At 34.2% G+C, this 144179-nt stretch overlaps 1 protein-coding gene across 1 annotated transcript; it reads right to left on the bottom strand.

Annotated features, from left to right (window-relative positions):
• Window positions 1-105582: 105582 nt before the first annotated feature.
• On the bottom strand, window positions 105583-106216 carry LOC124081160 (coordinator of PRMT5 and differentiation stimulator-like). Its single transcript, XM_046427332.2, has one exon. The coding sequence runs from the start codon at window positions 106172-106174 to the stop codon at window positions 105620-105622; it is 555 nt and encodes a 184-aa protein (XP_046283288.1). The 5' UTR covers window positions 106175-106216; the 3' UTR covers window positions 105583-105619.
• Between the last annotated feature and the right edge of the window lie 37963 nt (window positions 106217-144179).

Below are 144179 nucleotides of genomic sequence, written 5' to 3'. Positions count from 1 at the left end.
TATATGCAATGTATAATAATCCAATTAGGGAAATTAGTAGTTTCATCTCTTTAAATGTCTACCATTTCTGAGTTTGGAGCCTACTAACTTCTCTCTTTTAGTTCTTTACAAATCATTAAGTACTTTCTCAAGCTATAGTTATTCTCCTATGCTGTGGAACATTATAGCTGATTCCTTCCATCTACCTGTATTTTGGGGCAACTATTCAACATTCTTGTTTCTCTGCTACCCCAACCTATCCTCGCCTCTAGTAATCACTGTTCTGCTTTTTCCTATGAGAACAATTTTTTTAATTTCCACATGTAACTGAGATCATATGGTATTTTTCTTTTTGTGCCTGACTTTTCTCACTTCACTTAATGTACTCCAGTCCCATTTATTTTGTTGCAAATGACAGGATTTCATTACTTTTTATGACTCATTTATATTCCATTGTGCACAAACACCACAAAAAATATATTCACTGTGACAAAAAAAGAGAGAAAATCTTAGTAACTGAGGAAAACAAGCATACAGGATAAAAGAAATAATATTTGAAATAAAATAAAAAAGAAATAGTATGTGTACATAAACATAGCATCTGCTATGCTGTTCAGTGAAAATGACTGCCAGAAGTGAGTCATAATTTTGTCACTAAAATTCTGTTTCAAATATGTTTTATTGGTGCATATTAATAATCCATAAGAGTGAAGTGGGATTCACTGTGATATATTCATACATGTGCATAGAATAAATTAGCCTATTTCATTCCCATGTAATTCCCCTTTCTCATCCCCAATCTCCTTTTTCTATTCTATTGGTCACTCTTATATTTTCATGAGGTCTCATTTGTTTCTGTTTTCATTCTAAGTTTTAGAGCTTATCTCATATATGGTTTGGATCTATAAATATCCCCTGAAAAGTTTGTTTTAAAAGCATGATCCCAAAGCTTAACTTTTCAAGATGGGTCTTTTAGGCAATAATAAGAATAGTAACTTCGTCAATGTATTAAAATAGTTAATGGATTAACAAATTGAATCGATTGTTAGATAGTAACTATAGGAAGGTGGGACATGGCTGGAGGAAGTAGGTCACTAGGGGTGTGCTCCTGGGGACTACATCTTTTCTCTGGCTCTTCTCTCACTCTTTCTGCTTCCTGGATATCATGAGCCGAGCAGCTTTCCTCTGTCATGCAACTTTGCCATTACATTCTGCCTCCTATCAGGCCCAGAGAAATGAAGTCATCCAACGATTGACTGAGACCTGTGAAACCATGCGCCACAATAAACTTTTCTTCCAAGTTCTTCTTGTCAGCTCTTTGTGTCACAGTGATGGAAATCTTACTAAGACTTCTTACTTAGCATAATGTTCTCCAGTCCCATGAATTTTCCTGCAGAAAACATAATTTTGCTCCTTTTTATAGCTGGATTTTTGAAACTCCATTGTGTGTATGTACCATACTTTCTTTTTCCATTCATCTGTTGATAGACACCTAGGTGTTTTTTTCATAACTTGGCTATTGTGAATTGTGCTGCTCTAAATATGGGAATGCATACATCACTATAGTATGCTGACTCTAGTTCATACTGTATAACTATATAACTGGAACACATGGTGGTTCCACTTCCAAACTTTTTAGGATCTGTTTGTTTCCCTATACCCTCATCAATATTTATTGTTTTTCATATTCTTAATGACTAATGATCTAACTAGACTGAAATTTGATTTGTATTTATCTGTTTGCTAATGACAGTGGATTTTTTTTTAAGTATTTCTTTGGCTGTTTACACTTCTTCTTTTGTGAGATGTCTGCTTATTTTATTAGCCCATTTGTTGATTGGGTTAAATATTTTTTGGGGGGTGTTAAGCTTATTGGTTTGCTTATATATTCTGGATATTAATTCTCAGTCAGAAAAATAGCTGGCAATGGTTTTTCTCCCATTCTGCAGGCCCTCTCTTCATGCTCTTGTTTCCTTTGCTCTGACACAATCTCATTTATTAGTTTTTGTTTGTTTGTTTCATGAGCTATAGGGTCTTGTCTGCATCTATATGATGGAGTTTTGACCCTATGGTTTTTATTTTTTCCTACTAGTTGCAAGGTTTCTCGTCTAATTCCTAAGTTTTTAATCCACTTTGATTTGACTTTCATACAGAGTGGGAGATAGGGATATAGTTTCATTCTTCAATATTTAGATAACCAATTTTCCAAGCACCATTTCTTAAAAATATTATCTTTTCTCCAGTATATATTTTTGGCACCATTGTCAAGGATCAGATCATTGTATCTATATAGGTTTGTCTTGGAGGCTCTTCCATTGGTTTTAACTTCTGTTTTTCTGCCAGTATCATGTTTTTGTTAATGTAGATCTATACTATAATTTAAAATTGAGAATCATGATGCCTCTAGTATCACTGTAGTTGCTTAGAATTGCTTTTGTTATTCTTGGTTTTTTATTCTTCAATATAAAATTTCAAACTATTTTTTTGTTTTGTTTTGTGAATAATATAATTGTTATCTTGATAGGGATTATATTGAATATCCATATCACTTTTGGTAATATGACTGTTTTCGCAATATTAATTCTATTTATCCAAGAACATGGAAGATTTTTCTATTTTCTAGTGTCATCAATTTATTTCTTCAGTATTCTATAATTGTCATTATAAAGGTCTTTCATGTACTTCTTCAGATATATGCCTAAGTATTTTTAGGTTACTATGGATAAAATTATTTTACTGTTTTCTTTTTTTTAATTTATTGTTTAGAGATATACATGACTGTAGGGTGTATTTTGACATATTATATACACATAGGATGTAACCCATTTCAATTTTGATCCCATTCTTGTGGGCTGAACATAATGTGGAGCTACACTGGTTGTTTATTCATATATGAGTATAGGAAAGTTATGTCCGATTCATTCGACTGTCGATCCTATTCCCATCTTCCCTTTCTTCCCTTCATTCCCCTTTGTCTAATCCAATGAACTTCTGTACTTTCCTTCCCTATCCTCTCTTGTTATGGGTTAACATCTGCATATCAGAAATAACATTTGACCTTTGGTGTTTAGAGACTGGCTTATTTCACTTAGCACGATATTCTTCAGTTCCATTCTTTTACCAGAAAATGCCATAATTTCATTATTCTTTATAGCTGAGTCATATCCTATTGTGTATATATACCACATTTTCTTCATCCATTCATTTGTCAAAGGGCACCTAGGTTGGTTCTATAGCTTAGCTGTTGTGAATCAAGATGCCACAAACACTGATGTGGCTGTATCATAGTATGTTGATTTTAATTCCTTTGGGTATAAGCCAAGGAGTGGGATAGCTTTGTCAAATGGTGGTTCCATTCCAAGTTTTTTAAAGAATCTCCACACTGCTTTCCATATTGTTTACAACCAATTTGCAGTCCTACCTTCAATGTATAAGTGAACCTTTTTCCCCACATCCTCACCAACGTTTATTGTTAACTGAATTCTTGATAATGGCCATTATGACCAGAATGAGATATAATCTCAGTGTAGTTTACTTTGCATTTCTGTAATTGCTAGAGCTGTTGAACATTTTTTTCATATATTTTTTGACCATTCATATTTCTTCTTCTTTGAAATATCTGCTCAGTTCCTTTGCCCATTTAATTATTGGGTAATTTTTTGTGTGTGTATTAATTTTTTTGACTTCTTTGTACATCCAGGAAAATAATGCTGTATCTGAGGTGCAGGTGGTAAATATTTTCTCCCATTTTTGTAGACTGTCTGTTTATGTTCTTGATTGTTGCCTTTGCTATGAAACTTTTTAGTTTGATGCCATCCCATTTATTGAGTTTTTATTTTACTTCTTTCTTGTATTTTAGGAGTCTTACTGAGGAACTCTGTTCCTATACTGATATGATGGACAGTTGGGCCTACTTTTTCTTCTAGTATATGCAGGCTCTCTGATCAAATGCCAAGGTCCTTGATCCACTTTGAGTGAGTCTTCTGCAATGTTTGGTATAGGGGTTCAATTTCTACTACATATGGGTTTCTATTTTTCCCAGCACCATTTGTTGAATAAAGCATACAAATGTATGCTTATGGCACCTTTGTCTAGTATGGGAACTATGTTTATATGTGTATGTCTCCGCGTCTTCTATTCTGTTCCTTTGGTCTTTAAGTCTATTTTTCTGCCAATACCATACAATTTTGTTAATATAGCTCTGTAGTATAATTTAATGTCTGGTACCATGGTACCTCCTTCATTGTTTTTCTCATTAAGGATTGCTTTGGCTATTCTAGGCCTCTTATTTTTCCAAATGAATTTCATTCCCTATTGTTTATGGCAGATTTATCATTGGTGTATAGGGAAGCTATTGAGTTTTGTATGTTGATTTTTTTTTTATTCTGCTACTTTGCTGAATTTTTTAAATCAGATTAAGAAGTCTTCAGGTGAAATTTTTTGGGTCTTCTAAGTATAAAATCATATTATCTATGAAGAGTAATAATTTGACCTCTTCCTTTACTATTTTTACCCCTTTACTTTCTTCTTTTGCTTGGTTTCTGTGGTTAAAATTTCTGGTAATATATTAAATGGGAGTAGTGAGAGTGGACATATTTGTCTTGTTCCTGATTTTAGAGGACATGCTTTTAGTTTTTTTTCCCATTCAGTATGATGTTAGCTTTGATTTATCACATAGCCTTTATAATGCTTTGTTAATTTCCTTCTTTCAAAAATATCTTCAGGGTTTTTAACATCAATAGGTGCTACATTTTGAGAAAAACTTTCTATACATTTATTGACATGATCATGTAATTTTTGTCCTTAGATTCAGAACGTTTTCTAAAATTATTTAACTAAAAATTTGTTCACACAATTAGCTTGTATCTTGGTCACTTTCCAATCTCAGTGATTTTTATATTTGGTCTCTTAACGTCCCTTTCCAATCTCAGTGATTCTTACATTTGGTCTCTTATAGTTGTACTGGAATTCTTGTATTTTCTCATCATGGTTATTTATTTTCTATTCATTATTGCTGACTGAGTTTTCAAGTTTATATAAATAGCCTTCAGTACCTGAAACTCTGACTTTTATATAATGAAATCTATTGGGAAGACACTCAATTAAATTTTTATGTATTCAATACTTCATTTCCAGGGTTTCTGCTTTTGTTGTTGTTTGTCTGTTTGTTTTTAGAATCTCTCTTTATTGAAATGCTCTTTCACTTCCCACACCTTCTTTCTTTGCTTATCCATTAGATCTTATTCAATAATTTTAATGATCAATTTTATAAGAAAATTATTGTCTCTGAGTTTTTCCACATCAATATTTGTGAATTGATTTATTTTAGGGAGGCCAGTGTTTGTGGCTTTGGGCGGGGCCTGAGCTTTCATAGTAGACTGCTAGTTGGAAGAGATGGTACTATGCCTCTGGCAGGTGTCTGATTGTGGTAGGATTAGACCCAGGATTACTGTGAGCCTTTATTTTATTTTTAGGCCTCTTATTGACCCGTTTTCCCATGTATCTGATGCCCTGTTTTTGGACATCTGTTGAGATGGATTCCTTTTCCTAATTTATATGTAGATCCTTTAGTGTATAGTTATTTCTTAATAATAAACTCCAGGCTGAGGGTTTATCTCAGCATCAATGAATCTATTCTGAATAATCAGTGTTAATTTCAACCACCATTACCCCTTTGAAAACAGAGTAACTGTTAGTAACATTGGAAATCTCAGAAAAAAAGCAACTGTATTTCATTATATGATATGCAATATATTTCTGACCAATTCTATGGATCACACTGGAATATAGATGAGACTCAACTTAGAATAGGCTCAGAAGATTAAAAATTAATAATAGTATACTAAATTGTATTGAAAGAAGGTTTATAAAATAGAAAAATCAGAACCTAGAGTAAAAAGTGTAAGGAAAAATGAGACAAAAAGAATGAGGAAGGGAGGCCCAGCCGAGATCTGCACACACCAACCTGTGCAGGACCCAGGGTCACAGCAGTCCTGGATCTATCCCGCCACCATCAGACCCCCACCAGAGGCACAGTACTACCTCTTCCAACTAGCAGACTACCATGGGAGCTCAGGCCCGGCCCAAAGCCACAAACACTGACCCTTGAGGGCCCCAGGCTCACAGTAGGCCCAGGTCCATCTCACCCCTGGGAGACACCAGCTGGAGCTCAGGCTCAGGCACAGGATCTTCTCTTCAGACCATCAGACAACCATGAGAGCTAAGGCTTGGTCCAAATCTGCCCACACTTACATACCCGGGACATAGGCCCAGGGTAGATCCAAGTTTGCCAACCCCCACCTGGAAGCCCAAGGCTAACCCACTTCTATGTTGGGACACTGCAGATATTACTACAGGCTTCCCCATGCAGTAGATCCTAAATTTTTGACAACACACATGGCCCCAAATCAGCTGCATCTCAGAGCAGGCATCCCAAAGACAGTGTAAAGCCCACCCTTTCAGCCTCATCTCTGTTAGACATTGCATCCATCGTGGGGCACCTTAACTATTATCTCAAGTTACCTCGGCTATTGCCGCCACCACCTTTAGTTACAGTAGCACACATTGAGCGACACCAGCAGGGTCTGGAAACCTAAAATTAAGATAAAGTACAGACAATCTGCACGGGTACTAAAAGAGTATAGGGAAGAAACTGTAATATCTCAGATCCACACTGCAAGAAAGGAAGACACATAGACAACATGAAAAAAATGAGGGAGAAACGTGCCCCCCCGCCAAAACCAGGACATTATAATAACAGAACCCATGAACAGCAAAGTTGATGAAATGTCAGAGAAGGAATTCAGAAGGTTCATAATTAAATGATCTATGAATTAAAGAATGACCTAAATGAGCAAATACAGGCAAAAATTGATCACTCCAACAAAGAGAAAAGAGAGCAAATTCAGGTATAAAAAGATTACTTCAAGAAAGAGATACAGACTCTGAAAAAACAAAAGCAGTCAGAAATCCTTGAAATGAAGGAAAGAATAAACCAAATAAAAATATCAATAAAAAGCATAACCAACAGACTAGATCACTTGGAAGAAATAATGTCAGGTAATGAAGACAAAGTATACAATCTGGAAAATAAAGTTGATCACACATTGAAGAAAATTAGATACCATGAACAGAAAATCCAAGAATTATGGGACAGCATCAAAAGATCAAATATAAGTGTTATTGGGATAAAGGAAGGCACAGAATTTCAGACCAAAGGCATGAACAATCTCTTCAATGAGATCATATCAGAAAATTTCCCAAGCATGAAGAATGAATTGGAAAACCAAATTCAAGAGGCCTATAGGACACCAAATGTACAAAATTAGAACAGATCTACACCAAGGCACATTATAATGAAAATGCCTAGCATACACTATAAGGATAGAATCTTAAAAGCAGTAAGAGAGAAGAATCAGATCACATATAGGGGGATACCAAATCATAACTCAGTAGATTTTCAACCCAGAACAACAAGACCAGGAGATGATTTAACAACATATGCTATGCTCTGAAAGCAAATGGATGCAAACCAAGAATCTTATATGCAGCAAAATTAATTTTCAGATTTCATGATGAAATTAAAACTTTCCATGATAAATAAAAGTTAAAATAATTTACAGCTAGAAAGCCTGCACTACAGAACATCTTTGGCAAAATATTCCGTGAAGAGGAAATGAAAATCAATGATGAAAATCAGAAGAGGGAGGTATTACACTAAAGGAAAAACTAATCAGAGGAGAAACCAAGTAAAGTTAAATACCAAAAATAAACAAAAATGACTAGGAATACAAATCATGTCTCAATAATAACCCTGAATATTAATGGCCTAAATTCACCAGTCAAAAGACATAGACTAGCAGATTGGATTAAAAACAAACAAACAAAAAAAAAACCAATATGCTGCCTCTAAGAGACTCATGCCATAGGAAAAGACATCCACAGACTGAAGGTGGATGTCCATAGTCCACTCACATGGACTGTGGAAGCAAGCAGGGGTTTCTATCCTCATAACAAATAAAGTAAACTTCATGCTAAAGTTAATCAAAAGGTATAAAGAAGGACAGTACAAACTGCTCATGGGAAAAATAACCAACAAGACTTAACAATTATAAATATATATGCCCCAAACAATGGAGCATCTACATTCATCAAACAAACACTACTCAAGTTCAAGAGTCAAATAGACCACAACACAATAATTCTGGGGTATTTTAACACACCTCTTTTACAACTGGATAGATCTTCCAAACAAAGCTGAACAAAGATACTATAGAACTCAATAATATAACCAATAACTTAGACTTAACTGACATATAGAATATTTCATCCTTCAATGAGCAAATACACTTTCTTCTCAGCAGTACATGGATCCTTCTCTAAAATAGACCATATATTATGCCACAAAGCAACTCCTAGCAAATATAAAAAAAGTAGAGATATTACCCTGCATTCTATCAGATCATAATGAAATGAAATTAGAAATTGATAAAAAAATAAGAAATAAAAGCTACTCCAACACATGGAGACTAAATAATATGCTACTGAATGAACAATGGGTTGCAGAAGACATCAAGAAGATTAAACAAATTTTAGAGGTGAATGAGTACACAGATACAACATATAGAAATCTCTGGGATAGTATGAAAGCAAATCTAAGAGGAAAGTTCATTTAATGGAGTTCATTCCTTAAAAGAAGAAAAAGTCAACTAATAAATGACTTAACATTACATCTCAAAGCCCTAGAAAAAGAAGAACAAATCAACACCAAAATCAGTAGAAGACAGGAAATAATTAAAATCAGAGCTGAAATCAATGAAATTGAAAAAAAAGAAACAATTGAAAAAATTTAAAGAAGAAAAAGTTGGTTCTTTGAAAAAATAAGTAAAATTGACAGACACTTAGCCATGCTAACAAAGAGAAGGAAATAGAAAACTCAAATTACTAACATATGTGATGAAGAAGGAAATATCACAACAGACATTACAGAAATACAGAAGATAATTAGAAATTATTTTGAAAATTTGTATTCCAATAAAATAGAAAATATCAAAGGCATCAACAAATTTCTAGAGGCTTATGATATGACCCAACTAAATCAGTTTGATATACACAATTTAAACAGATCAATTTCAAGCAAGGAAATAGGGAATACCATCAGAAGTCTACCAACCAAGAAAAGCCCAGGACCAAATGGATACACAACTGAATTCTACAACATCTTTAAAAAAGAACCAATACCAATACTCTCAAATTTATTTCAGGAAATAGAAAAAGAGGGAGCACTTTCAAACTCATTCTATGAGGCCAATATCACCCTGATCCCAAAACCAGGCAAAGATACATCAAAAAAAGAGAACTTCAGAGCAATATCTCTAATGAACATAGATGTAAAAATTCTCAATAAAATTCTTGCAAATTGAACACAAAAAAAACACATTTTAAAAAAAGTACACCACGACTAAGCAAGGTTCATTCCAGGGATTCAAGGTTGGTTCAACATACACAAATCAATGAATGCAATTCATTACATGAATAGACTTAAAGATAAGAACCATATGATCATCTCAATAGATGCAGAAAAAGCATTTGACAAAATACAGCACCCCTTCATGTTCAAAACACTAGAAAAACTAGGGATAGCAGGGACATATCTCAACATTATAAAGGCTATCTATGCTAAGCCCCAGGAAAACATTATTCTAAATGGAGAAAAATTGAAGGCATTCCCTCTAAAAACTGGAACAAGAAAGGGATGCCCTCTTTCACCACTTGAAACATTGGCCAGAGTAATTAGACAGACAAAAAAGTTAAAGAATATGGATAAGTAGATAAGAACTCAAATTAGCACTATTTGACAATGATATGATTCTATACTTAAAAGACCCAAAAAAATTCTACCAGAAAACTTCTACAACTAGTAAATGAATTCAGCAAAGTAGCAGGTTACAAAATCAACACCCATAAATCAAAGACATTTCTGTATATCAGTGACAAATCCTCTGAAAGGGAATAAAAAAAACTATCCCATTTACAATAGCATAAAAATAAAATAAAATAAAATACATGGAAATCAACTTAACAAAAGAGGTGACAGACCTCTACAATGAAAACTATAGAATGCTAATGAAAGAAATTAAAGAACACCTTGAAGATGGAAAGATTTACCTTGTTCTTGGATAGGCAGACTTAATATTGTCAAAATGACCATACTACCAAAAGCACTATACAGATTTAATGCAATAAATCCAAATTATATTCCTCATAGAAATAGAAAAAGCAGTCATGAAATTCATCCGGAAAAAAATAAGTAACCCAGAATAGCTAAAGCAATCCTAATCAAGAAGAGTAAAGCAGGTCGCATCACTATACCAGACCTTAAACTATACTACAGAACAATAGTAAGAAAAACAGCATGGTATTGGCACCAAAACAGACTTGTAGACCAATGGTACAGAATAGAGGACACAGAAACTAACCCACATAATTACAGTTACCTTATATTTGACAAAGGTGCAAAAACATACACTGGAGAAAAGATAGCCTCTTCAGCAAATGGTGCTAGGAAAATTGGAAATCCATATGCAATAAAATGAAATTAAACCCTTATCTCTCACCATGCACAAAACTTAACTCAAAGTTGATCAATGACCTAGGAATTAAACCAGAGACACTGTGTCTATTAGAAGAAAAAGTAGGCCCAAATTTCCATCATGTTGGATAAGGCCCCAACTTCCTTAATAAGACTACTATAGCACAAGAATTTATATCAAGAATTAACAAATGGGATGGATTCAAACTAAAAAACTTCTTCTCGGCAAAAGAAACAATCAGTGAGGTGAATAGAGAGCCTACTAATTGGGAATAAATTCTTACCATAGGCGTGTAAGATAAAGGACTAATCTCTAGAATATATAAAGAACTCAAAAATCTCAACACCATAAAAGCAAATAACTCAATCAATAAATGGGCCAAGGAACTAAACAGACACTTCTCATAAGAGGATATACAATCAACAAATATATGAAGAAATGTTCAACATCTCTAGCAATTAGAGAAATGCAAATCAAAACTAAGATTTCATCTCATTCCAGTCAGAATGGCAGCCATCAAGAATACAAACAACAATAAGTGTTGGCAAGGATGTGGGTGAAAACTCAAACTCATACATTGCTGGTGGGATTGCAGATTGGTACAGTCAATATGGAAAGCAGTATGGATAATCCTTGGGAAACTGGGAATGGAACTGCATTTGACCCATTGTCCCTCTCCTGGGTCTATACCCAAAGGACTTAAAAGCAGCATACTACAGGGACACAGCCACATCAATGTTTATAGCAGCACAATTCACAATAGCTAAACTGTGGAACCAACCTAGATGCTCTTCAGTAGATGAAGGGATAAAGAAAATGGGTGTATATACACAATGGAATATTATTCAGCATTAAAAGAGAATAAAATTATGGCATTTGCAGGTAAATGGATGGAGTTGGAGAGTATAATGCTAGTGAAATTAACCAGTCCCAAAAAACTAAATGCTAAATGATGTCTCTGATTTAAGGCTGCTGATCCATAATATGCCAGGGGCGGGGTGATGGAAGGATTAAATGAACTCTAGATGATAGGGCAATGGGGAAAAGGGGAGGGAGGGGAAGAGAGGGGCACGGGCATAGGAAAGATGGTGTAATGCGATGGTCATTATTACCCTAAGAACTTGTATGAAGACACGAAGGATGTGACTCTACCTTGTGTACAACCAGAGATATGAAAAATTGTGCTCTATATGTGTAATATGAATTGTAATGCATTCTGTTGTCATATATAACAAATTTGAATTTCAGAAAAAGAATGGGGGAGGGAAGAAAGACAAAAATTAAAATGTGGGGAGTATTAAAGATTAGAACAAAGGGAATGCACTGGAGATGGAAGAAAAGAAAAAAGTGAATAAGGGGGGATCCAGCTAAGTGAAAAATACATTATATTAAAAATACAGCAAAACAAAGTTTATGGAGACACTAAGAATCCGTTAATATCACACAGTTGGTGCCTATCCATCCTGTAGAAATTATTTTTATTTATTCATTTATTTTCTTACCAAAGTTTTTGATAGAGAGGTTTTTCCAGGGTTTCAATTTTGGGATCTCCTAATAAAATAAAGCATTTGTAACACAGGAACCCTGGTTCTTATTTGTATTCAACTCTGACCTAATCTAGTGAAACTTGTTAGGGAAGTCTATATGCTGAGTGGGTACCCCTTCCCTTGCCTACCTAACACTGTCGCACCTCTTGTTCCCTGAGCCTCAGTTCATGTGCTTGGGGAGGTATGTGTGACAGGTCAGACACCCCTCCAGTCCCTTCTGCTCTTGAGGAAATGCATAGAGGTCATTTCTTTCTATCTGATTCTGATCAACCAAGTCACACACACATCCCCCCAAAATACACATTATCAGCTGTTCTCCTTATCCTAAAGCTCAGATCACCAAATTCAAATAAAAGTGCTCTTCACTCTGCCCTACAATCTGTAGTTAAACCCTCCGGTGAGGTGAATGTCCTGAGTTTCTCCCCAGTATGTGTTGGAATCTTTCCTTCTATGCCCTAACTCACAGCATGGGAACTCACTGAACCAGTGAACAGTAGAGCCTAAATGGCTGATGATTCTGATATTCACAAGCAAGCATTCCAAGAAGCAATCAAAAAGGAAAAAGAAAGAAAAAGGGAAAAAAGAACAAAATGGTGAATGAATATGAAAAACAAAGGTAACCCTGTGGGAATTTCTAGTCTTCTGCTGCTGAGAAAGTCTTTATAAGCAGTCCTGGCTTCCCCAATTTGACTCTTCCCTGGAGTGTGTCAGGTTCTCCCATGCCTATTCAGCTCACTATTTTTGAGCTTATTTTCTTCTTAGATTGCGGTTATCTGGACTAACATCTGCTTTCCTTAAACTCAGTGAGAGAAATGCTTAAGTCTCATTGAAAGAAACATTCCCCTTCCCCACTGAGTTGATGCTGACTGGATGTGGCTGCTCTCTTGGGCTTTTATTAATTATCTTTCTAGTCTAGAAACCAGTCTTGTTAGTTTTCAGCCTGTTGTTATCTCTCTGGGTTGCCTACCAGAATTTTCTCATAGTTGTCCTACCATGGTTTACCATTCTAAAACAGGTATTTTATTTTATTTTATTTTATTACTTTTTTATATTTATTTATTTTTTATTGGTTGTTCAAAACATTACAAAGCTCTTGACATATCATATTTCATACATTAGATTCAAGTGGGTTATGAACTCCCATTTTTACCCCAAGTACAGATTGCAGAATCACATCAGTTACACATCCACATTTTTACATAATGCCATATTAGTAACTGTTGTTTTCTGCTACCTTTCCTATCCCCTACTATCCCCCCTCCCCTCCCATCTTCTCTCTCTACCCCATCTACTGTAATTCATTTCTCTCCTTGTTCTTTTTTTTTCCCATTCCCCTCACAACCTCTTATATGTAATTTGGTATAACAATGAGGGTCTACTTCCATTTCCACACAATTTCCCTTTTCTCTCCCTTTCCCTCCCACCTCATGTCTCTGTTTAATGTTAATCTTTTCTTCCTGCTCTTCCTCCCTGCTCTGTTCTTAGTTGCTCTCATTATATCAAAGAAGACATTTGGCATTTGTTTTTTAGGGATTGGCTAGCTTCACTTAGCATAATCTGCTCTAGTGCCATCCATTTCCCTGCAAATTCCATGATTTTGTCATTTTTTAGTGCTGCATAATAGTCCATTGTGTATAAATGCCACATTTTTTTTACCCATTCATCTATTGAAGGGCATCTGGGTTGGTTCCACAGTGTAGCTATTGTGAATTGTGCTGCTATGAACATCGATGTTGCAGTATCCCTGTAGTACGCTCTTTTAAGGTCTTCAGGGAATAGTCTGAGAAGGGCAATAGCTGGGTCAAATGGTGGTTCCATTCCCAGCTTTCCCAAGAATCTCCATACTGCTTTCCAAATTGGCAGCACAAATTTGCAGTCCCACCAGCAATGTACAAGAGTACCCTTTTCCCCACATACTCGCCAGCACTTGTTGTATTAAAACAGGTATTTTAGTTCACTCTTAGAAAGCTGCTGTGATATTGTGGTTTTCTCTCTTCTACCATCTTTTATCCTTCTTGCCTGTGAAATTCTTCAAGACAATAAAAGTGAATAATTGCTACTACTTTTGTTACAGGTTTCTGGGTTTAGCCTCAACACCTAGAGAATATGGAACCTCTTTATTTTAGTTAGCTTTTTTTGTCACTGTGACCAAAAACCCTGACAAGCACAATTTTAGAGGAGGAAAAGTTTGTTTTGCACTCATAGTTTTAGAATTCTCAGTTTATAGACAGCTGGCTCCATTGCTTTGAGACTCTGATGAGAACATCATGGTGGAAGAGTGTGGTGGAGGAAAACAGCTCAAGACATGACAATCAGTAAGCAGAGACAGATAGTTTCTCTTTCCAGCAAAAAAAAAAAAAAAAAAAAAATATATATATATATATATATATATATATATATATATATATATATATATATATATATCTCAAAGGCTTGCCCTAAAGACCCACTTCCTCTAGCCTCACCATAGCTGCTTATAATTACTAACCAGTTAATCCTTATGGGGATTAATGCCCTGATTAGATTAAAGCTTTCATAACACAATCACTTCAATTCTAAACTTTCTTGCCTTGTCTGACACATGAGCTTTTGGTGGACACCTAATATTTAAAACATAACACTGTTATTTCTATGATTATAATAAGTGTAAGAACTGAATAAATTAAAAATCAATGACTGTTCTTGGATTAACCAGAGACCTGAAGTCAAAGGACAACCACTGCCTAGAAATCTGAACAGACGGGCTTATCCAGGAAGACAGATGTGAGATGGAGTTCTCTCAACAGACTTCTCTGGAGTCATATACTGGCAGGAATACTTGAATAGAAATTTTAAGGAATCTCTATGTATTAATTGTGAATTAGCATGAAAATAAAGGAGTCAGAACTTTAAAAGAGGAACCAAAACTTTGTGGATTTTACCTTAAGAAACTTTACCAGGTTTTCATGGCAAAGAACACTTCTATGCCTCTAGCAGGAAGATAAGAAAAAAAAAGTGAACAATGTCTGAAGTGTTCTCATTAGTATAGAACATGTTGTAGAATAATGATTTTTGCCAAGTCCTGTCCTAACTAGGGAAAGGACATTCCTCCTACTCCGGCTTCCTCTAACCTTCTTGCTGTACCTATGATGAAGAGCAAAACTGATCAACTAGAGAGAAACATACAACTGCCATACCTCAGAGACACTGGCTCAATATAATTGTACGAATATAGAGACCATTCTCCCTCAGAGACACACCAATAGGACTCAAGTATGATAAGAGTCAACTGTAGCTAAAAGTCCTATAAGACAGAGAATTTTTCAGCTGCCATCAATTCAACTGCATTTGTTTGGTATTTATAGAATGCTCTATCCAAAAACATCAATGCACAAATTCTTCTCATGCTTTCATGGAATAGCCACCAAAATAGTCCATGTCCTGAACCATAAAACACATCTTAGCAAATCTAAGATACTGCAAATAATGTAAGGTATATTTTCAGAACAGCCGACTTAACAAGAGATAGCATAAAAGAGATCAATAATAAAAGGTAGCACAAAAATCCTCAAATACTTAGAGATTAAATAAACTTTTTTATATAATGCATGGGGTCACAAAATATTGCCTGGCATGGTGGGGTATGCCTGTAATCCCAGAGGCTTGCAAGGCTGAGGCAGGAGGATCGCAAGCATAAAGACAGTCTCAGCAATTTAGCGAGGCCATAAACAACTTAGTGAGACCCTGCCCCAAAATAAAAAAATAAAATAAACAGGCTGGTATTGTGGCACAGTGGTTAAGTGTCTTTGGGTTCAATTCTCAGTACCAAAAATAAAAATAAAAAATAATTAAAATATTGAACTAAGTGAAAGTACAACATAAGAACATTTGTAGGCTGCAATGAATATAATACTTAGAATCAACTTACAGCAGTAAATACATATGTTATGTAAAAAGAAATCTAAATTCATTAATGTAAGCTGCATTAGGAAAATATAGAAAGGAGTTAAATAATTCTAGGAGATGAAAAGAAACAAGCAAAATTAAGGTAGAAGTTAATAAAATTGAAAACAAGAATCCATAGAGAAAAATCAATGTAACCAAAAGATATTTCATTGCAAAGATCAATAAAATTGATAAAATGTACAATGAAGCAATACTGTCTATATAGCCTGATGCTCACGAAGCTGATAAATTATTTGAAATGAAGAATTTTCTTGAAAGATACAAAGTATCAAATGTCACACAAAGAGAAATATATAATTTAATAAGGTTGTACCTATTAAATCAATAACAACTCTCCAAGAGAGAAATGACAAGATCAAGAAGATTTCCTGATGCACTATTTCCTAACATTTAAGGTCAAGGTAATATCCAGTTTTTCACAATTTCTTTCATAAAATGCAAGTGGTAAACAACAGTTCCTAACTCATTCTGGAGGTCAGAATAATGCGTGTTGTGGGGATTATAGTTGGAGAATTCAACATGAAATCATGTTTACCTTATTGTATAAAATTTCACACAAAGGTATTTATACATAAGTTTATGTAGGATATTTACAGGTATGTGCATATGTTGAAGTTAATAAACACATTACTGTCTCCTTACTTTACTAGCAGGGGACCTTTGTTTCTCAAGTAGCAACTACACAGTCTACTAAGAAGAACTTCATTTTGAATACAATTCCCCACATAGGGCAGATTCTAGAATCAGGAAAGGAAGCATATAAAATAAACCTAGACATCTTGTGTTGTTAAAATTTTTTTTAAAAAATGTTTAAAACCAATAACAAGTGAAATTAAAATAAAGCACCATAATTAAGAGGACAAAGGTATGAAAGGGACACAAAAGATGGAAAAATTTCCAATGGTCAAATCTAGAACAACTTGAGTAAAATAATGAAGTAATATTGGATTATAATCAGAGTTATAAATATCTATGCATAAATATCCATGCAAATATACTTACATAAATGATTGGTTACATGACTAAATAGGCAAATATCCCTGGCCAAAAACTATATATATATATGTTTCAACTAATTTAGGCAATACTTTGATTTCATGGAGGACATAGGCATAAATCTATACTTCTTATTGTAGTTTCTGTGTAGTGACTTCCTTCCAGAAAATACAATGTATAAGGGATACAACTTCACAGAGCAGAAACCTAAAAATACTACTTCAGACAGGTGATCAAGATTAATATCAACAATGGTGATCCCATCTAGTGAACTAGATAAGATACATCTTTGATGGGCCACAATGAAAACAGGGTTTTTAATCTATGTATTCTTCCTCCCCCAAACACATGACATGAACAAAGTATAATCATGAGGAAACATCAAACAAATTCCAACAGAAGGACATTTTACAGAGTATCAGGTCTATACATCTCAAAACTGTCAAGGCCATGACAAACAAGGAAAGTCTGAAAAACTGTTACATCTAGAGGAGATAAAGGAGACACAGTGATTAAATGTAATGTATTCTGGCTGGGATTTTGCACATTAGCTAAAAACGGAGGCAATCTAATGATACTATATATTACTTACTAAAAAGAAATCAGCATCAGTTCATTAATCATAGCAAATTATAAAATGTTAATATTGAGGGAAATTGATTATAGGGTATAAGGGAATTCTATATTATATCACATTTTTTTTTCATAAAACTAAAGTGATTCTAAAATGCAACATCCATTTATAAAAACACATAAAAGTAAATCAAAGTTTCTATTCACAACCAGATAATAAAAGTAAATTTCCCACAAGTATACATAAAAATGTGTTTTATGTGAACTGATTGTCTATACTTAATATAGGCTAGTGGGGTAAATTCTACACACAATTCTACAAAACCCATTTTACAGGATATGAAAATTTATCATGCAAATATATGTATTTTAATAATTATCTGACTTAATTATTAAAAAGAAATTTCAACTGAGTTTAAATATTTATGTAGAGTGAGAGACAGATCAAGAGGAAACACTTCAAGGTTATACTTCCTAAAGAATAGGTTGATGATACTTTCCTTTTACTAAATCCTGTTTTGAAAATAAGTGACATCTTCTTATGGAATTTGATAAACTAAGAATAGTTATTTTTTTTTACTAATGGATTCTATTATCCCTATTATTCTTGAATAGAGTTAGGTTCAGTTTGTTTGGGTGAAAAGAGATTTTCTCCAAAATGTTAAATTTTGTCACTCATATATTTCATTACTGACCACAACATATTTTTAAATTTATTCATTATTGCTGCCTGGTGCATTATTATCCCATCTTTGAGAATATCTTTGCTAATATTCATGTTAATTTCTTCTCAGGATTTGATACCAGTGTTAATTTGAGTGCATATACTGATACATATGTGTGTGTGTGTGTATATATAATATATATATGTGTATATATATATATATATATATATATATATATATATGATACATATATACACACATATATAATATATGTATATATTGTACATTTAATTACATATTTATGTATTGATATTATTCAAATATTTGCAACAAATGAAGTATCATAAAAAGTTCTTTATATATTCAAATTCAATTACTTACTTTATAGAGCAGGAACCTCAAAACACTAAAAACTGTGTCTTTAACTTTTAATTTTGCCTATGACAATAGTTGTATTTTAGTACATTTGTAAATTTCAATAATTTTTAATTCCTGAAATTACACATATAAGCTTTAAAAAATATGATAAACCCATTTACACACAGATAACTGAAATTGAAGACTTTTTATGTGTTAAACTTATTTCAAAGAGTGGTACCTAAAGAAATAAAACATGTAGAGTTTCACAAAAATCTCAAGTTCCTTTTACACATTTTATTTCACAAATATAACCCTCAAACAAAGCATTACTGGGTGGTCCATATAGACACTCTCAAATGTCTCATAAAAATAAATTTAAGCCTTTTTTCTAATTTAAACCTTTAGAAAAAATCTAGATCTAAATCCAGTATTTAGATCTGTGACAATCCTTTTATCACATAAAGCTATGGGAGAAGCTTTTAACAATTTCTAATCCACACATATAGCCTAAGGATTGTTAGGCATACATGTAAAAAGAAATTTAAACAAATATATTTTTAGAAATTTTAAACCTGTAAGAATGTCAAATGCAAAATATATTTACAGATGTGTTAATACTTTTATTATTTTACATATTTATCACAAAATAATAACTTTATATTGCATCAATGCCACCTTTCTATTTTAAATAATTTAGAAATAAGAATTGCATTATTTAATAGAGCATAATAGTTGATGTTATAGAGGAATGACAATATTCCAGGCTATAAAAAATAATTCTCTAGTCCTGAAGTAAGAGAAAATAAGCTAATATAGATAAGCAAATAAAAAATAAATTCCTATTTCCTTATTCTTGAAGCATATTGCTAATCTCAAAAATAACTAGCAATAGCTAGTAAACTTCAAATTACTCTTTGCTAGTAGAAATGGAAAATGTGGTTTCAAAGAAAAAATAGCTGAAGTAAGCCTAGAAATCCCAGGATTCTACTACAATACAGAAAGACCCAAAATTCTATTATTTTGGAATGAGGTAATTGCTAAAACATACTTGCAGAAAATACCTTGTCTTTATGAAAGTCTTTCTTGTTGACTAGCACAATTTTCTTTGTTTTGTTTTGATTCTTCAAAGCACAGGTGCTATGGGAGTTCTGGGTCATCAAGGATATGATAATTACCTGTCAGGTGGAATGTGAAAGAACAGACTCCAGGAACCTCATGCCTAAGTACTTCTAGGTGGAGGTGTTCAGAGTATTGGAGGAAGTAATTTTATCCTAGTCTTCTTGAACTGTATTCAAAATCTATTCAGAAATATAGTGAAATAAAAGTCAAGGAAACTTTCTGTTATTACCTGAAACATGATGTTCTCTACAAAATCTGTGCAAGTAATTAACCTATTTGTGCCTCAATTTCTCATTTACACAGCAGGAAGCATACTGTGAGTTAGCTGGGCTATGTTCAATTAAATGCTTCATCCCCTTCTGCCCCCAGCTATAAAACAACTAAATCACGCTATCAAGAAGCTCTAGTTCAGACAATCACTAATCAATACTTATCCACCTGTTCACCTGGGCCTGGATGCTGGCTTTTTATGACTTTTAGTTTCAGAAAGAGGTGCTCTTTCAATATCCTGGCTCCAGTGTGTTCTTCTCAGGCTACATGGCTCTTTGTCCCTTACCATCTGTTCTATGTCTGTCATTAGACTAATAGGGTAGGAATGTCAGCAACTCTGTTTATAAGCCAGCTATGATTATTTGGTTAAAAGATGTGTAATACTTTCATCAGATTAATTGTAGGCACTCATCAAATATCAGGGAAAAGAAAATTAATAGACTCTGTATGTAAAAGTTTAGTTTCTTGCTTTTGGGTAAGCCACCATAGCTTTACAGAAAGATTTGTCTTGGCACGCTGTCCACAGGATATAGGGAATAGTTAGTTACTTTCAAGACATCTGTGATGCACAAAAGGTTGAATGATGTTGGATCAGAAAAATTACACAGCCTCCATAGGATGGTTAATGTCACTTGATGAACACTGTAGTGGTATTACTGGAAAATTAGACTGCAAACATATTGATTGACTGAAGTAAACTTGGCCAATTAAAATGGCTCAAGGGAGATTCTGTCATATATGAGCAGATAGAATCACACAAAATATCAAAACCTCATTGTTTTAGCAAGTGATATTCAAAGGCTTACAATATTTTCAAACACTTTCACTGAATGCTCTACATTTCCCTTTAAACAAACACTGCTTTTAATCCATTGTAAAGTTAGATAAGTTATATTTTTTATTTTCATTGCATTTGAAACATTTTTAACAAGTTCCCTTAACTCTTCTTTGACCCTGGTGCTATTTCCAAGCACGTTTACTAATCTTCATGGACGTGGGGGTGAGGAAATTTCGAGCTATCTTTTTGTTATTGATGTCTAGTTTTATTTTATTGTATTTGGTGAATTTACTTTGAATGACTCCTATTCTTTTAAATTTGTTGATCTGTGTTTTGTGGCTGAGAATGACGTCTACGTTGTTGGGTGTTCCGTAAGCACTTGAGAAGAATAAGTACTTGGCTGTTGTTTCATGAAACGGTCCATAAATATCATTTAGGTCCAGTTGATTATAGTACTGATCAGTCCAACTGTGTTCTTCCGGATTTTCTGCCTGCTGGATCCAGGTCCATTTCCAAGAGAGGAGTGATGGTGTCCACAGTTATGATAGTGGGCAAGTCCTTGCTTTGAAGTTGTCTTTCTCTTCAATTAGCCTATATTAATCTACTCTTTCTTTTAATTAATAATTAGAGGTATATCCTTCTCCATACCTTTACTTTTAACCTATTTGTGTCTTTACAGAATGGGTTTCTTACAGGCAATATATACTTGGATCTTGTGTATTTTTTAATCCACTCTGATGGTATCCCTGTTTTTATTTGTGACTGTTGATTTTTAAAGGGATTATTGAGAGAGTTTAATTATATTTTCTAGATTTGTTAACAATAATAATATTTTTTTTGCCTTTCTAGTTTTAACTGGGCATCTTCCATGCTTCAATTTATGCTGTCAATTTTCTCCTATTTTAGCATATAGACTAAACTTATTTTTAATTTTTAATTGCTCCTGGCTTTGCAGTAGACATTTACAATTAATGCAAGCCTCCTTTTAATAGTATTATACCATTTAATGGGTAGTCAGTGTACCTTAGAATACAGTATTCCCTGTCACTCCCTTCTGTCCTTTATAACTTTGCGATCATTCATTAATTTTCCAAAACCTATAATCACTGAATACATTATTTCTATAATTACCTTAAGAACTGTTATCTATTAGAGCAATTAAGAATAAGAAAAGTACAATATGCTATGTAACCTCCCATATTCCATCTTTAATGCTCTTCCTTTCTTTATATAGATTCAAATGTCTGACATATAATGTTCCTTATTTCTGAAGAATTTATTTCTTGTTAGGCAGGTCTTCTAGAAATTCTCTCCATTTCCTTTTGTCTTGGAAATTGTTTGCCCATCACTTTTAAAATGTAATTTCACTGCATACAATTTTTTTGGTTGCCGAATTTTTTTTCCTTCCCCAAACTTTAAATATTTCACTCTGTTCTCTTCTGCTCATATGGTTTCTGAAGAGAAGTCCAATGTAATTCTTATCTTTGCTCCTTCACAAATAAGTTGACCCCCTCAAACCTTTTTCAAGATTTTCTTTGTCTTTGATTTTCTGAGGTTTGAATATTGTACATCTATGTGTAGATTTTGTGTGTGAGAGTGTGTGTGTGTGTGTGTGTGTGTGTTTTCACTCTGTCTTTTGGATTCTGAGATTCCTATGTCTATGATTTGGTGTCTATTATTAATTTTGGAAAATTCTCAACTCATTATCACTTCAAATACTTATATACCTTTTCTGTCTTCCCCTGGTGTTCCTATTTTTAATTTATTTCAGTTTCTGTAATGATCCTTTAGTCTTGGCTATTCTGTATTGCCGTTTTCTTTCTATTTTCTCTTTGCATTTCAGTTTTGAAAGTTTCCTTTGACGTTACTTGTAGCTCACTGATTCTTTCTCAAGTTCAGTACAGTCTTTTGATGAATGCTGTTACAATGCTTTTTATATCGAGAAGTTACTTTTCATTCACTCCCAGGGTTTATATCACTCTGCTTTTATTAGCTCTATGTTCTTCCTTGTCTTCCTTCTTTTACATCAGAGGTCTTGATAGAGGAGTGCTGATGTACACAACTATGATAGTGGGCAAGTACTTGCTTTGAAGTTGGCTTTGTCTTCAAGTAACCTCTATTAAACCACTATTTTTTTTTAATTAATGATTAAAGGGCAGAAAACACAAGCTGTGGCCCCAGGAAGTCTACCATTTCAATGCTGGTCTGAAGTGGCAAGCCAGGGAAAGACATATGCCAGGCCATACTGACTAGGCACTCCACAGAAGTCCAGCCTGAGCCCAATATGGATCCCGCTCCACACAGTTCAATGACTCTGAACCCCTACATCTATATAATATGCCAACCTCAACCTCCTAGGAAGCTAGGATTACAGGGAAGCTGTGATGAAATGCAGAGGGACATACTGAATGGAAGTTCAGACTCAAGGATTAACCAATATCATTGGTACTTTTTCAAACTCTGATTGGCATAAATTTGGACCAATAGTGTTGACATAAGTGCTTATAAATCCCTAGAGTAGCACACCCAAGCAGCAACCCCTCCCTAATCACACTTAAATAATCCTACTTTTGTACTCACTCATCCTTGTCTATTGATATGAAACAAGAACTCAGAAAGAAGAAAGTGGCAGTGAGCTACTGGGGTCTGCTGCAATAGTGAAGGGCACAATTTGCCATTAAGAACTGCAACATATTTCTTGGATCATGCAGACCCCACCTCTAAGCAAACCTGGAGAAACTCTGGTTTCATTAGAAGCATGTTAACATAGCCATTTTATATTTCCAGTTGGATAATCTCAAAATCTCTGCCATATCTGAGTCTGGTTGTGATGCTTGACCATTTATTCAAAATGTTTTTACTCTTTAGTTTGCTTTGTGATTTGTTGTTGATACAAGTCACATATATTGCCCCGGGTAAAAAGAACCAGGCAAACAGCTTTTAAGTGTAATATTTTATGTTATATGTCTAATAGTTAGACTGTGTATGTTAGTATGGTTTTGGTTGCTGAAACAAAACACCTGAGACTCAGTAGTTTATAAAAAATAGAGGCTTTATAAACTCTTGTTTTTGGAGGCTGGGAAAGTTCAAAATCATGATACGAGTGTAAACTCAGCATTATAAATGAGGAATGGCATCACATGGTGAGATAGAACAAGTGTACATCAGATTTGGTGTCTCTCCCCAGCCCTACAAAGCCACCAGTGCCCTCACGGTGGTCCTACCCCAAAAACCTCATCTAATCCCAGTTAACACCCAGAGATACTGCTTCTAAATACCATCAGTTTATGAATTTGGGGGTTAAGTTTCCACCACATAAAATTTGAGAAACATTTTCAAAACATGCACTATTTTACTGTTTATTATATCTATAGATATCAAGCTAAAATTTTCTGTGATGTCTTTTTGTTTGTCTCCCCTGTTTGCCTTGGAGTTCTTTCCACACTTCTTAAATAAAGTCTAAGATGTGAGTTCTCTCAGTTGTCCTTTGTTATGCTCATATGAATTTGTGTCCCTGGATTGTAATATTCATGGGTGTTTCTCAGTCCTTTTCCTAAATGAGACAAGGTTCGAGGGGGTTGGATTTGGCTATTTCTTTTCCCCTAGATCAGCTAGGTTCTAGTAAAAACTCAATTGGTTAAAAACTCCAGTGCATAAGCTCTCATAAAATAGTTTCTAGTAAGATTAGGACTTGCTTGTGGTTTTTTTTTTTTTTTTGTTGTTGTTGTTTTAATGCTTTGGGTGTATTTCAAAACACCTACTTTTTGCAGGCTGAAAGCATGAGAGGATTTTTTGTTTGTTTGAGTGTCCCCATGAGAACCTGGTTAGACTCCTACTGGTAAACCTTAGAAAAATGTGAAGTCTCTTGTGGAGCTTTAAACTCAAACTCACATACAGTGAGCTGCAGTCAAATTATCAATTACTCATTTGGTTTTCCTTCTGCGTGGCTCATTCTTGCACAGAGTTCTGATCTTATGCTTTTGCTCTAGTGTGCTGATTCTTTTTGTCCCTCTACCTTTGACATCACCAGTTTCCCCCGTGTCTTCAATTCCTTCTCAGATCTAAGGAGAGTTGTTGATTTCCATTTTGATCTGCTTTTTTCCTGTGTAGGCAGAAATGACATCTTCCAAAATCCTTACAAGCTGAACCAAGTATTGGGAGGCCCCCATCTTTCCTTGATCATTGCTGATCCTGCAATGTGGATAGTGCTTAAAATAGGAGAGTCTGCTCACCTTCCTGTGATGAGTAGATGTCAATGAACACCCACCTCATCTTAGAAAGGGGATCCTAGTGAAGACTTTGTACCAAACCATGGGTAAAATCAGGCACTTCCACATTCACTCTCCAACTTTATTTGTCATAACAGCCTGTATTTAAATAAAGCTAATTTTTTTTCTAGACAGTATTTATAAGGAACTGAGTGAAGGGATGTGTTCATTTTAAAGTTAGTAAGCAAATTTAAAAATTCAGAAAATGAGTGAAAGATTTCAAATTCCATCTGGACTCTTGCTATTAATGTCTTTATTTTACTTTATTTTATTTAAGAGAGTTTGACATCTTATGGCTTTGTGGACCCTGAGGAGGGACTGCCCCTTTCAAGTTTTATGAATTCTGAAAGAGTCACCGATTTGTCTTGGAGTACATTTTCATATGAAACTTATCAACCCCAAATCAACATTCTTCCATTCTCTCCCTTTATTTAATTCCTACACACCAACCCAAGATTGTTCCTGACATGAACTGCTCCAAAGCCAAGTGTTTTGACAAGCAGAGATGACTTAGCTCATCACAAATAGTAAGATCTGTGCTCTACAGCCCTACGGAATCATGCAGACTATCCACTCCCAAGCTTGTGCTTACTGTGCCTTACCATTTTCTTTGCACAGAAGCCATGAAAAGCTCTCAGGCCCATCCTTTCCCTTGATCCTTCTGCCTCCTATCCAAAGCTGGAGCTTCTCATTTGGTCCTATGCAGTGAGGCCTGTCCCCTCCACTTGTCCTGTAAATGATAAATTCTCGTTTCAGTGGTATTGAACTTTCAGTGCATCTCACCTTACCACACCTGATCAAAGAGAAAATAAAAGAAGAACAAGTATCCTGGTACATTTAAAATATATATTTTTTGATATGAAATTTCAAAAACTTCAGAACTCAACTTTCCTTTTCCTCCATACAAAGCACTGAAGACTATGATCTAAGTAAGAGTGGTTATTGTTTAAGAAAGTTTGGCTTTTGTGGGGAATGTTCATTTTACCCTCAGAAACTAAGCTAAACTTAGGCTTTCTCATCATTATTTAAAAGTAAAAATTGCAGAAATTTTTCCTTTTATCTTTATCCATTTGACAGATATTATGTTATATATTACCTCAGTTAATCAATTAAACCAATACTATTTATTGTTATTAACTATGTATGCTTAGTATGTAAAACATTGGCTAAAGACCAAAGCAGACTCTAACACCCTCTATGCATTTGTATTTTTGTGTAACATGCCCAAACTTGTAAGCTTTATTGAGACTTCTATAATGCTCTAGAACGTGTAGGGTATATAAAAGTAAAACATGCATTGCACCACATTGTGAAATGAAAGAACAGCTCAAATGAAATATTTAATGAGCTTTTTAAAGTAGGGCTAAGAATGCTTTTAAGAATTGCATTCTGTCTGGTAGAAAAATGTATCAACTTTTAATTTAGAAAATGATCAAATTAAAAATTATATAAAACTGCCAAGGATAGCAGGGATAATTATAGTAATAATTACACTGTGCTCAAGATATTAACTGGGAAATATAATGGAATTGCTATTTCTGTCATCTCAGATATTGAATTCAACAATTCCTAGAGCCCTCTTCCAAAAAGTAAGAAAGTCTTTCTATTTTCTTTGTTCTTCATTTATAAACACATAAACTCATTTTAGTGACCTAAGGAAACTAATTTGTTCCCTCTTCTATTGCTTTCTTCCTCATATTAACTTCTTTTTCATCCTTTATGTATTAAAATCTTTAAAGACTAGTTTTTATTTAGTTAAAATTTCAGAGTAAAATATTTGTGCTCTGTGTACAAATGTGGTAGTTTCTTAATTTGAAAAGATAATTTTATTCTTATTAGCATTTGGGTAATCAGAATATAAACTTCTAGGATTTTACTTATAAAATCATGTCCTTTTATTGAAGACAAGATATGAAACTGTAACTGTACATTGGTTAGTGTTTTGTGAAGAAAACACATATCCAGTTTTACCCAGAAATACACCTAATATAGTTATGGCATTTCAGTGCTATTTATATGACAATTTGAATTTTAAATAAAGTGAGTTAGATACTCAGTGACTTAATATATGTGTTACACTATTTAGGATGCTGTTTTAGTTACCTTTGTCACTGCTGCAACTAAAAAAAACCCAACCAGAACAACAGAAGAGGAGGAAAAGTTCATTTGCAGGCTCACAATTTCAGATGTCTTAGTCCACAGAAGGCTGCCTCCATTCCTCAAGGCTCAAGGTGAAGCAGAACATCATGGCAGAAGAATGTGGCAGAAGGAAGCAGCTTAGCTGCTGAGCAGAGAGCAGAGAGACTCCACTTGTCAGATACAAATATATACCCTAAAGCCACATCCCAATTCCCACCTCCTCCAGCCACACCCTACCACTTCAGTTACCACTCAGTTAATCCCTATCATGGGATTAATTCACTGATTGGGTTAAGACTCTCACAACCCAACATTTCTCCTCTGAATCTTCTTGCATTGTCTCACAGGTGAGCTATTGGGGGACACCTAACATCCAAACCATAACAGATGCATGAATATAAGACTGAATTTCTTAATGGAAGCTAGGTTATGAATGAAATTAGACTTGTCTCCCATGACTGAGAGAAACTTAAATATCCCTGCACAGAAGTAGAAATGCCTAGACCAGAGCAAGCCATGAAAACTGAGAAAGAGACAGAAGTCATAGATATGTCAATATTATTTTACTTTATGATCATGACTTCTTCCTTTTTCATAAGCTCTTTAGTGTTTTCTTTGTGAAGAGATAGGTGAGGGAATACTTTCAAACATATGAGATTGGACTCTGATAGACATAAAGTTGTGAACTATCAGAGAACACCATGAAAATATTGACTTTTTGGAATATACACAAGCCTTATGAGACTCAAGAATTAATTCTTACCAAAAAAAAAATATCAAGTTGAGTGTCAATTTAAAGATAATTTTTCTAACTTTTTTTTCTTACCTTTCTAGCTCTTTCATTCAATACGCAAGTGTGTTCCAAAATACTTTGGATAAAATAAAATAATAGCAATCAATTGTGTTCTGTAGCTATTGCCTTTTCACTTATGAAATATGCACATAAGAAAAAAATATTGTGATGGCAATTTCACCAGTCACACTTTATGAATAAGGAATGATTTAAAATATATACTTTGAAATTTTATTGTAACTTAAATAAGTTCCATTGATCACTAGATTCATTAGTAGTCTTAACAATATATGTTCTTCATCCATTTTGTAACTGATCGTCCCTTTGGATACATGATAATAGAACATCTGCTGCTTTTCTACAGTTCTATGTAGGTTATACCTAAGCACCTACAAAGATAAATATTTCTCACTTAACATTTTTTTTCTCGAATCATTAGTAACTTCACCTCAGCACAAGACAGACACAATTATGGATGTTTTCACCTTGTGTCCTATTGTATATATTCTTATTTAATTGTACTGAATGTATATTATTATATTTTGTCACAGTCAGTAGTCTTACTCTTATGTTAAGTCATCATTTCATCTTCATGTTTATCAATATCAATATCAGAATAGCAAAAACTTAGAATTTACCTGGTGCCAGGAACCAATATGTTGGCCTAATGCATACAAACTAATTTCATTTTCAGAATAATACTATGATATTATTATTGTTGTTGTTGTTATTATTATTATTATTATTATTATTATTATTATTATATCCACTATACAGAATGGAATGCTAAGACACAGGAGCAAAGTAACTTCCTGAAGGTCATATAGCAAGTGAATGACAGAAATGAGACCCAAGACCAGGCCATCCTGTTCCAGAGTGCAGGCATTGGGTATGTACAAATTCTCAGAATTTGAAACAGTATGGAATGATGGGTCCTGGCTTTTCTTTTCCACATTGACAATACAGTATCACCCATTTCTAGGTTTCTATATTGTCTGATAACCGATGGTCCTAAGTTCTATAGAAAATTGTTCAAATGAAAACTTGATTTGAGTTTTAAAAGAGAAAAGTCAATAGTAGCTGGTATAATTTTACAATTATTTTGCTGAAAATTATACTTATGATTTATTTGTAAAATGTAAGATTTGACTATTTGGACAATGTTCAGAATCTGATGACAGGGTGTCTCTGGCTTAGCCAGAAGAAAACATGAAAAAAAAAATGCTCCTTAAATAAAGTTTAAAATCAGGAAATGGAACTCAGAGGGGTCCATTGATTCTGAAACCATCTAGAAATCTAGGAATAAAGACGTTGGATTGTTAATGTGGAAAGAAGACTCTATAGCCCACAGTTCTGCAGATTAAGAATTGTTCACTCCAATGGGATGCTATCAAAGTTTACTGAGAATTCAAACAAAGAGAAGAGTAGGCTACAGGACAGATTTCAAAGCCATTAGCTAATAACTTCATTAATACTCACCATACATGCACTCTTAATAAGTGGACCAGATGACACTTTTTTCCTCCAGATAAACTATACCATTTGCATTTGACAGACATGTTTTCTGGCCCAAAAGAGAAGCAGAGAGTAATTTGAGTTATTTTCATAAATGGATAACCACCAGGAAGGGAAAATGCACATAAGAAGAAAGACTATTTGGGTTTTTCCACAGGCAAAGTTTACAGGAGTTCTTATCTTTTAAGAGAATGTTCTGTTTTGGCAACTAGAATTAAGGTTTGATTTGGGCCCAACTGCTCCCAAAGGGAAGTGAACACTGAATAGGAAGATCTCTTTCTGCAAAGACTTACTGAGAAGACCTCCAAGGAAGGTAGAAAACTACCTGAAAACAGGCAGTGTCATCTCTGTAGGACACTGAAAAGAGACTTTTTTTTTTAAATTTCTACAAACTATTTTGTAAAGACCCAAAGAATAACTACTTTAAGGCCTAAGGGTTATGTGGTCTCTTTTGTAGATTTCATGTTGAGTAAGGAAAGCTGACATAGATAATAGGTAAACGAAATGGCAAGGCTATGCTAAAGCAAAGCTAAGCGAAACACATTTATTTACAAAATATATACTGGACTGGATTTGGTCCAGATGCAAGTTTACTGACCCTTGTATTTGTGTGGGCTCTCTCTCATCTAGCAATGAGGTCCACAGAACAGGTAAAGGTGAGTGTGACTGCAGAGTCACTAATCAGACCAAGCAGGAAGCAGGTCTGATTTTATTGCACAGTTACCATGTATATATACTCAGGCAGTAGCTAAGCAGATTACAGGCAGCCACCAATGCAATTTCTGCTAACTGTCCTTGCAACAACCAATTGAGGAGTAGGCCATGGAGCAAGCACAGGGAATAAAACACATGGCCTCATGCCCAGGGCTGTTCCTACAGGGTAAGTGGCCTGCCGCTCACTCGCCTAGGGAGTGGCCTGCCACTCAGATGCCCTTAACATATGCCATGTATGCAATACTCCAGGCACTTATCCCCACATGTATTTATTCTTAAACACGAAAGAAAATTAAAGGTTTAACAGATATTTAAGGAAAATAAATTGGGTAAAAGTGAAAGACCAAGAACAAACAATGCAAATGAGACAAAGGAAACAATGTATTAAAAATAAGTAAAGTTACTGAAAGGCCAACCCATACTCTCAAAATGAACAGGCTACTTAAAAGGAAAAGAATTATACAACAAGAAGTGATATTCAACTTAATAGATTAAATATTGCACTGCAATTTAAAAAACAAATAGGTTGAACACTAAAATGAAAATGACCTAAATTCAATATAAACAGAATTTTAAAAAAAGAGTATGTAATAAACAGGAGAAAAATCTTAGTGGCATAGCCTTTAATTCAAGAAATACAAATTTGAAAATTGAGACAATGATAAATGAATAAAGAAAATTCTCCAGTACTGATGAAAAACAAGAAATAGAAAGATGACCAAAAAATTATCACCAGCAACTATGTGTGCTAGAAAACACTGGTGAAGCACCTTTGATATATGGGGAAAATAGTTTTAGAATTAGACAGACATCTATGCTGAGCAGAAACAGTAGTCAAGTCCAAGGACAAGATAATCATGTATTTTTTTTCAATTACTCAGAACTCCTTTCTATCTTACCCAAAATTTCTACATCCACATTATCTCAGGAATTACTTTAGAAAAAATTAAATAATTTACACACACTTACATAATATCTATTATATATTTATCAAATATAAGAAGCTTGAAAACTAAGAATAGCATAAAGGAAACAATAAATGTAAAGATAAATTTGAAGGATATATACCTAGATTAATCTTCAAAAGGTTAATCCAAAAATAAATACAAAGATGCACTTTGTATTAATTTTTGGATTAACCTTTAAGAATACAGGTTTGCTCCTTGATGAATTGAATACTATGTATCTCTTTCTAAATAAGCACATTGACTTATTTCTGTATAAATTGAGTCAGACTCCTTCTTCCTGTAGTTATCAAAGTGCTAAGGCTGTTGTTAATGAACTGAGATATTCTACAACACACAAGCAGACAGATCATAGGACACCCTATTAAGTGGCAAAGAACAAAAGATACCAAAAAGAGTGCAAAAATAACCTCAATGAAGAGGTAAGGTGGGGAGAGATACACTGAGGAAATCACATAAATTTAGAAGCAAAATACTTTGGGGGTTTATAAATAACAACAGGCTCTTTTTGGAAATGGGGATCTGGAGATTTAACCCAAAAGAACTTTACCACTGAGCCACATTCCCAGCACCTATCTATCTATCTATCAGTCTATCTATTTATTTGTATTCTGAGATGGAATTTTATTAAGTTGCTCAGGGCCTTCCTAAATCACTGAGGCTGCACTTGAACTGTGATTCTCCTATCTCAACCTTCCAAACCACAGGGATTACAGGTGTGTGCCAACGTGCTAGGCAACAAAAAGCTCTTTTTCCTTTTTAAAATTTCTTGCAGTTTCCTTAATTCATGAGTAGTTTCTTTGAGATTTTAAAAATTAAAATTTCTAAAAAGATGAGGTTTTAGGAAAGAAATAGATTATTGACGCTATATAGACTTGTTCTCTGCCTCATGGATGGCACCTTCCTGTTGTACTCTTACGTGGTGGAAAGAGAAACAAGCTTCCTGGGGCCTCTTTTATAGGTACACTTTTATACGGGCCTCTCAAAATCAGCTTCAAAAGACCCCATTTCTTAATATTTATTGTTTCAGGCAATAGGTTTCAGGTTTCAACACATGAGTATTGAGAAAACAAAAACACAAACACAAACACAGCAGCTGAATTCATTTTTTACCCCTACACTTGAAGTGGTATTACTTTGAGTTGTCTTTTTCGTGTCACTCATAGTCCAGATAACTACAACTGCATGTATTCATCTTATTTCTGCTTATGATAACCCATATAGATCACATTTCTTTTGATTCATCCAAATATGGATTATATAACTTCACTGAAAGTCTTAGACAAAGAACTCAATTCTCCGGATGACACAGATGATCTGGGAAGCTGAATACAGTTCTAATATTGTTGTCTGTACATTCTCTGCATGCAATTAGCAGCATAGAAAATTACCACTGTACCTAGTGTATTGTTTACCACATGATGACTATTTGAATATACCACATGCTGTTTCTTATTAATTGCTCACAAAATATTTTAATTTTTAAAATAATAACTGTCCCCACTTTTTCCTTAACTCTCTATACTCCAATCCCACCATGGACTTGCTCTCTCAAATTTTGGAAGACTTTCAACTTGCCAAACCAACATGATCCTCTGTTACCCACACTGATTTTACTGCAATCGCTTGTTTTTTATTGTTGTTTAATCTCTTCCTAACTTGAAACCTTCTAGTATTTGGTTTTGTACAAATCTGAAGTCTTCTGTTTTTCTCCCCTTGAATGCACATTTGACTCTGCACTAGGCTTCTTTTCTGGCATTGTAACAGAATGCAATGGGTTTGCTCCTTGATGAATGCTATGTACCTCTTTCTATAAATCAGGAAATTCAAGTTTACTGGTCCCATATTCTTGGACTTCCCAGCTTCCAGAACTGAGAGAAACAAAATCTGTTATTTTTAAACCACTAAGTTCAGGTATTTTGTTACAGCCATCTGAACAAACGTCTCAGTTTGTAAGAACTTCTGAGTGTTTTCTGACCTCCTGTCTTCATTTTTGGCAATGTCATCTTAGTATGACAAATAAGTCATTCAAGTCCTTATAAAATGCATAATGATGCAACAATTAAGTACAAACACTTTAGAGTGCCTGCTAAGTTTCCCTACATTATGTATTTCTATCTACTCTCATTTTCTATAAAACACCTATTCATGCCCAAAATCAAATTCCGGTTTGCAACTAACTAAATTCTTTCTTTCTTTCTTTCTTTCTTTCTTTCTTTCTTTCTTTCTTCCTTTCTTCCTTCCTTTCTTTCTTTCTTTCTTTCTTTCTTTTTTTTTTTTTGAGAGGTACCAAGGATTGAACTCAGGAGCATTCAACCACTGATCCACATCCTCAGCCCTATTTTGTATTTTATTTAGAGACAGGGTCTCACTGAATGGCTTAGTGCCTTGCTTTTGCTGAGGCTGGCTTTGAACTCGTGATTCTCCTGCCTTAACCTCCCCAGCTGCTGGGATTACAGGCATGCATCACTGCGACCCGCTCTGAATATTTCTTTATTAAAACCAACATAGGTATCTCATTGACACTTTTCTGAAAATACATTGTCATTATCCTGCCTTGCTAATCAAAGAAGGGCTTTGACCTTTTCCTTGGAACATCTGATGCACTGTAAGAATTCACTGTGATACTTTGACATATTCTAATATCCTACAGGAAACTGGGGCACAAATGGAATTTTTTTGACTGGTTAATCATTTCAAACTTCCATGCTTTGAATTTCCTTTCTGAATCATCACAGTGATCATATTTTTTTCTTCTTTGCAAAAAGGTCAGCTATTGTACTGCTGATACAATGGCCATTTGTCCTAGTGCCAAATTTCTTCTTCAAATTTTCCAAGGATTTGGAAATACAGAATTCAGCTTAGAATGACAAAATTTTATAATACTAAAGTTTTTTAAAGTCACTCCCATGGTACATGTTAATAGGTTCTAAGTAAATATAAATCAACTCTTCATGAAATTCATATCACTTTGCTATTTGATTTTACTTTTTAGAAATCTTTGAAACATTTTTTTCCAGTGTTCTACTGTATTAAGGACTCCAGAGCACTAATAACCATGTATCGGAACTTTCAGTGTATGATATAAGAGATGACATAGATCAAATGTTTATATAATATTTATTCAGTGCCAGGTATTTTTTGAAGGGTTTTACATACATTAACTAATTTACTCTTACCACAATCCTGTACAGTAAGTACTATTACTATACCCATTTTTCAGATCAGGAAACTGAGGCTCTGAGAAGCTACAAAAGTACAAGTTCTCATGTCTTATAATTGACAGAAATAAAATGTTTGCATCTAGACTTTAAACCTCTTTTCTATATTAAATATAAATACAATGCAATTTGCCTATGTAGGTTAGATTTTAATCACCACTTCTATTTCTTTGTCATTTTGTTTTCTGTTTTCATCATCCTTGAATGTCGAAAAACAAATCTTTTTGATTGTGTTTAAGTATCTGATTGTATTTTAGGTTGCACGGGAGCCTAACAACCCTTGACAATTATTATTATTATTATTTTTAGTTCACCTCACCTTCTTTAAACAGGAGTGGGCTATACTAAGAAAACATGAAAGTTAAGTATTTGTTCCAAAGTTCATGGTATATTTCTGTGGCTCACAAATCTACAATGAGTTCTACAATTTCTTTGCTGTCACTTAGAAAACATGTGTGCCCTTGGAGATAAAATTCCTACCCACACATTACGAATGAGAAAATAAACAAATACGCATATGTAATTTCCACAAGCTCAGACCCAGAGGGTAATGTCTGACCTGTGATTGTGCCTTAGTCTATAGATTAATCATTAGCCTCCAGATGTGGCAAAACTAACTTGAACAACCTTTAAATGCACACACATACACATGCACAGTTCCCAACATTATTATCTGATTTTTTTTCCAATTTAAAGTATAGGCTAATTTTTTAATGGTTAACTTGTCATTCAAGAATATTAATTTCCATGCTTTTTATGGTTACATTCAGTTTGGAATTGTAATCCCATTGTGTATTTCTAATCCATTTTTCAGCTTAATAGATCTGATAGATTTCAAATTACATTTCGGTGAATAGTTCTCTTCTCATTTTCAACCTCCATTTAATGTTTCCACTTTGATGGAACAACTTACTAAGCAAAGTGCCTTTAGCCCTTCTGTCAAGATTTAGTAACTTAATCTGGATTTCTGCTAAACTGCCACTTATAGCTGAACATTTAGGTAGACTGTGGCTGAGGTTTCCTAGCTAAGAGCTAAATATATACTGATTAGGAGAGAAACAAGCCTGGGGTCTGTTACAGAACAAATGCATCACCACATTTATGCATACATTTGCACCAAAGGGAGGGAGGGATGGAGGGAGGGAGGGAGGGAGGGAGAGAGAGAGAGAGAGAGAGAGAGAGAGAGAGAGAGAGAGAGAGAGAGATCACGACTTAATAAGTGGAAGAGTCAAGCAGAAGATAAATGATAGAATTTACTGGAGAGCGAGAGGACTCAGCCAAGGTAGCGCAGTATCTCAAATCAATGGAGGTAAAGATTAAAAACTCTCAAGTATGTTGGCAGGCCACTAAAGGCAAATATCATATGGCCTGACTTTGATATACAAGATAAAATACAATATTAAAACTGAATAAATACCAGTTCTTCACTGTGAGCATCATTTTATCTTTTTTTTAACAATGTCCTGGGAATTTGTTAGCAGCAGAACTTAACCACTAAAAACCATACACTAAAGAGAATGTATTGCTAGTGAAATGGAACATGGGGTGATCATTCCATTCTATTCTGGTCAAGTCAAATGATTCTGCCATTATGGTGCTACATTGGGTATTATTATTTTTTTCTTTTTCTTTTTATTATTATTTTTTTATTTACTCATTTTTGTAGAGCAAGGAAGGGGTCAATCCAGGGCCCCATGCATTATAGTGCTATTCTTTATCTTACTCAATGGTATAACTAAAGAAGGATGTGGAATATGGGGAAAGATATAGTGCATTCCAACAAAATTATTTAATGATAGGAAAAGTTTAGCTTATGAGATAAATAAATGATTTTGTCTCCTACCATAAATAAGTTGAAGAAATGATTGATTAATATTATTCAGGTATTACATAGACACAGTTTTTGAAGAAGTTATTTATCTGTAAAGGCTGAATGAAAAGAATTTGACTTAAAATGAAGGAGAAATAATTTAAACCACTTGAAGTAACAGTTTCTCAGTTTAAGTGGTGTGTATACTATTAAATCTGCCTGCCTAAAAATCTCTTAATAAAGACTAATAACCACACATTTATTTAGTTAGATTGAGTTCTAAGACTTTAACTACTTGATATCATATATAATGAATTTGCATTTACTTATACTTTTCTGTAGATCCTAAAATAGAAATAATGTCTAAATATATGACTACTTCAAAGTTTCAAGCTTTGAAGTATCTTTAGCAAGTCTACTGAATATTCTCCACTAATGTGTCACAGATTAAATGATTCTAAAACACATACTTGGCACGATATTTAGTCAGGGGTGGGCATCAGTTCAGCTAAAAACTAAGCTGCTGCCCTGTAAGACATACTAAATATAATGTGATATGAACAGGATTTGGAAGAATGAGTTTAAATTTCTCCTATATTATCTTGAATATATCTCCTAGTATTTTTCAGAAATGTCTTTTCCTAGAAGATAAAATAAAGATGATGACTTTTATCAAGATTTCTAGGGTGAGAATGCATGCATATTTATTTTCTTAACAGTGAAATTTTAATGGATGTCATGTTTCCAGCAGCTCTACCTTCCTAAAGACTTCCAGAAATGCTTTCAAAGAGAGTAATGAGGCATCTTGGAGCAGGGGAGGGAGGCTGAGTCCTTCCCCTCTGACAAGTGAGGTATTTGTTCACCCTTGTCCAGCCAAGGGTGTGTGTGGATTTCATAGGCCTAGGAAGCTTCTAAAGTCTGTTTTTTGTTTGTTTGTTTGTTTGTTTTTACCTTCAGAAGTACTTAAAAGAGGATGCAGCTCAGTAGTAGTGTGCTAAGATGGGCAAGGCCTTTCGTTTGATGCCCAATAATTGTAAAAGAAGAAAAAATATAGCAGGCAACAGTGGTACATAACTGTAATCCCAGCTACAGGAGAATCACAAGTTCCAGGTCAGGCTTCACAACTTAACAGAATAGGTCTCTGTTTCAAACTACAGAAGTAAAATAAAAAATAAAATAAAAGGGATAGGGATGTAACTCAAGAGTAGAATGCTCCTATGTTTCATCCCCAATAGAAAAAGAAAGAAAGAAAGAAACCACTGCATTAAGCGAAGGTAAAGTTTGCTTAGAGATTTTCATGTTGAGACTCACCTCTTATAGCTTCCTAAAGTACCAATGCACACGATGGACCACTGGTGGATTGTAGTGTCATTTCACAATTACTGATAGTCTATGATGAAAATCTTTTCATATAATGTAGCCTATCTAAGGCCATATTGGTTCTATATACAGAGTCATCACTGAACACTGGTTAAAAGTCCAGTAAAAATATTTCCCACTTTTGAAAAGAATCAGGAGTCAGGATGGAAGGCAGAATTTAAAATCTTTCCTTTAAACAATAAATATTTCATAATGCCCTGAACCATTAATTTGATTTTATCGGCCTTCACACTGGAATTAAAAGAAAAAGAAAAATTAAGTGTGGCATGTTTATTATAAAAATACATTTCTTTATTTTATATATTTTTTTGAAACTCATTAATATAATTTTATTTAAAATAAAATACAGAATACCCGTGAATCAATATTACTAAATTAGAATAATGTTAAACTCACTTCATTTTATAAATTTTTATTTATTTTTACTCTTATAATCATTTCCTCTTTGACCCAAGAGCTAAAATATTGCTTCTTCTTTCTAACAATTTTTGTATTTTCCAGTGTGTATACTACTTTTGATCTTCAACCGCAGCCTCTCTTTCTCTCTCTCTCTCTCCCTCTCTCCTGGTCAAATACTATTCTCTAGCCAGGTTTTTTATGGGTCCCACATGGCTAAATATGACAATCCAGAAAACAGCAAGCATGCTATCTGATCCCACTTGAAAATCTAGATATATAATGTCAACTGGGCTTTTAATGCTCCCTAACAATCTTTTCTCCCCTACTCCATCCTCAGTCACATTCTTCTGGACAATTTCATATTTGCTCTTCTCTCCCGGAACCTTTAACATCACTTCTCTCAATTTCGCTCTTTCACTTTCAGGAGGGAAGAAAGGAAAAAAAAAAAAAAATATATATATATATATATATATATATATATATATATTCTTTTTTTTTTTTCACAAGCTCTATTATTTAGCTCTATTTAAACATCCAGAAATCTCTTTCCATGCATTGAACTCCACTTCTGTTTCTCCATGTCACTAGATGTAAGGTCATTTTGCATTTCTTATCACCCTTGAATTAGCAGCAGCATTTGAGAGAGCAGTATGGGATGTTTTTCTCTGAGGACAGTGCAGATACCACATTGTCTGACTTTTCTTCTTCATCTCTGACTGCTCCTTCCCGCTGCTTTGCTGGCTTCTTCTATCTGGGATGAGACATGGTATAAAATTCCAGGAATCAGGCTTCCAGCTTCTTTCTTCCATTTTTATGTGTTGAAGCCATCTCATTCTACATCTGACATCTGTATCCCATCTAAGGCTAATGTTCCCCAAATTGATATTCCAACATTGGGTTGTTTTTCTATTGATTGTTTTTTAATTCTCTCTTTATGTTTTAATGTGCTTTTGTTTTATCAGCAAATTCTAATTCAACTACTTTCAGCTACTGCCAGCATTTGCTATATCCCACCTCTGCCATAACCATTAGTATAAAGAAATGTGCTATTTCTCATGCAAAACTTTTCTCAGTAATGTTGTGACTCCACCTTTTGCCCTTAAGATTTATTTACATTATAGTGGTCCTAATGGTAGTGATCATTTAAACATATAAATCTGCTCTGACCCTTGTCTGCTTAGATCACTTCAGAGGTATATCATCTCACTGGGTGAAAACACCAGAATGCATATTGCTTGCCCCTCATGTGACCTGAGTTCTTTCCAATTATCTGTGTTCAAGGATAGTATAATGCTACTCTCATGCTCCAGTCTCACTGGCTTCCCTACTGTTGCTTAAACACATTTTGCATGTGTTCACTTCAGAACCTTTGAGTTTACTTACCCATCTGCTTAGAATGGTTTTGATATCTTACTAGCCTCTTTCTTCCCTTCTGTCTTTAAATTCACTTTGTCTGTAAAGCCCTCTTTGACTCCTAATTAAAATGTCAAGATTTTCCATAATATTTCATGTTTTCCATTCTGCTATTTAGCATTTATTAGTATCTATTGTCATTTAATCACCTATTTATTTTGCTGTTGCCTGTTCCTCGCATAGGCTGTATGATGTGGGCAGATGCTCTAATATATTCAGTTCACAGTTTTCTCTCCTGTAAGAACCTTGCCTGGCACAAGTATCTATAACTAAGATAAAGCATTTGAAATTATTATCTCAAAATTAAAATCTTATTATTTATTTACACTACAGAAAAGTTGCAAGGAATAAATGGCATTGGTCTTAAAGCTTTACAATTAGGAAACAAAAACGTGTCATAAATTTCTTACCATGGTAGTCAAGGAGTTCACAGCTCTAAGCAAGATTGGATAATTGAAAATTATCCCTTCATCTGATTCAAAACTACATATATGATTAATACTCTTAGAAAACGGAGTGAGAAAGAGAAAATCATGGACTCCAGAGCAATAATGGATGCCAATACAGTTGTTTTGGAAACCAAAATCCTGATACATGCATTTTAAATGGTCACAATAATTATTAGAAAATCATAAATTTATTGATACAATTTTTGATTGATAAAGGACAAAATTCTTAAATTGTATACAAATATCCAATGAAATAAAACTTTTTCAAATATAAAGGGAGATAACACTTGTCCTCAACTAAATGCTGGAGTTCAGATTCAGATTTTAGTTATAAAAACAAGGTGATCTGAGAAACATTACATCAGGCCAAGTTGTTTTCCACATGTGAAGGAAATAGAATAAGATTTTCAGATGTGAAAATCCATAGCTCACCTATGTATCTTAAATGAAACAGGAGAAGGAAAAGGGGGAGGAAGATGATCCAGTCTTCTAAAAGATAAAAGAAAATGAAAGCAAGCAACAAATATGCAAAAAGATAAAGAGGGAAGAAAACTGAAGTTCTTGAAGTGTTGAACTACCCTCTGGGGCTGTCTATGTTCATAAAACCTTCCAACAAGTCCTACAGAGATTTATCATTTCATTAAGGTTAACTTTAATGAAGTCAAAGGGTTGGCTTTTTATTTTTTAAACCATAGTGAATTGTTAATTCCTGGTTATGGGTAAAAACTATGTAATTGGACAGGAGAAAAATTTTGAAAATAAAGATTTCAGGTAGGAATTGTTCATTTATTCAAAAATCTAAGCCAAGAAAATTATAGTGAAGAAGGTAAAATAGATCAAGAATAAAAATAAGATACTCAAGAGTCATAATAGGTTCATGAGGTTCTGCTTGAGTAATAAGTCTATATTTATTTTTATATTAATCCAATTTATTTAATTTCTAAATTATTTTTAATGATCACATGTTCCTGTATTATTTCAAAAATCTTTATTTTAATGAGAAAGATTAGCTTTTATAAAAATATTAGGTGTCATTCAAACGGTGCCACAGGGATGTATAAGCTCTGAAAAAGGAAGAAAACGTTACCTCAAAGAAAAATAGGTAGGAAAAAATAACTTGCAATATTTTTAAGAAAAAAAATACAAATGAGATTTCTTAAAAAAAAAACAAACATTTTAATGTACAGAAAAAAAACACAGTTGGATTCCAATATAAAAATGTAGAGAAGTTGTCAGTCAGTTTGGGCTGCTGTTGTAGTGGGGGCACTTCTAGAACAAAGAAAAGGCAACCTGTCAAACTTACTGTGTAAACCAACTCTGCCATAAATCTGTCTTGACTCTATCTTAACTCAGTTATTCATGAAGCAGTTGCAACTTTGTTACAATTCTATATTATAAGAATACGGGAACAAAATGTGTATTACCTTATATGGGAGACAAAGAGCTTGCAAGAGGCCATGACTCCTTGCTTTCAGAACTCGGCCTACGGATGTAATTCTGCCGAGTCCATACTGTCATGAGATAAACACTGCTTCCTGCTGAATGCCTGGTGCCCTGTCTCTTGGTGCATGAATCCTACAGCATTATAACAGAGTACTAGACAAGGTGGTTTACACAACAGACATTTATTGCTCACCGTTCTGGCCAGAAGTCTGAGATAAAGGTGCTGGCAGGTATTCTTTCTGGTGAAAAAAAAAATCTTCCTGTTCATTGACGGCCATCTTTTTATTGTGTCCTTGTGTGTTAGAAGGGGTCAAAGAGCTTCATCCAATCTCTTCTTATAATTCCATTAATCCCATCATGAGGCTCCATCATCGTGATCTGATCACCTCACAAAGCTCTCACGTCCTAAAACCTTTCCACTGGCAGTTAGCATTACAGTATGTGAATTTTGAAACAACATGAAAATGTATTCCACAACACAAATAGAATCTCATGTCACTTATGGGGCAAGGTGACCTTGAGAAAGTCCTCAATGTTGCATAGCTTTCATTTTCCTATTGACCACACAATATACAATGTGTTAAATAGTTACTCTCTAATATAGATAATACTCAAGACACTGATTATGTTTTTTTATTATGATAATGTTTTTCAACCCTGGCTGTACATTAAAATCTTCTATGCTTCATTTTTTAAAAAGTAACTAAAAAGCACAATTCCAAATTTTTTAATTGTAATTTTTTTAATGTTTCTTTAGTTGTTAATGGACCTTTATTTTATTCATTTATTTATATGTGGTGATGAGAATTGAACTCAGTGCCTCACATATGTGAGGCAAGTGCTCAACCCCTGAGTCATGACCCCAGCCCTAATTGTAATTTTATAGAACAGAAATTTTGCATTTATTTTTTCAAAGCTCTATAAGAAATTATGGTACAACAAAATTTTAAGAAAATAGCAATAGCAGAAGGATAAAGCTTTCCCATCAGAAGTTATATGTATGTGAAATGGCTAATTTTATTTTGCAAAGTCTTTTTTTTCCAACTTACTAAGATCTTATTCATGTAAATCATGTGGATTAATAAAGGAAGGTAGACATAGATTTTTAGAGCCTGTGAAATAGAAAATACGTACTTTATTCCTATAAAATCTGAGGTGCTTACAAGCTATTTTTTATATATTCACACATAATTTAGGAAATGTTTATTGCACTTTCCTTATGTTTGCATTTTAGAAGGAGTAAAAGTGACTTTGTGTTAAATCATATACTTTATGGATGTGTCTGTGCTTGCTATGCAGGCAGGAGGTAAATGAAGACACAGAATTACAATATAGCAAACAAAGTAGGTTTTCTTTTTAAGTGCCATCTCCTGGAGAGAGAGGTCAGGCTGGTAAGTGCCCTCTATTCTCACTTATCCTTTATACATTCCCATATTTTTCATGCTAGACACCTATTCTCACATTTTTTTAACTTGGATGTTTTTTTCCTTTCTTTCTTTCTTTCTTTCTTTCTTTCTTGCTTTCTTGCTTTCTTTATTTTTCTTGAGTTTATTTCCAGTGTAAGAATAAAAAACAGACCCAGTTCAGTTTAGAACTATACATACATGAGAAATATTCTAATAGAAGAATGTACAAAAATATAGTTAGAATTCAGTATATGAGAATTTTTGTTCATATTGGACAATGGGAATAAAGCAGTCTTAACTAATATATTTCAATCACTTTTGGCAGAAGGATGAAGGGTTTTTTTTTGGTATTGTGGATATTGTACTCTTCACAATTAAATAGTATAACTGATTTTTCTTAAATAACATGCAACCACACCCCCCCACTCTTTAGTATGTAATTGTAAATTCATGTGATTTATGGAAAATAAAGCTGCAAAATGGGAATGTACACTCATTCATCCGGTATTCCTTGTGTAATTCTTGTCTTTCTGATATCATCTTTCTGAATGGACAAGGTGAAAATGACACAGTCTATGTCTTCATGGGAACTTACATGACATTTGAGGAGACAGTGAACAAGATAATGAGTAGGAAATGAAACTCTTAATTTTCTCATCTAAGAGAAGAGGAAAATAAACAGGGACCTGCATACAAATATATAGTGAAAGAATTATTTAAGAATCTCTTTTTCAAATTAAGTGGAGGGAAAACTCCTGCGTGAAGATGTAGAAGCTTAAATAGGTAGACAATGTGGTAGTATTCACTCAGACTTAATTTATGAACTGATAATTCCACTCCCAGAAGGCTTCTAATGCATTAGTTGGAATGGAAACATAGCATTCATCACTAGGGAAGAAAGAAGGCTACTGAGCAAAAGGAGAATTGGGAGGGGGATTTCTATGAAAGAAGAATATGGGGGCTTCTGGGCATTGCTGGTAGTCCCTTTCATGACTTGAGTAGTGGTTACATGGTGTGTTTCCTTTGTGGTGATTCATAAATCTGGAGGATTTTGATGTTTGTCCTTTTTGGTTTTTATATTTTGCTCAATAAAATCAAGTATCTCAAATAAGTGATGGAGAGAAGCAGGAAGAAGGAATTAGAAAGAGACAAGAATAAACTTTATGGGGTAATGGATATTCCATTGTGTAAATATTGGATGAATTCACAGGTATGTATATTTGTCAATACTAAATTCTGTACCTTAAATGTATGCTGCTTGTTGTATGTCAAATATATGACAATAAGATGAATTTAAAGCCAAAGTTAAAAGGAAACACAGAATTGAATAGGCAAAATAAAACATACTATTTTTAAAGAAGGAACAGCCTGTGACAAACTAATTAACATGCAAAACTTTGATCCAAAAGGGCTGGGCATCTGGTCAATGAATGGAAATAAAGCCATTGTGTTTGGAAACTAGTTTTAGCAAGAATGAGTTCTGAGTAAGGTTTTAAAAATAGAGAGGAGCTATAACATATCGGGTGCAAATCTATTTTAGGGGCAAAGTGAAGCCTTTGAATGCCTTTGTCAAAAATCAAAAACATGTGACCAGTGACCTCTACATGTCATTTCAGTTATGTTATTTGGCTACAGGGAACAGGGGTGGCAGCAAGGAAAGAATTGGAGGCCTCCCATGGAATGCTGGGTAAAAGACAATAAAAATTCTGTTCAAGTTTAGTGGCAGTGTGCTTAAGGAAATATTTTAGATATACTTGGGAGAAAACTCATCAGACTGAATCGATAGATTAAATGACTGTTAGTGGGGAAATGGAGGAATCAAAAGTGATTGCTATTTCTGACTTAGGCAACTAAAGAAAAGAAATTGTATTAACTGATGGGGAAAACTATAGATGCATGTGCTTATAAGTTTCAATATGAACATGTCAGTTGATGAAATGCCCATAAAATATTCTAGTACAGATATTTTTTAGGGAATGAAGTATATGGGGATCAGATGAGGGATCCAGAGTGGGGACATGAATTTGGGTTTCTCAGTATTTGGATGAAATCTTAAGGCATTAGAGTGGATGAGATATTTCAAGACGAGAATATAGGTAGGAAAGGTAGGGGGGTGTAATGGTTAGCTTGAATCAACAGCTTGATTGGATTCAGATATGCCAAAGGTTAAGAGGATTCTGTGTGTGTCAGTGAGGGTGTCTGGGAATGCATGGCACGTGGGATAGCAAACTGAAGTGGAGATGCTTCCTAAGCATGAGCAGCACCAATAAGTTGGAGACTTAGATGAAATAAAAATTGGAAGAACAAGGAAGCAGCAGATGAAAACTTGATTCTTCTTGAACAGGTTCTGATTGCTACTAGGATCCCCTGAGGATATCAGACACTTGCTACTTCACTTTTCCAAAGCATATCCTGCCAGTGATTCTCCAAGGAGTTTCCAAAAGCTTTCAGTCTCGGACTGGGGTACCATCATTGATCACTCTTGTTCTGAGGCATCAGTATCTTGGACTGTGCAGCTATTGGTTCCTGCTGCTTTCCAGCCAGCAGATGGCCATTGTGGACTACCCAGCTTAAGGTTGTATAAACCAAGCTAATAAATTCCCTTTGTATAATCATATCTCCTGTTGGTTCTAGAGAACCCTGACTAGTACAGGGGACCCTGGTGTACCAGGCTGTCGCGACCCCTTGCCCACAAGGAAGACGCAACTCGGGAATCTTCTTTCAACAGTTTATTCAGGCCCTTGATATTTCTTCTTCTCTCTCTCTCGGATGCCCCTCCCAGCCTTAATAAAGCATCCCAAGCCCCAATGCAAAGCTGCCGCGTGGAGCTTTCTCACAGGGTGATGTACAGGGTGGTGAAAAATCATGTGCCAACTCTCCCAGATAAGGAGTTGTTTGTCACAGACCACAGCGGAGCCAGCGTCATCTTGTAATGGCGACCATAATCTGCAGAAACGGCAGAAGCGGCTCACCACAGTTCCCCCTTTTCTGTTTTCTTAAAACAATACAGGCGAGAGTAGAGGTCCTATCCCACTGTGCAGAAGTGGCTGCATAGTATGACTCAGTCCTAAGGAGGCGCCTTCCCCAGATCTGAAGCCATATCAGCCGACGCCTTTTTTCGTGGGGCGGGGCGTGAACGCGTCTAACCCGCAGCAATAGGACATGCTCTCCTTGAGGTCCACGTCAAGGATCACTCAAGTGCAGTGCCTTGCCTCGCATCCTGTATCGTGACAATGGTGGACGAAGGGGGATAGCTGAGGCTGAACTGTGGCTGTTTATAAGGACAAACAAGTTGACAGCACCCTGAAAGAAAGGCACGGACTTTAAGGCGATAGAAAAGCACTAGTGTGGAAACCCATCTGCGTGCAATGGCAGTAAGACCGGCAGAGTGCAAGGGCTTTCCAACACTAAGAGAATAACAAGGAAAGTCATGTCGATCCCAGTGCAATGTTATAATAACTTGGGGTGTAACGACCATGACAAAGGTTTACTGCTTAAGATGCGCAAGCCAGACTTGAGGCGAGTTGCCATTTTCTAAAGCTGCAAGAGCTTGTATGATCATAGCCTTTTCTTGTGCATGGCGAGTTTTAAGGCGACAGAGAAGCCACAAACAAAGCACAACACCGAAGCAACACATAGCACCAAAAATGCCCACTCCCACCCATTCCTTAAAAAAGGAAAAGGCAGAGGACAGCCAACTGGTGAATTGACCCAAAGTCACTGGTTCGACACGGGTGCTATTCAAAACAGCAATCCGAGTTAGTTGAGACTGGATCAAGTTTTCTGCTTCCATGGACCAGGTTCCGGATACATACTCTCCGATGATGCGGGAGGCATTTCTGGAATGATAAAATCTGACAGAGGTTATACATAAATGTGCACGTTGATCAATACAACCCAAATGTACTAGGTCAGACAATTCCTCAACTTGAGCTTGAAGCAGATCTATCCTTTGATTAGCAGCCAGAATCCCAGATAAAATGTGTTGATTAATTTTACTTTGAGATTCAAGTATGGTGGATGTTTGTTGAATAACCTGATTAATAGTGGCAGCAGTTTGTACCTGGCTGGCCATGGCTACTCCAGCTATAACTGCTGCAGCAGCAGATACCGCCACAGCTGTCACTATGGCTGCCGTAATTCCAAAATCTCTACGGGCTCTAATCAGTTCAACAATAGGAAAAGACTCTGGATCTGCAGTAACCGGGATCGGGACAAAGGTTGGAAATTTCATAACCATTGCCGTAGTCCAGGAGCCATTCCAACACTCAGACAAATAACAGGTAATATTAGAACAATTAAGCATCCCCTGTGATGTATCATTAGCCAAAAGAAACAGAAACGGAGATTGGAGACAGACTGCTGCGGAGGGTAATGTAGCATTAGATAATTGTGAATTATTTGCAAAAATTTTAAGCCTCCTATCTCGCTCCGAGTCTTGGGTACTACCAGAAACATTAAACAGCCAACTTTGGACTCCTAATATTTCCCTGGGGAAACACAAGCGCGGACTAGACTAGCCCAATCTGAGGGAGTCATGCAAAATCTAGTAAGTCCCTCCACCTGAGTGAGAGTGAAAGCGGCATCTATGCCATAAGTGCGGACAGATTCTGCCAAGGTTTTAATTATCTTAAAGTCTAAAGGCTCATGATATCTTCCCCTGTTATTGTCCTGAAATACAGGGTATGCAAGTCCCATATCTGTATTAACTGTCCTCCAAACTTGTGCATGAAAAGATCTCCCGGAACCTTGGCTCCCCCCCCACATACGGAGGTGGGGCAATCCGCACCATATCTTCTTCTAGATATTCTACCTCCTCCTCCTCAGAGTTTTGTTGACCGATGTTAACTCCCTTCCCCTTCTTACAGTAGGCCTGCGTGCCCTGTGTCTCCTTTTTCTTCTTTTTCATTTTTATCTTATGTAGTTGTTGTAACAATATATCAAGGTCCTCAGAACTCTCTGAGTCGCTTGTGTTCTCAGGCGTTTTTAATTCGGTCAAGTCTGGGTAGAGCCTTCTCCTATTTTTATCTTCAGGCTCTTTTGCCTTCTCACTACTGTTACTTTTAATACTCTCTGCCACTTCACTACATGATCCTTCAGATTTTTCCTCATGCAGTTGCTCAAGAATAGCTTGACCCTCACTCACAGCTTCCTGGCATTTACCATCTGTTATACATCCTCTAACTAACTTCCAAAGTGGTATAATGCCACCCTGCAAGGTACCTTGCTCATGAGCGAAATCTAGATCTTTCCCTAATTTGTCCCAGCTAGGAACCGTAAGACTCCCTGAAAAAGCAAACCAAGGAGCTGCTATATCAGCTTCTCTTAAAAACATCTGCAAAGTACTCTGCTTTATCTTAAGTCCTTTTGAATGTAACAACCCATCTAGGGCCAACAAAATTGGGCTTGAAGAAGCAACACCCATAATGTTTTTAGAGCTATAAAGAAAGTGAAAGTACAAAAGTCCCCGCTCTCTTCCTTTTACAGGGGAGCGTCCCTGTCGCAACAACAACAAAAGAAGCACAAAAAACAAAAGCGAAAGTAGAAGCGAAAGTACACAGTGCAGCTGCAATAAAATGTAAGGCTCTCTCTTTCTTTACAGAGGAGCTGCCCCGCTTTGGTCGCGGATCCCACTTACCTGGGACTAACCCCGCTTTGATCGCGGATCCCACTTATTGGGACTAACCCCGCTTTGGTCGCGGATCCCACTTACCTGGGACTAACCGGTGCACCACCCCTGACTGCTGAAAGTTCTGGTTCCCGGGTCTCGGCACCACTTGTCGCGACCCCTTGCCCACAAGGAAGACGCAACTCGGGAATCTTCTTTCAACAGTTTATTCAGGCCCTTGATATTTCTTCTTCTCTCTCTCGGATGCCCCTCCCAGCCTTAATAAAGCATCCCAAGCCCCAATGCAAAGCTGCCGCGTGGAGCTTTCTCACAGGGTGATGTACAGGGTGGTGAAAAATCATGTGCCAACTTTCCCAGATAAGGAGTTGTTTGTCACAGACCACAGCGGAGCCAGCGTCATCTTGTAATGGCGACCATAATCTGCAGAAACGGCAGAAGCGGCTCACCACACCAGGCAATTTAGTTTAATTTTTTTATTGGTTGTTCAAAACATTACAAAGCTCTTGACATATCATATTTCATACATTAGATTCAAGTTGGTTATGAACTCCCAATTTTACCCCAAATACAGATTACAGAATCACATCGGTTACACATCCACATTTTTACATAATGCCCTATTAGTAACTGTTGTATTCTGCTACCTTTCCTTTCCTCTACTATCCCCCCTCCCCTCCCCTCCCCTCCCATCTTCTCTCTCTACCCCATCTACTGTAATTCATTTTTCTCCTTGTTTATTTCCCATTCCCCTCACAACCTCTTATATGTAATTTTGTATAACAATGAGGGTCTCCCTCCATTACCATGCAATTTCCCTTTTCTCTCCCTTTCCCTCCCACCTCATGTCTCTGTTTAATGTTAATCTTTTCTTCCTGCTCTTCCTCCCTGCTCTGTTCTTAGTTGCTCTCATTATATCAAAGAAGACATTTGGTATTTTTTTTTAGGGATGGCTAGCTTCACTAAGCATAATCTGCTCTAGTGCCATCCATTTCCCTGCAAATTCCATGATTTTGTCATTTTTTAGTGCTGCGTAATACTCCATGGTGTATAAATGCCACATTTTTTTAATCTATTCATCTATTGAAGGGCATCTGGGTTGGTTCCACAGTCTAGCAATTGTGAATTGTGCTTCTATGAACGTTGATGTGGCAGTATCCCTGTAGTACGATCTTTTAAGGTCTTCAGGGAATAGTCCGAGAAGGGCAATAGCTGGGTCAAATGGTGTTTCCATTCCCAGCTTGTTCGCCCCAGATCCACGTCAGCTCAGCATTGCCTAGTGATCCTGAGCAAACAGCATTTAGACAATTTACGACTCCCTATGCCCCGCGCAGCTGGAGAGGTCAGAGACTTGATCTCTGCGCCACCATGTTGGATCCCCAGTCATGTTGGATCCCCCGTCCGCAATTTAGTTTTAAAAAGAGGAGTCAGCAATGGAAACTCAGGGCAATCAGAGAAGGAGTAAACAGGAACCATGTCAGGTTGAATCACAATAGCGAATAGCTTTGGAATATTATGCTTAAAGACATCAGATTTTACTTCTCACTTATGACACGTGACCTGTAACCTTTTCAGGTCGGATTAAGAATTACTCCCAAAAATCACATCATGTTCAGATATGGTTCCTCTTCCTCTAAATACCTGTGAACCCAAACAATAACTTACTTGGTCCAAATGAACCCATAATGCAGTGGTGCATCAGAGTAATCCATAATCTCCTTAAAACTCCTACTTGTACAGGCAGTCAAAGAAATTCTTCTGCAAGTCTTTCCTGATCTGATTCTCCTCCCTGATAGAGGCTTTTCAGTCCTCAGTTATCCCAGAATGTTGGCTATCTATTATGGGAGTTCTTTCTGCCATCCCCTTAGGGCTCTCTGGGCTGATCTGAATTACACATTGAATAATATGTTCTCCTTGGAAACTGAGCGGGTTTTTCTGTCTGGTTCTTGCCCATAGAAAGATAGGGTCATAGGGCTTTCCTTAAATCTTGAACATTCACACTTTTTAAAAGTCCTTTTGAAGTACAATTATTATCAGAGTTCTAGGCCAGAGGCCTCAATCCAGGGGTTCCAACAAACCAAATCTGGCTATTAAGGCCAAAACCAAACAGGAAAAAAAATGGTGAAAAGAAGAAATAGAATTTTAATCAATATGGGCAGATTGGGAGGGCAAAGCACCATCCAACATCTGAGTACTGCCTTTGGGTATCAAAATGCAGCATGAAGCTGGGTGAGGACAGAGATAAGCAGAATTAAGAAATTTTGGTCAAAATGGTCTGTTTTTTTGTTATTTCAGTTCTGGTTCTGTGATGGAGCACCAGAGAAGTCTTTATTGTTTGAGGTCTCAAATTCTACTTGTTGCTGGGGATATAGCTCAGTCAGTAGAGTGCTTGCCTTGCATGCACAAGGCCCTGGGTTCAATTCTCAGCACCACACACACACACACACAAAAAAATCTACTTGTTGCTGGGGAAGTTTATCTATCAGAACTATGATCTGGGAAGGGGAAAATTCAGTTCTCATGAGATAAGTGGCCACGCTTAGGGTAGAAATCTTATTTTGGGGTGATGTTCTATCGAATTCCATTTGTAGGACAATGACTGGGGAGTTCTAGGTACCACTTCAGGGGTTTACAAGTTTGTTGCAAATCTTGCCTCATTGTTGAATTGAGACAACAAGGGTTAGGTAAATTTAGGGCTAATAAACCTTATATTTAGCTTTAGATGAAAACTCCTTAAATGATTAATATGCCTATATACAGAGAGCTAAGATTGTCATAAAGTTTAAGGTAATAAAGGAGAATAATACAAATTGATGGCAGAGCTGCCAATCTTTATCCTGCGTTTAGGTACTCCTAGGGAACCTGTATGCCTCAGTAGAGAGTTTCTGCTTTTAGCAAAGGCAGGATCTTTAAGTCCTGTTATACTACTGCTTCAAAACATTATAAGCTTCTTGTTTCTTATTCCTGTGAGTTGTATATGTCAATTCATGTAAGACTTGTCCAGGCCCCACTCTTTCATTTGTTCCAGATATTTTAAGTCTATCAGTCTGTTTCATAGTGAGAATAAAACAATTGTCTTTATTTCTCGAGTAATTTTGTTCAAATAGTATCTACAAGGATAATCTTGACCTCCACAGTACTGAGCATTTATAACAGCCATCTGGATAAAATTGACATATTTACATTTTTAAAATCTTTTAAAATTATTTTATAAATATTTTTTTATGAACAAACAAGTAATTTAAAGAATTAAGAGCAATTCAAAAGGCTACTTCATTAAGAGTTTTAATGAATTTAGCATAGTAAACCTGTGCTTGTTGTATTTTTTTTCTGATGAAGATGCATACATATACAACAATGTCTTTGAATGCAACTTATTGCTCATCAACTCACATGAAAGAACTTGGCACATTTAAATCTTGTAAACATTGACTTCTATTTAAAAATTTTGAAATAGATTGCAGCTTATGATTACTTCTGGTTCTTCACATTCTTATTTCATCAAAAAACAATGCTTTAAAAATATTGAAAGCTCATAATTTTTCTGTAGATAGTTTAACCATCTTCTTGAACCATAATTGCAAAATATTTCTCATTTTTAGATTTGTAAGTATAAAGTAGAGTGAACAATTAATATTGTAGATTACTTCCACATAATACCTTTACTTCCAATTAACTTTGTTTTGTATTATTAAGATTTTATTGGAATAATTGTAGGTGTATTAGTCAGGGTTCTGTAGAGGAGCAGAATCCATAGGAAGTACAATTATAAAAAGGGGACTTATTAGGTCTGCTTATGCCCAGAAGCTGCATAGTTCACAGTGGCCATCTGTAAACTGTAGAGCTGGAAGAACCAGTAACTGCATAGTCAAAGAGGCTGAAACCCCAGAACAAGCAGGATCAATGATGCTACCCTCATCTAAGACTGAAGGCTTCTGGAGACTCACTGTCAAGAGTCTGATTTGGAAGAGTGAAGAAGCAAGAGTCTGATATCCTCAGAGGATCACAGCAGCAATAAAGAACCCATTCACAAAGAATACAGTGTGCATCTGTTTTCTTGCTCTTCCAACTTTTATTCCATCCAAACCATCATCCTATTGGACAGTGCTGCCCAAGCTTAGGGAGGGTCTCCATTTCAGTTGGCTATCCCACATGCCAATCACTTCTAGAAGTACCCTCATTGACACACCCATAAACTTCTTAATCCTTGGCATCTCTTAATCCAATCAAGTTGACAATTTAAATTGACTGTTATTGTGGGTTCACATAAAATCGAGAAGGTACAGGGATTTCTCCTGTCCCAATCATGTTCATCCTTCCCCATTACCAACATCATCCATTAGAGGGATATATTTGTTATAATTGATGAACCTGCATTGATACAACATAATCAAAGTTCATAGTTTACATTTGGACTTCCTCTTTCAGCTTTAAATTCAATGCATTTGGACAGATGTGCTATGACATTTATTCACTGTTATATGGAATATTCCTGAGGTAGGATATGAGAATAGATAAAAGGGAGATAAATAGAGAAGGAAAGAGGGATTGTAGCTTTAAATCTAAAACCTTCATGAACACCCTCACCTTCACCTCCCAGGCCTGTCTTTCTGCAGGCTTGAATTCTTAAAAGATCCAATAAATCTTAGAGTTCTATAAATCCAGTTAATTAGTGCCTATATATCCTCTTAGCTTACAAAATGTATTTTAGACTCATTCAAAGAAGTCTAGAGAGAGATGTTGTCAAAGACCCATGATATAGGAACAATCCAAGTGCTCATTAATATATTAACAAGATAAACTCTACCTAATGATCTCAGGAAGAATCAGAATACAAGACTGCCATGGCTGGCTCTGTGCTCCACAGTGAAAGGGATTGAGCTCATTAGGCTGAAGCCACCTCCATTTGCTCCTCATAGAAGAAACCTGAGACCCCCAAAGTGTGTCTCAATCTTGAGCACCCACACTCCTTCTCCCTTTGAGTGTGTTTGTGTTCTACTTTTTGCTTTCTAAATAAATTCCGATTTCCTAAATAACTCTCTACTTGTAACTCTCTTGACACACCTTGAGATTCCTTTCTGTAGTGTAAATCAGAAACATGTGAGGGGTGGGGGTCTCCTCTTCCCTTTTGGGAACCTATTCAGAACCTGCCTGATAATATTCCCATTGTCTTAAAATCTCTCTACATTTAAGCTACCATCCTACTCTCTTCCTTTGGCAACCACTGATTTTTTTTTTCCTCTTTCCATAGTTTTGCCTTCTCAGAATGTCATATTATTGGAATTACACAGAATGTAGCCTTTTGACACAGACTTCTTTTATGTATTAATATGGATTTAAATTCCTTACATGCCTTTTTCTATCTATCTATCTATCTATCTGTCTATCTATCTATCTATTTATTTATTTATTTTCCTTTTGTGGTTCTCAGGATAGAACCCAGGGTTTCAACCTTGCTAGACAAGAACTCTACCACTAAGTTACATCCACAACCCTTTTTAGAATTTTCATTTTGAGACAGTTTTCTGAAGTTGCCCAGACTGGGCTTGAATTTGTGATCTTTCTGCCTCAACTCCCCAAATACCTGGAATTACAGTCATAGGCCACAATGTCTGGCTCCAATATGTCCTTTTAAGACTTGAGGGTCTATTCTTTTTAGCAAGGGAATATTTCATTGTAGAGATAGAACATAATTTTGTCCACTTACCTACTAAAGAGTATCTTGGTAGTCTCCAAGTTTTGACAATTATAAATAAGTTTTCTATAAACAATTGTATGAAGGTTGTTGTGTGGATATAAATTTTCAACTCCCTTGACTGAATACCAGGAAGTATGATTGCTGGATTATACATAAGAGTATTTGTAATTTTATCTGGAAAAAAAAACCTAATATCTCTTTCAAAATAATTGTAAAATTTTGTATTCCCATCAGTAATATAAGAAAGGTTTTTTTTTTGCTGTTGTTAGTGATCTGTATTTGGGGCATTATAATAAAAGTGTAGTGTTATCACACTGTTGTTATAATTTTCATATCCTTGATAACATATGATGTAGAACATGATCTATGCTTACTTGCCATTTGCAATTTTTTTAAGGAAGTGTCTGTTAATGACTTTAGCCCATTTTTTTAATTGGGCTATTTATTTTCTTACTGTTGAGTCTTACAAACTCTGTGCTAATTTTGGATTATAGTCTTTTATCAGCAATATCTTTTGAAAATATGTTTTCCCAGTCTGTGTCCTCTTATTCATTTGCTTAATAGTATCTCTCACAGGGTAGACATTTTTAATTTGAATAAAATCCACATTATCAATTCTTTCTCATGGATTGTATGTTTTTATGACTTTAAAATGTCATTGCCAAATCCAAGTTCACCTAGATTACAATTGTAACTTGAATCTATATTATTATGCAATTTGTGCCAAAATATTGTGTGAGAAATTTTGTTGTCTTGAATTTTTAGTTGAAGATATCACCTTTTATTCCCATTCTTAGAGATGTGTTTCTCACTCATTTATTCTTAAGTTTGAGGAAATTTATCTAGGATATTCTCATCTGATAACATAGTTTCATTTTCATGATGATTTTTACCATCATCCTTAGTGTCTAAAGTGCTACTCTCTGTTTTGTTGCATTCACATTTGATTCTTATAACAATTGCTATTTTGGTAGAATTTGCTTCTTAAAATTTTTATTTCTCAAATGTGTTTAAAAAATGTTACTTTAAGTGAGTGTACAAAATTGATTTTCAGACATAAGTTCTTGAAAGATGAGGAAATAGTTTAGACAATTAAAAACCTGAAAAATGATACAGTATTAATGATTTGTTTCACCATTGCATCATTCAGGAGCACAATTTCATTTTTATTTTATTGTTAGCACCGGTGGCAATAACTCATGAGTAATAGTAAAATAATTTCAAGGAATATAAAATACGTAATAAATCAACATATAGTTTAAACATAATTATTGACAACTTATATGCACATCAATTTCTTTTCAAGTGCCCAGTGGGCACATAGTGGGGATATTTTCTCTTATTTAAAATTAACTATTTATAGATGTTAATTACATCAGCAAAAAACTTTCATGCCATTTGTTTTTTAACAAGGAGTATTGAATTTTCTGTTAAATTCAAAGTGATTGCTTTCTCTTTTGGCTTTGGTAAACCACTAAGAAAGAATAAAAGTCATGAAACAGTAATCCTTACAAAGAGTTTAACTGCAAATGTGTATTCATATCTAACGTTGGGTTTCAAGCATGATATATCTAATAGTATAGCATGTGCTATCTATTTAAAAATAACAAGGTATGTAATATTCATATCTCTGACTGGACCTTTTGCAATAAATATTTTTTTCAGCGAGACATACAAATAGCAAAATATACACATTCAGTTACATGATGAGCACACTGTCTCCATCACTCACATTAAGAAGGTGAATTTTCCCAGCACGTGAGGAGTTCTGCTCTCGACCCTACTTTCCTACTCTTTCTTAGCTAAAGGTTCCTCTGAATTCTATCCCCATAGATAAGTTCCACCTGTTTATTAAACTTACACAATTATGCAGTATGCCTTCATTTATTTCATTCTTCTTAAGATCAGCATTATTTCCTCAATATCATTAGAATCACTGTAGTCTGCTCATTCTACTTTTCTATAGTTCCCTTCTGTGAGTATAATACAAAGCATTTGTCCATCCTTATGATGACTGAAAAGTTTTCCACTCTGTGATAATATTACTGCTATGAACATTTTTCTATATCTTTTGATAAACATATACAGGTATTTGTATTGACGTTAAGTGTGATTCAACTTTTGTTAGTATGGTCAGTTTTTAAAAACACATCAAATTTTATTTCTATCAATAAAAAGAAATATATAAGATTTCTGAAACAAATATTTTCAGCTCTTAGTTTTTTTAAGCTCTTAGTTTTTTATGTGTATTGTCTTTTTGTATGTGATAAATTTTTGAAGAATAATGAAAAAGGAGATTTGCCACATGCTTTTGTTAACCTTTTGAACATCCATTTTGTAGAAAATATTCATACTTTTGCTTATTTTTTGGTGGGATAGTCACTGTAGCTTTTACTGTATGTAAGTTTCTTTTGTGTGTTCAGGATATCAATATTTGGTCAAATATGTGCATGAAAAATATCTTCTATCACAGTGAGAATTTCTTCTTCACTTTATAGATATTATCTTTTTTATATTCAAAGTTTTAAATCTAAATATAATCAAATTTATCCACTTTGCTTTGGGAAAAGTTTGCCTAAACTTTCATCATTAAGTTTCTTAATATATATGTTTATTTTGTGGTACTAGGGATGGAACTCAGTACCTCATTAATGCTAAGCGAGTACTCTTCACTGCATTACTTACCTAACCTATTATTATTATTATTATTCAGAGAGCTAGAATTATAGTCATATACAACCATGCTTGGCATATTCATGATGTTTTTATTTGAGTTGTTACTTGGTTATATATTTCACTACTTAGAATATGTAGATCATTAGTAAAACATGGGTCACTGGGTATCAGCTTTCAACAGTGATTTCCTTGTTGCCCTTGTTGATCTCTAAGCCAATACCATATGTTATGTTTTATTTTATTTATTTTATTTTAGTTTAGTTTGGCTTGAAGCAGCACCTATTAATGACCATCAGTTCCTGATGAACAAGAATTAACTAGTTTATATGACCTACAAAATAAATATAGCACCATCTTAATGAAATGTGTCCAAAGAGCCAATTTTTATTCTCACCACAACTATTTGGTTCATCTGGGATCTGTTCCAAATGTCCTCAATTTAGAACACAAGCTACAAAGACAGATAACAAATAGAAAGTTACTTCCTATTGAGGCAGAAAGAGTTACTGAAGGTTCTCAAACAGACAATTCCATAACCCGATTTGGAGGTGTCACATGCCCTTTTGATTGTGTTCCATTGGGTGGAGCTTGCCACATTCCTAATCACCATATGGGTGCCTGCAGGTATAATCTATGCTGATATGGTAATGGTGAGTTGGCATCACCCATGGCCACCGTGGAGAACAAGTACAGAATTGTGGATCTTAAGTGAACAGAATATTCCATGAGGGAAACAGTGGTTTCTATAACTAATAGAATAGCAAGTCACATCTTCCATACCAAACTAATAGTCATTGTTTATAACCCAGCCTACCGCTTGTGAGCAATAGTGGTTTCCTTGTTGCTCCATGAGAATACAAGCAAGCCAGCAAGCACTTAAGTACTCAGTGCAGAACCTGACACATGACAAGTTCTCAATGAATGCATGAAGAGTCAGTGTTGCTCAGCTTAAAACAGAAATGAATGCATTTATATTTTTCTTAATATATTTTAGACAACTAAAGAAGTGAAAGAATTCTCAGAACAATGAGAACACTTTTTTGCTAGTTTTTTCTCAAGTATTATTAGGCTGAAGAGAGTCTTATAAATAAGAATCAATTCTTAACTACAACTTTGAATGGAAAAATGTGCAGTCTCAATTTTAAAATCTGAATTAATAATCTCACTCTAAAAATCTCTACCCACATGTCTGTTAGGTCTCAGTGAAGATAACTAGTTTGAGAAAAATAAACTCAGGTACCTGGCACATGATGGTTTATGTATTTTTTTGCAAAATATAGTTATGAATCTCATAACCATATTTCATTCAATGAAGAACAGCATATACAATTGTGATCCCATAAAATTATAATGGGGTTGAACAATTCCTATCACCCTATGAAGTCATAGTGTCCCCTACCATTTTAGCCGACTATATTGCATGTTTGTGATGATGCTGATATAAAGGAACCTACTGTACTGCCAGTCACATAAATATTTAGCACATACAATTATTTGCAGTATATAATACTTAATAATGATAATGAACCTATTTCTGGTTTTAACTTTAATCATTATTTTAGAGTACATTTCTCCTATTTGTTAAAAAAATGTTTTTTGTAAAACAGTATGTTCTGGTAAGTTGGCAACCCCCTCATACATCTCATAATCATCTGTTTAGTTTTTTGAGTGATTGACTTATAGGTTTGTGAAGTATACTGTAAGTTCTTCACACAACAATGAAATCACCCAACAGTTTTCTCAAAATATATTCCTGTCATTAACCAATATATGTCTATACATAGCCACATTTAATCCATACAAACGAAAAGGATGATATTATTTTACCTAAATCATAAGATAAAAATATGCCCAAAATAAGAGTGAGCCTCAGACATATGTTTCTCATAGACCATTCATATTATAATTGCAAATCCAAGAAATCCTAACGTGACCTAAAATTTAACATTAAGAAAAAAAAAAAAACTAGCATCCCCTTTTTTGGCCCACTCTTTTAGTTTGGGCCTAATGCACCAAGACATGTTTGACGTGTAAGACGTGTAAGACATCTACTGGGAGAAACACCTGTGAAGAAAAAAGGATAAAGCCATTGGTAAGGGGAACTTCTAAATGCTTTCTTTCACCAGTCTAAAAACCATGGAAGCAGGAAAGGAAAAGGAGATAGGAAGAGTTTCAGAACACAGCATAGTTCTGAGAGTGGATCTCGAAGGTCAATGAATGCCCCTAATAATGGAAAGATTACTCTCCTTTATATATTGGATACATGAAATAACTTGGTTTTTGTTGTTATAGGACCTCACACTGAGAGTCTCCTCAGAGGAGACTTTGAACTTGGATTTTGGGGCAGTCCTGGAACTATTAAGACTATGGATTTGCAAATGGACTAAATACCTTTTTGCATTGTGAGATGAGCATGAGCTTTTGGTTGCTAGGGCAAATCTGAGGTGTCCCCCAAAAGCTCATGTGTCAGAAACTGCAAGAAAATTTGTAGGTAAAAATAATTGGATTATGAGAATCTTAACTTAATCACTGCATTAATACCCTGATAGAGATTAACTGGGTGGAAACTGTAGGAAAGTAGAGTGTGATGGAGGAGGTGAATATCTGAAGGCATACTTTGGGTTTATATTGTGTCCTTGTTGAGCAGAGCTTTCTCTCTTCTCTGTGTGTGCATCCCAGTGCCTTGGTCCCAGCTGCTTTTCCCCACCACACACTTAATCCATGGTGTTCTACCTCACTTCATGCCTAAGAAATGGAGGCAGCTGTCCATGAACTGAGACCTCTGAAACCACGAGCCTCAAATAAACTTTTCTTCTTTTAAATTTCTTCTTGTTGTGTCTTTCAGTCACAATAGTGAAAAGGCTGACTAAATTAGAAATCAACTTCTGAATTGCTTAATTTAGCAATATGACTTCACAATCCAATCAGAAGCCAAGTTCAAAGTCTTGGATCTATGTCAGGTTGTATCTATCCCAAGCATCCCAGAGTGTTCATGCATGACATTGAATTCATCCATCCCTTTATACTTCATTTTCTGCTTTAGATTTCAGTAATTTTAATGTTTGCCTGGACTATTATGGTAGCTTTTCATTAATTCTATATTTATCATCTCCAAGCATCTCTAGTAAGTCAGTCAAAAAATTTGTAAGGCATTTTCTGAAGCTTTTATTATATTGCTTGGAAATACGACACTCAGTTTTGCTGATACTCTCTTATACCTAGTTCATCATACGTATGTTTTAAATATCTGGCTTAGGCCATATTTTCCTCCTGGAAATATATCAATAGCAGTTTTACCCCCTCCAAGCTTGCAGGTTCCCCTGACCAAGACTTCCCTAATGCTGACTTGAGTTACCTGTCTTAAAATAGACCAAATCATTTCCCCATCATTCACATTGCTTCCTCCATTGAGTACATAAGACAAGGATACCTGTTAATGATTCAATTGTCTTCACATGTTATTTGACCACCTCTTTTCAGTTTCATCTCTCACCATTCATTAAATCCACTCTAGCTTCTAGTCCAAGTCCACACGTCTGCTCATGCAGGCAGATGAGTGAACATACAATAGTGAGTGACCATGTGAAAAGTGTCTCTCTATAGAAGAAGTCAAATTCAATCTTTTGGAAGCTATTGCCTGTCAAACAGATCATGGCTGGAAGTAAAACAAAGATTAGAGCTCTGGTTCCCTCCAAGTAGGCAAATTGGCCTGGGCTGTAATCCCAGAGTCAACAGTGAAGAAACCAGAGAAGATGAACCCAATGTACCAGAGTGAAAATTCTTGAAGCCTGAGGAACTAAAGGCAGCTATATCTGGGGGATGATGGAATTGATGCAGAAAGCAGCCAGCACAGAGCTCAGGTTGGAGAAGAGCCAGATACAATTAGGTCTTGTCTGCCCCCACTGTGGTGAGGACATCATCTCTGTCTAGTCCCTCCTGGTGGAAATCTGCAGCAGTGGCTAAACACTGGGACTTCTGTGTCCTGTGATAAACATCAGAACTTCTGATAAAGGAGTGAAGATAACCACAATGTTGATAGAAATAGGGCCTAACCTGCTGCCTTCAACCTTCCCTCTCTACTCCTGTTCCCCCAATCCACTAAATAACTGTTTTACAACAAAAAGAGATCAATTCAGTTTATGCTTAAAATTATGAGAAGAACTTAAAAGAAGGCAATTTGATCAAATACTTGCTTGCCCTGCTGGGAGTTAAGAGAGTGATTAGTACATCTTTCCCTTAAATTGGCTGATTTAAAACATAGGTCCTTGCTCCCAGCACATTGCAAGATATTATGTAACAACAAGAGGAACACCAATTAGCTGGACCAAATAAGTAGATAATTGGGAAATAGAACTGTTTTGAGTGATTGACAATTAAGGGGAGAACATAAAAGACTCTATGTAAAAAGGACAAGGAATTTTGTAATGTAATAATTATATGTAAGGAAAGAAGATGTTATAATGATAAAAACAGAATCAACACATCAAAATATATGTTTACTTTGAACAAGAAAAATAAGATAATAGCAAAAAGATTGATAGATGCTAAAATAGATAAACATGACTAAAAAATTGAATTAGCAATTAAAGATAGCAGTTTACAAGGTAACACAACAACATTGAAGGAAAGAAATTATAAAGAGGTATTTACAAATATGGAGAATGTAGATGAATTATATATAATATGTGAATGTCTAAAAAGTGTTAATGCCTTTTTAATAAAATCCCAGATGGAAGAGAAATTACAAGATGGAAAAAAGAAATATTTGAAGATATAGCATGGGGATTTTTATATTGGCTTTATTGAATCAGTGTAATGCCTTTGGAACCCATGTAAGTTGCTGTGTTTATTAAAAGTTTGTTCCTTTTTATGTCTGAGTAGTATTCTCTCATGTGAAAGTACCACAGCTGATCCTTTTGCTCCTTGAAGAACTCTTGGGTTTGCAGTTTTTGGCAATTACAAATAAAACTGCAGTGAACCTATATAGACAGGATTCTGTGTATATATACGCTTTCAAATGCCAGGCATACCAAATCAATAATGACATTTTAAATAACATCATGAATCAACATCTTCATTTTAGGGAATTGGGTATATACAATCAACATAATTAACAAAAGGCACAAGGACATTTTTAGTAATTATTGTCTAAAATCTACTTTTACACAGAAACTGAACAGCAATTTCTGCATGAGTTTTAGTAAATTTATGTTCTCTATTGGTATTTTTTATAAATCACTTTTGTATAAGCCACACTATAGTTAAAAAGTGAATGAAAACACAAAGTTTTGCTAGATATTGTTAGACATTTAAAAAGTCCTTTAGTTTCTTGTTGCCTTCTTTATTAAAAATTAAAGAATTTAAATAAAAAGTCCCATTTTTTCTTGTTTTTTTTTTATTCTGCTAACTATAAACTTTTTGTTATCTGTATTTTCCTAAACTTTTCTTAATAATTGTCTCAATAACTTTATAGCTACTGGAAGTTTTCTTTGTTTTGTAGTTCTTTTTTTTTTAACACAAAGGATTGAAGCATTTTCAAGGTTTCACTGCTTATGGATTCTTTGCAGACATAAGAAGTCTTTTTATGTTATAATCACTATAAACTGAGTTCTCCCATTCTCTCTAATTTGTCCATAGGCCATTCAACTGCCTTCATAAACTGTCTTTGATTTTACTTAACATGTTAAATCAAAAGAAGAGTTAGGGTAAAATAAATTGGAATTGGAGCCGCAAGGAGGTTTCAAAAACATTACAATTAGTCCAAAGAAATTTTGTCGTACACATGGGCTTCAGATGGAGAAGTTTTGTTTTATTTTGATTAAAAAAAAAATCAGCAAAAGACAATTTAGTGAAAAAGAGACCCCCAAAATAAAAATCTTTGAAAAACATTTATCATGATGTCTTGCTACATCTCTTCAAGCATTATTTTTCTAAAAGTAAAGAGTGGTCATGATAAACATAGCAATTCAAATAACATAGTACCAAAATAAAATATATACAAATAGACCGATGTAACAGAATAAACAGTCCAAAATGTTTTCATTCACTTTTTAACTACAATGTGGCTTACACAAAAGTCATTTACTAAAAAAATACCAATAGAGAACATAAATCCACTAAAACTCATGCAGAAATTGCTGTTCAGAGATATTCACATTGATGGTCATTTTATTTTCAATAAAGATGCCTAGAATACACAAAATGGAAAGGACAGGTTCTTCTATAAATATTGCTGTCCAAACTGGATATCCACATGCAGAAGAATAAAATTAGGTGAGTATTTCACATATACAAAAATCAATTCAGAATAAATTTAAGATGTAAAAGACCCGAAATTGCAATACTAATAAAATAAAAAGAGGAGAAAATGCAATGTCATTGGTCTGGACAGCGATTTATTTATTTATTTATTTTTAAAGATGATACCAAAAGCACAGCCAAAAAAGCAAAAATAGAAAAATAAAACCACATCAAATTAATAACATTTTGAACAGCAAAGGAAACAATCAATCAACAGTGTAGGGACAACCAAAGATTGGAGAAGATAACTGATAACCATATACCTGATAAGGGATTAAGTTACAAAATATATAAGGAATCCAAACAATTCAATGGTAAGTCAACAAACACAATTAAAAATAGGAAAAACATAACCTGAACAGACGTTTTGATAAAGAATATATACCGATGGCCTGTAGGTATAAGAAAAAAATGCTCAGTCCACCAGGGATATGTAAATTAAAACCACAATGCTATATCATCTCACAATTATTAAAATAGCTATCACCAAAGGCAAAGATGTGGAAAAAAAAGAGATTTCTTACATACTGTTTGTAGAAATGTAAATTAGCATAACCAGGATGATAAACAGTATAGGGATTGCTCAAAAACATTAAACAGAATTATCAGAGGATTCCAAAACTTTAATGCTAAGTATATATTCAAGGAAATTATAACAATACGTGAAAGGAATATCTGCATCTTTGCTTTCCTTACAACATTGATCACAAAATCCATGATATGGAATTAACCCTAATTATCTGTTAGTAGATGAGTGTATAAAGAAAATGTGTCATATATACAAAGTATAATAGCATTCAGTCTTTAAAAAGAAGGGAATACTGTATATAATTTATAACAGGAATGAAACTGGTAGACCTTAAGTGAAAAAAATCCACATACAAAAAGACAAACCTATATAATTGCACTCTTGTCCAATCTAAAAAGTTTGACTTTATAGAAATCAAGAGGAGAATGGTGTTTGACAAGACAGGGAAATTATTGAGGAGATATTGATCAAATGATGCCAAATGTCAATTAGCCAGAAGGAAGTTCAACAAATGTAGTGTGCAATATGATGACTATAGCTAATAGCAATCTACTCTGTACTCAAAAATTGCTAAGGAAGCATTTTTTAGGTATTAATTAGGTTGGATTAGTCATTCTACAACATATACATCTTTTAAAATGTCATGTTTTATACCATAAGAACAATCAATTTATATCTGCCCAGTTAATAAATAATATAAAGAAAATATCAACACTAATATTATAAGCTCTTATCATATATGGAATACAGATATTTTCCAACTGTAATTGGAGTCCATCACCTCATCATTCTTGGGCAACTTCTGTCCTTCTGTTCTAGGGTAATGAAAGCCTTTTACACTAGCCTGTTTAAACTCTTTAACACTTCTAAGCATTAGTTTGGCTACAAATTTTCACTGTTTCCATTTTGTTCCTGTTTTCTTTGCCTTGGCTACACTTTTTATTTGCTTCTGAACAAAAATTTAAGGACACTCCAAAACTAAAATAATAAACAACAAAAAAATTATTTCCAGGTGAAAAATTTTATTCAACTATTTTAAGGGCTCCATTCAATGACTTTTAGTAAATTCTTTTTAGTTTTCCAGGCTGCATAAAAAAGCACTTTCAAACATTTCTATAGCCGTTCCACATTCTTGCTCCCAGTTCCAGGCAACCACTAATCTCATTCTGACACTACAGATTTGTTTCACTTGGACGTTTCACAAATATGGGATCATAAAATATGTACTCTTCATATCTAGCTTCTTTCACCTAGAATAACATTTTTATGGATTCATCCAAGTCATAGCATACAATGTTTCATTTCTCATATTGCTAAACAATATTCAATTATATGGTTTAATCATAGCACATTATGATTTTCTATCCAGATATTGGTGACATTTGGATTATTTTAAATGACTGAGCATTTGATATAATGCTTCTATAAATGTCTTAGTATAAGTCTGTGCATATGACAACATATGACATATATTTTAATTTTTCTTTTATGTGTACTTAGTAGTGGGAGTACATATCCTAGAAGGAGATATCTCTTTGTTTAGAAAACTGATTTTTAGCTGTTTCATAAAATGACAAAAGTGGTTGACAAAGTGGCTCTAGCATTTTAACATGCCATTAGCAAGGTTACTCACATCCTTATTGACACTTACTAAATTCTACTATTGTACCCATGCCAGTGTGTGAAGTGATATGCTTATATGTCATTAATCTGCATATGTCTATTAACTGATTATGGTCTATACCTTTTCAAATTTTCATCCAACATTCATATATCTTACTTAGTGCAATGTCTATTAAAAAATTTCCCCAATTTTAAACTGGATATAGATCAGATAAAAATATTCTGAAATTAATATTAAGAACCAATTAATTAGAAGATCAAAAATTATTTTTAAAAAGAGAATTAACTGTGCAAGAATAACACTACCCATTTTTAAAACACATTAACATCACATTAATTGAGGAAGTATATCATTTGTAAAGGCCCAGACATAGTCTGGGACATAGTCTAATAGAACAGAATATAGTAATAAGTCCATAAATAGATCCATATGGATATAGTCAAGAAATATTTGACAAAAAATTCAGAGAGAATTCAAGGAGAAAAAAGTCTTTTAAAAAATGACATTGACATTACTGGTATTCATATGCAGAATGAATAACTTCAAATTAAATTTCATATTTCCTATAAATTTAACTCAGAATGAATCCTAGGCCTAAATATAAAATAATATTTTAAAATATTCAGAAAAAGACTAAATGAACATTTTCATAACCTAGAGTTAGAAAAATATTTCTTCATACAAATCAAAAATTTCATTCATTCATCATCATCATATCATTAATTGGAATTAGTGCAAATTAAAAACTTGTATGAAAGTCACTGAAAAGCCTACTAAAAAACAATTTAAAGATTGAGAGAATGTTTTCTAATTATATGTCTGATAACAGATTTGTCTTTAAAGTATTGGAAAAAAAATCACTTAAATATCCAGATTAAGATAGCAAACAACAAAAATCCATATTGGATCCCAAAATTGGAAAAGATGTTTGCTTTAAAAGACATATATATATATATATATATATATATAAACATTGTGAAACACCTCTGCACACCTATTAGATGACAGAAATTAAACATAATGAACAAAGTCATCCTGGAAAGGAAAACACCAGTAATGATAAACAACTGATATTCATATATTATTAGAATTTGCAAATGCTACATCTGGTCAAGAAAGCAGTTGGCAATTTCTTGTATATTTAAATAAACACATATATGACTCAATAATACCACTGATAGTTGTTTTCCCTAGAAGGAATGAAAATGCATACTCATTTAAACCCTGAACATGAATGTTATACCAGCTCTTCTCATAATCATGCACACACAGAAATCATCCAAATGATTTTTCTTCCAGGAAGTTTTACTTTTTTATTGGTTCTTTTTAGCTATACATGGCAGTAGAATATATTTTGAAATAATTGTACAAGCATGGAATATCCCTTGTTATAATTCAGTCTCCAGTGCCTCTTAAAATATTGAATAGTTAAATAAATCATGGGATGCACATGCACTAGAATACTACACAACAATAAAAAAGAGTGAGGAATTAATACCCACACTTTGATCAGAGGAAAGAACTCTGCTGAGCAAACAAAAGCCTATCCAAAAAAGGTTATATATGGCAAGATTCCATTTAATAACACTCCTGACAAAGTAATGCTATTCTGATATAGAATAGATAAACAGCTCCCAAAATTTTGGGTAAGGAGAAATGTGACTCCAAAAGGATACACAAGGGAAGCATTTAAGATGAAGAAAGGTTTTAGCATCTCATATGTGGTACTGGTTGCAGAATCGTACATGTGATAAAATGCAAAAATTATACACACAAAAATCCATTTTTCTTTAGGTTAATTTTTAAAACAAAGCAATTGACAAAACAAAAAAAATGTTCAATAGTGGCCAGATAACAGCTAATATTGTTCTGGGTATTGTTAAGTCTTTCTCTTCTTTCTCTTTCCTAAATCTACTGCTTTTTTTGTCTTTTTCATTTTCTCTTCTATATGTACAGTTCCAAATGTATGTGTGTGTATGTGTGCGTGTGTGTGTGTGTGTGTGTTGTGTGTATGTGTGTGATTTCATTTTATTTATATAGCTCCATTTATTTAGCTGTTCACCCTTTCAAGAAAAATTTTTATGTGGCAACATTTAGAAAAATATACTTTCACCATTACTGAAGAGCATACATTTCAAATTCTGTCTCTCCCCAAAACAAAATATGAATATTGTTTTTAAGTAAAATGTATAATTTGAAAATTCTGCATATTTTGCTATAAAAGTATTTTTTCCACTTGTAGATAGTGGTATACAACACTGAAATAAATTTTGGGAAAATTTGAAGCCTGAATTTTAATTCAGGGCTTAGTGTGATCATATCACAACACAAAAATCATCATTAGAATAGATATACTGTTCTTCTCTTGGGATTATAGTAAAAACTTATACATATTTGTATGTATTTAATGTGCTACATGACTGTTCATTTGCTTTTTCTCTCAGCTTAAGCTTTTCACAACTAATTGCATTTCTTCAAAGAGTAATTCAAACAACTAAACCCATAAGAAGATAGAAAGCTTCAGTAAGCCATTTTGGATTTGATTTTTAAGTTCCCATTTGTAACTAAAATGCTTCTGAGATCTGTATTTTTTAATGATTGAAGAAAATCTACATGTGAAAATATACTCACTTTAGCTGGGTGTAAAAAATTGAGGTGTCTAACTAGCGACTCCTTTAAGAATTGCTCAGTTGTTTCTTTTTCTCAAAATTTTATCTTGAAGACAATTATGCCACTAAAATTGTTCAAAGAAATTATCAAGAATACTCACAATATTGTCTTAGTCCAGAAGAACAATTTGATTAGAAACAAAATAGGAGGCACATGAAGTAGTAGTTTTTTTTCAGATTTTAATTATAATATATATCTTTTCCTTTCAAGTATATTTTTGAATTATAATGAATCTTTTGCTAAACCAAATCTACGATTTTGCTTGTCTGGGATATATATATATATATATATTTTTTTTTCAAAGAGAATGGCATTTCAACTTTAATATATCACCCAGCATACTCTTTCAAATATTGCCATTTCAGATTCTCAGCAATATTAGATGACTTGGGGGCAATTTTCTTTTTCTCTTGGTTTATCTCGTCTTTCCATTCTCCCTCCCTCCCTTCTTCCCTCCTTCCCCTGTTCTCCCTGCCTTCCTGCCCACATACTTTGGGTCTATCTTCCTCTTCTTTTTCCTCTGTCCTTGGTTCTATTTATATACTTAATGTTGTTGTTTTTCTCACCAATTCTCATAATTTCATGCTAATACATTAATCAGATTTATGTTATCCATTCTTTTTCATTTGATTAGTCTTTTTGTTCACATACAATAATAGAAACTGTGTAATAAATGGTGAAATCATATCCCAGTGGAAGCCCAAATTAAAATTTTGATTTTGTCCTATAAAGGATCTTATAGGAAACACACACACACACACTCACCCACACCCTATACAGTATAAGACTAATTCTTAGTCCTGAATAATTTTATCTAATAGATAGTGGTCCTGGGAAAAATCTTAAGATCTTGTCTTCTCCTCATATAATTCCTTATATAGACTGAATTTTGTTCAATAAACACTACTACTGGTGGTAAATGGAGATTGATTAAGCAAGTATCTCTCCGGGTGTCCAAGAATGCTTGAACATGGTAAAAATAGGAAGAGGTTAAGTGCTTCCAATCACTGCTTAATAAATGTCATCTACTCTTCTTCATTTTCTGTCTTTTTGGCTGCTTCGGTTTTATGTGGACAATCTATTTGATTTTCTCTTAAAAATTGGTTGCAATTTAAGAAAAACTGGACTGTAATCCTGACCCCTCTCTCTACTAGTGTTATCATTACACAGAACTATTTAATTTGTAAATCTTAAAAACTTTCATCTATAAAATGGTAATAGCATTTACATAGCTCTCAGGATTATAGTGATGATTTAATAACAATGATTCAAAAATTCTAATTGGTGAAGTCAGTGTTCAATTACTGATTATTGTTATTATTTTAGCTTGAGAGTATCTTGAACTTTTATCCTTTTCCTTCCTATCTAGTTTTAGCATAAATTGGTCTTACTAAAAGATACCAAGAGCCACTAGTTAGGAAATAGATCAGGAAGCTGAGGTAGGAGAATCACAAGTTCAAAGCTAGCCTCAGCAACTTATCAAGGCCATAAACAGTTTAGGAGATCCTGTCTCAAAAATAAAAAATAAAACGGGCTGTGGATTTGGCTCAGTGGTTGAGCACTCCTGGATTTAATTTCTAATACTAAATAAATAAATAATAACACATGAGAACCAGAAGATACTAGGATATTTTATTAAACAAGCAAATATATTTACTATCAAAACATTAGCACACCGGTTTTTGATGGTAGAAGCATATTTGTCAACTTAATAATAGACTTTGAAAAGACTAATACCATAGGAAATTTTGCAGGGAAAGCACATAAGAAATGAAATCAGAAGCACGTGAAGAATGAGAACAACATGTGATGTACTTCAGTTCCCAAAGTAAGTCAGATTCTCTCTAATCATCAGTAGTTCCTGATGATTATTTGGGTGTTTCTTTTTGATTAGTAAAAGACTGAACTCATACACTGCACATTGAGCTGTACCAATTCCTACCACTGGAACAAACCCAGTGAGGCAGACACTAATGTACAACAATGTACACGAAACAGGCTTATTATTTAGTGACAGGGAACAAATAACAGAATTCAAGCATTCCAGGTCCGTGAACAATCAGAAAAGCTGTCCATGGTATTAGGTGGTGCCTGAGGTGATGTGAGATTTTTCTGGCTGAATTTAAAGAAGGGTACCTTTTCTAAAATTTGGTCCCTTTACTCTAGTTTTGAAAATTGCTAATGTGAGGAAAATTCTTATGAAAATTAATGAAACAGAAAAATGTTTCTGTTTACACACTTGGTTACACACTCTTGGTTACACGCTCCCACTCCTTTAGTTTTCTTCTGTCATCTCTAATATTCAGGTGTCAACTCCTGTCTCAGCATTTCAACTCACTGCGGTCAGGCCACATGATCCAGAATTTTCTTCTATGTCCCAATTCTTAAAACACCACTGCGAGTGCTTATCTGAAAAACACCTGCAATTGAATTATGTGACCATAGTAAGGAAATATTAGGAAACTTTTATTCAGTAGCAAGAAAACCAATTCAGCTAGTTTCTCTGAACACATTTTCCTCTACCCTCTGATGAGTTTAAAATTAGCTGGAGGGTGGTTCAAGAAATTGAAAATTCCTAGGTGCCATGTAAGTCTTGGGCAACTCAGAAATACTACTCTTTTCTTTCTCAAACCTCATGTGTTCATGTTGTGTTATTCAGTAAAGCAGATTTTGAATGCTTTGTATTTATATTTATTTTAAAGGGGGAAATACAGATTATTACAGATTATCTGATAACCATCATAATGCATGAGTCCCTTAGAATTTCAATGTGCTAATTTTATTTTAAGTATGTTATTGCTTCTGCCCTAAGTAAAGGGTAAATAACATCAGTATTCCAACATGACAGGTGAGAGAAGATATAACAGGAGTCTTATTATTTGACAGATCAAAGATTTCAGGCATTCATTACTATCTTCACTTGCATTATATATATATATATATATATATATATATATATATATATATATATATATATATATATCGCATGTTACCAGTTTCCTATTAGCCTTAATAGAGTACTGAGCACACAGTGAAAACTTTAAATAAAATAATAGATAATTTTAGTATCAAATTTGAAGTAATAAGCTAAAAAATCAACTCAGGAAAATATTACATTCTAGAGAATTTTGCTAACTAGAAATAAAATGATATTAGGAATGATAATGATGCCAACCATGACTAATCATAATAGTAATTTTTAAAAGGCTAAAACAAAACATAAAACAAATTTATCTTTCTTTTAAAAATCAAACTATCAGTGTATTGGTATCAGCAAAGTATACAAGAGGTAACTTCAAAATAAGCTTCTAATTTTAATTTATTGGTTTCTTGTAAGAATATAGTGAATTCATTCATTTTATTTCAATATTCTCCCTTCTTGCTCCTTCAATTCCTTCAGCCATCAGCATAGGAAATATCCAAGAGCTTTAAGTTGGTCAATCCTTTGAATCACTCTCAGCTCAAAAGCTTGGCCTACTGGAGGTCTGTTTTCTTCTTCACATCCAATGCAGAGTGATGAAGGAAGTATGAAAGCCATAACTTTATCATAATTAAGACAACTTTAGGGAACTGTTTGGACTGAGACCAACCTGTAAGAGCCTCTGAGACATTTGTGGTGACTTCATATAATTTCGACTTCTCTTTTAGCCTAAGGTTTTTCCTGAGAATATGTCCCATTAAATATCTGATATACAAATGTATACAAATGTATACGTGAATGTTTAAGGCCATGCCGCTAAGCAAATTCTATGATACTTATGTTCTTTAATCTCACAGATAGATCAAGATGAATAATCCTATGATTTGAAGGAAAATAACTGAAAGTGTTCAATGACAAAATATATATACATATATAATGTTCATCTGGAAAGAAGAAATAGAGTTCTCCCTGATCAAATATTAAGCCAAAGACAAAATAAATGGAGCTATAAAGTAGGAACCCAGATGACACCTCAATTTTTTACACCCAGCTAAATTGAGTATATTTTCACATGTAGATTTTCTTCAATCATTAAAAGAAAAAATACAGATCCCAGAAGCATTTTAGTTACAAATGGGAACTTAAAAATCAAGTCCAAAATGGCTTCCTGAAGCATCCTATCTTCTTATGGGTTTAGTTGTTTGAGTTACTCATTGAAGAAATGCAATTAGTTGTGAAAAGCTTAAGCTGAGAGAAGAAGCAAATGAACAGTCATGTAGCACATTAAATACATACAAATATGTATAAGTTTTTACTATAATCCCAAGAGAAGAACAGTATATCTATTCTAATGATGATTTTTGTGTTGTGATTTGATTAGACTAAGCCTTGAATTAAAATTCAGGCTTCAAATTTTCCCAAAATCTATTTCAGTATTGTATACCACTATCTACAAGTGGAAAAAATACTTTTATAGCAAAATATGCAGAATTTTCAAATTATACATTTTACTTAAAAACAATATCCATATTTTGTTTGGGGGAGAGACAGAATTTGAAATGTATGCTCTTCAGTAATGGTGAAAGTATTATTTTTCTAAATGTTGCTACATAAAAAATTTTCAGTAATGCCCTACTAGTTGACATAGGGTGTATGCCAAATTTTGTCTTCTGAGAATTCCTATAATAGTATGAATCATTTCAATAATTATTATTCAGAACTTATTAGGGTTTTAGGAAATTCAGCACATTTTATGCATCATCTTACCTAATTTTCTAAACAATACTTTGAGAAAGTCTTCTTTTTATCTTTATAAACATGAGGCAGCTGAGATGTGGAGAGATTTGCTCCTTTCTGGGGCATCATGACAGGGGAGCCAGGCTTTGGACTCAGGCAAGGAGCATGCCTCTTTATGACAGTGTTCTCGGGATACCATGGTTATGTAATGAAATTGCAAGAACTATGTTAAATGGAAGTTGTGAAAAAGGACATCCCTGTCTTATTCCAGTTTTTAGAGGGAATGCCTTCAATTTTTCTCCATTAGAATGATTTTGGCCTGGGGCTTAGCATAGATAGCCTTTACGATGTTGAGATATGTTCCTGTTATCCCTAGTTTTTCTAGCGTTTTGAACATAAAGGGGTGCTGTATTTTGTCAAGTGCTTTTTCTACATCTATTGAGAGGATCATATGATTTTATCTTTAAGTCTATTGATGTGATGAATTACATTTATTGATTTCCGTATGTTGAATCAATCTTGCATCCCTGGGATGAATCCCACTTGATGGTGGTGCACAATCTTTTTGACATGATTTTGTATTCAGTTTGCCAGAATTTTATTGAGTTTGCATCTATGTTCATTAGAGATGTTGGTCTGAAATTTTTTTTTGATGTGTCTTTGCATTGTTTTAGAATCAGAGTGATATTGGCCTCAAAGAATGAGTTTCAAAATGCTACCTCTTTTTTTTTTATTTCCTGAAGTAAATTGAAGAGTACTGGTATTAGCCACATCACTGTTTATAGCAGCACAATTCACAATAGCTAAATTGTGGAACCAACCTAGATGTCCTTCAACAGATGAATGAATAAAAAAAATGTGGCATGTATACACAATAGAATATTACTCTGCAATAAAAGAGAATAAAATAATGGCATTTGCAGGTAAATAGATGGAGTTAGAGAAGATAATGCTAAGTGAAGTTAACCAATCCCAAAAAACTAAATGCTGAATGTTTTCTTTAATATAAGGAGGCTGATTCATAGTGAAATAGGGAGCAGGAGCATGGGAGAAATAGACGAACTCTAGATAGAGCAGAGGGGTTGAAGGAAGAGGGAGGATGAATGGGGTTATTAATGATGGTGGAATGTGATGATCATTATTATCCAAACTACAGGTATGAAAACATGAATTGGTGTGAATATACTGTGTATACAACCAGAGATATAAAAAATTGTGCTCTATATGTGTAATAAGAATTGCAATGCATTCTGCTATCATATATAAAAAATTAAAAATAATAAACTATAATTATAGTAAAAAAACAAATTGCAATCAAATGGTCAGATACAGCAAAAATTGGTAAAGAAATAAAAGAACCAAATTCTTCAGTATTTTTACTAGCATTTAGACCAATTATTGAACCTTCGCATACAAATGTTATCCATACACACACCAGATCATTTGTGAAATGTTTTCCTATAGTTCAACAATTTATACAAAAATCTTTTAAAATTCTGACTATCTGGTTGGATCTGTAAACCCCCAAATCAATGATATTCTGATATACTATGCCAGTATCATTGCCAACCACAGTGTTGAGGGAAATTTTGCTTTGGTTTAGCTTTGATTTGTAGATATTCTAATCCCAACTGCACATACCTATTGGACAGCCAGAATGAGATGCCTGTTGAGACATTTTATAACCTCATACAAAACATACATGAAGAGAACCAAAATTATTCTTATAGAGTTGAAGAATGACTGGCTTCCTTTCAAATTATATGAATTGACCCTTGAATTGTGTCTGTGAGCATGTGTGTTTTGTACATGTCTATCCTACCTCCTGGTAGAGGTGATTATAATTGATTTGGTTTTGTTCTCACAAATAAAAAAGTCTGAGACTTATTGTCAGTGAAACATCTGCGTTTTGGGGTCTGATTCCTGTCAAACTGGTTTGACGAACTGGGATAACTTTCCAGTTATTGGGTGATAATAGTTCTAGCCTTTCTACATTTTGAAAAGTTTGAATTTAACATCATAATTGACTGTCTACTGTAAACTAAAATTTGATATTAATGGATTGGATTCCAAATCCTTTTATGAAATTTTCTCTTCAGTATGTACATTATCTCTAATCACAGGAGTCTCAAGAAATTTGATTATTTTCTTTCCCCTCATTCCTCCTTCTTTCTTTCTTTCTTTCCTTTCTTTCTTCCTTTCTACCTTTCTACTGTTACATTTCTTTCTTTTTATCCTTAGGGGATACATTTTGTAGGGTGAACTGTAATATGTGTTTAATTGTCTAGTTTTCAATTCTGGAACACATTCATTAGTTTAATGAATATTTGTTCATTTTTTTAAACTGTTCATATTCACAAACATCCATGAAGAAAAATAAAAGTTTCTACTAAGGTGAGCTAATATGAGAATTAATGAAAATAATAATAATAATAAGAAGAAGAAATTAGAATGGTAACTTGCCCTTCTATTATTATTAACTTATAATTATGCTGTTATTATTAGCAAATATATGCTGAATGGCAACTATATTATAGCCATTATAATGATAAAAAATTGTCAGGGTTTCTACACATGTATTAATTGAGAGTTTGCTGGATTATTTATAGAAATGGGCAGAATTTCCCCCTACCTCCATGGCCAGTATCCAAGACCCTGGCATTTAAATAGTTCATTTCCACATTTTCTCTGGGCTTGGTCATATGATCTACTTTGACTCATAGATCAAAGCCAATATGATGTAAGTATAGATTTAAAAAGTGCTTGTACATTGGAGCTTGGCCTGCTAGCTGCTTTCAGTAACTCAGCTACAAGCAGCATGGCAACCATTTAGGTTAGCCTTCTCATTACTTGACAGCATATGGTTCAGCTTCTTCCATGGCTCAGATTCTTTCATCACCCCTGCCAGTGCCAGTATTCCAGTGATCCACCAACACACATAAATCACAGACAGCTTCAGATGACTGAAAACCTTTACTAAGCCCAGCAGATACCACAGGGAACAGAGATCAGCCATCCAGCTAAGCTGAGCCCAAATTGCTAACCCACAGGATTGTCATCAAGCTTCAAGGTGGTTTGTTTTTACCAAATGATAACTGGTATGATTGAATTATTTGTCTGTTTTATTTTTATTTTTTTGCTGTGAATTCATGCTTGATGAGGGAGTTCTATCTATCCCAAGAACTTCTTCACATGCTTCCCATATCATCTCAATGCTCTGTTATTAAGAGAAATTCTAATACGACTCAAGAGTTTATTTTCATCTGTAATCTTACCAAAAAACATTCTTCCTTATGAAAACATGAGGATTTTACCCTTCTCTAGTTCCTAAAATTTTAGTATCTAATGGAGGGTACTATTGCATCCTTTGATGGAATCTATTGAATGACAGTATTTTAATTGCTTTTTTAGGATACAGATGAGCATGTGTAGGGTTGAAGATTAAGTACATATGGTAACATCACCCTAGAATATGAAATTTTCTCTTTTATTATATAAATATAAAATTTACTTAAATACACAATGTTTCTTGTAAACTCTAGTTTTACATGATTTATTATGTTTATGTTTCAAAAAATAGCATTTAAGAAATACCACTAAGTGACCTTCCTTGCTTTCTTTGTATTCTTTGCATCTGTTTATCTTATTTGAAAAAGCACTATGGTTTTGTATGTGGTAGAGAACAAACCCTAGATAACACAAGTCTATTTGTGTTATTCAAAGTTTTACTTCAATTAATTATAAAAAGGCAGATCCTGTTTATACAGATATAGAAGGATGAAATTAAGGAAAAGGCCAGATTAAGATAAAAGAAAACTAAATAAAAAGAACTTGGGTAAGTAATATATTACACATTATAAATGTACTTCATATATGTATTTTATTTGTTTCTCACAATAGCCCAATGATATAAGCATTGTAATATCATTTTTGAGACACAATGATTAAGATGCAAAGAGACTTTTTAACTGTTCATTCCCTATTGACAGATATTAGTGGGAACAAGGTTTTAATGTTCTTGACTTCTATTTTCTGTCATAGAAGGCTCATAAAGAAGACCCCAGAGGATTGTAATTTAAAGAACAATACAAATCATATGCCATGGAGTGAATTGTGTTAACTCCACTCAAAAATGCATACACTAAAGCTCTAACCTCTAATGCACCTGCATCTAGAGATAGGGTTCAGGGGTAATTACAGTTAAATAACATCATGAATGTGACTCATAGACTTAATGAGCCATGTCAGCAGAAACCAGGATTTAAGATGGGATTATATCAGCAAAATCACAAGCAGTTTAAACCAAAGAAGACAGAGAATGAAGGATGGAATAAAGGAAGACTGTTAGACTTCTGATACTAAAGGCCAGGACCAAACAGTCCTTTAACTATAGACATGTATTATTTTTCAAGAAATGTGAAAAATCACCCTGGTGATCCAGCAACCATCCAAATTATCCCCTTGCTTTCAAAGGATGGGGCCATTATCTAGGTTTTAACAGGCTAGACAGCCTCAAATCAAAGCCTCAAGGCCAGGTACACTCCTTTAGTGGGTTTAAATGTGGGGATATCACCCAGTGACTACAAAGGGCAGAGCATCAAACCAGGGAGCTTAATGATCCAGTGGAATTTGCCTTGCTAGCTTTTGGATTTGTTTGACATCTATCACCCCTTTCTTCTTTCCAATTTCTCCCTGTTGGAAGGAGAGTATCTGTCCTGTGCATGTACCACCACTGTGTTTTGGAAGCATGTTAACTTGTCTTAATCCATAGGCGCACAACTGGAGGAGAATTTTGCCTTAAGTCCCATCCATACCTAATTTAGATGATATTTAGATGAGACTTTGGATTTAGACTTTAGAGTTCATGCTAGATGAATGTATTTTGCAAGCAATAAGAACATGAATTTTGGGGTACTGGGGCCAGAATGCTGTGACCTGATTGTGTCACCATCAAAATTCTCCTACTGAAGCCCTACCTTTCAATGTGATGTATCTAGAAATAGATTATTTAGGAAATAATTAAAATTGAGTGAGGTTATGAGAGCAGGAACCTAATCTGACAGGAGTGTAGCCTTGTAAAAACAGAAAAGAAGGAAGTCTTTTTTCCACCATGTGAGAACACAAGAGTGGGCAGCTTTCATAAGACATTAAGTGAGCTCTCACCAGGAACTGACCACTGCTCAACCTTGACCTTGGACTTTCCAGCCTCCTGAACTATTGAAAAATACATTTCTATTGTTTGATTTACATAGTCAATGGAGTTTTGTTATGGTAGTCCATGCTAACTAATCTATGTCATGCCACACAGATGGATCTGCAATTTAAAATTGAGTTGAAAGAGAAAAGGTGGCAAATGGAAATGTTCTGTACAAAGGAATACCATACAGCTATGAACACAGTATTAATAGGAAGTCGCTAGAAAGGACTCAATTCCTGTAATATATTTTCATACAATAAATACTACATATTATATTATTCAATAACTGTATATATGCATGTAGATCTACTTATATACATATGTGTGTTTCTGTGTAAGTATACATTTATAGTGTTTTACATCTGTATTTTGAAGATAGGATTTCTAGTACATTTTTCTGCTGATCTATTTTAAGTCCTCTTGCTATAATTTTTTTCAGTAATTAGAAAGAGTAATATTGAAGAAATAAATATAAAAATTTTATCTTAAAATACTAAATAACTTTGGAGGGCATAGCATGGCTCTACATTCCTGGTAAATATAAAAAACATACTCTAATGTTGACAGACTCATGCTGAAATGTTCAGACATTGCTATTGTCATTATACACTGTCCCCTTCTTTTTGGAGAACTATTTCTCAACAATAAACAAAATGAATCAAAATTGATATATCTATTGTTTCTTATTGTAGCAAGCAATAGGTTTAAAAGAAAAGTAATATCAGCTGAGGAGGGATAATTATTCAAACATATTTATAACAATGCTTTTGAAAACAATGAACAATTGAAAGCAGCTAAAATTCTTCCATATTGGAGCAAAATATAACTAAAATAAATACTATGCCTCAAAACTCCCCCTAAGTAGAAATGGTAAAATTAAGTATGCCAACTTACAATAGTATTGTGTGAGATTTGTGTGCATTTAAAAGAAACTGGAAAATATGTTTGAAGCTTTGAGGTTTCTTTGTAGTACATTTCTTAAGCATACAGAAAGAATACTTAAAAATACATCAGTGTTACCATAATATGTGATAAAATGATAAGTAATTTTAAATATCAAGAATTTTAGAGTCAGGACAGTATAGTCAATAAACATTGATGAAACCAATTTTTTTACTAATTAATGACCTTGAATAAAAATAATTAATCTGTGTTTGAATGATCTTTTTCCTTGCTTGTATATAGAAAATAGAAGGCAATGAACAAGGAGATGAAAAGAACAGTAATGAAAATACGAGGGACTGTGAATATATGCTTCTGAATTGTGGCTCCTGGTACACACAAATAACAGCCTGACATACTCACGACCTTGGCTGCATGCTTTTGTTTATGAACCATAGAAGCTGCTTATTTTCTCCTTTTCATGGTGGCAATAACCAATCTTTTTCTACTATATTTATGATGCTTTTCTTTCTTTTTTAAAATGATTTTTTTATACCTGGCAGTATCTAAATGTTGTGCCTAGAATTTAAATAAGAGAAACTGTACTTCAGCCTTAGTTAGATAAAAGAAGCCAAGCTCACTGCCAAACCAAGGGTGATTATCCTTAGAGGAATAATATGGGAGGTTCATTTATTGAGTACTATTATTACGTAGGCGTCTTACATGTATTATCTGCAAAATAACCTGAGAGGTAGGAGTGATAATTCTCAGTCTCCAGATAAAGAAATAGTAGGAATGGACGTGCTTTATCTGGGTTGAAACCATTTTGGGGTTTATGAGATGACATTCAGGATTTATTCTTAGATGACATTAATGTCTGTAGATGACATCCAAGGTTCATTATAGATTAGACAACACTTAAAAAAGATCCCATGTCAAGTACTTCAAAATGCTGGACAGAAACACCCCTTAGATTTCCATACTCATAGGTCTAGGGTTCTTCTTTAGGACATTAAAATTATACCTGTATTATTTTCCTACAATTTTAAGAAATTGTGATATGAGTCAGTTGAAATCTAAAATACCAGTATTTTTTTTATGAAAAAAGAAACTAATAACTTTTAAGCCAGCACTTATCAGGGAATAATAAAAACATTTGAAATAAAACAAAGTTTATTTATTTTCCCATTGTTCTCTTGCAAAACTGTTGCAAGTGGAGAAAATGTTTTTATTTATTATAATATTGTAAAGTAGAAGCATTGCTCTCACTATAGAAAAACCTATGAAATCTATTAAAATTAATATGAATAATAAGGAATGTTAGCAAGTTTCCAAGACTAAGGATGACTATATTAAAGTCTGTAGTATTTTATAAATTAACACTTAATAATTGGCTACTGAATTTTTTTTTTTGGGGGGGGGCAGGGATTGAACCCAGGAAAGCTTAACCAGTGAGCCACATCCCTAGCCTTTTTATATTTTATTTAGAGATGGGGTCTCAGTGAGTTGCTTAGGACCTTGCTAAGTTATTTAGGCTGGCTTTGAACTGGTGATTTTCCTGCCTCAGACTCCTAAGCAGCTGGAATTACAGGCATGTACCACTGCACCTGACTGGCTATTGGATTTTTAATGCAAATTATAGTACTATTAAAATATGAAATTTTTAGGCATATCAGGCAAAGGATGTTTAAGATTTCAATAGTAAGAATTTAAAAACAACAAAAGCTGAGATAAACTAAGGAAAGCATAAATAAATAAATAGACAATTGCATGACTCATGAGTCATAGATTCAATATTACTGTCAATTCTCACAAAATTGATCTATATCTTCAACAAAACACCAAGCAGCATAAAACTTGGCAAACTGATTATAAATGCCCATGGAAATGCAAAAGTTTCTGAATAACCAATGTAACTTTGGAAATGAAAAACAAAGTTGGAGGAATAACATTACCTGATTTTAAAATGTAATATAATTGTGTAGTTATCAAGGAAGTATGATATTAGCATAATATATAGAAATAAATCAACAGAACTGGAAAGTCCAAAAATAGATGCACACACATATATGCAAATTTGATTCTTAATAAAGGTACAAAGATGCCTGACTAGAGGAAAGATACGCTTTTCAATATATATTATGGAAAATTTCATATGCATTTGCAAAAAATTAACTTATACCTTCTACAATATATAGAGAACATTAACTTAATATATATCATAGGCTTAACTGAAAATATAAAACTATAAAATATCAAGAATAAAATCTTCAGGATCTTAGGTTAGGCAAAAATTTCTTAGATATGACATCTAAAACATAACAATCCACACCCTTGACATAAGTGTTACAAAACCCCAAAGTAAATACGAATAATAAAAAAATTCCACCCCTGCCAATAGTGTTGACTACCTCAGCAGAAAAAGGTCCTTTATTTCTCATTAGAATTGTTTTCCCTTTTTTAATCTCCCCACCCATTTTTAATGTATATTTTACTTTATCTTTCAAATTTCATTTTATTTTAACTTTTTTTTTCATTTTGCATTATTATGGGGGGATGGGTATATGGTTTCTCATGGCATGGATAGGTTTAAATATATACATTTGTATAATGCATGTGAAATATATTACATTGTTGTGATGTGAACTGATCGATATAATCAATAAATCATAGATATAGCTTATAGATTATAGGTATAAGGCAAGAAAACAGATAATCAATAAGTCATAGGCATTGGTTATAGACTATAGGATTAAGTAAGACATAAGTAAGTAGAAAATTTCATCAGGAGTAAGCCTAAGTAATAGTAGTGAAATCATATAACTGTAAGACATAGGATTTAAGCCATAGGAAAAAGATATAGAACAGTGAATGGTGATAAATCAATATGTCAGTATAGTTTATAAATATAAGCTTGTAGGTTAATATAGATATAGATAAGGTTAGATCAATGTGGTCATGAACAAATATATCAACTTGATCTTGTAACATTGAGTAGGATAAAGGACATAAGGTTTATAGATATTAGTAAAATGATAGATAAATAGTGTGTGTGTAGAACATAAGATAACTGTAGTTTTAAGTGGGCATCAAATAAGTTACTAGGACTGAGTATGTAAAACAATTGCTATGGTAGAAACTCATTAATCACTTGTAACAATTCCTGCCTTATTGGGATAATTGGAATGGAGTCACTGTAGTCATAGGAGCAAAAAGATGGAACTATAGAGACACCATCTTAGCTGTTCTAGACTCCATCTTAGTTTTCTGTTACTGTCCCTGGGAAGAGAGAACTGCATGATCCGTTTCTGGGAAACAGAAATGAAGGCTGTTTTCTTTCTTATAAAAAAATGTTTTTCTGTACTTTGTACCCTATAAATTGTACCCTATTCAGGATGCGGTGGTGGTCATGGTGAGCTACATCTTGGGTTTGAGTGCACTTGTGGGTCTACATGACTTTGAAATAGATTTTCGTTCCCACAGACCCCTGCTCAAACTCAGGAGACCGTTGTCTAACACCTCTACAAAACCGGGAATGCAGTTAACTGAATTGCAAAGCTGCTTTTTATTTATTTATTTATTTATTTATTTATTTATTTATTTATTTATTTTAGCTTCTGTAGCTTTTTTGCTTACTGACTGAAAAATTCCAGTCTTGCTTAGAGCCCACAGGTCCTGCTAATTAATGTTTTAATTTCTGTGATTGGCTTGCTTACATGACTCTAAACAAGTCACTAAGTTGTGGTTTTTGTTCTTAAATTCTCAAGACACAAACCAGAAGGTTGCTGTTCTCCCACAGAGCTTGAGTCTCTACAAGTGGGTGACAGTTCCTGGCCAGGTAAATAAAGCTCTCTTTTGATTTAAATTCATACTTAGAGTGTTTTCTGAAGCGGTTCCCCATAACAATATTCATATCACTTTGCTTTACTTTAGTTTTATTTATTTGTTTAAGGGGTTATAGGGGATTGAACTCAGGAGCACCCAAACACTGAGCCACATCCCCAGCCCTATATTGTATTTTATTTAGAGACAGGGTCTCACTGAGTTGTTTAGTTCTTTGTTATTGCTGAGGCTGGCTTTGAACTCATGATCCTCCTGCCTCAGCCTCCAGAGATGCTGGCATTACAGGCGTGCACCACACCACCTGGCTGCTTTTATTTTAATTGCCTTCTTCTGTAACGGTTTATTATGTAGTCTTGGTTTGACTTAGGTGGGGTAAAATTATATGTGGGTTTTAGTTGTTTTGATTTTGCATTTATTTGTATCTTGGCTTTTGTTTTTTATGTTCCTGTTATCTCTTTCTCTTTTTTATTGTTTATTCTACTCTTCCTTCTTTATAGATGTTATCTGGAACTATTGCCTGAATCACCTCTGTTCACTTCTTAAATAATTCAAATTTTCTCTTGCCCTTCCACTTTATTTTCTATTTACTTAAAAACAACAACAACAACAACAAAAAACCAATAACTTGAAAAGGGGATCCAAGATTGCAGGCCAGAGGGAGGCAGCATTCTGTGTTGCTCTGTGATCTGGGACTCTAGTAGTGAGAATACTGCTTCTCTGCAAGTGATATTCCTGTTCCTACTCAGGAATCATGTCCACCATGCCCTTTCAGGACTCTAGGACTCATCATAAGAGTAGGTCTCCCAACTCCCAACTACTCACCCATACAGGACTAGTGACTACCCCAGCGAGACCATCAGAGGTTGCACCAGCATCCGTAAAGAACTTTCAGCCACCTACCTGAGCAGAAATCACAGATACTGCTCCCATGCAGGGCACATGGAAGCTTTCCACACACAGGAACCCTGGGCACCACTCACATGTGGACCCCATCTACCAATGTGGGCCTTCTTTGTCCCCACCATCTTGGGACTCTGCAGCAGCAGAGATAGTCCCCTAAATTCAGTAGCCTGCCTGTACACTTCACACAGGCTCTGAAGTCAGTCGACAGCCACACACTGCATGCCACAGAGCTTGTCTCTGAAACCATCATCTAACGCGGTCACCCGGCTCGCCCCACCCAACCCGACATGCCATCGCTAAAAGCAGGTGCCTCCATCTTGGGTCACCTTCATCACCATCTTCAGTGGGGGCAACTCCAGTTTGGAACTCTGGCTGGCCAGATATCCAGTTTCTAACTCCCCCCTCTCCCTAGTAGCCACTAGCCCAGCACAGTGACACCCTGGTTACTTTCACCATCATGAGGGTGGATATACCAGCCGACAACAGACAACCCCACCTATTGGATATCCCTCACATATCAGATAGAGCACTAATCTCTAGGGTATATACAGAACTCAAGAAGCTAAACACCAAAAAGACAAATAATGCAATCAATAAATTGGCCAAGGACATGAACAGACATTTTTCAAAAGAGGATATTCAATAAATCAACAAATATGTGAAAAAATGTTCATCATCTCTAGCAATTAGAGAAATGCAAATCAAAATGACTCTTAGATACCATCTCACTCAAGTCAGAATGGCAGCTATTATGAAAACAAACAACAATAAGTGGGGAAAAAGGCATACACATACATTGCTGGTGGGGCTGCAAATTGGTGCAGCCAATTTGGAAAGCAGTATGGAGATTTCTTGGAAAATTGGATATGGAACCACCATTTGACCCAGCTATCCCTCTCCTCAGTCTATACCCAAAGGACTTAAAAACATCATACTACAGGGACACAGCCACATCAATGTTTATAGCAGCACAACTCACAATAGCTAAACTGTGGAGCCAAACTAAATGCCCTTTAGTAGATGAATGGATTTAAAAATGTGGCATAGATACACAATGGAATAATACTCAGCAACAAATGAAAATAAAATCATGGCATTTGCAGGTAAATGGGTGGTGTTTAAGAAAATAATGCTAAGTGAAGTTAGCCAAAAAAAAAACAAATGGCAAATGTTTTCTCTGATATAAGGTGACTGATTCATAGTGGGGTAAGGAGAGGGAGCATGGGAGAAATAGATGAATTCTAGATAGGGCAGAAGAGTGGAAGAGAAAAGGAGGGGGCCAAGGGTTAGCAATGATGGTGGAATATGATGGGCATCATTGTCCAAGTACATGTATGAAGACATGAATTGGTGTGAGTATACTTTTTATACAACCAGGAATATGAAAAATTGTGCTTTATATATGTAATATATAACAAAGTAGAATGAAAAATTAAAAAAAACAATAACTCTACTATCTGATAAAATTATATAGTTTATGTGATTTCTACCCCATTCATGTTGTTGTGATTGTTAATAAAGTGGATGATGTAGTAAACACTGGCTGTTTTAGCATCTGATCCAGTTCAAGGTTGTTTGTTGGTGATGATGATGTTAAATGCTGACTCCACCATTCCTATACAAGTAACAATTAGAGTTAAAGATGTCAAGGTAGACACTAGACATTTATCTTAAGGCTGTACATCTATACTAATATTATTGTTATTCATTGTTCTCCCTTTCTTCTAAGAGGGCTTGAAAAATACACAGAATAAACATTCTGCCCCCAAGGAATACTCACAACTCAGCAGAGTAACAGATAATCTCACTCTACTGTAGTCCCACTTGAGCTTCAACAATACTTAAACACATAAAATAGGAGAGAAAAATACCCCAAACCAACAACCAGGCCCCTTTAGGAACAACTGCCACTACTGGACATCTATTCATAGATCAAAAACAGAAAGACATTTAAAAGCAAAAAATATAACTACACACAAAAGAAAAGTTAAAAGAGGAAGGGGAATTAATTTCAACTGATGCACAAATCCTGTACCTTTGAAAACATGAGAAAATAAGCAAACAAATCTCCCTTAAATTTACCAAAAAATCCCCCAACAAAGAATCTCAGAGATAAAAATGTGGATAAAATTCCAGAGAAAGACCATTAAAAAGTTGATTATTAAAATGTTCAGTGAACTAAAACAACATCAGAAAAAAATAATTAAGGAAGAAAATACAGGAGATTAAGACCACTTCAATAAAGAAACCGAAACATTTAAGAGAAAATACTCAGAACTCTTGAATATGAAAGACACAAAGATTCAAACTAAATAATTCACTTGAAAGCAAAGATGATACTAAATAGAAAATAGAATTTCAGGCTTTGAAGAGATGGTATATAAACTTTAATACTCAGTATGCAATAAAGAAAAATAAAAAAAACATGATTAGAATATACAAGAATACTGGGACAGCATCAAAAGCAAAAACCCCCAGACTCATAAAGATATAGACTAAGGGCATAAAGACAATTTTCAGTGAAATAATAATAAGAACTTTCCTCATATTAGAAACAAAATAGACATATATGCAAATAGGAGAGAAGGGGAGGGCACTGGAGCTTGAAATGGAGTAAATCAAATCCTATGCATTTATGCCTGATTTTGTCAAAATGAACTTAATCATTACATATAATTCTCTAATAAAAAATTCTTCTGATCTTAGAAAGTGCTATTAAGAATGAAGAGACAAATTTCCATATAAATACTTCCAAACCTTATTAAATATCTGTACCTAAAATATATAAAAACTCCCAAAATTCAATAATAAAAAAATAGTAAAATTTGCCCAAACATTTAAATAGAATTTCACTAAAACATTAAACAGTGTGTGAGCATGTGAAAATATCATTACTTATTAGGCAAATGTAAACTAGAACTATAATTAGATGACATTATATGTCTATTGGAATGGATAAAATTAACAACACAAATTTCAAAGTGTGGGAAGAAATAGCAACACTTATATACACTTGGGGGCAATATTAAATGTTAAAACCAGTTTGAAAAATAGTTTTGATAGTTTCTTTAAAAGTGTTCACCTACAAAATTATTCAGACATTCAATTCCTAGATATTTTTCCAAGACATGTGAGAGCATATGCCCATACAAAATGTCCATATGCAATACCACTTATAATAAGATTAAAATATGAGATTCTGAAGCATATTTGACAAATGGTATTCAAGATTTGAATAGTAAGAAGTAGAAAACAACAAAACCTCAGATAAACTAAAGAAGGCATGAATAAATGAGAAATGGAAAAATGTCTATTGTAGTATTAGTAACTCATGCAAAACACTTGCATTCAAATTATCAATGACAAAAACCTGAAAGCACTCCAAATGTCCATCAACCTGAAAGTGGATAAACATATTGGGATTTGTTGACATTATGGAATACTCAGAAGAAATGAGCTATTGATCCGTGCAACAACATGGACAAATTCTCACAATAACCAGACCAAGTAAAAGACATCAAAAGAAAAAGACATAATACATGCTTTTATTTACATAAACTTTTGGAAAACTCCAACTAATCTACAGCAACAGAGAGCAGAGGGGTGATTGCCTGAGGATGATAATGATTGTGTGTGGAAAAGCAATAAGTATATCCAAGTACATAAGAAAATATTCTGGGTGATGAGTAAGTTCATTATTTTGATTGCACTAATAGTTTGTGGATATACATTTTATGTCAAAATTTATGAATTTACATACTTTAAATGGAGCTTATTGTGTATCCATCATACTTCAATAAAGCTGAAATAAAGTTATAAAGTCTCCCTATTTAAATAGTATAACAACTCATGTAAAACACTTGCATTCAAATTATCAATGATAAATAATCTCAGTTTTATCTAAAGTCAAGCTATATAAATAGCTTCTTTGTATACACAAACACACACACACACACTCAGGGCAAAACATTAAAATTTTTCAGTAAATCTATGAAGACAGGCTTCATATTCTCAGGTGTCAGTAGAAGACGTGGGTAATATTCAAATCAGGCACCCTGCATTCCAGTAAACAAGACATCTGACTTCCAAAGCTTAGGGAAAGCATTTGTTTGCTATGTCTAACTTGTCCTGAATTGGAATCACTTGACTACTAATAGAGAAAATATAGAGATTATATGTCCTGGAAATTGAGAGGCCTTTAACGCTTCTTTGTTAGGGAAAAATAGTGATATTTTAAGAGGAGGACAAAAATAAAATGTAAAGGAATTCTCATTGCCTTCTATTCTAGTATTTAGCATTCATTTGCTTTTGTCTTTTATGTGTAACTCTTACACACATATGCGTGCGCACACACACACACCTTTTGGTTCCAATGGTTCATCATATTCTAATTATTTCAAATGTCAAAGCAATTCTCTGTCATACCCTACTTTGCCCTATCTTTGAAAATCAAGGTATTTTCTTTTAGTCCTTCTAAAAGAAAATACATTTTGAGAGTACAAGTCTCAATGTGTACCTTCTGAGATGTTTACATAAAATATTGCAAATCAGGCTTAAAGACAAACATGCAAGGACAGATGAAGTATCAAGTTCTATATTTTTGTATTTGCTAGGCTGGAATTCACAGGTAAAATTGCATTAAAAAAGGATATTTTTGTTCTAGTTATGAAGGTTTGTGTGTGTGTGTGTGTGTGTGTGTGTGTGTAGCAGCATTGCTGGGATCTTTGGTACTCGGATGAGTGAGTCATCTCTAAATGGAAATACAGATACTGCATATCAGGATAATTATTATCTTGGAATACTAAAAATTTGGTGGAAACAAATTTTTGCTCAACTATTTATTAGCCATGAAGGAGAGGTTGTTTAAATATCTCCAAATCGTATTTTTTTCTAATTTTAACAGGAAAAAATATTATTTTATTTTCAAAGGACAAACAGAAGTTTATGAAAATGGTACACTAATTTGTGGTAAGGGCCTATTACAAAGTGACTCTCCAAGTGTCCACAATCGTGCTGACCCTCATGCCCTCTAGATTCTAGTTCTAACATGTTGGATGAAATCAAAAGTATCTTTCACAGTAGGAGGGTAAAACTGGCTAGAGATAAGAAAGGTTGGGCACCTCAAAAATCTTTGTATAGTGATTGGTAGAGGGAATAAGCATGAAAGTGAAAATAATTTTTACCCCTTCCTCAGGTTTTCCACTGCAAAAGGGAGAGAAAATTCTCTGTGAAATTATTTGAACCAGAATCCTGGAGTGACTTTGTTCTTTGGGGCCTTAGAATGACTTTATTTGCCAAAGGAGAGAATGCATGTGATCCACAGATTGAAAGCAGTGTCATTTGTGCAAGTGGTATTTCAGTCCAGGGTCCTATTTCTAAGGGAAAGAGATTTTTCTAGAGGCTGAGTTTTCAGAACTGAGTTTTCATATCAGAATAGCAAATGAAAGACATCAATTTATAAACAATCCAACTGCATAAGGCAATACCCACGCAATAGTCTGAGATGAAAGACCAATGATGCAAACATAGTGGTAAGGTTTCTGTGGTACTTCTTTATTTTTATTTTTTTAGTTGTTGTTGGAACTTTATTTTTTATTCATGTATTTATAAGTGGTGCTAAGAATCAAACCCAGTGCCTGACATATGCCAGGCAAGCACTCTATCATCGAGCTACAACCTGAGCCCCTCTGTGGTCCTTCTTTATAAAACTTTTCTTTCAATTTTAGGAAGCAATTATTGTAAATCCAATGAGGTATTGTTTTGTTTTAATCAGTTTCATTTAGTTTTTTTAACCAATTTTTTTCTGACTAATATATGTTGCTTTTTAATGCCCATCCAAATATTTTGCATATAATATGTGCTTTAGCATGATTCTAAGCATCTTTTAACTATTATAATGAATAATTTTGTATACATTAGTTGTAGATGTTGTATCTATTACACAGAAACAAAATGGATCCCAATCCAAAATTTGCTTCACGTGTTGAAATTTTTGATGCCACACATACACCTAGAAGTTATGAAAACACCTGTTACTTGCATGATGAAAGTTTCTGGGGAAAGAAGAGGAGCTCCTTCCAAACCAGCTTGAAAACAGCTTGAAAGAGAGAGGATTTTGGTTTGGGGGTTTTGTGTTGGCTAGGGGGTGGGCTAGGGTTGGAGGGTCTCATGTTGCAGGTGAGGCTCATGTGCTTGGGATTGCTCCTGGTACAAAAAGAGAGAGCACTCAGTCCTTGACAAGGTGTGAGGTAGAAGGAAAGGGGATAGGTCAGGTTTAAAAGCTGTGAGCAAAGGTCAAAAATGGAGCCAGGATCTCTATACAATATGTCACATTCCTGAAGGATGACATCCACTGCAAGCAAAGTCTACTGTCATGTCACATCAGAAATAGCTGGTGACTCATCAAGAACAGAGACTTGCACTAAATAGTTTATAAAAAAAAGGACTTTTTAGTTATTGCAGAATATCAAATAGGTTGAAAGTATCAAGCTGTTATAAGTCTCAATTTCAAGTATTATGAAAGTATGGACATTTAAAATAATTGAATGTGTTCAATTATTTCCAGTATATGTTCCTTATCATTTGAGTAAGGGGCAAACATGCTCTAATGTTGGAAAGTCAGACTGGAATTATAGTCAACTTTAATGCATGAATCTCAGAAGCTAGTCAGATTATATATATATATATATATATATATATATATATATATATATATATATATATATATATAACATGTAAAATACATGAATAAGCAGTGAGAATAATGATTGAAATATGAAGAGAATATAACGAAAACACAAAAGCATATCAAATTATTGCTGTGGGCATTGGAAAGAGCTTCAAAAAGACATGATGCTTCATGGGCCATTAAAGAAAAATAAGTTTCCTCCTGGGGCATGACAAGTGTTGTTGGTTATTGCAAATCATGGAAGAGACTTACACTCATGACCAGATGGTGACTTTAATTGGAACTGAAGTAATGGTTCCAGGAAAAAAGAACAGAGAGATTTATTTTGGTAAAGAAGAGAGGCAGGGGCTGGGGTTCTGGCTCAGCAGTAGAGCTCTTGTCTCACAAGTGAGATGCAGTGGGTTCGATCCTCAGCACCACATAAAAATAAATAAACAAAATAAAGATACTGTGTCCATCTACAATATATATATATATATAAAGAAGGAAGAGAGGAAATATATTGGTGGATACAATAAGAATTTTTCAAGTGAAGAACAATCAAAGAAATTAAAAATGTAAATATAAGGATTATATGACTATACAAAAATAGAAAATTTTGAAAAATTAAAAAAGAAATCAAGGAGAAACTTTAGAAGCAGGCAGTCAGTTGTATGATTGAGAATAACAGGCAGTATAATAATAAAATATATAAGGAATGCCGAAATCTCAGCATCAAAACCAAATAACTCTTTTTAAAATGGATAATAGATCTAAATACACATTTTTTCCGAATAAGAAATACAAATAGCCAATAGGTACATGAAAAATAGGTCAGCATTATGAATCATCACAGATATGCAAGTCAAGCACAATGAGACATCCATCTCACTCCGGTAAGATTGGCTATTAACAAAATGTCAGAAAACATGTGCTGGCAAAGATGTGGAGAAAAGCGGGCCCTGCACACTTGATAGGAATATAAACTAATATATCTATTATGAAAAATAGCATGGAAGTTCTTCAAAATGATCATATGATCCCACAATACCACTGTTGGATATAAATCCAAAGGAAATTAAATCCATATGATTAAGAGACCACCACACTCCATGTTTACTGTAGCACTCACTATACATAGTAGTCAAGAAATGGAAATAACTTGAATCTCCATCAACTGATAAATGTATAAAGAAAAGGTGACGTATACCCATAATAGAATACTATTCAACTATACAAAAGAATGAAATCCTATCATGTATAGCTACATGGATAGAACCAGAAACATTATGTTAACTAAAATAAACCAGGCACAGGAACACAAAAACTGCAGTATCTTACTCACATGTGCAATATTAAAATGTTTATTTTATAGAAATTGAGATTAAAATAGTGTTAACCAGGGACTTGAGCGAGTAGGGAGGAGGGAAGGAAGAGATGAGGTTGATCCATGGCCACTATGTTGCCATTACATAGGAATTAGAATTCTAGTGTGCCATTTCACAGAGGCTAACTATAGATAATGAATATGTACTGTTTATTTAAAAACACTCAAAGGATTTTGACTTTTTTTGTCATGAAAAAGTGATATATGAAGAGGCAGATATATTTAAATTTGTACTGATTTAAACATGACAAATTGAACACATCAAACATCACTATGCATCATTAATACCTGTAATTTTTGTTTCTACATCTCAGTTACAAAATAGATTTCATTAAATAAATGAACATATTTAAAAATAAAATATAATAAGAATACCATTGCACAGCAAGATTATTTATTAAGGACCTAAGGTTATTAAATATGTTTTTGTACTTACACTAGTTTTCATTTATGTGACATTTTTTTTTTTTCCACTGCTAGGCAGCCTGTTAGCAGTTGGGAAGAAAAATGGATCTGATCTTTATTTGAATTAGTGGAATATTCTAGGCCATGTCTACAGAAAATACTGATGTCAGAGCAGTTGAAATTATTGCATAGTAATCACATGCCAGGAGGTGAGCCAAACTCCATAGCAGTAGGGGTCTCTGGGGGCTGGATTCCACCTGCCTGTCAGGTAGGTTCAGGGATCATTAGTCAGGATACAAATGAGATGAAAGGCAGAGTAAGAGGGAGAAATCCAGAAATGTGAAAGATTGTGGGCACAGAGTGTAGTTTTGTATTGAGAGAAAATGGGAGTAGAGAATTTCCCAATTCTAACAATGGGGATATAGAGAGGAGAGTGAAGCCTGATAGAAAGTTTTGAGATTTAAAATCTCTCCATTTATTTACCCCATAACCACTCAGCCCTAGGCATTGTTTTAGCAATAGAGGAGCCATAATTCCTGAAATTTAGGATCATCCAACCAAATGAGGCTTAGCAGTTAGAAATGAATTTTACATCACTGTTCTCTCATCCTTCTTCCATCCTGCAGGATAGTTATTATCTGCAGTTTAGAAAGGAGAAAACTGAGACTTTGATGAGTTAAATTAAATACCCAAAGTCAAGAAACTGGTAAGTGTCAAACTCTCTAGGAGTCAAACATAGTTCTGCTTAACAGCAAATTATTCTTTCTATTATTGCTTTCCCAGCAAGAAATCTTCTCCAAATGGGAAAATAGAGACGTGTTGTATGCTGATATCATGTCTAATAGTAATACATTTTGAAGAGATAAGATTATAATCAAATTAAGAGTCTGGACAGAAAACTTTCTAATAAAATCAATGTGGCAAATGACAAGATATACTGTATCCTCAGAGTTTTTCAAAACTTTCAAAAATGAAGCCAGGTGCAGGGGCCACAGGCCTATATATAATTCCAGTGACACAGAAGACTGAGGTAGAAAGATTGCAAGTTCAAGACCAGCCTTAACAAATTAGTGGGACCATGTCTAAAAAAAAAAAAAAGACAATCCACAGAGAGTCAAACAAGTCAAATAAATGTCTTAAGGATTTTAAAACAAGAAAATATCATAGGAGATACCCTGATAGTTGGCATTTAAGACACAGATGCAAATTAGGAGAATGTTTCCTTTCATTCAATCCAGCAAACATTCTGTGTCTGGGTGAGATGATATGCTGGGTCAGTGGTATAGGTGTGGGGTATGGAACTCCCCCTGATGATATTCCACATAGTATCTGATTAAATATGTGAACTCTCTTTCCCCCAAATGCTCATATGTAATTTGCAGACTCTGAAATTTTCAGATTGCTTATATCTATCTAAAATTTTGGTGGATTCAAATAGAATCCTTTGTTGATGCCCTAAAAGTTAAGAGTGTGTGATCATATGCTTATCAGTATTTTAATATTTATTTGTTTGTTTGTTTGTTTTTATATTGCTGGAGATGGAACCCACAGCCTTATATATGCTGAGCAAGTGTTCTGACACTGAGCTACATCCCAGTAACATTTGTTATAGTACATGGCATTTTCAAAGAACAGAACATGGTACTAGACTATCTTCATGCCCTGGCAGGCTATGTTTTCTACCAATGAAAATAGGGAGGTTTGCTTGAAAGAGAACATTCAATTGAGTAAGTGGAAATGACTGTGCTGATGACTATGAATTCATTTATGCTCCTATATATATAAAATACGTCATTCATCTTGCAAATAACTTTTTTGTATATAATTTCAATTTTGAAGAAATTTGATTTTATTAATGGTGCTAAACTTTGTAACAAAAGAATAGATGATCTATGTATGTTTCTCTATTTACTTCTTTTTTTTTCTTTCTGGTAACTGATTACAACTAAATTAGAAATTTAAAGAGCACATATTTAAATGGTCACAGTTTCTTTGTGTGGGGAATAAACGCATGTCTGAGGTGGATCATCTCACTAGGGTTTCATAGACTGCCATAAAGGTATCAGGAGGGGCTGCAGTATTCTCCCTGACCATAAATGGATGAATCAATATTTTTAAGAGAACTTAACCAATTAAAGGATGTTTTTCTTTTGCAAATTATTTTTATGGAATTTAGATTCATTTGAAAAACAATCTTACTGAATTCATTATGATATGCCTGTATTCACATATGGGCATAAATTAATATAAATAAGTAAAAGCAAAAATGGTATAAAAGTTCATAAACAAGACAGATGGTAGCTTTCTCACCTATTCTCTCTGCTGTGTGTTGTACTCCCTTATTATTTTACCAATTATTACAAAGTTGTCTTTAGTGATTCTATTGCACTAACCCTTTGCACTCAGAAAATAGCCGCAAGATGCTCCCAAGCAGTCTGTTAAACTCCCTAAAACACAGAGCTGTGGTAGTCCCTTCAAATCTAAAGACTTCTTTTATGGTTTGGTGGGAAATATTTCCCCAAATCTTCTGTTAATGTAAAAAAAAATATTCAAAGGTAAAGGATTAGATTAGGAGAGCTATAATCAGTCCATCTGAGTTTGAATGAATGAATAGGTAGCAACTGCAGGCTGGATGAGATGGGTTCAGATGTGCCCTGGAAGGCTGCATGTTCCCTGTAGCCCCTTTCCCCCTGTTTCCTTGTTGCCATGAGGGGAACTGCTTTTCTCTGCTGGGACCTTCCTCCATGATGTGCAACCTCACCTGGGGCCCAAAGCAATGGTTTCAGCTGTCTATGGATCAAGAACTGTGCAACCAGGAATCCTAAATAAACTTTTCCTTTTGTAAGATTTTCTTGTCCAGTAGTTTGATCACAATGATGCAAAAGTTAACTAAAATAATTCTCCATTTAAACTTTCCATTTTTGTCAAAAGACATGTGATCTCTCACCCTGTTTTCTAGCTACCATACTGAAAATTTACCTTGCATTTTCAGTATTGTATCTAGCCATGTCTTACCTAGAATGAGCCTTTATTGTGCCCTGTGCTTTCTAGAACCTGGGGTCTTATTCTGATAGTTTTTTTTCTGCTTTTGACCTGTTTCTATATGAGCCCAACTCAAATGCTATTAGAATTTTTATACTTTTTTATTTCAGTGCATTCCTTTGTTCTCAAGTTATCTATCCTTCCTCTTAGTTCCCAAATATTTATTGCTGATGATATATCTCTCATCTAAATCTCTGAATAATGATGAGATCTGTCAGGTGCAGACTACATTGGATTCAGTGTAGTACAAACCTCTGAATCATGGATTGCACATTGGCCTCAACTCCTATTTTTTCTTATTAAAAACAAACTAAAATACAAACCTGCTTTGTCACTCATGATACATTTGAAAACTACATAAAGAAATTTAATGGCAGAAGATCACAAAGATGCATAAAAATTGTATATGAAGGACTTTATTTGGGGGATTATGGAGAGAAGATAAAATCAAGAGGAATAATGAAAGAATTGGGAAGGCCATGCCCACAGAAGATACACAGATGGACAAAGAAGTTGTGTAATGCATAAAAGAGGAAAGGCTGAAATTAACTGATGAATTGCAAGATAGTCCTCTATGTCTACCCATTCCACATCTGCAAATTCAGCCGATTATAGATTGAAAATATTTTAAAAGATGCATCTGTATTAAACATACACAAATTTTTAAGATTATCATTATGCCCTAAAAAATACAGTATAACAACCGTTTACACAGCACTTTCATTGTATTATGAGTAATCTAGAGATAAATTATATGGGTGGATATGTGTGGATTATATGCAAATACTAAACCATTTTATACAAAAGAAAATGAGCATTCATAAATTTTGGTATCAACAAAGTTTTATAACAAGTCTGATCTCCTACAGATACCAAGGATAACTATAATTTTATTTATATATTATGTTATATATAGCTTTATATTGATTAGATTCTTGTCACATAGTTTAAAGATGCACTGAGAAAAACTAAAATAATACAAAATTTAGAAAACAATTGGTATTTTAATACCTAGATAAATAGGTGTAAAACTGGCTTATAACAGGTATACTGGCATAAAACAAATTATATATTAAAGGCAATAAAATAGGTGCTTTGTATGTGAAAGAAGTTGACAAATTAAAGACAACAAATTAAAGTTTGCTTTATACAATGAATGTATATTAGCATAAAATATCTACCTTGGGGCTGAGGTGTGGCTCAGTAATACAGCGTTTGCATAGCACGTGAGAGGCCTTGGGTTCAATCCTCAGCACCACATAAAAATAAATAAATGAAATAAAGGTGTCGACAACTACAACTAAAATATAAATATTTAAAAGAAAAAATATCTACCTTGTCTTGCTTTCAGTATGTTTGAAAATTGCAATTTTAAATATCATTCATTAATTATAGCATTTCTGACAGAAGTGTTAAAATGTGCCATTGAATTCTATTTTCCTTATGAAAACTGGGTTATTTCCTCCATATTATTAAAATGGAGACACTTTTCCTCCAGTTCTGTAGGATTAAATTTACCCTGTGTAATGATAGTGTAGGTATCCATTGAGACAGAGTTTTTGTTTGTTTGTTTTAAATCTGGTTAGGCGTCGTTCATCACTTTAAGTTTACAAGGACTCATGAAGAAAATTTTTAAAAAAAAAGGAAGCTGTTCTAGTAGAAGGAATCACATGGTACCTTTTTCAATTGTTACACTTTATCTGACATGTTTAATAGCATATGAGAAATGTTATAGAGCTAGAGATGATGCAGATAGTCACAAAGGGCATTGCATTGTCAATGTGCAGAGATATGACTTGGAAACAGACAGAGAGAAGATGGAGCCAAAAACTTAACCCTCTGTACTTCAATTTATCTGAAAAGCAGGGTCAATAATAGTCAACAACACTGTTGAAAGAATTAAAGTAGTTACTATTTGGAACATGCTCAAGACATTGTCTGGCATGTAGTAATTACCACCTAAAGTTTTTTTTTTTTTTTTTTTCTGTTTGCATTTAGGCTTTTAATTATTTTTCTAGTAGATAAATTGACAACTGGAATTGTTTTTGTGATAGCACAAATGCAAATTATACCTTCACTTGTTAATAAAGATTCTGCAGCTATCCTTAATCTAAAAACAAATATGTTCTTCTACTAGTATAATTATTTAGCATAGACTGTAATTAATTATAAAATTTATATTAGAAAATGAAAACATTTTTGGTTTGTGAAAGTTTACTTCCATTATTATAAATCTCAAAGCTTCACTGTCATCAGTTTATTTATTTTTTTTAATTTTTTTTTATTGGTTGTTCAAAACATTATAAAGCTCTTGACATATCATATTTCATACATTAGATTCAAGTTGGTTATGAACTCCCAATTTTATCCCAAATACAGATTGCAGAATCACATCGGTTACACATCCACATTTTTACATAATGCCCTATTAGTAACTGTTGTATTCTGCTACCTTTCCTATCCTCTACCATCCCCCCTCCCTCCCCTCCCATCTTCTCTCTCTACCCCATCCACTGTAATTCATATCTCTCCTTGTTTATTTTCCCATTCCCCTCACAACCTCTTATATGTAATTTTGTATAACAATGAGGGTCTCCCTCCATTACCATGCAATTTCCCTTTTCTCTCCCTTTCCATCCCACCTCATGTATCTGTTTAATGTTAATCTTTTCTTCCTGCTCTTCCTCCCTGCTCTGTTCTTAGTTGCTCTCATTATATCAAAGAAGACATTTGGTATTTGTTTTTTAAGGATTGGCTAGCTTCACTAAGCACATTTCAGAATACCAGCACTGAGAGTTAGGACATTTTAAAAACAACTGGTTTTTACATAGCAACTTCTGATATAGTAACTTCCTATTGCTCAATAAATTTAAAAATCACTGTCAAAGCATCAAAAATTAACATTATAAGAAATATTACTTCGAGAGACAAAGAAGCGTTTGCAGTAAGTCCAAAACAATGGTACAGAACAGGACCTACTTGTCTTCATGCCACATAACAAAACCCACACTTCTTTGTGTAAGACCTCTTGGATGAAATATAACCAGATGAAATAAAACTAGGCAGCTCTTCTCTGCCTAGGAAGCAGTGCCTTCAAAGGAATTTGCAAATTCTTTTCTTTCTTCGTTTTAGTTGTTCACAGACCCCCCCCCCTTTTTTTAATGTAGTGGTACTATTCAAAGTCAGTGCCTCAAGCATGCTAAGCAAGAGCAGCACTACTGAGCCAAAAACCCAGCCTTCAAGATAAATTTGTAATGGTTTCCTCATTACTCCTTATCTTTGTAGATCCATTTAAGTCTAACAAAATGTCTCAAAAATATCCTGGGACATTTTGAGATGAAGGTGTGTCAAAACATACTGTTGTCAGGTATAATTTTCATAAGTAAAACAGAATGGCAGAGGAATATTAGAATCTTCACTTTCTCTAAACTGTATCATTCTAATGTAAGAAAATGATTAGCAGTTATGTTAAAACCAGGAAAAATTAAACACATTAACTAGTAGATCTACACTGGGACTTGACAAGAATTCCATATGTAAAGATGTTCTTGACTTTGACTCTGATCCTCATATTTAGTTAAACCTGAGCTACAAACCTGGTACGTTAGTAAACATGAATATCATCATGAACTCATTACATAATGGCTAGAATGTAAGATCACACACATGTGTGTGCACACAGGCTTTTGGAAAAAAAAATACTGTCAACTACAAAGCAAATGTCATCTAAGGCCACCTGCATGTCTAAAGAGATGCCTCTCATGATGAAAGAGCTTCCCCCCCCCCCCAATTTTTAGAACAACTGAAAAAAACAAAAAAACAAAATAAGAGCATTCATTCATTCAATTTTATTGGCTTACCAAGTATTTATTAAGCATAATGCATATGAGCACTGTGACAGAATTTGAAGTCTGAAGGAAGAAGCTGGACCAAGTCCATGCTCCTGAGGTGCTTACATTGTAGCAAGATCAACAGAAGACTTCATTGTGCTTTCATTCTACTGCATGTTGTTTTCATTTGTTTATTCAACAAATGACTTTGAACATTAATTATGCATCTAGTCCTGCGCTTTTTAATTTTTTTTTTGCTCCTTAATTAGTTTGTTTTTTATTTCTGTTTCTTTTCATCTTTCTTGGTAATTTTAAATTTCAAATTAGGTGAATGAAACAGACTAAAAGTCAAGCACAAATGTAAAATTAGCATTGAGTTTCTTCATAGGAAGACATAGAAATAATACCTTGGAAATGTACACAGTATGATTTGATGTGAGATATGATGAAGAGGAATCATTTGCCAGGAGGTAGGGGAAGGGAGGTGTATGGCATTTAGGCAGAGTGTAAAAAAAAAAAAAATATTGTGCTATGAGGTTGAGACAATGGAAGAGGTATAAAGGCCACAATCAATCAAGTAATCACATAATAAGCATGAAACCGTCACCCCTGTAATTTCTACAAAGTAGGTAGAAGATGTTGGGAGAGTATAAAGAAGTATGCAGTTTTAGGTGGACACCTGGTTTAGTCTTCTTTCCACCTTCATTTCAACCAGTTGTGAATATTTGACTATTCAATGGCGTTTTAGGGGAATGGGGAAGGGGCATTTTATGAGACACTCCCTTAAACTGGACCAGTCTCACTTACAACCTTTCTCTCTTCATCTCCCTATTTTCTTCTGCTGCTTACTACGGACTCCAATGGATTCACATTGAGCAATGAACACAGTGTTTGAGGAACATGAAATTGGAAATCTCAAACACACCTGGTGCTATCAGTTGGATGTCGAATGCCTGACAAATTTCTGTGGGTTAAAGACTTGTGTCCCAAAATGGTGCTATTAGGAAGTGTGCAGACTTCTAAGAAGTGGAGCCTATTGGGAGATCCTCTAGTCTTTAAGGGCTTGCCCTAAGAGAAAATTGTGGAAACATGGCCCTTTCCTGTCCTTTTCCTGGCTCATGAGATAAGTGGTGTGTCTTCCACATGCTCTTGCCACTTTTAACAAAGATCCAAACCAAAGAGATCACCTAATCATGCACTGGAACCTACAGAACATGAAAAATAAAACTTTTCTCTTTATAAGTTGGTTGTCTCAGATATTTCTTTATGGCAACATGAAGCTGACTAGGTCATTTGGACTCCTTCTTAGGAGTTCATGGAGCAAAGGCAATACCCTGATTCTGACTTCATATGTCTGTGCTTCTATGTAAGAGAATGAGCCTTGAAATTCTGTAAACTACTCAACTTTGAGAGTCCAGATACTTTTGGTCACATTCTTAATGTAGAATTTGATATTGAAAGCGTGACAGTGAAAGTCATTGTAACAAAGAATTGATAAACTTTTTTTTCCCTACACTAACTGTGGAAAATGTTGGGAAAATAGTAGAAAAATATTAAAATTTTGTTGTGTGTTCAACTTCTTCAATACTTACCATTCCTGCCCAGAAAGATATGGTGACTCCTATGAAATTAGGATCACTGTTGTGCTGTATACTATGGAGCATACCTGTTATCCCAGCAACTGGGGAGGCTGAGGCAGAAGGATTGCTAATTCACAGCCAGCCTCAACAACTTAGTGAGACCCTGTTTTTTTGTTTGTTTTTTTTTTTTTAAAAAGTTGCGGGGAGCTGCTGGAAAGGTGGTTCAGTGTTAAAATACCTTGGGTTTAATCCTCAGTACACACACACAAAAAAAAAAAAAAAGAAAAGAAAAGAAAAAAAAAATCGCTGTTGCTTTACATTTTCCCTTTTTTTAAATGAGAAAATTGAAATTGTGTTCCTAATCATATAATTTTCTTATTTACAAAGAACTACATCTGGGCATAGTAAAAAGTTCTGGATCTTCAGCAGAATGTGATTTAACATGAACCTTCAGAATTGTTCAGCAGAAGTGTGTTAACTGTGTTTATACATGGAAACGAGAATTAAAGAGGAGACTCTTATTGTGTATTCTGAGATAAAGATAACCTCACACAACAAACTTCACTCACACCTGATAAAACTCTTTCAAAATGTGATTTAGAATATGTGTTAATAAAAGTTAATGTGAGTAAATCAGTGATTTTTAAATAATCAGGTAACCAAATCCTCAGGACTATTTTTCTAAATATTATTAGACTTTTCACCTTATCAGAAATAATTATGTTTCTTAATCCAACTCATTCTATGAAACAAGCATAAAAGTAATATAAATTTTTTTTAGAAAATCTGGAATATATTATGTAAATACACTGGATATTAATTAATACAGCTGGTTAAATTACAAACTGAAGACAATAGAGGATCATTAAGATGTTTGAATTTGGGACCAGGCAAGGTGGCTCACACCTATAATCCCAGAAACTCAGGAGGCTGAGATAGGAGGATGGTGATTTCAAAGTCAGCCTCAGCAAGGGTGAGATGCTAAGCAACTCAGTGAGACCCTATCACTAAATAAAATACAAAATAGGGTTGGGGATGTGTCTCACTGGTCCAGTGGCCCTGAGTTCAATCCCCCGTACCCTCCCCAACAAAAGATGTTTGAATTTAAAAGATGGAACTATACAAAAAAAAAAGTAACGCAAAATCACAGGAAAAATATATTTGGGGAAAAAATGTTCTTGAGCAGAGAGCATCAGTAGCTGATCTTTCCATTGGACATTCTCATTTCTTTAGTTTTTGTGACTGACATTTATTCAGTTTTTGTGACTGCATGAGAACAGATGATTTCCCATGTGTAAGCTGAAGACCATTGGAAATGACTGGAATAGAACTGTAGTGAATATTGACTTTCAGGTGATTAGAGATGCCCATAAGTATTTATCATTATAGAAAATATTACTTCGAGAGATGAAGAAGAGTTTACAGTAAGTACAAAACTATGGAAACATAGATGCCACCTACGACTTCAAGGAAATATTTGTGTTCAAACATAAAACTGGAAAAAGTTCAAGAGTGAAATTATAGAATGGGGTGAGAGGGAGCTGATACAGAAGACAAGTGAATTTTGAAAGCTGGAAAGAGGGTTGAAAATTAGTGACTTGCATAGAGGACAGGGCTGGGGCAGATATGAGAACAGATGAAGAGGTTGAGGGACCTTGGGGACTAGATCAGACTTAGAAACCAGAAAATTCTCAGGAAAGATGCTCTTGGTGGGGCTGCCAAAACTTGCCTTCATCACCATGGGGTACCTTTCTGATCTTGCTCTTAAATGGACTGTATGTGCTGTCATAATAAAATAGGAAAACAATTGCCCAGAAATACATTTAGAGACATATATAAAGTTGGTAGTAAGAAGATTGCTACCCTATAAAATATGACAGGGTAAAAGAAAACTAAAAGAAAGCTTGAAAACCCTCACCAATTTGCATGTCTATGCTGAAGTACAGATGTGGCTGCTGTAACATGAAACAATACAAGCCATATAGAAGAGAATAAATATCTAGGATTATGTAGTAAGACAAGCTTCTGAAAGTCCCATTCATATTGTAGAAAAAGAAGTAATTGTTAATAATAGTTAATAACTAGCAGTTATTAACATGAAGTTGATAACTTCGTGTTAATTCTAAATTGTAAATGTCCATACCTATTCTGAAAATGTCTGTTCCATCATATGCATTTATTAATGTTCTGCATTTGTCTATTACTGGTGACAAGCGCAGGCAGGTAGAATGGCTTGGAGGAAGCAAGTCACAGGGGCATGTTTTGGGTTTGTTTTGTCCCTGGCACCTTGATCCCTCTGCCTCTGGTTACCATGAACTGAAAAGCTTTCCTCTGCCATGCCCTTCTGCCATGATTTGCTTTACCTGAGGCCCAGAACATTGGAGAAGGCTGACTATGGACTGAGAACTCCTAAACTGTGAGCCAAAACAAATTTTTCCTCTAAGTGATTCTGGTCAGGTATTTTGGTCACAGCAACACAGTAGTCAAGGAATTTTTGCATATGCTGACAAGCTGCTTAGATGAGTGGTGTTCCGTGTATGTATATTTTTTCATCCATATTTATTCCAAGTTCTCCAACCTGTTTAGTTCTATTTATATTCCCATGTTTTTTTGACATTTCTTTGCCTATCTAAAATAATCTCTTTCCTTCTCATTTGTTGACTCTGCACTATCCAGCATGCTGCTAAATAATATTACTTCATTAAGTTTTCCTAACAACTACTACATTTCCTCATAATGGGGCATTTTGTTTCATTTGAATCTTATTTTTTGTATTACTTTGTGGATTAGACCCATATAATCTAGGTTACAGTTATGCACACAGTAGGATGTATATTTAAAAAAAATTGCTTTCTGCCATTAACAATGTATTTGTTCAAACTAAAACCTAATAGTGGAGAAAAATTTAATAATATTATCTATAATATCACAAAATGTATTTTATCGATAAGGCAATACCACAGATGTTTTGCTTAGGCATTAAAAAATTACAATTTATGGACATTACTTATTTTTGAAATATTTTTAAACTAAAAGTTAAAGATATTAAAAATAATTGTTTAATTAACCTATTACATAGTCTATTAGGATATCTCATAAATAGTTTAATTATTCATGTTCAAATATGATATGATACAAAATTTCCAAATGAATTTTATGAATGTTTAAGAAACAAAAATGCCTGATTCACACCAGGCATAAAAGTATCTCTGACTTTGGATGGCAGTTATTTTTAGCCTGTATACTCTTCTTTTCTTTCTTGTCATTGAGCTTGTGTAAGAAAAATAAGAGAATATGGAGAAAATTAAAGGTGCAAGAGTTTAGGAATTTTCCTTTTTTTTTATTTTAGATCAGTTTGCTCATATTTTCTGTGCTCCTGCCCACTTGCCCAACATTTTTCTCAGTGCTGATGAATCCCGTGACTCACTGTTTACATATTTGGAATAAAAAACATTGAGTAAAATGCCATTTATTTCAAATTAAATTCTTAGCCTGGTCTTTTCCATAAGCAGTTGATCACAGGAGATAAGCCACTCAGAGGTTAAGTGAGAAAGCATAGAATTATTCTATTTACAGTACCACATTCTCTCTCTCCCTTGAAGCTGCCATCTAGGATTTAACAGTTAATAATTACTTGTGGGGAACAAGTTCATTTTTCATAACTGCAGAAGCCCAGTCTTATGATTAATAATAAGATTCCTTGTTATAATGACATTGGCCATTTAACATACTTAGGTATTAGGTGGATTTACATTTCTAGAAAGTTAAAGAAATTATATTTCACTTTCTTTTGCCTTTAGAAATGACAAGAATGGGTGGGGATAAGAGCAATGAAACAAGCCTACATCTTAAATTTTAACTAAAATTTTCATGAAAAATGATTAATGATTTTAATTATAAAATAACTATCCTTAATTTATTTTATAATAAAAAATATAATTCAACATAAAGTTGGATGTCATGAATATACTAATCTAAGGGGTCAAATTATACTACCTGCATTCTAATATAAAACTTCCCTCATTGGTCCTTTTGCTTCTCAATTCCTCCCTAGAGGTAAACATTTACAGATTTAATTTTTTATTTTGGTATTTATGTCCATATTTCTATATAAAACTTTTATAGAGCTATTAAGCTTTAGGTGTGTCCTACACTCCTTCCAATTTGTAAATTTTAGCTTTTTTACATGTGTATGTACTTACAACATGAAACACACACATACACACACATGTACACACACACACAGACTCACTTCATTCTCTCTACTATTAGAGGGTTGTACCTGTTTTTATTTTGTCGTTGTTGTTATAAAAACAGTGGTGGTAATATCTGAACTTTTTTTTTTAAGAGAGAGAGAGAGAGAGAGAGAGAGAGAATTTTTTCAGCATCTTTTTTTTTTTTTTATTTTTATATGGTGCTGAGGGTGGAACCCAGTGCCCCGCGCATGCCAGGAGAGCACGCTACCACTTGAGCCACATCCCCAGCCCCAGTCTGAACATTTTTTATAGCTGTATCAAATAATATACTATAATTTTCTTTTAAATATTTTTAACTTGCAATTAATAACTGCCTTAAGTTTTCTTTTACTTAAATTATTGCATTTACATTAGTTAAAGTAAAAATGAATGCATTTAAATATTTTTACATAACTTAACTAATGAACCGTTTGATATTTTTTCTTGGAACCAGCCATCATTTTACACCAGGCTTCACTGGTATTCCCTGAGTCTGTCTCCCTTTGCTTCTCTGTAATTGTCCCCTTGCCAACTTAGTGGGTGGTCTAATGATCCCTCTCCTATATTTCATGTCTCCTTTTTTTTTTTTCAGATAAATAAAATGTATTATTATTTTATTAGCAACTTTTAAAAGCTCCTGCAGCGGTGTGAGTTACAGCACATACAACTAGTTTCATATATTTATTTTATGTGTTTAGCACTTAATTCACACCAGCTTGCACTGCAAGACACTCAGCCATAACACATTTTTACTGGGCTGTGATCTTCCACATTAGTCAGATTACTGATTACCCAACCAGCATTTCTAGGGAACAGTCATCTTGTACCCAGAAGTTGCTGTTCTTTTTCCAACACTGTCTGTCCATCTTTCTTAATGTATGGCTTGGCTTCCACGTTGCAGTCTTTCATCTCCAATCTTTCATTGGTGTTTCTTCTACGTTTCTCAGAGTTCTTTCACATCTTCTATCATTTTTGTACTTCTCAAGACATTTTATACTTGGCTAGGAAACACTCCTAAACTGTATATCAGCAGCAATAATTCCAGTTCATGGTGAAGAGTTGAATATTTTCCCTTTCAGACCAAAGAAAATAATTCCCACTATAGCCCATAAGGCAGAAAGCTCCACATTCAATCTTCAGCATCATCAAACTGTCCCGTTTCAAAGACCATCTTGGAATAGTGGGGTATCAGTGGAGGTGGATGGTGCCAACTGGGGTCATAGATTATGTCTCCTTGTGGGGCACAGCATACCCAAGGTTTGATCTCTTGAGAAATGCTCCCCTGGATGTCGTCAGCATCATAAGGATTTCCTTGATCCGCTTTCAACTCCCAGTCCCAGTCCTCATTGAAAAGATCAGCCGTCTGCTCCTTGGGCTGACAGTGTGCTCCTTCTGACAGCTCCCAGGTATTCAGTTCCCCATCAGACTCCTCCTCTTCCACAGCAAAGCCTTCCTCTTCAGAATGTGTGCCTTCACCATGGGTAGGAATGTCATTAGGGATGCTCTGTGCTCCACTGGCTAGTCGATCCATGGCAGCATCAGTCTCTCTCTCCTGATCAGGGTGGTCCACTGTGCCAAAGCCAGCCTCCGGAATGGGGGGAGCCTCCTGCGCGCTCTGCAGCTGGGGGCCCCGCGGCGGCCCAGCGGCCCCCAGAGCCTGGGACCCGGCCGCCAGAAGGTCCATGCCCGGCTGCCCGCGGCTCGGCGCCCGGGACGCAGCGCGGCCACCTCATGTCTCCTTTATGGATACCATTATTTCCTTTTTTGGTTTACTCCTTTAAGTTATGGGTATCCACTAGTAGCTTTTGAAACCATTTCACGAGATGCATAGTTTGGGAGATCTGCATATGCTTTCATTCAATATAAAGTTTAACTGGTATTGATCTCTTCTTTTGAAACCATTTTCCTTCATTATCTTAAACACTCTGTCTCCATTGTCTTTTGTCTTCCAGCCTCGCTAATGCAAAGACTGGTGTCAATCAAATCAGTAATCATCTCTGTAGAATTTTATTTTTTCTTCTCTGTAGATTTTAGGATTATTACATTTTTATCCAGTATTCTGGATTTTCAGAGTGTTATACCATATAATGGGTGGTATTTTGATATATTTTGTTTGTCTTTTTTTTTTTAATTTATTTTATTAGAAGAAAAACTGTGGAAGTCAAAGGTGCCATTCTCAGATCATCATTCCAGGTACATTTACTCCAGAAATCCTCACTGCTATACCTCTTCAACCTCACTGGTGCTCAGCTCTTTCCCAAGGCTGTACTGAAACAACCTTCATCAGTAAGTAGCTTGAATTGTGTGATCCATCTGGAACTTCCTTTTGAATTCCAAGTTTCCTCTTTCTTTATACCCTATGTCCTCATCTGATGATGCAATACACAATGGCACCTCTCATCTTTTTGTGCTGTACTTTCCTGTGAACAACTGAGTTTTGATGGATCAAAGGATTCTGCTTGATTTTTCCCAGAGAATATTGTTTCTTTTTCCCTCTCCTCAAATATTTTTTACTGGTGTACATGTGTACTTCACTTCTGATAACTTTTCTTCTATTATTTCTTGGATTTCTTGAATAATTTCCCTTTTACTTCCTTTCTTCCAACTCTCCTATTATTTAGATATTTAATTTCTTGCACTAATCCTATCTCACACCTTTACTTTTCAATTTGCCATCTCATTTACTTTCTAATTCTAGAAGACTTTCTGAACGGTTTCTATCAATTTTTTATTTCCTAATGTTGTATTTTTAATTTAGAAACTCCCTTTTATTTGTTTGTTTTTAATTTTAATAGTATCTCGTTTCATGGATTAAAAATTTTAGCTCATTGATTGCTTATTAATTTTTAAGTGGAGTATTTTTTTTTGTTTTCATTGTTTGTTATATTCACCATCATTATTTCCTGATATTTTGTGACCACTGAATGTTCTTTGGCATAGAGAAGAAGATTTCTAAGAGCACATTGGGAAGTATGGGCATATTTGTGTGCATGATGGGACTGGTCAAATGCTGTTTTTTACCATATGTGATTAGGCAAAGTTATATTGTTCAGAAGTCCCACTTTATTAATTTTTTGAATATTTTCTTTTGTAATCATTAGTTATCTCAGAGCAGAATGTTCTACCATCTTTCTTCCTGACTATATTGGCTTCCACCATCCCAAGAGATAACTAAGTGGACTGGAGTTACTACATTTAGTAGTTATTCACCTTTTTTTCTGAGCTTCTTTTGTGCTGGTGTAGCCAAGTCAAGGTATCCTATAATTCAAATCCACCACCCACCCTGCAAAAATAAGGGAAAAAAAAAACTCATCTCAGAAATTGATGCCTGCATGAGTGAAAGGAGGATTTCTGGCTGCTGATTGAGTTGAAAAGAAAGTAACATTCCCTCCAATAGACAATCTCCTTTTTATAATGAGCTGGTCAGCCACCTTAACTACATGCAGCTGGTGCCTCCAGTTTGAATGTCATCCTAATCTTCTGCAGGAGGGACCAGCTTGCTTCTTACTGCCATACACTCTGACTTTAAAAAAAAAAAAAATTTCTAAGATAGTTACTAAGACCCATTCACATTAGCATCATCCATATTGAATTATTCTCTTTTGTTATCTTTCAGAGCTTCTTATGATCTGTGTGTTTGTCCCCTCCAAAATTTATGTTGAAAATTAATCAGCAAATTCATACATTGACAATATTTGCAAGTATAGGCTTTGAGACATAATGAGATGAGATTCTAAGGGTGGGTTGCATGATTGCTTTAGTGATTTTATAAGAGGAGGATGAGACTCAAGTCGGCAAGCTTGCTTTGTCTTTTCATGGGATGCCCTCTGCATGTCACAATCCATCAGGAAGACCCTCACAGGATGCCAAGCAAATATCAGCACATGTTCTTGGACTTCTATAACCACCACTATGATAAATATATTTTCCTTACAAAATTTGCTGTGATATTCAGAAAATGGACTGAGAGAGGATTATGTATTTATTTTTCTTGGTGGCATAACATTTTATTTCTTTCAAAGAAGTTGAGAGAAAGCAGATGTAAATTTGTGCTCAAATTACTGTGTTTAAATACAGAGATTATCCATATATGCCATCAGCTTATATATGAACTTAAATTGGTTCTATATCCTCAAACAGCAGTGAATTAGCCTATGAAGTTTGAGTGGCTTCAAGTGTGCCTGTTAAAACAAGAAGCTCAAGAGCTAAGAAAAAGTTGGCCTTTGTCTGAGACTTACTAAATCAGAAGCTCTGGGTACAGGATGGGGAGAAAACTACTGTATCTGGCCTTCCATCTGGCTTCAATTCCCACCTGTACAACCGCAATGCCTTGGTACATTTATTGAGCCATAGTACCTCACAGATAGGTATGGATTTTTCTAACATACACTTTTCTAACTTACATTTTTACTAGAAAACTGCTTCTAAATGAGTTATGTGTCTTAGTACCTCTCTATTTTTAAGTACCCACAAAAGGTCTTGGAAAATGTGTAAGAAATTTTATTCCTCTTTTAGAAAACATATTTACTTTTAATTGATAGATGTTGGTACCCTGCACCACAGTTCTTGAAGTACTTTCTGATTTTTTTTCTGTGATAATACCAAATATATTTTTTCTATTCTTCTGGTGCTTTTCAGTTTGGCTGATTTTACTATAATTGTTGAAATAGTAGCTTCTCAGGTCTTTAATTAAGTAAAATAAATAATTGTAGTTGCTTAGACTCTTGGTTCACACATTTTGGAAATTTAAGTTTTATCTAGATATAATAACCACTTTACAGGATTTCTGTGGCAATTCTTATAAGAAAAACATATTCTAACTTATTTATTCACTCATTCATTTAATAAAAAGAAAAGTGTTCTTTCTAGGTTTCAAACACTAAACTGGATGTTGACTTTAAATTAAAAACAATAGAACTGGTTGAGAGTTGATAGATATTTTTTTAAAAATGTAATGATATTGTCAGAGGAACTGAGAGTCATCCTATTACCTTGAACATACATTTGTTTTCAGCAAAGATAATGATAGTATTTAGAACTTTACTATTTCCTCTAAGCTTCTGATCATTTCTATGATTTAATGCCTTGTCCAAACTACCCAACACTCAGAAAAAAATTGGCTCAGGGGGTCCAAGAGATATGCTTTTCTTCTTTCTAAATATCCTCCCAAACTTATCCTGAGAAAGAGTAGAGAAAAGTGAGAAATAAATTATACAATGTTATGGTTTGCATATGAGGTTTCCCCTCACATGCAACTGAAAGACCTGACCTGCATAATTGTAGAGGAGGAAAAGTTTATTTGTGGGCTCACGGTTTCAGAAATCTCAGTCCAAGAAGTCCACCACCATTCCTTGGGGTCCAGGTGAGGCTGAACTCATGGGGAAGAGTGTGTTGAAAGGAAGTGGCTCACATGATGATCAAGAAGCATAGAGAGACAGAGAGCTCTACCTGCTAGATACAAACACATACCCCAAAGCCACACCCCCAATGACCACCTCCTTCAGCCATACCCCACCTACCTCCAATTACTACTCTATTAATCCCACCAGGGAATTAATTCACTGATTGGGTTAAGGATCTCAACAACCCAATAATTTCCTCTCTAAACTTTCTTGCATTATCTTACACATGAGCTTTTGTGAGACACCTCACATCCAAACCATAATACCCCAAACGTTCATGTGTAAGATAATGCACAAATATTCAGAGGTAAAATAATTAAATAATGAAAGTTGTAACCTATTCATTGGATTAATCCACTATAGTAGTTACAATAGTAATTACTATAGTATATAGTATATATTAATTCAGTTACTAATATATTTATTACTATAATTATATAGTAATATAGTTACTATAGTAATTAACATAGTAGTAAATATAGGCAGGTAGAATGTAACTGGAGGAGGTGGGTCGCTAGGGGTTTATTTGTTTTGAGGTTTATATTTTGTCTCTTGTGAACAGAGCTCTCTGCCTCTTGATTGTAATATTCTCAGCTGCTTTCCTCTGCTACAAGCTTCTGCCATGATATTCTGCCTCATCTTGGGCCCAGAGGTATGGAGTGCCAACTATGGCCTGAACCTCAGAAACTATCAGCCCAAATAAACATTTCCTTCTCTATGTTGTTCTTGTCAGGTCTTCATATCCCAGTAATTCAAAGCTGACTAAAACATATATTTAGGGGTTTTTAAATTAATGCTTTTCAAAGTTACTCTATAATCATTCATTAACACTAAAGGGTCAAAGAGAATGGAGTTATGATTATTTCAATAGAATATTGCTCTCTCACTGAAATGATAAAAATGAAAAAGAAGGTCATTAATAGAATGAAAATTGACACCCAAGGTAGATGAGACACAAGGGAAATAATCATGTAGAGATGTTGATTGAGATGATGTCATAACATGGGACAAAAACAATATTATTGGAATATTGCCAGTAATACAACATACTCAGTAAATTTACTTAATTGATTTTGGCAAAATTGAACACACGTAAATTTATTTATTTTATACTTAGGAAACATGCTCCAAAGTTGGATTAATAGAAGAAACTAAGTTAGTACTTAAAAAAAAATAAAAGAATAAAAGTTATCTTCTGTTTGTCTGTCATTTTTCTTTCTTGTTCATAGGGTGCTAGTGAAAGATAATAATGCTATAAAACCTACTTTATAGCACAAAGAGATGACTATATGTCATCGACCATGTTTTATAGCATGTGTCAGCCAAAGCTATTGTTGGTTTGACTTTATGTTTCATGTGGAACATATTTTAAAATTAAAAAAAAAAGAGTGTTAGCATAAAACAATGAGAGCCAAGCAAACATGTTTGCTGTATTTGTAAAGCAAAATCCATTGTACAGGAGGGAACAATGTGGTTATCGCTAGTGAAACATATCTAGTCTCTTTTTTTTTCCCTTCATAGGTAACCATATGTTAGTGATGGCTTTGAAAAAATTTTAATAACTTCGTTGAGTCCCCTCAAGGGTTGGGAAATATTATTAAGCCTAAAATGGATTATAAGTGTCTCTGTCTTTCTAATAATATTACTTACCTTATAGGTAAAACAGCTTTATCTCACTGTCAGAATAATTCCACATTCCTATTACTCCTATATTTGGAATAGTGGAACCACCTGATTGAGTATAGTAAATGTGCAGAAAATCTTTAATACAATTTAAAGAGAAACTATATCACAAAGGAAAATAAGAATCTGGGTTAACATAATGTATTGCAAATACTGTGAAAAATCTCACATAATTTAGGTGATTTACTTGAAAATGATATTAAAAGAAGGAAACATAGAAGATACTAAAGTCTGTGAGCTAAATTAGCAGATTGGATTCCTAGGTCTAATTGTGCTACTAATTAGCCACTAAACTTGAAAAGTTATTTTTAAAAGGAGGACTATGACCATGATACCTGTGCCCTGGAGCTTGACCATGTAGTCTACCAGTTAAACTCCATCTTTGGTATGATTTTACTTCATGGTGAAACAACTTCAGTACCTGATTTTTCTTTATCTTTCCAGTCCCCTCCCCCAAATAAGTCAGAATCCTGGTTGGAAGGGGAGATCATATTCAACTGGGTGACTAGTAATGAGTTCAATAATGCTTACACTGGAGTAGCAAATAAAGAAAAATTTGCACTAAGGAATACGAAGAGCTCTGGACTACTACAATCCCCATGTTTGAAGGAAAAAGCCAAAGAAGTTATTACACAAAGTGACAGTGAGAGGGAGGAAGGAGATGGTGGGGGAGAACAAGGAACAGAGAGAAAAAGTATAAGAATTAATGAAACTTGTTCTTCTTTCTTTTGATAAACCTAAATAAATGGGAGGCAGAAATCAAGGAAATTACCCACATGGATCTGCATCCAAAAAGCATAGAGAGAGGTTACTTTTGTCAAAGGTTACTTTTCATTTTCATTTTCTGAGAGACAGCCACCTCAGGTTAACCATACCTTAGGTATGATTTGACTTACCACTTCTCAACTTTTCATAATGCCTCTTTTACCTGTACTTCAATTACTAAACAGCAAGAGCTTTTCATATTTCTTAAGTCAAGTATTTAAATACAGAAATATGGCTTGTCTTTTCATGTGTACTTAAATAAAGAATCCAAAAAAAATGTATTTTTAAAAGTTGTCAATACAAATATCATAAAATAATGACAAATAACTTATTTTAACTACACTTTTGAGGAATTATATGCTTATTTATTATTCTCTTCATATTCATATGGTATAACTGTGGAATATATAGGAAATTTTAAAAATATAGAACACATAATTAGATGTACATATTTATAGATACTTGATACAGGAAGAGGTAGCATTTAAGATTAGAAAAATCCTTTCATTAAAGGACTTAGTTCCAGTCAGATACCCATAGGAAAAATGAATCTTAAGCCCTTTCTCATTCCATATTTAAATTTTAATGGTAGATGCACTACGATTTAAAGAAAGAAAAAATAATAGAGCATTAGAAAACACATCATATTTCTATAATCTTGGGGGTATGAGAATCTTTATTAAATAAGTCTCTAAAAGCACTGACCATAAGAAAAGAATAGATAATTGGAGTCTAGTAACATTTGAAATGTCTATTTATTACTTTTCTTTAAAGTTAAAAGAGTTAAAATGTAAACCACAATTGGTAAAAGTGTTTGCAACTTATATATAATCACCTAAAGCCTTGTTCCCAAAATTATAATTTGCTCCTAATAATTCAGAAGAAAATGTTAGACAGTTGAAGAGAAAACATTGATGAGTCATAATAGAGGCTATCAAAAGGCTTGGGAAGCCTACAAAAAGACAATATCATTAATAATCAGAGAATGCACACTAAAATAAAAAAATGCATAGAGCTAAAACTTCATAATAGTTGAACTTGAAGACAGACAGTGCCAAGTGCTGAGTTCTAGAAATAATGAGAATTAACTTCATGCACTGATGGTGAGAACATAAGATGGAAAATCAGGCTATATTCTAAAACTAAACATAAATATATCTTATTATCTAGAGATTTCACTCTCAGTTTTATAGCCAATATGTGTTCAGAGTAGGATACATGCAAATGAAGTTCAAGCAACATTATTTATATAGTCAAAAACTTAAATCAAACCAATTTCTTTCTATAGTATATTCAATAAGTATATCTTATAAAGTGATAACAATTAAATACATATTCATTCCAAATATTTAAATCAACACCCTTTATCTCCTACAATTCTACAATCAACCTAAGTTTTTACCAGTCACAATTCGTTCATCTTAATTGGAATGTAATTTATTTTACCTAAAACTTTAATTTCCTTTTGGAAGATCTCATCTGCCTGTTAAACATGTTTTCTCTGACTTTGTTTATCTTTGTTCCTTGCACTGAACCTAAGTAGACAACCATATTCTGTTATGTTCAGTGCTTATTGCAACTCTGAATTTATTCTTGCACATTAAATTTGTAAGAATACAAGTAATTTCTGCTTTTTCTTGAAAAAGATTAAAGAAATATTGTCAAAGGTTACTTTTCATTATTTCTTTACCTATATTTCTTTAATCTCTTTTACCAGGTCTTTTTAAACAAAGGCTTTCCTGTGTCAGTTGTCTTACTTACAGGAATGTTTTAAGCTGGACATTTAGCATTTCCTATTTGGAGGCATCCTAATATTTTGATGGGTATCAGCTGGAAATCATAACATTATCTTTGATTTCTAAATATTTTTGAAAGCTGTCTTCCTAAATTGCAGGAAATAGATCACACTCTTTCTCATAGGTTACTTTTCATTTTCTCCTTTAGCGCTGGTAACTTCCCTCAGTTTTTCTATGTTCTACTGAATCTGTTCACAGTAAAAAACTTTTTAAAAAATGGTGAAATATAATATTTTTATAAACTATGAGTATCAAGTTGCTATCCCCTCTTGCAGTTATTTCTAAAGGAGGTTAAAGCCACAGTATTGCTTTTTAGACAGGATATCTTATACAAAATTTCATTTTAAAAAAAGTTGGACTGTTTTCCAATAGCATTCATCTTTAGAAGCTATTCCTTCTAAAAATGGAACAAGACAGGGATGCCCTCTTTCACCACTTCTATTTAACAGTTCTTTAAATTCTACCCAGAGCAATTAGACAGACAAAAGAAATTAAAGGGATATGGACAGGAAAAGAAGAACTCAAACTATAACTATATGTCAATGACATGATTCTATACCTTGAGGATCCAAAAAATTCCACCAGAAAATTTCTAGAACTAATCAAGTAGCAGGATATAAAATCAGCAATCATAAATCAAAGGCATTTCCGTACATCTGTGACAAATCTTCTGAAAGATAAACTAGGAAAACCACCCCATTTGCAATAACCTCAAAGAAAAAAACAAACTTGGAAATAAAAAAATAGGTGAAAGACCTGTACAATGAAAACTACAGATTACTAAAAAAAGAAACTAAAGAAGACCTTAAAAGATGAAGACTCCCTTGTTCTTGGATAGGCAGAAATAATATTGTCAAAATGATCATACTGCCAAAAGCACTCTGCAAATTTAATGCAATTTTAGTCAATATAAATCATTTTTAATAATCAACCCATACATATCCTAGGCATTTTCCAATCTGACTTAAGTAAATATTATCACTTCACTCATTTGATTGTATCCTTTTCCCCTCACTTTTCTGCTGCTGCTGTATTATTCTTGAAATGAATATGAAACACCTTGGAGTTTTTTCATGCCTGTTAACTTTTTTGTCCTATTTTTTTAATCTCTTTATCCTCCCAAATCTAACTTATTAGAGATAATATTAGAGATTTATTGCTTTCAAAGTCACTGGTGTAACTCTTAATATCATGCAATTAATAAGTGTAGTGTTCTCTCCCTCCTTTATTCCATTATTTTATTATTGTTTTCTATTCCAATAGAGCTCTCAAGTAGTTCTTCTTTTTAAAGATCAACATTTCTCAGCCCTGACGCAGTTGGCTTCAGGGCTGGATCCTTCTATGCTGTTGGGGACTCTCCTGTGCTTTGTACGATGCAACATCCCTGGATTCTTTCTACAAACTAGAGGCCAACAGAACAAAGGTGCCCTCAGACAAAAGTGTCTCCTGGGATAGGAAGAAGGCTGAGCAAAATCCCTCTGGTTGAGGTTCATTGTTATAAATGCCTTACAGAACTTAGGGGTGTTATTATACATACTGAACTGTTTAAACTGTCCCAGTAAGCTTAAAGTATCTTTGATTTTTCTGGTGTCTGTTGTTCATTTCTTGGGACCCTTGACTTAGCTTAGAGGTCTGCTAATTCCTGACTGTTGGTTTCCATTTATGAATGAAGTTCTAAATGAAACACTAGACGGAGCTGTACAGTTTGTGCACTTTGAAAAGGGGAGGACCAGCTCTGGACTCAAATGAATGTGTCCTTTTTGAGCAAGGAAGTCTTTTTTATTTTATGTTTATATTTTTCACTCATTCTTTCTGATGGAGGCTGAAATCACAGAAGCACTACACTGGATCTCAGGGGATATAACCTGTCACTCTGGCCACACAGCTTTGATGCTATAGAGTCATCTAGAAGGAGCTTGGGACTGGGAAGATCCAATGGAGGAGGAGAAATGGAAAAATGAAATGGGCTCAAATATTATGACTTTGGTTTTGTATATAGAGAAGAATACCTGTCAGATTGTCCTCTCCTGTTGACATATTTGTTCCTTGTAGGCTTAAAAGACTTGGTTTGGGGTTCTAGTCTATTCCCCGCCTTTTATTCAATTTATTTTTTTTTCTGTTTTGTATTTGTGAAGATTTTTCTCTTAGGTTCTGATAGTCCTTATGCACCTGTTCTTGTGTGCTATTAACAGTCTGTGTCTCTTATGTATGCGTGTACAACCAAGAAGCAAAGTCAATAGATTGCCTGAAACAATTTTATTTTTTAAAAGGGAAAGGTACAAATAAGATCTGTTGCAGAGCCCTGATTATGCTCTCTTATAGATGAAACTCATTTCATCTTCCATGAAGTAATGCATATAGGGAAACTGAGAACCAGGAAAAGTCAAAAAAAGGTTGCAGAGTCAATATGTTCAATAACTGGAAGAAAAGTGTTTAAAAGACTCATTAGCATCATCCTAAAGCTATATATGAAAGTGCAGAGACACAATGACTTGGCTGCTCTGTACTAGAAAAATCTGTATTGCTTAGTACTCATGATAACTAGGGAGACATTCTGATCTTGTTAGGTGAAATAACTGCTTATCTCCTCCGAATCTAATTATTTCCAAAATAAATGTAGGAGATAACATTTCTCCTCCACAATTCAGCTTTCGTTTGCACTGGAGTTTGCATCCTCTTCCACTAAACAGCTTCAGACTGACAAGTCACAGCTTGGGAGCATCGCTCTTATCCTTTGCACACTTTATTTTCAAAGTGATTTACATATCATCTACATAAATCTGCATAATTGCATTCCTTTGAGGGTCCAGAAATGGATTTCTTTAATCAGGAAGCAGCTCTCAAAATCTCTCTTGTTAGTGGTACCATGTAAACTTGTACCCTCTGTGAAATCACTTTTTTAAACTATAACATATTATTTTGATAATTTTAAGCAATTATCTAAAAATAAAAGTCTTCATGGTGGGGTCCAGGATATTTTAATCATACCACGCTAATATGCTACTTGGAAAAATCTGCCTGCCCTCCTTCCCTCTCACACTCTTTATTGAAAATAACTATTATCCATAAGTGAAAGTCATTGGTCCTGACCTGTGCTTCCATCCTTAAACTTGGCCCCAAAGGAGGGAACATTTAGAAAGACTTTTTTTGTGTGTGAAATAATATGAGTGTACCTGCCCAGAGTCAAAAGAGCCATTCTGGCCTTGCATACTCATCCACCCAGAAAAAAAGAGTCCTAGCTAAATTCCTTGCCATACCTTTTCTTACACTGGCATAACAAATATACTCAAAATAATTTACCACTCAAGGCTCAAATGCCCAGCATTGACATGGGGGGAAATGGAACTTGGGGTCTCATATTTTCTGAATATACCATCAGGACAGCAGGAAACATTTTTATATATCACTGATCCTAGGTAATGGTTGCAACAAAGGCTGCAAAGAGTGTGGATTATACAGTGATAATGTTGAAGTAGACCAATGATTCCAAGTTCAGGAGACCACAAATAGTGGAAGAAGATAGAGAAAAGATCAGCAGGGAAAGCAACAACCTCATCTCAGAAAGTGGCCATGTCCTTGTTTCCTGCAGAACTGGTGGGCTTCTGCTTAGTGTTTCTTCTGTTTCAACAACTAAGCAGGTGAGGCAGTGTAAGGTCACACTGCTCCTGTGGTGGCAGAGGCCACTCTGTTGCTTGAATCATTAAATTTTCTTCCAACTCATACGTTATGAGCTTGGGTGTCCCATGTATGAAACATGAAGCTGGTTCTCACTGAATAAGTAGGTGACCATGAATGTTTAATTCTTATGAAATTTTTATAAAGGTCTGTTGTTTTCAAAGCAAAATTAAACCTCAGCTATTTAAATGTTTTGAATTAAAACCATATAATGATAATTTGTATTTACTTTTGAATTTTTATAGCAAAAAAGTGAGGTATAATTAACATACAATAACTCAGTGTATAATTTGAAAAATTTTGAAATATTTATACAATACATTTAGGTACACACATATACGCAATGGCGTGAAACCATCACCATCAATACCATCAATATTATTCTTGTGTGAAACATATTCCTTTTGCCTGTGCCCTCGTACCATTACTTCTAATCTGGTACTAGAAAAAAACACTTTCCTTTTCTCAGACTTGCATGAGTTCCAGTTCTGCTCCTTTCTTCTAGATAGGCTTTTCCTGGGCTACGTACACAAACATTCTCAGAATTAAGAAGACTCCTATCAACCACAGAATCACATTACCCTGCAGTGTGATGTGTGGCTAAGCTGTGTGGTTTTCAGGTTTGGTTTATTAAAGGCACTTCTGCCTTATGATATTTTCAGTTTGTGGTGGGGGTTCTTGGCATGTAACCCCATTGGAAGTCAAGAAGCATCTGTAGATTTCTCACATTTGAACTGAACATAAAGGCGGATCCTCATTAGATCATTGAGTTTCCTTGCTTATAAAACTCTTCCCCTATATAATTTAACATGAGAATTTACCTCACTCTTCTCCCCCAAGTCTCCTCCACCACCTCATTTTCAGAGTTCTGCACCTTTGCTCTCTGTATGCAGAATCTTGAACCTTCTATAGTCAGCTGGACAGTGCTTACCTCACTGTTTCTTGTCTTTCAAGGATCACTGTACTCCATTGACTAATGTCCATAGTTTTTCCTTTTATGTTTGTTTGTTTGACTGCCTGATTTTGTTTTAGCTGGAAGCTTTTTTTTTTTTTTAAATTTGGTTCCCATAACTCCATTGTAGCTTCAGTCAAAGTCTCCTTTTTAATTTTGGCAATTTTGATTATTTTAGAAGAAATATAAATTGAAAAATACATGTAAAATATTTTTAACATTTTATTTTCGCCTTTAACCTTACTTTTATGCAACATTATTCTACTTCTATTCACTTCAAATATTATTAAATTTACATTTTAATTCCTTAGATCATTACTGACAATATCACAAGTTATTTTGAACATTTTGGTTATAATTACATATTTGGCAAATTTGTTGCAATAAAGACGAGGAAATAATTCTCATGGGATACAGATAAAGTCATATAATTTATGATTGTCTGTGTTTTAATTAATACTCATTTAATCATTGTCAGTTCATTGCAAGATACAAGCAAAAGTGATCTTTTAGATTTTATCCATTTCACTTCTTAAAAATTGTAGCTTAGTAAACATTGTGTAATTTTCTGCTTCTGGTGAACAAAATAATAGAGCATGTTTTATTTATTAGATATTAGTTTGATTTATATCAATGTTCGACATGTTAAACATGTTCTATGTAGGTCTCTGTCCTGTTTCGTTTGGACTGCTGTAATAAAATGCCATAACCTGAGGAACTTTTCAAATTCAGAAATTAACCAAGCACAGTATCCTGAGTATCTGAAGGTCCCAGATACTCAAGAGATTGAGGTACCTTTACATGGCAGAAAAAAAAAAGAAAGAAAAGAAAGAAAGAGCGAGCTCTCTGGGTCCCTTTTATAAAAGATCAAGCCTCAACCCATGGGAGCTCCAACTATCTTCAAGAGATAATCACCTCCCACTAAGTCACCTTGAGGATTAGAATTTCAGCATAGGAACATTGGAGAGGGACACAAACCTTCAGTACTTTGCCATCCTATTTGTGCACATACATGACCCAGGCACAAAAGTAAGGGACAATGTTCTCGCTGGCCTTATTCACCTGCTCTGAATACACTGGCTCAATCTGTGGCTTTAACATCCATTTTGAACTGTTCACTACCCTTGCTCCAAATCTGAGGAACTAACTTTTCCTTACAGTTCTCGAAAGACCCCATACTTTCAAGACTTATGCCAATCCCTAAAAAACAAATGCCAAATGTCTTCTTTGATATAAGGAGAGTAACTAAGAACAGAGTAGGGACGAAGAGCATGAGAAGAAGATTAACATTAAACAGGGATGAGAGGTGGGAGGGAAAGGGAGAGAGAAGGGAAATTGCATGGAAATGGAAGGAGACCCTCAGGGTTATACAAAAGTACATACAAGAGGAAGTGAGGGGAAAGGGAAAAATAATACAAGGGGGAGAAATGAATGACAGTAGAGGGGGTAGAGAGAGAAGAGGGGAGGGGAGGGGAGGGGAGGGAGGATAGTAGAGGATAGGAAAGGCAGCAGAACACAACAGACACTAGTATGGCAATATGTAAATCAATGGATGTGTAACTGATGTGATTCTGCAATCTGTATATGGGGTAAAAATGGGAGTTCATAACCCACTTGAATCAAAGTGTGAAATATGATATATCAAGAACTATGTAATGTTTTGAACAACCAACAATAAAAAAATAATAAAAAAAAATTTAAAAAAAAGACTTATGGTTTCTGCTCCTGCACACAACTTAAGACTAAGATTCTTATTTCTATCTGCTTACATCTTACAGATGACCTGCTTTACTTTCTGCCTTGTTGTTTATCTCTGATCCTCTCTATATGACTGCCTCAGATTCCCAAGGCCAATATCTACCAGGGTGAGATACAGCATCCATTACCCATCTTCTGTGGATGAGACACTTCATGTGAATTTCCTTATTTGGGAAACAGAGGCTAATTTTCAGCATGCTGTTATCTTGTACAAAAATCCCTCTGTTGACCAGTCCTTATTACTTTTTTTTAAGAAATTCACCAAGATAGAATAACTATTTAATAAATTTTTGTTAAAATGGCAATAGATCTGTTTTGCATTCTAGGGGCATATACACCTTGAAAACGTTAAAATAATCAAAATTGTTAGGGCATTTCAGTATGGTATCTTCCTCAGTCTTCCCTATTTCAACATAATGTCTCATGTATTATATTTATCAAGATGTAACCTTGTAATTATTTTTAGCTTCATTTTTAATCTCCCATCAATCTCTCTGGTTAGATATATTAGTAAGTCCTCTCAGCTTAGCTTACACAGTATTTTATGAATATCTCCTCTTCACATGCACCATTATCACCAAGTCAAGGTCATTTTCACAGCTATTTCTCACATGGGATCATCATTCCAGTTTTCACACTATTCCTCCTGATTTATCTCTCCTACTCTAATATATGCACAGAATTAGAATAAGTTTGTTAAATAACATATCAGTCAAATAGTTAAAATTGAAACTGGAGAGAAAAGGCATATTTTTTAGTAAAAATTGTCCCAAACATTGAATGGGATATATTGTGTTCTGTGTTTTTATTTGCTAAATCTGGCAGTGCTAAACTAGAGTGATATGTTTTTATCTGTCATTATCTGTCATTATCATTTTGTAAAAAAATGGAAGAGCGGGGAAATGTCATGAAGGAAGCTTCCTGGAGAACCTTCTATCTAATTCAGAAAGATTATGTATCAGACACATTAATCAGTATTCCCTCTGACTTGATGAGAAATTATAACTGTGTAGAATTTACACATAGATCTTTACCAGAATGGATGGAAGAGATAGTCATTAGAATTTATTTGTCTAAACATTTTTCTCTAGTTTTTTAAATACTTGCTAAATGATGAGAAAGTGTAGGGGTCTGAGTTAAAACATACCAAGTGGTTGTAAATCAGTATGTTAGGAAATGACAAGTGTTTCAATATCGATGTCCAAGATGGATGGAATGATGAAGTGATACCCTTTAAGCCAGCAGCCAAGTTATCTACAATGTCAGTCAAAGTGCTAAAACTCGGTAAAGGTGACCTTCAAGGTATAAAAGTAGTTAATCGGCCTCTTTATTTTAGTGACCAAATTTTAATTGAACACTTTTTACCTCTTCAATTGAGCTTACTACATCTAAGTGGTGGCCCTGACCCTGAAGCTAAGAGGCTGCTATATAGGGGGGAAATTAAGATGGAGAAAACACTTTCTTGTTTTCCTGTTCAATAGGAAAAATATAGAATTTTCGTGGTTTGAAACATATGGAAGGTGACAAGAAAGGAATGAATTCAATACAGTGCTTCTCATTTGAGGAGACTCAAACATAAGGGTATCTATGACACTAGTACATTTTAACTGGTATCTCTAAATAATAGTTTGCTATTACAATTTAGAGTCATTCATATTTAAGTGGTATTAGTCACAAAAGTTCTGACTTTGTTCTTGACAAAATAATTGAGCATTTTTCCTAAAATCATTAGTGTTGAACAAGCTATTGTGAAATTTGAAAAACTGAGAATAGAAATAATTTACATGTGTTCTCCTTCTTAATAATATAGGCAAGTTCTGCAAAACTATTCTCTAAAAAGAAAAGTGCTTGTAGAACTCTGTAAAAGGAGGCCTAATAAAATCCTAAGCAATTAAAAGCTGTACTGGCATCTGCACATAAAATCACAGTCAGCCAGTCTCTCCTAAACTACTTCAGGGACCTCAGTCTGATCTCACAATGCTGAGAAGACCATCTAGAGATTAAAAATCCAAATTAAGGTGTAACATCTTTCATTAGCCCATTGTTACTAGAAGGAAGAGTAGTTGTTGAAAACATAAATGGACACATTATTACATAACATCACTTAACATCACTTATATGTTGCTATGGATCTTCAATGCCCTGCAAAGGCCTAATACTAAAGGATTAGTGACCAGCAAATAGTGCTATTGGGATATGGTGGGGCCTTGAGGAATTGGGGTATAATGAAAGAAGTTAGGTAATTGGGGGTGAAACTTTGAAGGAGATATTTGAATACCAGTACCCTTCTCTCTCTACTTCCTATGTACTTCCCACCATGCTGAATTGGGCTACATTGGCCCAAAGTAATAAGGCCAAGAGACCATGGACTGAAACCTCTAAAATTATGAGCTTAAATAAAAGTTTACTCCTTTTAGTTGATTTATCTTAAGTGTTTTGTCATGGTAATAAAAATATGGCGATTATAGGATCTTTATTTATCTATACAATATACTATATTCATAGCACGACCTTCATCAAATTTTGATGGAAACAGAGTATGCTACTTTTATTTTCTGAAAGTTTATTTGCAATCACAGACAGGTTAAGTGATAATCATGGTTGTTCTCATGGTGATCAGAAGGCTGAAATATCATGAATGCATCACACTGCAATTGAAGAAGGATTAAAATGTGTGGAATTTTTCTTCCGGGAATGTTCTGGTTAAAGGAGCTAGGAAGTCTCCACACCAAGCTTGGAGCACAGACAGCAGGAAAATACATAATTTCAACTCTCTTAACTCTGCGTGGGGATTTGGGTAATTATGCAGATATTCAAGGAAGAGAAATAAGGAAGATTGGGTTTGGATTCTTAATGATCTTTCTGACATTGGACTAAACAATTTAATCAAAAAAAAAAAAAAAAAAGAATGCCTAATATTTGACAGTGTCTGCCATCTAACCATCTAGCCATTTCAAGGAAAGAGTTTTTTTTTTTTGTTATAATAATTGTTTTAAATAGAATTATAATTAATACTTATGAAGCTTGTAACAGCAGACACAAGCCTATATATTGAGAATTTAAAGCTAAATAAATTTTAAGTCTTTTATCTTTTGACATTTATAATTTAAATTTAGTGAGCTGTTATTTTATAATTTTAAAAGCAACACAAAATCAGGAGTATATTATTAAGTCTTAGCCTTTAACTATCCTTTTTCAATTTCATCACTAAATTTTTTTCTTTTCTTTCAAAGCTGCAAAAAAACAAACTATTTTAAAATTTGCATTGTTTGGTATTTAAGCAATTCCTTGATTCTTGTTCTTCTACATTCAGAAAGCCATTCAGAAAGCTTTTTATCTACTTCATCATAATCTCACATGTCCTAACAAGTTTATGGAGTAAATGCAGATATTATTATCATTTTGTGAATGAAAAAAACAAGGCATGAAGTACCAAGGTCATATAAGCAATAACACATCAATAATAAATGAGCCGGGATGTGAGTCCACAGGCTGGGTCTTCAGAACCTGGTGTTTTAGGTCAGAACTCTTTGCCTCATGCTCAAGAGGCAAATTAGCTCAATTAGTCTCTCCTAGCCTCTTTTTTTTTTCCTTTTTTCCCCCTTTCTGGTAACAGCACTATTCTGCCCTGAGGAAGAAGTTTGTTCCATTCCAAGCATGTCAAGTTGGTTTGGGGTTCTATTCTTGAGGTCCTGTGGTTATAGATGTGGATTTTATTTTTTATATCAATATTATTTTCTGTTTTTTATTTTTAATTTGTTATTTTAAGGTATACATGACAGAGATTGTATTTTGACATACTATACATACATGGAGTATAATTTCTAATTCTTGTGGTTGTATATGTGGATTTTTATTCTTATACGAATTGCCTTGGTATTTGTTCTAAGAAGTGGTCAGGTGAACCAGGTTGCACCAATAAGTTTGTCTCTCTGGAACTTTATTTAAGTAGTTAGAAGCTAGATATATCATCTTTGAGTTATCCAAGCTTGAGTCATATGTTCCCAGGACTCACATGAGATGTATTATCTGATTTCTGGAGAAAGCCACATGCAGAGTAAGATTATAAGCTTACCACACATGTGGATGAGACTGAGAGAAGCCAGAGAAGTCAGTACCCTAAGGTCTCAGATGTATCTCTTTGATTTCTATTAGATATAACCAAGATTTTTGCTACACATCCCCAAAAATAATTTAAAGAAAATTGTAGGATTAGGAATGTTTTTGCTAAATCATTTTAAAAAAATAAAATGTTTTCTAGAAAATCATGCATCAAACCTCTCAGTTAATCTTATTTTAACTATGACATATTTGTGGCAACAAGTTCCAAAGGTGGGAAAATATAGTCACAAATGGTAGCTTCCTTAGTTACCTGGTTCTCTATGTCCAATAACATGGGGTTCAGGATGTGGGACTCATGATGTCAATTTGAAAGTAAACTTATGAATTTAAGCATATGTAAAGCACTAGAGAGAATGGGCTTTTAACAATAGACTCAATAAATAAAATGTATATTGCATTTACATTGTTATGTTAGATAAGAAGAACTTTAATTAAATTTTCCAGAATTCATTTTAGTAAAACTGAGAGTATATCCTTATACGCTCAGTTTCCTTATCTCATAACTGAGCATTTTTCTTTGTCTTACTTCAGAAAACAACAGACATTGACATTACAATGTGATGTAGATGAGGAAGTCTCTGATTCTCCAAGAGGAGTATGAAAGAGACAACTTTCTTACTACCTTTCAGGATAGGATTTCTATGTGGACATGCGTTTTTACCTCAGTTTAATAAATACTTGTGAGTATTTTGCCAGGTTGTAAGATAAGGATGCACTTAGATTTGTAGGAAACTGCTGCCCTGTTGTAATAAATGACCCAGCCTTTTGCATTCCCACCAAAATGCTGATGCTCCATCACCTCCTCATCAAGTGGTTTGCCAAGTTTATCACTCCGTATTTTCCAGAGGAAAAGAACCAATCAGATTCCAGAGAGAAAGAGAAGGAGATTGAGATTTTAATGAATTGTCTCATGTGTCTGTTGGATTGGTCAAGTTTTGAAAACCTCAGGACAAACAAGTGGAAGAGAAATAGGAAGGAATGTATGTCACTGCCTTTAGTGTGAAATATTCAGGGCAGAAAAATAGGTAGACCAGAAACTTGGGTAGGGATTCCTTGTTGCATTCTTGGGATCAAATCCCTGTTCTTCAAGAAGTTTGTTCTTCTTAAAGAAACCTAAGTCTTTTCTCTAGGAGAAATAATTTCAGTTGATTGATTGACTGCCTTTCACCTAGTTTGTTGAGTGCATTGTTCTTTATTAAAAATCTATGATGTACATGTTAACCACATCTAAAATATACCTGCAGAGCAACATCCAGAGAAATGACTAAGCACCATAGCCTAGTGGAGCAAACATATGAAATTCACCAACACATCAAGGTTTGGATTTACTGATTATAATAGATGCATAGTGTTATCTCATTATTATTTGAGTTTATAATTCCCTAAAAACTTCTTTCAAATACTTCCAATATGTACATTATCTTTGTTAAAGTGCCTATTTGTATATTTGTGCCTATTTGCACATATTTCAAATTGGACTTTTTGATTCTTATTATAAGAGTTGTTTACATGTTTAAGATACATGTCCTTTCTTAGAACAGGAAGTTTGCAAATATTTTCTCTGAGTCAGTGGTTTGTCTTTTAATTCTTTCAACAGTATCTTCTGCAGGACTGATTTTTTTTTTTTTACTTATAACAGAATCCAAATTACCATTTTTTCTTTGTACATGCATGTTTGTCTAAAAAGATTTTACCAAACCCAAGTTGTTCAAATTTTTTTTCCTGTATTTTTTTCTCTTGTGGAAGTTTTACCTGTTTGTTGATAGTAAACACAGTTTTGATCCCTGGTCCATTCAGTCTATGGTCAATTTTGAGTTAAATTTCATGAAAGATATAAGAAAGTTTTGTGTCAGTTTGAATTTTGGCTAGGGATTGTCAAATCAGCTTAGAAACATTTTTTTTTCCCAAAACAGTACCTTCTCTGTCCCTTGCTTCTTATCAAAACTCAGTCAAATAGATTTAAATGGGCTGTTTCTGAGATCTCTGTGTGTCTATTCTTTTTCCAATATGATTGTTTAATGTTTGTAACTTCCTTTATTCTTGAAATTGAGTAATGCAAGTCCTTTAGGTACCTCATCGTCCTAGGTATATAATTCTTTTTTAAAAATATATTTTTAAAATTTAATTTGCTAAATCTTGTCGAAATTTTTTAAATCTATGCTCATGACATGTATCTGTCTAAGGTGGTCCTGTTTGAAATGTTCTATCTGGTTTTAGAACGAGGGAATACTAGGCTAGTTAGAATGAGTTAGAAAGTTTTCTTTCCGTGAGGGAAAGAAAGTGAGTTTCTCTTTTTTAAAAGAGATTGTGAATAACTGATACAATTTCTTACATAGATGTTTGGTAGAATTCAACATTTATGTCTTATACTTCTTTCTTAGATGGTTTTTCAGTAATGACTAACTGTATAGGCCTATCCAGATTATCTAGTTTTCCTTGAAATTAAGCTGGGTGTGGTGGCCTCAGCTTCCTTCCAGCAACTCTAGAGGCTGAGACAGGAGCATCACAGGCCAGCCTCAGCAAATTATGAGGTCCTAAACAAATAAAATAGAAAGAAAAGGACTCAGATGTAACTCAGTGTTAAGGTGCTCCTAGGATCCCCCCAAAACAGAATTTAAAAAAATATTGTTTACCTTTATTTGTTCCTTCTCTGATATACTTCTTTTCTTTTAGAACACCTGAATGCATTACCTATATTATTCTTTTTATCCCTAAAGGATTTATTTTAATATTACTTTAGTTACAATATCTAGTGATAATTTAATCTGTTTGTGTTAGTCTGAAAAAGTATTTCTCTTTCATTACTAATGGAAAATTTTCTGTTACAAAATTCAAGACTTTTTAGTTCTTTTATTTGCTATTTTTCATTGTTTTCTGCTTAAATATTTTACTGTACTCTTTTCTTGCTTGCAGAATTTCTGATGTGAAGCTTGATGCAATTTATGCCCTTGCTTCTCTATAGGCAAATTGTCTTTTTTATCTGGATATCTGATTAATTCAAGATTTTTCTACCTTTAGTTTTCTGGAGATTGAATGTGATATGATTCATCTATGTGTAGATATTTTGACATTTATTCTGCTTGAATTCTTGGATCTCTGGGTTGGTCACCATAATTAGTTTTGGAAAATTCTCAAGCATTTTTATTCAAATCATTCTTGGCATTTCAAAGACACATGCATTATTGATAATATCCCACATTTCATGGAAATTCCATTCTTATTTTCACTCTGTATTTCAGTTTGAGAAGTTTCTGTGGGTCTACTTTCAAGTTGGTGATTCTTTCCTCTTTCCTCAGCTGATTGCAGATTACTAATATCAGAAATAAGAGAGAGAAAGGCCTTTGAGAAAATCCAGGGACACTTAAGTTGAGAACAAGCTTTTGGAAATGTCCAGGAGTTATACAAGTTCTTACAGGGAAAGAGATGGTGGTGAAATCAGGGATTTTAAGAGTGAAATTGTGATGCTTATTTTACTGTATCAAACTGACTGGGATAAAAGATGTCTAGATGCCCAGTAAAAATTGTTTCTGAGTCTATGAAAGTATTTCTGGAAGAGATTAGCATTCAAATTGGTAAATGGCATAAAGAAGATTGAAGTCAAAATGTGCATGGATGTCATTGAGTCTATTGATGTCCTGTTAGAACTAAAAGGTGGAGCAGGGACCTAATTTGCTCTCCTTTTGACCTGGTACATCCATTTTTTTTCTGTCTTCATAATCTGTGATCTGGTTCTCTGAACTCAGTTCCTCACAAAAGCACTCGAAATTCAAATGGAACATGCATCACCATTTCCCCTGATGAAGAGACTCTCTCCTCTCCTGGGAGAAGACTCTCAAGTCTTCAGGCAGAGATTTAATTATGTCACCTGCTTTCCTGGATCTTCAGCTTATGCATGAAAGATCACAGGTCTTTGCAGCCTTTAAAACTACTGCATGAGCTAGTGTGTGTGTGTGTGTGTGTGTGTGTGTGTGTGTGTGTCCATTTCTGTTTCTGTAGAGAATGTTGACTCATATGTAAATATTTAACATTCTCTTGCTAAGCTTCGGCTCTCCCATTGATTTTCACTAAAAGTTTTACTCTTCCATGGTGAGGGTGGAATACATTTTTTTTTCCTTTGGTAAAAATATATCTCAGGATGACTACAAAACGTGTACAAAGAATCTATATACTTCTGATTGATACCACATAGAAAAAAATATTTTTGCTGGGCACTAAGATGTGTGCTTCATACACAATTAGCATTTACGTTCACACAAGGATCATTTGAAAGAGGGATCCTAACTGTTGTAATATTCAAGAAGCCAAGACTAAGAATAAAAATGTTGATGTAACTTGCCATAGGCTTCGTAAGTGAAGAGCAGCCCATGCTTCACAAAATGTTCCTAACAGGACTGCTCTGCATGGAAGGGGGGCGGGAGTTGAGGAAGGGAGAAAAGAGGAAGAACTTTGTTTCAAATATGCTATCTTACAAAGTATTTCCTTTAACCATTGTTAAGAACTATCCCTGAAATAATATTTTAGCATTTTGTTCAGGTGAGGCTAGTTTTTTCTATTGTTGAAACTAACTTCACATTTTAGTGTCTTCACTCCATTAAGGTATATTTTGCTATATGTTTGAGCTGTGATCTGGGCACTATGGTGCCCAGCTACTAAAGCTTCTTTAAGACTTGCCTGTAGAAGATCTGAGTCACCACTGCTGCTATAGGAAGGGAAAAGAACCAGGAGGTCCAGGTCAGCTCTCTCATGTGCTCCCCTGAGTATGGCCCATATTACTTTTATCTGCAGCATATTGATTTGAATTTATCACTTTGTGCTCCCCAAGTACAATGGGACTTTGAAATGTGAGAGTAGATGAAATGTTGGGTCAATAAATATGTTTGCAACAGTGACAATGACTATTATTTTATTCATTTTCTTTTTAAAGAATAACACATTAGAATAATTTGTGGCCATTTTTATTTTATAATTATTTTTCATCTCTTATTGAAAGAATACATTTGTGTTTACTTTTATAACCAAGTATGCATATACTTTCTTTTAATTAAGAGATATATGGTAAAAAAATTCATAATATCACTCCATAAGTACAAAATGTAATAAAATTTTTAAATTGTACACAAAAGCACTGAAGTGGTGTTTTTTTCTTTTTTAATAATAATTAGTTATATATGAGAGCAGAATGCATTTCAACTCATTGTACACAGATGGAGTACAACTTCTGATTTCTCTGATTGTACATGGTGCAGAGTCACACCATTCATGCAATCCTACATGTACACAAGATAATAATGTCCATCTCATTCCACCATCCTTCTCACTCCCACCCCCTCCCCTCACTCTCCTCTGCCAAAACCAAAGTTTCTCCATTCTTCTGAAGTGCATACCCTCCCATTATGGATCAGCATCCGTAAATTAGAGAAAACATTTGGTCTATGGTGTTTAGAGATTGGCTTATTTCACTTAGAATGAGATTTGATTCTCCAACTCCATCCACTTACCTAAAAATGCCATTGTTTCATTCTTCATGAAGGCTGAGTAATATTTCAAACAAGATATGAACATATTCCAAAGGACCTTCATCCTATAAAAAAAAAGTACACTGTTTTCACACACTTATATTTGTATTTCTGAACTGGCACAAAGTAAAGAATATCTTTGTGAAGCATAAAAATAATCTACATTAAAACCAGAGCTTAAAGAGGCAAATAAACCCTATAAACAGGAGACTAAGCTTTGGGAAAATACAGAGTTGATAACGGAGAAGTTGAAAAAATTTAATCATGAACTAGAGATTTTGAAGGCTGGTTAAAGTGTTCCGCTCTGATTTCACACACAGGCAAATACAGCTTCTCTTTGGAGGAAAACTGTCAAAAATTGTGCTGCTGATTTTCCAGAGTGACTTCAACCATGTATGAAATAGAAAAAAAAATTCTCAAAACATAGGAAAAAAAAGTAATGAGAAATAGTCTATGTAAATAACTCAGTTGATTATCAGAATATAAAATAATTTTAACTGAAAATGTTAAAAAGATATATCATAAAACCATACATTTGTAAAATTCTACATTCCAATGTTCTATTAAATGTTTGACTCAGGATGAAAATAATTGATTGGCAGGTGAACATAAAGGGAATTCAACAAGATGATTAAAATATGAAATAGAATGGAAGAAATAAAACCAAAAGAAAAAATCAAGCTTGTATCTGAGTATCAGGAGTAAAGAGAGAATGTGAGAAGTTAAAGTATTCCAAAAATTTGTACTAAAATTCTGAAATTAACTAAAAAAGCAGAAAAGGAATTAATAAGTTCAAAGTTGGCTGAGAGAAAAAAGATATGAGACAAAACTATTGATTTAAAAAATGCTGAAAAGGATTATAAAAACATACCATGTAGAAGGGAAAGTGACATATATATACCCACACACATATAAGTATGCATATATGTGTCTGTATATATATATGTAAATGACTAACTTTAAAATTAAAATCAGATTTCCTAACAAAAGCCAATAAAATTCTTAGTCCTGTAATATATTTAACAGCTGATATAATTGAAATATAAGCATATACATCACCAAATATTACATACTGCTCATCAATAAAAATAAGTTAGCAGGAGAGTATAGAGGAATGCCACAATCATAATGTTAAGCAAAATAAATCAGACACAGAACTGTACACATTTTTCAATTTCATTTATGTAAGTTTCAATTGCAAGTCAAATTCAATGAAAGTATTAGAAGTCACAGTAGGAGTTAACACTGGTAGGGGTGCAACAATTAAAATGGGGAAAGGGAAGATTCCTGGAGTTTGGTTGCATTCTGTTGTTTTGAATGTGGGTGTTGGTGACATGGATGTGTTGAGTTTTTAAAACTTATCAAGTTTTAGATTTGCCTATAGTAAGTATTCTACTTCAATAATAATTTTAAAACAACAAGAAAGCTATGTGTTACAACATAAAGACTTAAAGGCATTATTATGGGTTTTATTATATATAAAGCTATAGAGTGGTATACAACTAAAAAATGATACCTACAAATCTGTTATGAAATTGGGTGCTTCAACATCTCTCTAATTTATTGAAGTTTCAAGTTGATTAAACTTGAGTTAGATTAGAGAAAATATAGCAAACAAAATTAACAACAAAATTAACAAGGCTTGCTTTATTAAAATATATAGCTAAATCCCTTTCAATATGAGATATTTACAAAATTTAACTGTACCAGGCAATATGAGAAGTGGAAAAAATTCAAAGACATGATATTAATGAGTCCATAATATAATTAAATTAGAAACTTATTAAAAAGGGATAAATAAAAAATCTCCACATCAAAGACATAAAAAGCACACTTTCAAGTAATGCATAAATGAAAAGGGGAATAACAATGAAAATATAAAAATATACCTGTAACTAAAACGTAATGAAAGCAGAATATGCTAAGAATGTTGAAATTCTGCTAGACTTAGAGAAAACAGGTCATTAAACATGTTAGAAAGAACAAAAGTCTGTAAATTGAGCATAAATTGTAAAAATCTTTTAAAAAAATTCAAAATACCTGATGATGGGAAATAATTAAGAGTATTAATGAATTAGAAAACTAGTCACAAAAGGGAAATCAAGAGGCTGGGCACAGTGGCGCACGCTGTAAACCCCATGACTCTGGAGGCTGAGACAGGAGGATTGCAAGTTCAAAGTCAGCATAAGCAACTTAGTGAGGCCTTAAGTAATTGGAGATCCTGTTTCCCAAATAAAAAATAAAAAATGCCAAGGATGTGGCTCAGTGGTGAAGCACCTCTGAGTTCAATTCGCAATGCTATCCCACCCCCACAAAAAAGGAAATCAAGAGAACAAAAACTGAATCAAAACAAAAATTTTTAAAATAAATAAACCTCTACCAAGTCTGATATAGGGAGGTAATAGGACAAGGATCAGAAAAAGGAGAATGGGGGACAAATGAAAAAATTAGGAAAGAGGCCAAAAACAACTACCATGAAGAATGACAAGTGGAAGTAGCATGTGTTCATCAGACATTAATATTTTAATAAAATACATGCCAATGCATTTCAAAACTTTGACAGCATTAAACAATTTTTTAGAAAAAAGATAATATTCTCTAACTCACATAACCTTTAAATAGGGTGAATTAGTAGTGAAATCATTCCATGCAGAATATACTAGGAGCAAATATTTTAAAGTTACATTCCACCAATTTATAAGGAACAGATTATTCCAAAATTACACCATCTCTTCCAATGAAAAGAAAAATGGCAACTCGGGACAAATTTTTTGTTAACAGGATGGTGAGAAAGGAAATCCCCAGCTTGTATTCACCTACTGTATGAATAATAATTTTGTAGCTATTTAAGGGGGTAAAGGGTATTTTGTGGGAGCTTAGGGGTTTAGGAAGGTTGTTGTGGTTAAACCCAAGCTCAAACTTAAGTGACAGGCTCATTAACTTGGTTTCAGGCACAGAAGCGGCCCTATCCTCCTGCGGGTTTGGTTCATTCCGTTTCAGCCTTGGGCCTGCCACAAGAACCATAAGCTAACAGACCACAGAAGAGTCAAGCCCACTTTTGCCTCCAGTGACAGGGCTGCAGAATTTGGAGTCAGCTATGGATTCTAAAGCACTACTGAGAGTCAGCTACAGAATCTCTGCTGCTTGTTTGAGAAGATTTGCTGCTATGAGTTCCTGGGGTATGTTTGCCAACCTCAGTGCCACACCAAACCTTGAAGTGACCCTGAGAATCAGCTCCAGTTCCTCTTGGTTATACTGGGAACATGCCTGCCTACACAGAGCCTGGGAAGAGAGGTTCTGGTTGGAATTCCTGGGGCAGGATTGACCAGCTTCATTCCCACAGCAGATTCTGAAATGGCCTTGAGACTTGCACCAGGCCTTCTCAGCTGTATTTGCAAGTCCATCAACTGTGGACCTCATTGCATCTCCAGCAACAGGCACAGGATCTGACTCCAGTGCCTAACTATGATTTATCAGGGCAGTCTTTATAAGTCTGGGACCTAACAGAAAGAAAAAGAGAAAGAAAAAGAAAACCCTTTACTTGCCAAAACTTGTGCAGACTGTAATATTTGCTTGCTCCTTCAAATGCAAATATAATAACACAAGACTATTTAGATAATGAAGAATCAGTCAAACATAATAACAAATATTCATAAATGTGTATACCATATTAATAGACTGAAGGATAAAAGTCATACTATCACTCAAAAGATGTAGAAAAAAGTTCAACAATGTTCAACATCCTTTCTGTGATGAAGATCTCTCAATAAATTAGGAATAAAAAGTTTGTATCTTAACATGATTAAGGGCATGTGTTACATGTCCACACTGACACCATACTCAATGGCAAATGGTAGAAAGCTCTTCCTCTAATATCAAGAGGAAGACAAGGGTGTCCATACTTATCACATTCATTCAATATAATTGTAATAGATTACTTTAGCAAGTAGTCAATAAAAAATGTAAATACCATCCAAACTGGAAAGGAAGAAGTAAAATTGTCCCTGTGGATGACATAATCTTTTACATAGAAATCCCTAAAGACTTCACCAAAAGACTGTCAGACTCAATAATATTTCAGGACAAATCAATATAGAAAAATCATTCATGAGGCTGAAGCAGGAGAATGGCAAGTTCAAAGTTAGCCCAGCAACTTAGTGAGGACCTAAGCAACATAGTGAGACCCTGTCTCAAAATAAATAAATAGATAAAAAAATAGATAAATAAATAGGGATGTGACTCAGTGGTTACGCACCCCTAGTTCAATCATTAGTACAAAAAAAAAAGTCCTTCAGGTTTCTTTACTAATCATGAAATATCTGAAAAAATAAGTCAAGAAAACAATCTCATTTATAATAGGATAAAAAAGAACAAAATATTTGTGAACAAATTTAACAAAGAATGTGAAAAATATGTACACTGAAAACTAAAAGATAGTGAAGAAGAGACAAAAGGAATGATATAAGATTACATGAATAAGAATAATAGTGTTAAAATGTTCAAACTTGAAGACCTGTAGATTTAATGCAATACCTATCAAAATGACAATGGCATTTTTTCATACATACAGAAAAAAAAAACTATTCTAAAAAACTATTCTAAAGTGCATATGGAACCACAAAATACACCAAATAGCCAAAGCAATTTTGAGAAAAGAGAACAAAGCTGGTGGCATCACACTGCCTGGTTTCAAACTACATTATAAATGTATGTCAATGAAAACATAGCATGCTGACATAAAAGCAGCACATAAATAATTGAAACAGAATAGAGAGCTCATAAGTTAACCAATGCATAAAATACACTTTGGAAATGGCAGTAAAAACACATAATGAGGAAAGGAAAGTCTCTTCGATAAATATAGAGTGTTCTGAAAACTGTGTACCCACACACAGATAAAAGAAATTGGCCCTTGCCTGAAACCATACACAGCAATTAACTTGAAGTGGATTGAAGACTTCTATGTAAGATCAGAAGACATAACACTCCTTGAAAAAGTGTGAAAAAGCTCCTTGCCCTTGGTCTTGGCAATAACTTTTTATGCATGACACCATGTGCACAGACAGCAAAAGCAAACATAGACAAATAGAACTACATCAATCTACAAAGCTCCTCTACAGCAAAAGATACAGTCAACAAAATGAATAGGCAGCCTATGGAATGAAAGGAAATCTTTGCAACTCATATATCTGATAAAGGGTTAAGATAAAAAAATAAGTATGTAACTCATGAACTTAATAGTAGAAAAGCCAATATCCATTTAAAAAATTAAAACAGACCTGAATAAACAAGTTCCCAAAGAGGACATACAAATGGCCAACAAGTATATAAAAAGGTGCTTAGTATTACCAATCATTAGGTAATTCAAAACAACAAGATATCATGTCAGTCCTATAAGGATGCTATTATCAAAGAGACAAGACAAAAGGTATTGACAAATGTGTGGATGGAAGGGACCCTTGGACATTGCTAGTGGGAAGATGTATTTTTACAGGCATTATGGAAAATGGTATGCAATTTCCTCAAAGGTATAAAATTTGAACAATGAACAAGGAATCTCACTTCTAGGTGCATATCCAAAGAAATGAAATCATTACCTTGAAGGAATATCTGCACTTCTATATTCATTGTAGTATTGTTTACAATATTTAACAAAGAACCTAAATGTTCATCATTGAAAGGATGGATAAAATAATCTAACATATTTGTATTATAATATACAGTGGAATATTCTTTGGCCACAAAAAAGAAATACTATTGTGAAAACATGGTTGAATCTGGAGAACATAATACTGAAAAAATAAGCCATAGATTGAAAAGCAAACCTGCATGAATTCACTTATATCTGGAATCTAAAAGGTTGAACGTAAGAAAGAATAGAGTATACTAAGGCTGAGAGGTAAGAGAAATGGGGAATCTTGGTCAGAGAATACAAACTTTAAGTTAAAGATGAATAATTTCTGAATATCTCAGCTACCATGTGCTTAGTAACAGATGAGCTAATTAATTTGAGGTATTAATTGCATAACATATATGCATACCAAATTATTACTGTGTAAACCTTGAATATATGGAATATTTATTTGCCAGCTAAGTATTTTAAAAGTAAAAATAAAGAGCTATATTGGGAAAAAAAAAAACAAAAACCTAAAACCCATTTCATGGGACCAATAAAAGAACACTATCAAACCAGTCTAGAAGAATTAGAAAAATGAACACTAGAATAAGTAGCATTATATCCTGCCATTTTCAAAACACATAGAATTATTAGTAATACTAACATTGATACTGATAAATAATTCATTGAGCACAGATTGCTTCAATTGTTCTAAATGCTTTATGTATGAAATATCATTTCATTGTCACAAGAACAAAAGAGATAGATGTTGTGTTAGTCCATTTTCTGTTTGCACTAACACTATACCACAGACTGGATTGTTATAAAGAAGAGAGTTTGATTTTTGACTCAGAGTTTTGATCCAATGTGGTGAGGCTCAATGTGGTGATGATGTTGCAAAGAGTCCTGGTATAGCTCCAAGAATCACAGAATGAGAGGCAAGGAATGCATATGTTCTAGCCTCTCTCCCTCTTCATGTAAAACACCAGCATCCATTGGCAGGGCTCCACTCTGTTGTCCTTATCTAATTATAGTCAGCTCTCCAAAGCCCCACCTCTAAACAGCGTACTCAGATTAAGTTTCTATTCTTTTGCTTCCCCACAATAGACATCAAACTCTAACATGAGGGGACATGGAAGGGATGCACCACATTCAGATCACAGCAGGAATAGCCTTTATTTTAAAGATAAGAGGTTTAAGAATCATGGCTTGTGCTTGACTTTCCCAAAGGCCACAGAAGATAGAACTCGACTGCAAGCCCAAGAAATCTACTCTGAATCCACACTCTACCACTACATCTTTAGGTATTGCTTACTTTTTTTTCCTATCTAAGCAGTTTATTGTAATAATCTTTAGGAATAGACAAAACACACACTATTTGTGCCAGTAAAAGAACCCATTGCCATGTTTTACCCATGGTAACAGATAAAAAATATTTCAATTATTATAACATGCTATTTCATAGTTGCTCTCAGGTTTTTATATCTTGACACCTTTTGTGTTTTTACTGGGAAGTGGTAACCATTTTATCAATACATTTTTCCAGTATACATTCTGAGTAGAGATTAATGTAAAAACAGACTACACTAGAAAGCAGGAGTCAATGATTACAATAAGACACCAGGCTCACAGATATGTTCGTAGATAGTCATCAGATATATTTGTTGTGTGAAAAGGTGGATATGTGTGATTTTCATATTAAAGCTGCAAAAGTCTATGGTTTAATTTTTAATGATTCTGTGAATTATGAACTGCTGTCAGGCTATTTTCATAGTAAAAAAAAAGCAGTAACATTAAAGATGCCATCTTCTGCAAAATTTCTTTTGAATGTACTGCAATGTCATAGTTCTTTCAGTTTTCATTTTGAATGTTTTTGAATGTGTGTTTTTGGATTACCACATTAAACTTCAGTAATCTTACCAAGCAGTGATAAAAAGGCAGGTCAGTCCAAATTAATGAAAAAAATCTGATGTGTATACATCTTATATGAAATGTATTTTCCTACTTTCATACATAGTAACGGGTAGAGCTAAAACAGAGATATCTTGATATAGTTTGTTTTGATGAATACAAACAATGATTAGACTAGTATGTCAAATTATAGAAATAGATTTCAGTCACCCATACTTACATAGAAATGTAGGTCTTTTTTTTTTCTAATCAATGGCTAGTTACAATTTACTTCCTGATATATCTGTAGCACTTGGTTCTGTACTTGAAATCAGTGGTGAGCAGACAGAACATTCTTTACTTGTTCCCTAGCTTGAAAAATAGCAAATCTTGAAAAAGCAGAATGGAGTTATAGCTTTAAATAATGTTTTTAAGATATTCTACTAAAAAGAAAATGTTAAAAAAAAAATAGTCCATTTCATGATGGACAGTCTGAATCCATGTACTTGTCTGAAGGTCATATATAGTAGTTGTACTGAATTCTACATACTGAAATTATATCTCATGAATATCCACAAAATGGATTTATGTTGTCTTATGCCCTCTTATCACTGACCACCAGGAAAGATAAAAACATATACTAGTGATTTATGTGTCCCAAATATCCTTGGCAGGGAAATGAATAAATAAATAAATATCAGAAAACTCAGACCATTTTCCTTGAACATCCATGCTCAATAGAGCAGGAAGGGAAAAAGTTACATTTGAAAATCATTTATAGTAAGGCATGTGGAAAAAGTCGTAGTACTAAGAACCTTTTTAACTCTCTGTCTTCTATACCCCACGTTCTAAGTCTTTGAGAGAAACACATATTTAACACTAGCCTTTTTTTTTATTACTTGTAATTGTAGAAAAACAAATATTTCTCACCTTCAACTTTGAAAAATACTTTTCAGTACCATATAAATGTCAGCCATTACTCATGATGGAATTTCATTAGACCAATGAAAAGCAGAGCATTAAGAAAGTGGTTTCTACAGCTTACATCTAGAATGTCCTCCAAAAGCCCATATGTTGAGGTTTAGTCCTCTGCTTGATGATATTGGGAAGAGATGGAACCTTAAAGAGGTTAGGACTTGTGGGTAGTCTTTGGTCACAACGGATATGCCCTTGATGGGAACTGTAGGACCCTGGTCACTTCCTCTTTTTTCTATTTTTCTATTTCCAGCATTGAGACGAGCCTTTGTTCTGCCATGTGCTCACTAATAATGATGTGCTACTTCACTATAAACCCTCAAGGAACTGACCCAATTCATCATGAACTAAATCCTCCAAAAGTGCAAAACAAAAGAAACCTTTTCTCTTCATAATTGATTTATCTCTGTTATTTGTTATGGTTCTGGAAAACTAAGACAGTGATAGCAATAAAGTGTGATAATCACTTTGGCAGAGTAACTTGAGAATACACAAATCCAGAACTATGGCGTGGGACTTGTAGAAGTGTTGAGAGAGTTTTGTGAAAGAAAGTTGAGCAAAATGAAGATAACTGCCAAGATTGCCTCAAAGGGCAGGCATTTATGGAGGGCTACAGAGAAGAGAGTGTGCCAAGAACAAGTAATCAAAAAAAAAAAAAAAATGGGAGAGAAACTGTTGCCAGATGGGGCAGATCATGACACACTGATATCATAGCTTCACTTGGAAATGAGCCTGAGGACAGTTGTGTTTAAAAAAGGAGGAGGGGCACTTAATGAAAGAACAACCGGACAAGGCTCATCCTCGGCAGCCAAACTCAAGCTGTCTAATAACCAACTCTTAAGGATCCAGAAGTCTCAACTCTGTCTGAGATTTGGAATATTAACTTCGAGCAGGAAGAGTGCTTAGAAGTCATGGGTATGGGGAGGTTCAGGTGATCTGCAACTGCTTGTCACCCTCCCAGCATGAGTAGAAGGTTGATGAAGGCCTGGTGCTCCCTATGGAAACATTATGGTCACCCTTGAATTGCAGGGAGTGAGAAAAATCTCCCAATGAGTACAATAATTATTTCAATAGATGATAGATAATCTTTTAGTTTGTTTCAAACTTGTAGCACTAGAAATGTGTTTCCAGTGGATTTTATTAAGATTATTATATGATATCTGAGGGAAAAAATTCCATTGTCTATTTTTTTTAGATGTTTCTGACAAAACACTAGGACTTTATAAGCCATTATATTATATAAATTATATAAAGTAAGGTTGCTCTTTCTCTTTCTTCCCATCCCTGGGAGAACTCTTATAGAGCATCTTCAACTTTACTAATCAAAGTGACTTTCTAGTAGCTGCTACACAATTGGCATTTCCTGGGAACATGCTATAAAATGATGAATTTCAGGTTCTTTCTAGGCTAATAGTGTCATGTTAATAAATATCCTCCAAAATATTTGTGCGCACCTTAACATTTACAAATCACTGAGCTACTTTAATCACTTTAAAAAATACAAGTTTTTGGACTCCACTCAATATTCAAATTAAGCAGAGTGTGAGAGGTAAGCACTGCAGTAAAAAAAAATGTAAAGCTTTCTGGGTGAGTCTAATATGCTGCTAGGATGGAGAACCTCTAAGATAGAAACAGCCTTCATTTTGACACAGAAGGAATGGAGATAATTTCTGACTTTTCTAAGCATATGTGACAATTTTTTGTCACAACCAGAAGCAGACACAAGGTAACATATTACCAGGTACATTCCAATTCACTGAAAGTGAAAGACACATTGAAATGAGATGAGATCAGCGTGCAAAATCATATAATAATAGAGAATTAAAAATAGCATCTATTCCAGAAGTATTCAGAATAGTATTTTGATATTCCAACAAACTTCAATTCATACTGCGCCAGAAAGAAAAAAGATGCTTCATTTGTGTCAAAAATGCCTTCACAAAAATAATTTTGTAATCTTTTAGTCCTTATATTCAAAATTAAAGTTTTATAAAATAGTCCTTCCTTTCATAAGATTATATATAAAATGGAACTTGGCATTTTCTCACTGTTTTACAGGCAAGACATACATCTAATAACAAATGAATAGATTTTTTTTTCTTTTGTCTCAAAGTATGAGGTTTTGACAAAGAAACAATTTCCTCTAATATTTATTCATTGCCTTAAATTTATCTCTTACCCTTTCCTCCTACGTGTGAAATCAGTTGATATGATTGTTCCCAGTTTTATTTTATATGCAATATAATTTTTTGATTTATCTTGATTTCATTTCAGAAAAGAATTCTTGTGCAAGTAGTTTTTGAAATGAGTATTTTGGAGGCTCAGCATCTTTCTCCATGTAAGAATCCTAGACTAAAAGAAGCATTGTCACATTACAAATGTCTACAAAGCCTTATTATTTCTCACTCTGAGAGGTGGCAATAGTTGACAACAGGTGAGCAACCTCTCTCCTACTGTAGAACATTAATAGCAGCAATAATATCACTCATTTTAGCCATTTCTTTAGTAGACACCTTGCCATTGCTGTAAAGAACAGTCCGTGAAGAGCTTGTGAGACTAATGTGTAGGCAAGTCAATACAGGTTGAGGTCGACTGGCTATTTAAGACTATTTAAATTAGTCTGGGAAAACTCTTGTAAAATTAATATACTTTTAATATAAATTATATCAATGAATTTATAAACTAAGTTTCTAATATGTAATTCATAAACTTAATAAATAACTTATATGTTTGTTCATTTTACTCTTCAAATCCACCTCACACTAATTGATCATTTGCTAGACAATAAGAAGTTAAGAAAAATGGTAGAAAGAGGACCGACCTTGAAATCTGAAGGAACTTGATGTAAACTGTGTCTTTGTTCCTTATTGATGAGTGAAGCTTCTTGTTACTTGGTTTCTTCAAGCTGTTTTTCACAAAGGTGAGAAATGGAGACAAAAGCTATGACTTAACATTATAATAGAGCTATAGGGCCTTGCTACTGTAGGCACATAATCAATGGTAATTTTTTTGAATCTTATTGAAAACAAAAGAACACTTAGAAGCTGAAAACTGTGGAGAGAGAAAAAACAGCTTGTCATTATAAAATCATAGCTTTAAAGTGAGAAGGAAAAAGAAAAGGGAGAAAACAATTCTTTGTGTCTGAGAAGAAGACAAAGAAAAGAGAAAGGAGCAGAGACTTTATAAAGGACTTCCAGGGAGTTGTAAAGACTGTTAGTCTACCCCATCATTTGTCAGAGACTGATTCTCAAACCTGTTCTCAGATTTACCAGAAGAGAAGAGAAGAGAGAGAGAGAAGGAGAGAGAGAGAGAGAGAGAGAGAGAGAATGAATTATACCCTACCTTTAAATCACTGAAGCATTGTTTTGAGATTGATGAGGACTAAGACAATGCAAGAAAATACTGATACTGAGTGAAAAAATTTTAGAACACTAGAGATAAAGAAAGAATTTAAAAAGTTCTAGTGAAATAGATAAAATAAAGGACTCAGTGATCAGAAATATATCAGACTTCTTGATAGCAACCTTGGAAGCAGGAGGTCAGCAGGGCAATGCTTTCCAATACAGACAGACAAATGATCTACAACTTAAAAAGCCAGTCAAACTCAGACACAGGGGAGTATAACATAAGAACATTTCTGGATATGCACAATCTCTCACAATTTTTTCTCTTGCTACATTTTCTAGAAAGTGACTTGAAATGTCTACCTCTAAAAAGAGATAATATACCAATGAAGGAGTTCAATGAATGCCATTCTCAAATATGCCACTTTGTTATGCTGTTTCTTCTAACTAATGCCACTTGGGGAACACAAATGCATGGAAAGACTCTGAATGAACTTTCTTTATCTGTCTATGGACTGATCCAACAAAAGGAACTTAACCATTAAAATCCCTCTTGGATCTCATCAACTAGGTCAATACCACACCAAAACAGGTTTTGTCACAGGATGCCACCTATTCTTCTGAGGCAAGTTTCATCTTTTCTCCAAAACATTTCTGTGTTCTATGTTACTTATACTCCTCCTCCCTTCTTCCTTGTAGAGAGGGTGTATAAAATTCTAGATCTCTCCTGGGTTGTACATTATTCACTTTTTGTTCCTACGATGTACTCAGGCAAGTAAACAATTTGTAAATATATTTTTGCTAATTTGTCTGCTGTGAGTTTGTTTCATAGACTCAGTTATCAAACCCTCAGAGGGTAGAGGAAGATTTCCCTTCCATACAACAGGAAAGAGGAAGATATGCAACCCAGAATGTGGGATATTCAACATAAGAAATAAGAAAATGAATGGGAATAGGAAAGACAGTAGAATGAACCAGACATAACTTTCCTTGGCTCATTTATGAATAAATGACCACCATAACTCCACATCATGTACAACCACAAAAATGGGAAGTTATATGCCATGTATGTAAAATATGTCAAAAATACACTCTACTGTCATGTGTATCTAAAAACAATAAGTAAAATTTTAAAAGTTAAAAAAGAAAGAAAGAAAGAAAATGGCCAGGAGGACAATGAAACAGGAAAACAAGAAGGCAACTGTGGACCAGGCATACAGCACTATTAGTCCATTTAGGGCAGTGTGCTGCAGGAGACAGGTTGAGTGTTTTTCACCACAACTTCTACCTTTGCATCTTTTTAACTTGATGAAACTACTTGAAACAATAGTATAAGCCAAGAAAGACAATTTGGTATACAAGAAATGAGCTGTTCCATCTAGGATGGCAATGAAGTGAATTCAAAGCTAAACAGCTGGTCTACAGAGGTAGACCATGCAGGACAATAAAGGCCTCCAACAGAAAATTCTAATAAAGGAATTTGGAATTCACAGGTTACTTAATTTTATGACTTTTTTTTTAAAAAAAATGCACTTCACATATAATAGAAGGCAAATCAAGATTTAATGATAAATAATAAATCTAGGAAAATAAAATCAAGCACACAAGAATTCTAAACTTCAGAAAAAAAGAATAAAAAAGTAAATGTAATCATACTAACACAATGACTGTTTTTTTTAAACAACATAACCTCTGCATGTTGCTTTAACCCCAAATTTTAACAGGATTATACAAAATAGGAGAATGAAGGGTATGAAAGAAACTTTCAAAACAAGAGATCTAAATCCTCTTTTGCTATAACAGGAAGTCAACTGATATTCAAAATAATAAATCCAATGACAGTAATTTATTCATCGCCTTTAGGATTATGAAAACTAAACAACTATAAGAGGGCCAAGAGTGCTTGCTTTTGGAGACAAAGACCGGGGTGAAGGGGTGGGGAGGGAGTGGTGAAGCAGAGAGTCATTTGGTTTTAATCCTTTTAGTTTTACTACTTAACTTTTTAAGCTATTGTGTATGCATTACTTTGATAAAATAGAATTTAATGAAAATATTTATGATGCAGGTTTTAAGCCTCTTTGACATTATCAGGCTTACTTCTCTGGATGGCATTCATCTGCTTTACTCTGTCCACTTGTGTTTCCATCTTGACTCCTATGCAGCACTAAGACAGGTATATGCACATGGGCGTGAA

The sequence above is a fragment of the Marmota monax genome, unplaced genomic scaffold (assembly GCF_021218885.2).
Source record: "Marmota monax isolate L192 unplaced genomic scaffold, Marmota_monax_Labrador192_F-V1.1 WCK01_AAM20220418_F8-fsc00272, whole genome shotgun sequence".
NCBI classification, from domain to species: domain Eukaryota; kingdom Metazoa; phylum Chordata; class Mammalia; order Rodentia; family Sciuridae; genus Marmota; species Marmota monax.
Note: the sequence above shows the minus strand (reverse complement) of the source record. Positions and strands in the feature narration are given on the sequence as shown.

Bases quoted from the DNA above. Each gene is read 5' to 3' on its own strand.
- LOC124081160 (XM_046427332.2), bottom strand. From the start codon at position 106,174: ATGGACCTTCTGGCGGCCGGGTCCCAGGCTCTGGGGGCCGCTGGGCCG.